The 144,179-nt window shown below is 40.7% G+C and overlaps 1 protein-coding gene across 6 annotated transcripts; it reads right to left on the bottom strand.

Moving 5' to 3' along the window:
• Positions 1–56,127: 56,127 nt before the first annotated feature.
• PPM1A (protein phosphatase, Mg2+/Mn2+ dependent 1A) lies at positions 56,128–99,460 on the bottom strand. 6 transcript variants are annotated; one of them, XM_070593132.1, is made up of 7 exons: positions 94,914–95,202; positions 70,503–70,629; positions 66,126–66,979; positions 63,580–63,697; positions 59,314–59,422; positions 58,006–58,063; positions 56,128–57,016 (listed from the first exon to the last, which is right to left on the bottom strand). In XM_070593132.1, exons 1-7 carry the CDS (start codon positions 94,929–94,931, stop codon positions 56,987–56,989), a joined length of 1,314 nt encoding a protein of 437 aa, XP_070449233.1. In that variant the 5' UTR covers positions 94,932–95,202; the 3' UTR covers positions 56,128–56,986. The 6 variants fall into 6 exon arrangements, 4 of the variants coding, with proteins under 4 accessions (XP_070449233.1, XP_008518073.1, XP_070449234.1 ...); XR_011532746.1 differs by lacking the exons at positions 70,503–70,629; positions 94,914–95,202 and adding an exon at positions 99,110–99,440 and having other exon boundaries at positions 57,835–58,063; XR_011532747.1 differs by lacking the exons at positions 70,503–70,629; positions 94,914–95,202 and adding an exon at positions 95,590–96,057 and having other exon boundaries at positions 57,835–58,063.
• Between the last annotated feature and the right edge of the window lie 44,719 nt (positions 99,461–144,179).

The raw sequence follows: 144,179 nt of genomic DNA, 5'->3' as shown, positions 1-144,179 counted from the left end.
GTGGCAGGTGTCACACATAAAGTAGAGGAAGATGGGCATGGATGTTAGCTCAGGGCCAGTCTTCCTCAGCAAAAAGAGGAGGATTGGTGGCAGATGTTAGCTCAGGGCTAATCTTCCTCCAAAAAACATTTAAATTAAATTAAAAAAAATAGAGAAACAACTTACTGTTCTATCTATACTGTACTTGAATCAGCAAGGAAAACCCTCAGAGAGGCAGCGTGGAGCACAGCCCAGAGGAGAATGTATCTGTCTCCTTGCATTCCTGCTGTAGACCCACCTGGGCAGCTAAGGCAACAACTGGGCTAACATTTTCTCACTTAAAAAGTGGGGTTATCTATGAAGACGTTTAAGACAAGAGAGATCACATATGAGTACTCAGATGAGCCACCGATTCAAATATTATTGTCCATTAGTTTATCATTGACGGTCAGTAGGAAAGATAGGGAAGAAATTTCCTGAAATGAAGTCAAGTTCAACGTGTCATGTAGGTTCAGGTGGTCTTCATAACAGACTGGGCTTTCAGCTCATTCTCAGCATACCAGAAATAAAAGTTTTCCAGCTGCCCTGTTGTGTTTGGTGGTGATGGGGAGCACTGGTCTGGGCCCACTTTCCCCAGTAGTGTCGTCTCCTCTCCATCATACACACACAGACTTTCAGGCAGCCACATTTCACAGACACATATGAAAGAGAAGCAAAGGCAAAGAATTAACACCTGCATAAAGGATGCAAACCAGCCCATCACATTAAAGAGTATAAATTGATCAAATGAAAATGTAGTAAATGACATCCTAATGGTCCTTATTCTGGTTTCCTAATTCTCTGTGCACAAGAGGCTTTTACGCAGCGCTGAAGTAGAGCCATCACAACCTCCAGCCAGCCCAGTTTGTCTAATTACAGCCTAATGCTCTCCAAATATGTCTGCATAAAAGCCCGCAGAACCTGCCTTTCCTTCCTTTAAATGAGTCAGACTGAGCACTTTAAAAACTCTGAACCATAGTATAAACTCATAGTAAACACAAAATATACATTTTTAAGGAAAATGTGCATTTAAGCTGTCATTGGTATGGTAACCTGTCTCTGTACATAGATCCAGGATTTGTGAAACTAGAACAGTTTGTGGATTGAGATCATGTGCTTAAACTTCTGTGAAAACCCTAGGTAGAAGATATTATTTAATCTCATGTCTTAATATTTTTATTCACCATAGGCATGCAGTTTTGTCTTATTAAGATATGGAAAAAATTAGTCAGATAATGATTTCATCATATTATCAATACAATAATGATAGCTAATAAGCACTAATTGCTTTACATAGGTTATCTCATTTAATCCTACGACAACCCTAATCAGAAAGTATTATTATTATCACTATTTTGGAGATGAGGAAAGCAAAGCACAGAGAGGTTAAGTTACCTCAGACTACACAGCAGGTAAAGGGGAGACCTGGGATTTGAACCCAGGCAGGCAGTCTGTCTCCAGACCAGATCTTTGAATCACTCTGCCAGACTGCCTATATGGGTATAGAAATGCAAGTCAAGGCCTGCTGTATCCATAAGGGTTGTTAGAGTGTATCTTAGTTCACAGAATGTCCAGGAGAGTCAGAGAGTCAGGTGTGGGGGTCATCGGGACAGGAATGGTGTTGAAAATCATGCCACAGACTTAGTCCCTTAAAGCCACCTTGGTTCTCCCTCTGGGCACAACATCGCACTCGAACCACCACCACCAGCCAAGCTGACTTCTGGATGCCGCTGCTAGAATCTGCCACAGCTCCCTCCAGACGCTGCAGCCACCAGCGCAGCAGAATCGATCCTGCCACGGCCGTCCTCCTCTGCACCCCTCGGCCTGCCATCCACGTCCAGCGTCTGTGGCTCATACTGACCACAGAGGACGTGTCCTGCAAAGACACTGAAGCAACACATTTGTTTCAGGCTAAACAATTACATAAGCCTTTGAGAAAGGAAGCAATCTTTAATTGTTGATGGGTGTCACCACAGAGAGGAGTTTAAAGTCACTAAGAACATTTCAATTAATTAGGCACGATCAAGCTGTGGAGATAATGGAACACAGGAGTGTTTCCCCCAAGGATGTATTTTCCATTCCGATTAGCAAAAGGTATCTCTGAAAACCCTGGGAGGAAGTGAGTCATCACAGGCAATAGCCACCGAGTCTACCTCTTTCTTTGCACCACAGACTGTTTCACCTCGTGTGAGGCTAATAGAGAAAAAAGAGTTTGTTGTTGGAGTGTAAAGACTAAATAATGATAAATTGGTTGCCTGAAGTGCAGCAAAAAAAGAAACAAATGGATGTGTGGCATTAACAGAGTTAATTATAGATGCAGATTAAAAGGCAAGATTAAGTAGTGGAAGAAAAGCAGAGAGTCACCTTCGGCCCAGACCCGCCAGGCAGCGGCGGCCAGTCACCTAGCAACAAGTTTCCTATCCCCGCTGTGCTCTTTAATTCAGCAAATCTGCTCAGGATGGCAGGCTGTTCTCCTGACAAAACGCATTATGTAGGAGACGGAGGGATACAAAAATCCACTGTACACAGCACTCTGCTCCCTATTGACCACTGATCCTTTCTCTCAACCCACAAAAGAGGCTCACATAATGCCCTCAAAGGAGAAGAGTCTCCACAGAGAAAACATTTGCTTGTAATTGAGATTGACTACATAATGAAAATGATGTTCTTTTTAAAATTCTGCTTGTTGAGGCCACACTTTTTGTCTCCTGGCACTCAAAACACATCCCTGCTGGGAAAAGGGGTAAACATTGTCAAAACTCAAAACTGTGATTTTTTTTCTTTGCATTGAAAACACCCATTCTATAACAAAATGGCCAGGTCTCTCTCCTTAGAACTTAAACAAGTGATAAGAAGGTAAACAGGAAAACTTCCATTCAGAGTTGCCGTGACAAAGGCTCACTCTGCCGCAGGCACACGGGCAATACGTGCCCATTCATTAGCACAACAGCTGGACAAATGGTAGAGAGAATTTTGATTTCTTGATTGTGCCCTCTGTGAAGAGACGGTACACTGCTGGTCAAAACTCAGTCACCATTTCAGATATGTGGGTTAAAACACCCATTAAGTTTTTAACCTGGCTCAGAGGAAGGGGCAGAGACAAGGATAGGGCAGAATGGCTCATCTTCTTAATCTAAGGGACACCATTAAAGTGACCTGTGTATGGCTTAAGTTGATTTCCTATAAAAAGATTATGTTGGGATCTTTGTGAAGACTGATCCAGTAGAGTCATAATTGTTTTAAAACCAGATCATTAAATTTATTAATTTCAAAATAATACTGAAACTATTTTTAAATAGATTAGCAAGCATTAATATACATGTCAGGGTTTTTATGCTTCAAAGATTTTATCATACAAAATCAATGACTTTCACAAAAAATAAATGATTTCCCACACGTCAATAAAATACTATAAATGGAACACGCATTCAGCAAACATTGACAAGGCACCCACCTGTACCGGGTGCTGTTCAAGACGCTGGGAATCTGGAGATGAAAAAGACAGTCCTGGCCCTCAAGGGAAACTGAGGAGTATCATTCAATGACAGCATGGTGGGAAGCGTGTGGAGATAAAATTTGGCACATGGTCATAAGGGAACATCTGATGTGATATATGGCCCAGAAAGTAAGGGAAGTAGCTGTCCACTCTTGTAAGAGTTTCTGGGGGAGACAACACAAGAGCTAACCCCTAAAGGATGTGTGGTTAGAGGTTACCCAAGTGAAAGAGAAGTCCTTGGCAAAAAGCACGTTGTACCAAGATTCTAAAAAGAGGAACATGGCGCTTTGAGTGACTGAGAGAAGTTCAATATGGCGGGAGGCTGGAGGCGGAGAGGGTCGGAGAACCAGTCGCATTTGCCTCCTGTGCCAGGCTAAGTACTTTGCTTGAAGTAAGTGAGGAAATATTGATAGATCTTACTCAGAGATGATTAGAGTTGCAGTGGCATTAACAGGCGATTTTTATTTCCTCTTCCTGGGGCAAGCTCCCAGGTAATAAAGGAATGCAAATTCCCCACTATAAGTTAACCATTTAAGTTAACTGAGAGAGTTCAGATTTTGCTGAAAATTCTGAGCGGAGAAGGGGATTGTTGGTTTTATTAAGTGGTTGAAAAAGAAAAATAATTCTTCAATTTTCAGGGAATAGTGAGGTGGTGAGTCCTTGAGTTTAGCGAGGCTGCACCAGATTGGCACAGAGTGAAATAAAGCAGGAAATAGTGAAGGCATTTGTGCATCATTATTATGCTGATTAATACACCTGTGGCAGTGAAGAAATTAGAACAACAGGGCAAAACAGATTATTTTCTGCCTTTCTTGCCTTGAAAGTGAAAATTACCATGTCTCTGTGATAAGAAAAAAAAAAAACCACTGGTGTTTTTGACTGTCTCAGTAAATGGACTAATGGGTTGTGTGCACTGTGCATCTGGGCTGAAAAATTAAAGATTATATAAAACACAAAACAGACCCCCAAAAGGCCAGTTTATTGTCTAGACAGAGAGATGATTCAAGACGTTGATACACAGGACTGCGATTGTCAACTAGCTGTCATAGGAAGGCAAATGTATGTACCGCCTGTCCCTCCTGCTTCCCTTTCTCCCTCCCACACTCTCAGGGTACAGTTTTCTAGACAAGGCACAAGAGGGAGAGGCCAGTATCCGTATCAGAACCAATGATGAACCAGTTCTAAACAGTTATTTCATATCTCTGCTAGGTGACACATCCCCATATTTGCCACTGCTGATGGCCCCCAGTGCGAGCCCAGCAAAAGCAGTCTGGACAGCACTTTTTGGTTTGCTTGGATGGTTAACTAATTTTTAAAAAGGCACGTCAGGGCTCAAGAAGTAACAGGATCCTGAAAGGTGACAAAATTGAGACACTTAGTGCTGTACAGACAGGGACTACATTAACAGCGGACTCAGGGCCCTTCCACAAGCAAAGCCGTAGCCTTTCCTTGAGAGGGTTTTTGACATGTTCTGTGGTATAACTGGCCCAGAATTTTTTAATAGGCCCTTCCACCATTATATTTCAGCAGAGAGGCTTCTGAGATTAAACCGTTTTCCCATTGGTACTGTATTCCATTGTTTCGGTAGAAATGAGGGGTTTTGAATATCTCCTCACTCATTAAAACCAAGCCTAGTTTATTGAACAGGAAGAGAGTTTCTACCCTTTGCTGCAGAGAGTAGTTGCTAAACTGATGCTGCTAGGCTTAGCAAACTTCAGCATGCCCTCCTCCTTTTCCCAAAGCATATCCTTGCAAAAGTTTCATGGTGCGTACTTCCGGGCTTCTCTACAGTTGCTTTCTTCTTCACTAGGTAGAATCCATTAGGAAAACAGAGTCACAGCAATGCTGATCGAGTTCCTGTAAAAGGTGAATTTAAACTCTGAAATGAAAATGGGCCGTATCAAGTCTGCACAATGAGCCAGAGAGGATTTATGAAAGAGAATTATATCAGGAGTCGTGAAAACGTCAGCATTAGGGAGCCTCCCTCCAACAGTTTCTTTCAGAGAGCATGCTCAATACCTTTGCAAATATTACCTTCTCACATTTATGTCTAATCAGTTAAACCACATTATCCGCCCTCTTAGCTTTCTCACAGAAGATTATCTGACATTTAGCATTCACCAGTTTTTCTGAAAAGGTTAATAGTTCACCAGCCGGAGTTACAACTGAACACAATTAACCATTCCTGAAACTCTTGGTTGAAATGTAAGGGCTTTGTGTTGACAGCCTAGGGGTTGTAATGAGTCTCTAGTACATTCTTAAGGCTTGTTTCTTTTGCCCTGTGAATGGAGAGAGTAAAATTATCGTCTCTAGGTGTTTTCCACGGTTCTTTCACATGTGGGCTTTCCGACACCAATTAAAGAGATTATGTCATCAAGTGAAAGGAAAGCTATAACTTGTATGTTAATGCTGTGATTACTTGAGACAGGGTCACAGGACCCAATAGCATAGCAGCTGACCTTCAAAAAATTAACTTTGAGCTCAATTCCTAATTAACCTTTTTCAATACAGGAAAGTATAATTTCAGGCCATTGGCCCCCAAATAGTCACTTTTTCTTGCACAATAAATATGTTACCCAAATCAATTAGTAATTGTCAAAAGATTTTTTTCCCTTAATGATGTCACCTTTAAGGATGAATTTTTAATGGTTAATTGTGTTCAGTTGTAACTCCGGCTGGTGAACTATTAACCTTTTCAGAAAAACTGGTGAATGCTAAATGTCAGATAATCTTCTGTGAGAAAGCTAAGAGGGCGGATAATGTGGTTTAACTGATTAGACATAAATGTGAGAAGGTAATATTTGCAAAGGTATTGAGCATGCTCTCTGAAAGAAACTGTTGGAGGGAGGCTCCCTAATGCTGACGTTTTCACGACTCCTGATATAATCTTCTGTTTTCTCAGTGAACAAAACTGCAGGAAACATGCTTACATCTACAAGAAATTTAGCGTTAAAATAAGTCTATGTTGATGCACAAAAATGTCAGATAAGTATTGCACTTTGTCCCTACATATGTTCAACGTGTGAGAATATCCGTCATGTGGATGTATGGAAATGAATGTAAAATTTAAGATTATGTCGGAGTCCAGAAATTTCATCGCTTTGAATTGATGTTCTCTGTAATGCTTAAAACTGCTCTGCTATACGATGTGTTTTCACTCCAGAAATTGCTCTCTGATAAAAGTGCTCCAATTATATTAGCTCTTATTCATTCAGGCCTGAAGTTAACAGCTGATGGACTTCACGTGTCTCACTGTCTCGGGTCCCTTCTGGCTAAACAAAAGAGAGGGTTACTTTTACAGCAGTGCTGTGTAATGGCCGAAGGCTCTGATTCTGACGGTCATGGTGTGCCTCTGGAAATTATAAGGATTATCTGAATAGATAATTTTTACATCATTTAGTAATTACTCTCTTATGACCTCCCTATTGAAGCAGGATCTATCAAATTTAAAGTCAAAATTAGCATTTTTATGCCATAGATTTAGAAAAGTCTTTAAATTCGACTTGAAGTGGGTTCTAGTTACCTCGCTCCTTTGACTGCTTTCAATCCAGATTGTAGATAGCACAGGCCAGAATGTTGTTTTATTAATAAATTATTCAGAAACGATACTAGCAACATCTGTATTTTCTATTTTACTTTTTCCCCAGTTTTGCAATAGCAGCACTTTTTATTCTGTTAGTGTTGGACAATGCTGCATAAAATCCTGCAATATTTTAATGAGTAGAATTCATAATTATTACCCTTTTAGGTAAAACACCCCAATACTCAGGTCTACTCAGGTATAGTGGTAGAAATAGAGCAATAGACTTTTTACAAGCACCCCACAAACCGCTCTGAAATACCCTGGCAAATATGGATTTCTCACATGCTCCACCTCGTGAGCAGTGTTCAGAGCAATGTACTGCTGTTTTGTGTGTTGGTTGTGTTTCTCTTGGAGCATTCTTACATACGAGGGTTGAAAAGGGGCAAGGACCGGTAACGAGACACAGTTAATGTTTTGCATAGGTTTCACTCAAATCATAAAAATGATACCAAGGACCTGGTAGCGAGCACAATAGAAAACAGTTGGAGCACAGCTGGAAAAGTTGCCTTGATATCTAAGTATGCAATTGGCATTGATCCTCAGGCTTTTGGGATGAAACAGGAAAAAAACTTCCAGCTCTCAACCCAATCTATTAAATAAAGAAACACAGTGTTGGAAAAGCAAACAAAAAGTGCACATTTTTAAAGCAAATTTTGTGTAGGTTTAGCATTGTTCCAAAATGAAAAATAACAACCCTAGAGAGCACTGGTCAGGGTCCTTGTAAAATCTGTGTGTGAGTGTGCGTGCACATGTGTATGTGTGTTTATGTATGTACTTACCAATGGGGATATTGGGCACAGAACAAGTTTAGCATGGTTATGAAATGGAATTTTAAATTTCAGGGAAAGGGAAAATGACTTCCAAAATCACCATCAACACACTTGTTTCTCTCCTGGTGTATTCTTTTGTATTGTTTGATTCCCTTGAGCTCATTTAAAAATGAACAGTGTATGACAGGATTTGAGATGTGCTGAATAAGTCCCATTCTTCACCTGGTGACTAGGGTGACAGAGAGAGAGACAAGCAGACAGCTAACATTCACTATTAGCACTCACTATTTATCTTTATTTGGTCAGCTGAAATACGCATCAACTCACAAAAGGTATTACATAATTCTAGAAGGGTCAGTTATCAATATGTTTTTATTCAATGTTAGCCACTAAATGTATTAAAATATCTACAATATAAATGCAATAGTTATTGGATTTTAGTCCTCAGGTGGAATTATCTCGTTGGGACATAAAGGAGATGAAATGCAAGGATTCCTGAGTTGTTTTCCCAGCTTTCACTGAACTCCAAAATGCTCTGGAATCAGGAGGAAGGCATTGCTCTCAGGTTCCCAAAGAGCAGGCTTTGTTTCAAATAGCTGGAAACTGCCATCATCAGTAACTACACATGCAGTCCCCCAGCTGAAGATCCCACTCCCCATAAACATATACATTTCCACCTTTTCCCATAAGATTCTACTTTCTTGATTCCTATAATAGCTGCTCACCTATTCACTAACGCATCTTTTAAATTCTTACCAAATTGTTCTCCATCTTATTTAACTTGCAGACATTTGATGAACACCCCTATTCCAGTTTCTCTTCAATCTCTAGTCTCTCGATGCCTTTGAGCAAAGTCCTTAGCCATTCTGGGCCTCAATCTTTTCATCCTTTAAACAAAATCTCTACAGTTCCTAGTGATTCCATATGAGCTCTTGTAACTCTGTAAGTCCTTTCGAAATCTTTTTCTGAAAAGAGACAAAGCACACACAAATCGATGATAACATACATATTCTCAATGCACATTTTCTTTAATCAGTTCACTTATGGATGCCTATTGAACATATGGGAAATCTCATATCAAAAAATTAAACTGCAGATAAAATACCTTCAAGTTCCTAAGTTATAAGTGATAGGAAGTACGTGGTATCATTTAGTTCCTATCATTTATAGCCTTTCATTTAGTTAAAACATATTTGAGGCATCAAAATTCCAAGACAATATGGGGAGCTGGACAATCCAGTGAAGTGCAGGGTAAGATCTGATACCTATACAAATGTAGGCAGATATCTAGACACCTGTGCGAAGGCAAATGCGTGTATGTGTGGAAATGAGAATGTGTGTGGGTCCAATGCTACATATGATTGTGTTTTAAGTAAAATTTGCTGAAAATGTTTGGAATTTTCCAAGCCCCTTTAAATGGAAACCCCTTTTAATCATTATTGGTGCTTGCCAAGAATGCGTGAAAACAGCTGAAGAAAGTATTTGACAAAGGAGTTGGGGACCTCCAGGTTCACAAACCCTTTAAATCACTGCACTATGCAGTAAGACGCTGTGAAGGAGAGGAAGGCTCTGGTGAGGAGGGAAGCTTCTTCAGTTCACCTCCCTGTGGAGCAGCTCAGGATGCAGCCGGGAGTGTCGTCAACTCCAGCAGTTCCCGCGTAGCCTTCCACAGCGCCGGCCAGGACGAGGTGGGCAACCAGTGCTGACGGGCAGCGCTTAATAAAGACATTCCTGCACCTAGACTGAGCTGTAGTGTTTGGTGGGTTCATGTCACTCCTAGCTGACAATTACAAAGATTTCCTTACAGAACAACTCAAACCAGTAATAAGCCAGCATTCCTCTCCGACTCAGTAGCACAGTGAGAGGAAAAGAAAGAACTGGAATTTTAAAAAACGACTTTGCAATTGTGTTAATGCTAAGGGGAAAAAAAGCCAGTGTACGTTAGAGTCAGCATTTAGCCGGACAGTGGACTTAAGTCTTTATATTAAATATTATTATTGCTGATAGCTTAATGAAGCCTTGAATGCTAAGTTTGAGCCGATATTGAATTTTTTTCACCCATTAGTTTTCAAATAAACATCACTGGAATAGATTTGAGAACAGGGTTTACTCCGCCACCTGCTGGTCATTTAAAAATAATGCTGAGGACCTCGCTGCATCAACAGGGAGCCTCAGCCCTGGTTTGTGAAAATCCCGCGCCCTATGGGAGAAAAATTGACCTGGTCCGGGTGGTGGTGGAAATAGCACTGGATCTGGCATCAGAAAGCCCGGGGCGCAGGGCATGGCGGCGGTGGTGATGCAGGAGTCCCAGCTTACCGCTTCTATGCCAGCAGCTAAGGCTGCCTCCAGACCAGCGCCCTCTCCCGCCCTCTCTGTAAACCTCTCTAGTCAACCCCTAATTTCCTCCTGGGAGGCCTGCCTTACATACTCAAATGGGAAAACGCTTTTAAAACCGTAAGGCTTTATATAAACAAATACGTTGGTCAGAATTGAATTAACAGCATGCAGTAGTCCCTTGGCTTCCCGCATCTGTTTCATGGTGGGCATTGTTACAAAGCTTTTAAAGTCCAAAATCTAACTGGAGTCACCTTAAAGCATCTTGAGAAAAACAGAAAAGTACATATGCATATGCATATTTGCATGTATGCCAAACCAGTTCCAACTTCAGCAGACGGCCAACCTGTCCCATCCTTCCATCTTCCAAAAACACGTATTCCAATCAAAATGTTGAAAGGTTCCAAAATTTGTGCTTTGAATAAAGTACCAGTAATCATAAAAACAAAATTACCCTCACCAGCTTTTCTACTTATGCCAAATAGTATTCAAAGGTAGGCTTAATGGAACTCAGGGAAGCAAAACCGAGACACGACGCATAAAGGCCAAAACTGAATTGATTCAAATTGCCATGAGGAGCTTTACTTTTTTCCTAACAATTTCTTGATTTCCCAGCTATGGACTGTTCCATTTCTTAAAGCCCCAATAAAATTTCCACAATTTATCCTTGGGAGGAACTCTGCTGTTGAGATTTAATAGAAATTTGCAGGTATTCACAAAAGGCAGGTCAGGCAAAATCACATCCTCCCCAATTGCTTTATTTCTTCACGTAAATATCCCTTAAAATAGGCTTTTTCATGCTCCTGAACAGCACTGCAATCACTCTCACAAAGCAAACATAGAATTCTGAACCTAAGCAAGCCACTAAGTCTGCTTCAGGAGACAATGTCTCCCTTGTCACTTTATTTTGTCGTCTTTTTTTTTTAGAAGAGAAATGTACCCCCCTCCCCCCGTTTGCAGACCACCCATGAACCTTTTTATTTTTCTCTTTTAATCTGAGAAAGGCGAGAAAAGGAGACTTGTTGCCCTTAGCAGTTCTTGGGCTTTCCTCCCAATAGGCTAAGTTAATTATTTTAACCCACTGATGAGGGGAGGCCAGGGCTCGGGTGAGAGGGAGGGGGAAACAGGTGTTTCAAACACCTGCATTTCTAGGCTTAATTGCTCTGAAATCTTCTCGGCTCTCAACCGCATTCTCCTTTCTTTACAGAGGCTCAGGAGGAGGAGTTCTTAACTAATTGTAGCATAAATATGCAACCACTTTTGGTGGAACAAACTATTTTCTTTAAAATGAACTCCAGGTAAATTTAATTAGGAAAAAGGTGATTGACAGGTATTACTCCGAAAACAAGGATTAAAAGTCTACTGTTGTTAAAAGAAAAGGGCAGAGGCAAGAGTCAGCCATACTAGTGGTTTTTTCCTTACGAGTTCAGGTAAAGAAAACCTAGATCAATGGTTCTGGAATTCTCCATGTTGTGTGACATATCCACCACAATTACACACCAAAAAGTAATTTCTTTTCACTAGAGCACATGGAAAAATCTGCTTTTAAAAGATGTTGAGATAACCTGTGTACCAAAATAAGTATTTAATGTGGTATTTTACACTCAGCATAAATGTTTTCATAAACATAGCTTATAATAATTGAGTGCTTACCAGGTGCCACTTTTTCATATGTGTTGTCTCATTTACTCCTCACACCAACCGGGGGGGATATTTCCTGTTATTTGCCTCATTTTACCGGTGCAGAAGCTGAGGCATAAGGAGATTAATTAACTCATCCAAGGCCAGATAGTAAGTGGTCCAGTAGGGATCCCGGTTCAGGCAGCGAGGTCCAGAGCCTGTGACTCCCGTTCACATCGCTCATTCCCCAGAAGTCAGTAGCTCTTAAGCCTCCCAATACTGAACTCTCCTCCAGGTGCTTTTCTGCTTGATTCCCGAGGGTAGTGGAGGCAAGATAGGATAGAACTGCAATGCTGAGCCCACAGCTTAAAGAGCACCAGCGCTCAGCCCTGAGTCCTGAGAACAGCCCTGGCTCACACAGTACAATTTAATAAACGGTATGGGAGGGTTCGAGAAGAACCACAGGGCCCCGGGATGTCCCAGGCCTGAAGTCAGGAAATCTTGATTGTAATTCTGACTTGGAAAGCCAATTATTTTGGAACTAATCTCCCTGCTCAATGAATAAGTAATCTGTAGTCCAGAGAAATTAAGGGAGAGCCCATCAAGCTTTTCCAGGGGGCCAGAGTCAGCTGCAAGTTAGAATCCAGAAATGCTGCCTCATAGCCAGTGCCTTTTTATTCCCTGTAATCAATTTTTCTTCCTTCGATGAGGATAATTAGAACAACAATTTAATGGCCTTGCCATGTGACCTACTTCTTGCACATTGGTGAAAGGGCAGCTGAAATGGAAATACAATCTGTTACTGACTTAATGGTTCTCATCGGGCAGCAGCCAACACATGCTCACTTGACACGGGAAATCAGGTGTCAACACTGGCTGACTCTGGGAGTAAATATCCTAGCCCAGACAAGGGAGCCTTAGTTCTTGCTTCCGCTCTCCTTTCTGCCTGCCCATTTTCACCTACCCGTTTTCAGGACCCGGAGGTATGGAAAGGGGAAGAAGGGATTCCCCTCTGGGAATTGCCTGAACTTCCCTCTGCTTCCTGATGGATGCCAGACACAGCTTCCACTAGGTCTGGCTCGACCACCATTTCCCTTTGCGCAGCCTGTTCTCAGCCTCTTTCAACAGGAAAGTCACCTTAGAATGAAGGTCAGTGACACATATGAGAAGTATGAAAAGGAAGGGGTGCACAGTTGCAACAAGAGCGTGTCCAAGATTTCATTGGGTCACACTGTGTCTTAAGGTAGGAGGCTACAATACAGATTAGATGGGAAATTTCAGAGAAAGCCCTATGTTGCAAGAAAAGGAAACTTCTGTGATTGGTGGTATCTCAGGTGAAGGGCAGGGTGTGGAAGTTTGGTGCATCAGATGAAATTTGAGCAGAGAAAGAGCTCATCCTAACTGCTCCTGTTAGTCTCGGAAGGTCCATCCAGGGGTTTGAGCTTCTTAGGCCAATAGCCCTTATCACAATACAGACTCGGCACCAAATACCTTCTTCCCACACCTGCATTACAGTCCTGAGTGTTGGATGGCTGTGCTTCCCAAACTTCAGATGCACGTACAAGCCGCCTGGGATCTTGTTAAAATAATGATTGGTCTGGAGGATGTTTCAGACGGACCTGAGAGTCTGCATTTCTAACAATTTCTTGGGTGATGTTGATGCCACTGGTCTGTAGCCTCTACTTTCAGTAGCAAGGTGACAGAGTAACCTCAGCTGGTTTAAGAAAGCAAACCGTTCCATTTTTTTGATATGAATAATTTACATTCTTAGAGAAGGTATTTTTAAAAATGATAATTACATCTCTGTGTACCAGTGAGTTCTACTATCATTGTGTGGCTTGGCCTGTGTTTTTCAGATATTTGGACTAGATAAGAGAGTTTGAACTGCAAAATTGGTAAGCCCAACTCACTAGAATTACATGTGTAGGAAGTTTTTGTTGATTTTGCTGTATAAATCTGCATTTTAGATGTTTGGGAGCCGGCCCTTTAGCATAGTGGTTCAGTTCAGCATGCTGTACTTCAGCGGCCCAGGGTTTGTGGGTCTGCATCTCAGGCACAGACCTACACCACTCGTCAGCCATGTCATGGTGGCATCCCACATACAAAATAGAGGAAGATTGGCACAGATATTAGCTCAGTGATAATCTTCCTCAAGCAAAAAAAATTTAAAAAGAGGAAGATTGGCAGTGGATGTTAGCTCAGGGCGTCTTCCTCACCAAAAAAAGAAAAAAAAATTCTAAATTTTAGATGTTTAAAATGTTCGAGAGAATCAGATATGCTGAACTTATAATTGTGGTTGAAATGTCTAAAGGAATTTGAATAACTAATTATGTAAATGATATAAAAATCTAGGAGAATTTGATCCTTTAAGTTTATTGAATATTAATCAAGGAATAAAACAAAGAAAGAACCATACTCAAATAATTCATACATCAAACAAGAAATTATAATGAAAAAGAGGAAATATTGAGAATAGAATGTCAACAAAATACCAAATATCAAAACTTGTGGAATAGGGGCTGGCCCCGTGGCCGGGTGGTTAAGTTCACGCGCTCCGCTTCGGCTGCCCAGGGTTTGGATCCTGGCTGCGGGCATGGCACCGCTCGTTAGGCCATGTTGAGGCAGCATCCCACATGCCACAACTAGAAGGACCCACAACTAAAATATACAACTATGTACCAGGGGGCTTTGGGGAGAAAAAGGAAAAATAAAATCTTTAAAAAAAAGAAAGAATTTGATTTAGTAGTTAAAAAAAATTCCACAGAGATTAAACACCACACTCCATCACTTAACAGTTTACCAAAGATGAAAGGAGTATAGAAAAAAAAAAGAAGACTCCCAAACACACATCTAAATGGAAGATTCTGGGTGGATTAGAGACTTAAATGTGACAGGCAAAACTATAAAGCTTTTAGAAGATGAATATCTCTATGGCATGATGAGGGGGACATATTTCTTAGAAAAGACACACACATAAAAGACTATAGAGAAGACCGATGATAACAGAGAACTTCTTATCTGCAAATACCATAAAGAGAAAATTGGAGATAACATTTCACACTCCCCAAATCGGCAAAAATTAAAAAGTATGACCAAGTCAAGTGTTGGCAAGAATGTAGAGGAACAGAAACTCTTACTCACAGTGGGTGGGAGTGTACATTGTTAACAGGTACTTGGGAAAACAAGTTGGCCTTATCTAAACAAATTGAAGACATGTGTGCCATATGACCCAGCCATCAGTTCTGCACCAGGGAAAACAGTACCCACGTACCAGGAAATGTACAAGAATATTCATAGCAGTAAAATTCATAATAGTAAAAAACCTGGAAATAACCTAAATGTTCATACATGTGAGAATAGATAAATAAATTGTAGTATTAGTCATACAATGGAATATTACACAGTGTTGAAAATGAATGAACTAAAACTAAACACAACAACGTAGTGAATACCAGGAATACAATGTCCCAGAAGAATACATAAAGCAGCCAGAAGCGTCAGGCCCACATTCCTCCGCCTGGCTTCATCTTGTTCCATAATCCACACAGCCCAATTAATTTATCCAATTTCACATCCTTCCTCAAATCCAGGAGGCACTTCTTCTTTCACAGGCCCTCCTTGGGGCAATGACCCTCCCTCCTGCCTTGACTTCACTTAGATTGTCACCACTCCTTGTGGAGACGCCTCTTCTGACTCACCGAGTCCATTCAGGCCTTCGAAGCCCCCTGGAGCTCCCTCCCACATGAAGCCGTTGTGACGGCTCGATCTCTCTCCTGGGAACTTCCACCGAACTTACTGTCAGGACCAGGACGTTTTGTCATCAGTTGTTCTCCAGGTAAACTATATTTCACAGGTAGATGGTGAGCTCCCATTATGTGAGAGCCTGTGGGAGGTGCTGAAAGGGGCAGGAAGATGGTCCCACTCTCCGTTCTGAAGAGTGAGCCAGCAAAACCTGGCGGGAAATGAGGCGGAGCTTCACCGCTGGCAGCTCTTGAGAAAAGTGTGAAGCAGCAGGTGGTGAAGCGGTTTGGGCGTGGAATTCACAGACCTGACTTCTAGGCCTGGCTCCACCCCACCCACTAGCGGTGTGACCTGGAGCAAGACATTTCAGTTTGCTATGGTTTAGAGTCCCCATCTGTCAAAAGGAGAGTGGTATCACTCACTTCCTGGGTTGTGGTGGGGTCACACCGGATGATGCACTATGGCGTGCTGGGGGCGCGCTGTCTGGCACATAGTAAGCAGAGAGGAAAGGGTGGCTATTGGCAAGGAAATGGCTAGGATTTCCACGGGTGGAGGTGATGTAGGCAGGTCGAGTTGCCTCCTGTGAACAGTCCAGTTCGCTGGAGCACAGAGTTGAGGCAGAAGGAGTCCCGGTAAGGGGAGTGGCTCTGGATCTGTTATGGAGCAAGAGGCTGCATCAGAGAATGGAGGACTTAATCCTCTGGGAAGGGTATTGGGCAAGGTGACCAACAGGATGTGCCTGCCTCTAAGAAGGCCCTGCCGAGAAAGAGAGTAGATGCTGGGAAACTGGTTAACACTGTTGCCAAATGTTACTGTTTTGGCTATAGTACAGCAATAATAATGCCATTAATAATTGAGAATTGCAATAATAATATGTTTATATTTTGCTCCTATGGAAACATAGGAATAATTAAAAGTTGACATAAACTTCTACTCCATAGTTTAAACTGCAACTCTATTAGTAGTCAAAATTTCCAGTAATATTGTTGATAATCATTTTCATTGCTAAAGCTCTACAATACAAATATAAGCAAGAATTTTATCACCACGGAAGCTGTGAGAATGACTCATTGCTGTCGGTGACAAACCTGGTCAGCGTTTCACTGACTCTCGGCTCTGTTCTGGGAGGTTAGGCAGGGGAGGGGATGTTTAAACAAGGACTGGAGACACTGCTTTGAATTGAAAATGCTGTCTTTGGTTTTATTTATTGTTTAATTATCATAGCAAATAGTTATTATGTAACAATTTATTACTATCATCTAACAAAAACATAGGCAAGTTGACTTAAATGATTAGCTAAATGGTTCATAGTCTTTGCAGTATCTTTGAAAACCCTGACTCCCCATCCACTCTGTTCCCGTGCTAGCCTTATCAGTCAAAGAAGTAGAGAGAAGACCTTTTTCCAACACATGAACTTTACTCTGCGCCTTTGAGTCTCTTTGTGACCCTGACAAAAATAAAGATAAAATAGTTAGAAAGAAGCATCACGACATTTGTTCCCTTTGCGATATTCTGGCAAGTGACTTGGAACGCTCTCCAGTTAGACATGACGGGTGGCAGATTCCGTGCCTGACAAACTCTTTATGCCATGAGTGCAGGCAATGAAGGGGGATTTGTCTCTCATAACTAAGAAGTAGAATGCCTCTGCCCCTCCCTTCTCCAAGTTCCTGCCTTTCCTCCCACTAGTTCTCAAGGTTATGGTTGTCTCGCTCACTGAATTTACAAGTCAATAAACTTAGAAAATGGATTGAATTATTCATTATGACATAACCCATTCATAAATTAATCATAAAAGAGTAAATCTTCCCATGAGAAAGTTAATGTTTTTCTTGCATTCTACTTCTGTAGACTACTACTAAAAAAAAAAATGGCTGTTTATTTTACCCAACTATAAATTTGTTTTGAAAATCTGAAAGACTGAATTTTGCTAAGTAGAGATCTTGCTTATTTCCATTTCCTGGGTGTTACCCAGAGAATGTACAAAGAAATATTTGTAGGCCATCAGTAAATGCTAGAAAACATACCAGGAAGTCTGCAATTACATAAGGTATATGGCTTCCCTGACCAAGAAAAAGAGCCCTTTTTAAAAATGAGTTTCAAAGAGTTCTTACTTTTGCAATGCACCGTGATGCTACAAAAAAATAAACAACACCATGGTTTTCTTTCTTCAAAAGAAGTAATGTAGTGGTATTTCAATTTCCACCCTCAAATGCCACAGCTTATGAGATAGTTCAAAATGCAATGCAATTGCCTGACTTCCACAAACACCCCCTTGAAGTGGAAATAATAGGAGTGGATCATATCCGCCACCAAGGCAGCGTTCCCACTGCCATGGACAGCAAGTGTACGTGTGTTTGGGAAGTGGGGTCCCACCGGCAGCAGACAGTATAGGGACAGAAACATGCTGCACTATGAGAAGGGCTCTATTACTAACAGCAGACGCCCTATTTGTAGCTCTAACTTACAAAAGCACACACACCTGGGATTTGCCGGTTCGTATCCCGGGTGCAGACATGGCATGCTGTGGCAGGTGTCCCACATATAAAGTAGAGGAAGATGGGCATGGATGTTAGCTGAGGGCCAGTCTTCCTCAGCAAAAAGAGGAGGATTGGCAGATGTTAGCTCAGGGCTAATCTTCCTCAAAAAAAAAAAAAAAAAGCACACACATTATGAGAATATCAAAGAGGTAAGAACCATGTACGGTCACTTAACAATAACAGGGAACATTTGTTGAGAGCATGACTGGCACTGTCCTGAGCACTTTATGTATAACAACTCCTCTCATTTAATCATAACAACCTGATGAAGTTGGTACTATTATCGTTTCCATTTTACAGATGAGGAAACTGAGGCTTGTGCAAGAGAACTGTCCAAGGTCACAAGGTGAGTAAGAGGCTCACTCACCCAGGTTTGCTTCTCTGAGACCCAAAGTCCTGACTAATGTGGAGCCCCACGTCCCAGAAAGCTCAGTGCAGTGACCTCTGCTATTGCCAAATGCTGACCCGGAGTGGGCCTTTGTCCAGAGTAGTAACCATGTTACCGAACCCAGGTTCGTTTTTGCCTGTCACCCTGAAAGCCCAGAACCAAGACAATGAGATTGCAGCAGAGAGAGGGTTTAATCACGAGGCACCCAAGTGAGGAAGCGAGAGCATGAATCTCAAATCCACTTCCCTGAAAGTAGCGGCTCAGGGATATTTATGGGGTAGAGGGCAGGGTGGTCTGAAATGTGGAGGAAGGTGATTGGAGGTGAGGAGAGGTGAGGCAATTCATGATCTGCACAAGCGTAGTCAGACTTCCTGCCTCTGCATAGGACACACATTCACAAAATGATGGCATTCACATGAGCTGAGGATGGAGTATTTAGCCTCTTGACATCAAAAGGTCACTTATCAGACATCTGTGTGGGGCCTAGTTGATGAGCTGGTGGTCTCAACCGGCCTGAAGTGGACAAGAAGTTCTAATTCCTGAAAAACAGCTCAAACACCCATTACCATGGTGACCCGGGCTCCAGGGAGATGTTACCTGCAGGAGCCCAGTGGGAGTCAGACAGCATAGTGCATAAACAGCACAGTTAACAATGGGTGGGGGAACAGCTAAAAGCTATGATCAGTAATTGCCAAAAGGAAAAAAAGCTTTAGTTCCTAGCTACTTAATCATCAATAGCTAACTGTTTGCCACCGGACGTCAGCACTGGCAGAGCAGGAAGCGCTCATTCCATCCTGCTCCCCTTTCTAGAGACGTAAGACTCAGAAAGTGAAGTGGTTGAGCTGGGCTCCATCTCCTACCCTCCTCGCTGCCGCTCCTTGCGCTACACCACACTTCTCTCTGCTTCTTGCAAACTCGCTGAGTCTACTGGCAGCCACTCTAACAGGTTTACAATTGGCAAAGCTATTGGGAGGGGAGCTTTACTGTTTAGTTGCAAACTAAGGGCTTCCTCAGATCCAGTCTCCCTAGTCAAGCAGTCACTGTCACAGGCAGGTCATCATACCACCACGGAGTAGCTGACAGACCTTCTGTTTTGGAGAAGGAGATTGCATCACCAACCAGCTTCTGTGTCTTCGGTATTCTTGACTACAGGATGAGCCAAACAGTTAAGTTCAGATTGGCTGTACCACAATGTGGTCATTTTGCTCATCTGAACATGGCTTACACCAAAAGAAACTATCCTGCGCACATAGCTGTTTCTCTCCTCCTTACTTTATGACACAGAAGGTTTCTGGAGAGTGGAGCTAAGCCACACCCACCCTCCAGTCCTGCATCCAGTCAACAAATGCCAAGGACGTCTCTGTGGAACATCAGGCAAGTGCTGGCCTTTCCTAGTTATAATCCCCACCCTCACACGATTAATCTGCCAGGGAAGAGAGAGAATCAAACAAGTACAATAAAGTGTAATAAGGGGAAGGGAAAGGTGAGGGGTTTATGTGGGAACAGAAGAGGGGTGCCCAATTCAGAACTGGGGGCCAGGGGCCAATGTGGTCTTCTCAGGGGAAAGCCCGAGACCTGAAGGAGGAAGAGGAACCACTCAGAGTGAACGGCCCCAAAGGAGGAGAGAGGAAGAGGTGAGGTGGGGGAGGGATGAGCAGGCAGAGCTCCTGGTGAGAGGGAGCGTGGCGCATCCACGGAAGCAACAGGGCTCCTGGAGCTGTTTGTAGTCACTTACACAGGGGCTGAGGAGGCTCCTGTAGAAAAGATTTTATCCCTGGCCAGCTGGGCTTTGGAAACGTCAGTCACGATCAAAACCCAACTACAGGAAATGCTTGCAGGAAATGTGGCTGGCGTCAGCTTTGTTCACCTCACATGTCACGATGTGGGTTCTCTGTGAGCACAGGAAAGGCTGTGACACGTCAGGGCTCAAGCAGCCCTGCGGTGGGACACTTTCCCTTCCACCCTCAGGCCGAGCACACTCAGGAGGCATGCTCTCCTCTCTTTTCCTGAGTGGTAACCTGGATCTCTGGTCTTTTGGTGCAGCCCCCACATTCAATGTCTCAGTTTCGGGGGGCCCACAGTCCTGTTCCACTTGCTTTGAGCCAAGGAGGGTCTCCTGCTCTGTTCACATCCAGGCAGTGGTGACAGTAGTGACAGGAATGAGAACAAGGTCACACTCAGGCTGCACCTCTGTGGATGGAACTCTAGAGGCTGGAGCTGGCTCAGGTGGCAAAAGAAAGAAGGTGTCACTCTGTCTGGAATATTTGGGAACTCAAGCAGTCTTGCTCTGGGACCCCAAATGGGCAAAAGTGAAAATGGACTCTCCCCTCTTCATGAGAACAATGGTGCCCACTGGTATCAGGGCATGGCACATTTTCAGCCCTATGCCACCTGGTGGAGGCTGTGTCGTCTAGGGCAGGTGCCAGCCTAAAGGGAAACTTCCATGGATTTGTTGCATCCTGAGGCTGAGTTCTGATTTTGTTACCAGCAGTGGCAAGGGACTACCCGGACTAATTTGTGGATACCTAAGGACCTCAGGGGGTTCCTTGAAATACTTTAGCAAGAGGGGAGCATGTAAAACAAGATGTTTTCTACGGCCGAGTAGGGAGAAAGGGACTCGGGGCTACTGAAGTTCGGGCATGAGTGGGTTTACATCCCCCCTCACCTGCTGCGGGAGGCTGAGAGATGCTCACGCATCCAGAAGGCATCACCAGCTTGGCTGAACACGACAAACTCCTGGAGCAAAGAGGTGGTGTGTGCTTGAATCCTCTGTAGCACTGATGGCATGTCTTCCACCAAATAAACTTCATAGGTATTTGACAATCTAATGACTGACTGCACGTGTTTCTATTTGATCTTTCTGGAAGGAAAACCTCTAACCATGAAGCATGAGAATTATGGGGACACAGAATATGGTGTGTATCCGCCTAGGCATGTGCTTGGAGAGAACCGTGGTGAAACTCCCCGGGACATCAATGTTTCTACAGATGTTTTGCACAAAACTAAACATTTGAACTGGTAAGTAATTTAAACATTTTTACATTAGAACACACATGGCTGTATTAAGGAATAGTATATAAGGGAGCACATTGAGGGGCTGGCCCCATGGCCGAGCGGTTAAGTTCGTGCGCTCCGCTCTGGCAGCCCAGGGTTTCACTGGTTCAGATCCTGGCTGTGGACATGGCACCGCTCATCGGGCCATGCTGAGGAGGCGTCCCACACAGCACAACCAGAGGGACCTACAATGAGAATATACAACTATGTACTGGGGGGCTTTGGGGAGAAGAAGAAGAAAAGAAAAAGAAAAAAAAAGAAGATGGGCAACAGATGTTAGCTCACGTGCCAATCTTTAAAAATAAAAGAGCACACTGAATCTATTCATACTGGACAGGTGATATGTGAAACTGAATTTAAAACAAGTGATTTCAAACAAATACCAGGCTTGCACTAGGACACTCAGCACCTCCCCCTGCCTCTGTCCTCCTGGGGTCTGTGTCCTCACTGCCTTTGGCCAGTAGACATACTTGAGTGGAAAAGTCTGAAAAGCACGGGGGGGGGGGGGGGGGCGGGGGGAGGGGCAGGGAGAGGAGGGGAGGAGGGCAGGGGGGCTGCCAGGAGATTCAAGTTTTAACTTTCTACTTAATAAAAATAATAATTTTCTAATTATTAATAATAACAATAGTAGCAACAGGCTAGATTTCATCAAATGCTTACTAAGGGCTAAGTACTTTTAACGCCTTACTTCATTTAAACTCCACCCCACATACATACATACATCTTTTGAGGTCTATACTATTAATGTGTCAATTTACTGATGAGAAACTGAGGCACAGAAAGCTGAAGTTACACAGGGGCTATGGGCTGGAGCTGGATTCCAAACCCTGGCAGTCCGGCTTCAAAATCAACATTGAGCAATTGGGCCGCAAGATGCCCAGGAGCTGTGCTGCCCCCTGCTGGGGAAATTAAGCTGCTGGTCCTAAGCCAAAGCAACCAGCATTGGGCTGCACCAGTGGCCTATGGGGTAGCGGGGTAAGAAAACTTGGCCCCAAAGGCAGGCTTTGTATCAGAGATGTCCAATGATCCCATTTGTATTTTCTTGAGGAAAGCGTGAATGTAAGACAATTAGGAAGAGGGTAGCAGGGCCAGAGGCAATAAGGAGACAGCGGCGGGGAAGTAAAGCAGGAAAAGAGAGGCAGAGGGTGATGGTGCCAGAAGAAAGCTGGGTCCCCGGGGCTCAGAGATGACACGCTGGCCAAGTCCTTCATCTGCCCTTGAGAGCTCACATCTGCTCAATCTGCAACAGGGGAAACAGTGCTCTGCTTGGCCATCAGGGCATCAGTGCCCTCCTACGGCATTTCCTGGGTTTCCTCACCTCTCCAGTAAGCTTCCAGTGAGCCAGCATCTGAGGTGGTCTGAGGCTCTCTTCCTTCTCTTCAGCCTGGAAACCTAACCCAATACCAATTCCATGCAGGCCCTTGGGCAAATCCTTCTCCTTCCTGGGTCTCAGGTTTCTTTCCCATAAGGCAATTGTGTTCTCAAGTGAGAGCAACGGCTGCCCGACTGAGGCAGCTGGAATGTGTGTATGCAGAGGGAGGGGGCAGTTGTGATTGTCATAGACTTGCAGGGGGTGCTTCTGGTGCTTAGCACCCAGGAGCCAGTGGTGCTAACATCCCTCCGAGGCCATTAGCACCCCTGCTGAGAAACACCGGATGAATCGGCGGCTATATGGTTGTTTCTTATTATAAAAATATAAGTAAATCCGCTTTAAATGTTCAAGTTCTATTAAATGGGCTTCTTAGAGTTGACTGTTAAAATATTAAAGGGAAGCAAAAAATAGCTCATGATTTATATGGAGCTTTCCAAACAGGCTTTTAAATACTGGGTGATCTTCTAAAGGAAACGGCTTTACTGTGACTGGAGGATTTCTGGCATATTTCTAAGGCTTGCGAGCTCTAAAGATCTAAAGCCATGACCACATTGAATACAGATGTCCTGTGCACTGGAAAGTGTCCTGTTGATAAAATCACACGGCAGAATTTTCTTGAGTTGCAGAAAAATAAATACATTTTTTCCTTTAACCATCCGCACCTGATTTTATTTGTCTGCTAGTGAAGATCAATGGAATGTTTGGCAGTCAGACTGCAGCACACTTGGTTAAGGGCCCTTTCTGTGGAGCCAACTGTAGTTGCCTGTTTTGGTCGTCTTGCATCATATATGAACTTCTGACTTAAATTGTAGGTATTCCTTACTGCCTGTGTTATTTTGATCAGATCTGAGTACCATGTGCATTATAATTAACTTAATGTTTATCACTGTTTAAAAACTTGTTTGCAATAAGTAAATTCTTAGGAAGGAAATTTCTTAGGAGTGAAATGATTTGATAAGCTATTTATATTTTTTCAAATATACTTTAAATATATGCATAACTATTAAGAAATTTTAAATATATTACCTTAGACCATGTCGAGTAAGTGTAACCATAACCATAACCTATAACAAAAATACAAAGGATTTTGTATAATCTAGGTTCTATATAGATAACACAGGGATTAAAAGAGAATAAATAGGGGCCGGCCCCATGGCTGAGTGGTTAAGTTCTCACACTCCGATTCAGCGGCCCAGGGTTTTGCTGATTCGGATCCTGGGTGCGGACATGGCACTATTTGTCTGGCCATGCTGGGGCGGCATCCCACATGCCACAATTAGAAGGACGCACAACTAAAATATATAACTATGTACTAAGGGGATTTGGGGAGAAAAAGCAGAAAAAAAAGAGAATAAATAAATCCACGTTTGTAAAAGGAGCACTTATAAGTTTATGTAAGAGTTAACTTAAGCATGTGTGAATGTGTGAGTTTGTGTGTGTGTGCAAACAATTACATCTACGGTTCATTGTGACTTATGTGGCATTCTGGTATTAACTCCCAAATACTCCTTAAGAAGTTCCTGATAACATCCTCAGCCAGTGTTACCACAATGAATTACTACTGCTGGAGCCAAAAGCAAAGAACTTTGCCGTGTGGGTTAGTCTGTTCCGGTTTATCTTGGGTGGATATATAATTTCTTTTAGGCTTTGGAAACCACTGAAACAGAGACAAGGGCATAATTATAATGCTTGGCCTTGGAAGCGAAGGTGGGGAAGGGAGGAAGTGAGGACATGAGGGGGCTGAAGGAGAGTTAAGAAGGGCGCATAGATTGTGGCCCCAGTGAAGTTGGTAGGAAAGGCCCTGCATTTCCCATCTGATGGGAGGGTTCCTAGGACTGGAGGCAGGAAGCCCATTTCCTTAATGCCTCCTAGTCAAACTCCTGCTCTATCCACAGACCCACGCTACTGGAGAGAGGTTCGAGAGTGGCCAAAGACCCCTCCACCAGATAGCTTATAAGAAGGAATTAGAACTTTCTTCTATTCTCTCAAATATATGGGTTCCTCTAACAGCTATGCCTTTTTTTTTTAAAATTACTGAGTAATCATAGTAACAACTTCACATTTGTGGAGGACCGCCTCTGTATCAGAATTCTGAGTCAAAAGGAAGGATTCTATTGACAAGAAACCAGTGTCAGCCCATCATCAGGTCAACACTGTCCATAGATTTTATTGACTTATCTTGCTTCTTGCAAGCTCCACACGGGCAAGCATTCTCACCTGCTTTGGCCGGAGTCGGAGTACCTGGGCTTAGCAAACGGGGCTCCTAATAAACATCTGTTGAATGTGAGCCTTGGCCTTTCCCAGCTTCAGTGAAAAGCACCGCAAGGTGACTGAGTAGAAAAGCCGCGGTCTCTGACGTTTGTGGATGGAGGGGTCAAGAAGTCCACCAGGCGTGGAGAAGACGAGCCTTTTCCATGGACTCCACCACACAGGCCCTAGTGGAACGCATGAAACGCATGGCGACCCCGGGTGGTCATCACTGCAGCCCGTTTCAGAGACAGAACCTTAGCCCGAAAGTGTGGACACAGTTCCTCTGCTCCCGCTCCCTGGCAGTTCCCATTGACTGGGAGAGAAGCTGTCTAATGGATACAGTTTGGCCTTCCATCTTCAACAGTCGTTGCGGCTTGCAAATTTTAGTCTGAATGACTATGGTTATTCAGTCCTTAGGCGCTCAGAGCCCCTCCCTTTTGCCCCACCCCCAGCCGCAGCTCGGAAACCTCCCTCCCTCGCCCCGTCTTCCAGGAAGCTTCTCCCACTGCCAGTGCTATCCAGTGTCACTTAATTTTATTACTTTTAATAAAAGTATTCTAAAAATATATTTCTAAAAGCGAATTAACTTTTCTAGCTTTGTAAGACTTTAGAATTTGAATAAGTCTCCCTATCAGAGATAAAAGGTAGGATGTGGTTGATGGATCTGAGGTTTGGAAAACAGGTTTATCACATGGAAGTCAGGGCTATCGGCCATTTCACACAAAATTAACCCTCCGACGTGGTTCCGTGACATCCTTAGTGTGTGCGGCCAGCTGCTTTACCAGCCATAGTCAGGCTATTGAAGGCCGCACGAGGGGAGAGTGGGTCCGCGCACCCCTCCCGGGCGCATCCCTCCGGGGCGCGGAGCGCGAACGGGTCTAGATACACACGTGCAGGTTCATTGACGTCTCCCCGCGAGCTGGGGGTCCAAGTGGAGGCGGCGGCGCCTCCCATGCACCGCCTCCCATGCACCGCCTCCCATGCACCGCCTCCCATGCACCGCCTCCCATGCACCGCCTCCCATGCACCGCCTCCCATGCACCGCCCGGGGCTGGGAGCGCGCAGGTCCGGGAGGGAGACGAGGTGGGCACCCGGCAGCCCTCCCGCCCCGGCGCAGCCCCATCCGGGAAGCGGGTCGGCGTCCTGCGGCGTCGGGGGCCTGCTCGGCGCGGGGCCGGGGGAGCGGCAGGGGCCAGTCGCGCCATCCCCCGGGGCCTCCTCCCTGGGCTCCGCCGGCGAGTCCCCCGAGAGGGCCGGGCAGCTGCGCACGCCCGCCGCCTCCCTCGCGCCTCGCGCCCGGGGGCCGGCCCGGGATTGTCAGCGCGCCCCATATAGCCGCAGACAGCTGCCATCTGTTATGTTTAGTAACAACCCCGCGCCGCCCCCCCTTCCCTGTGGATAAGCCGGCCTCGGTCATTAAGCCGGGAAGTTAGTTTTTAACGACTCGCACTCCCTCTCGCGGGCGGGCTCTGCGGGTCAGGCAGCCGCCGGGTCTTCGGCGCGGGGGGGCCGCAGGCAGGTGCTTCAGCGCGAGGGCGGAGAGCGCCGCCTCCACGGGTTCAGTGAAGAGAAAAATCTGGGATGTGTGCACCGTTTTAATGCATCGCGTTTCAGTTCTGCAAATGCGAAGTGTAAATTGGGCTAGAATATGATTGTGAATCAGACCAGACGTCACGATTAATTTATCACCGTGCTCCAGATACATCAGTTAAAATAATGTGAATTCAAAGTAACGGTTCCTCCTGCCTTTGTGTTTGCTGGTTAAAGAGGAGATCTCTAGAGCAATAGAAGAACTAAGATTCCACTCTCTTCTTGTATTGACAAAGTATGAATGTAATTAAACATGCTCACCCAGGTTTCTTCCACCGACTGAAAGAGAAAGATTTGCCCACTCACGCTTTCCATCAGCCTGTGCGCCGCTCTCACGGACACACCCTGAGCTGCTGGTCAACGCTGAAGTGGAGATGAGCTTTTCCTTATCTCAGGCAACATTTGAGATGCCCAAAGTTCTGGTTCCACAACTGGCTGAATATTAGAATTTTCTAGGTCTTTGCCACTGAAGGAGAGCAAAATATACCAGCCAAAATATGCCTATTTTAAGCTGCTTATTCTTAAAACACAGGAGACACAGGTGAAGCTCTGAAAACTGAGTAGAAGTTACCCTTTTGTAAGAAACATTTACATTCATAAGGCAAATCTCCATTTGTAAAGTGTCTCCCTCTCTGTACTAGGAAGAGAACCGTTACTCTAAATCTCTAGAAACTCTTACAACGGAGAAGCAACGACTTAAATCTTCATAACAACCTTATCCTTGTTTACTGTGCTTTTCTTGGTCACCTCCCCTAACAGACACCCCACCCCCAACATCTTCTTTTGTCTTTAGCTAAGATGGTATCTAAGGTGATGGCTTTGGCCATTTCAGAAAGTTACTCAGTTTTCCTAGGTATCGCCTATGGATACAGGACGTGTACATGTTATTAAACTTTAGTCTTTCTTCTGTTAATCTGTCTTACAGCAATTTAATTATTAGATCAGCCATAGGATCTAGAAGGGAAGAAGGGAAAATTTTTCCACCCCAACACCACTCAGAGTGTGGTCCGTGGAGCAGCCGCACAGCATCACTTTCAAGATCATTCAAAATGCAGAGTCTCCGGCCCCACCCCGACCTATGGAAGCGGAAGGTAAACTTCTAACCAGATCTCTGCATTAAAGTTTGAGAAGAACTGATCTAATTTTTTTAAACCACAAATATCTTTGCCCAAACATTTATGTATGTTTAGTAAGCAGCCCAGGTGACTCTCACACGTTGTCAGGTTTGGAGGTCACTGTTCTAAGGTTCAAATGACATTTATGCAGATGACATCAGCCAAATTCATTGAATCAGTTGAACTGTCCTCAAGTTTGGTACAGGTAAGTTTATCTGTTTGGTTGTCCATGAATTACAGGTGCAAGGGAGCTAATGAATTATTTGGTTAAATAACAACACATTTATTGCTCCGTTAGGAAAGCTCAGAACTGGGAAGGCAGATTTTCTCCTTGTATACTAGCTCATTCACTCCCAGACTGAGTGTAGGCCTGAGAAAATCTTTTGCTTGGCCATTAAAGCTGTCCCCCTCCCCCCCCATTCAAATGGTCTGACTTTATTTATAACAGTACCTTTCATTCAGAAGGACACAAAAGTCCTTTATGCTGATGCTCAGTGCTGTTTAGGGCTGTGCTAGAGGACTGTGTCTGGTTCTGGACTTCACAATAAAAGAGTGATGTGGAGACACTGGCAAAGGTTCAGAAGAAATTCCTAAAGGTTTTTTTAAAATTCAAAGTGAATCTTCAAATTGTGTGGCATTATCTAGAAAATAGTCCTCCATCCATTGGTGTAAACAATGCAAAATGAACTTTCACTGCAGCTGGAGACACTTCCACTTTTAGAGAAATAGATATTGTAGGAATAAGTAGCGAAAGAGAAAGAACGTCTCTTGAGCACAAGTTTTCCCCCTTGGTTGCAGACAGAAGTCACCTGGGGAGGTTTTAAAGACCCCAATGCCAATTAAGTTGGGATCTTTGTGGGCGGGACCCAGGCGTCAGTATTTTTTAAAGCTCCCCAGGTGATTCTGATGTGCAACCAAGGATGAGAGGAGAACCGTGCTTCCCCAACTATAGTGTGCGTTAGCACCACCTGGGATGTTGTTAAAGTGCAGCTTCGGATTCAGCAGGTCTGTGGTGGGGCCAGAGCTTCTGCAGTTCTAACAAGTGCTCAGGTGATGTCAAACCTCTGGTCCGTGCGCCAGACTTTGAGTGGCAAGGGTCTAGAGGCCTTTGAAACCAGACTAAACCCTCTCCCAGGAAGAGTCCATGATCTTATTTGTAGGCCATCTCAAAGTTCCTATGGCATTATCACGTCTGTCAACATGCCAGAGAGATAACTTCAGATAAGCATCATATAAGTCAATGAAAAGAAAACCAACATCAAGAACACTGCTTTGGATGAAAATATTTAACAATGATCAGTATCTCCTTGAATAGAAAAATATTTACAGAATTTAAAGGATAGAAATGTTCCTGGCTTTTCTGGACAAATTACTGTCCCTATTCTTGTGTTACTCTTTCCTCAAGATGGCTTTAGTAGTAGCAGAGTTGTCATAATGGTACCCGGTCAAGTACAAGAGCAGCTGGGATGCTGGTGCTGCTACATCTGACTAGTACCATCTTGTCCAAAGTGGAGCCATCTCAGAACCCAGTTTTCCTTGAGTCGTGGGCATAGGAGAACCAGCCACTTTGTCCAAAGGTCCCATTCAGCAATCAACATGATGGGCAAATAAATAAAGCAAAATTTTAGGATTTTAAAATGTAAGCATGCCCACAGTGATGTTAATAGCTAACCTAAATGACAGAGCTTTCCATGTACTATCTCATTTATTCCTCTCAACAACCTTATGGGGAAATTCCTATTGTTATCCCTATTTTACAAATCAGACAACAGCGCTTAGAGAAGGGGAGATACTTGCGGGAGGCCACACAACTAGAGAGGCAGAGCCGAGGTTGGAACCTGCTTCTATTTGACTCTCGAATCGCCACGCTGAGTTCATCCATGTGATAACAAATTTAGCTTGCTGTTTGGAATTTTCTATGGCTATTTCTGCTGCTACAAGCAGTGTGTTCCTGTTTTCCCTAGGCTGTGGTCTAAATATTTTTTAAAAAGCAGACTTTTAATTTTGTAATTAGCCTGGTTCCCTAAAGATAAAGCTCTTTAAAGGTCAGATGTTAACTTAATCCTCTTTGGGTTGTCGTTGAAAAAGATCAGCCGAATTGACCTTGACAAAACTGCCTCAGAGGCTTGGGGACAGACAGGCCCTGTGCTCTCAGCGAACACGGACGACCGCCGTGCAGGGAGGGGGCATTTTCCGTGCCTTTGATGGCAGGCAGATTTGTTTTTCTTGACAAGACCCTGAGTAAAAAGACTTAATATCCATCTTCAATGTGAATTGAATCGTGTCCTACTGACATTAGATCCTCAGCCCCGGGGAACACCAGGCTGGCGCTGAGGGGCTGCATTAGGCTGACTCAATGACCTCGAGAAGAAACAGAGCGTGACAGGAACTGAATTACATCGCAGGGAGGGAGAGCTCATCCCGCGTTCATTGGCTGCCTCCACTGCGGAGCCTGACCAACGACATGACAGCGAGGCCCACGCTTCATAGGACATATTCTTAAGGACAGTCTGAGTTTCCAAGATATCAACCCCAAATGCAGAGTTTGCCCAAGAAGAGCAAAAACCTGCTGGCTTAGAGTCAACATCGTAACAATCCACTTTATACATGACAAACATAATAGAGCATTGCTGTCCTGAGCCTGTGCTGGCATAAAGACAGGGTCAGGTTGACCCACCCCTAGGCCCCCATCCATGTGGCTAGAATGGAACAGCTATGACCTATCCCCTAGCCTGGACACCATTCGTTGGGTGGTTGTACGACCCCAGCTGGGCCAATCAGAGTCCTTCCTTAGAATTTTTTAAACTGGAAGTGAGAAAAGGAATCTCTGTCTCCCCAGTGGCAGTGGTGGAGGGACTGAGGCTCAGGACCCAGCAGCAGCCATTTTGGCTCCCACAAGGAGGAAGCTGGTCTGCCCAGCATGGAAAATAAGAAAGGAGGAAGAGGTAGGGAGAGCACGGAGATGCCTGGTCCCAGTTGTTCCTGAGGCCCACCTGCACTGCTGACCAGCCACAATTTCGTTGTTCAACCGTAGATACTCTGAACTTTTGCCTAACCTAGGTTGGTTACGTTTCTATGACTTGTCAACAAGAAACCCATGACTCCTGGGGAGGAAGTGTGTGAAACGTGATTTGAGCCTCCCCCCGTTTCCCGTGTCTTCTCCTCTGCAGTGGGCCAGCAGCACCTGCCTGCACTGAGCCCTATTTTCTCCCATTTCAAAACCAGCGGGCTCACGGCTCCTCCCCAAAGGCCCCAGCCCTCGGCTTTCTGCCATGTGGCTTAAGAAAAAGCTAAGAATTTCAAAATCTTTCCTTTGGGGAAAGTGTGCATTTTTTTTAAGAATGGGAAAAGGAATGCTTTTCAACTCAGAAGGTGATGAGTGCAGGTTCTTTAGGAAAGACAGGACAAGACAGTGTTGACCCTAGAGGTTTAGGAGTGGAAAAGATGGGTGTTACGGAACATGCCCGACAATGTGTGAAGCACATTTTACAAAACACACTTTTTCATTAATCCTCACAATCACAGACAAGAACTGCTAGTCTATTTTGTAAAGTAGCTGAGAAATATCATGATTTTAACTATTTTCTAATCCTTTACCCATATCCTTTCTCTTACCATTCAAACATCAAAGGGGACTTTCTATATGTCTTCCCCTGCCCACAAGGGTAGGACTAATATCCTGGAAGAATGGAGATTCCTGGTGTTTCAGTTCAAAGGTAAATTTTAAAAAATCGATAGCTGTTGATCTGACTTTCAAATGTAAGAGCTAGGCACTTGAATAATTTGTCTTTTCTTTTTTTTTAAATTCTAAAGCTTGTTTCCAAATACTAAGGACCAAAAACAAGACCTAGGGTCCAGACTTTATTCTGTAAAGCAAGCTACGGCCTGCAGAGGTAAAGTTTTTGTAGATAAAGTTTTATTGAAACACAGTTACACCCATTTGTTTATGTATTGTCTGTAGCTACTTTTGCACTAGAACAGCAGACTTGAGAGGCTGCACTAGAAATTGTAAGGACCAAAAAGCCTAAAATATTTACTATCTTGCCCTTTTTGGAAAGTTTGCTGACCTCTGCATAAACCATAGAAAAGAGGATGAACACAAGAGGAGGTGGTGTTTTCTCCCCCAAAAGAGATAAGGGTTTGACCTGCAGGAGGAAGGCAGAAATTTAAGGAGGGGTGACTTAGAGCTCTCTGGGCCCTGGAGAATGGGCACAGAGCCACCATCCTGAGCTAAGTCCAAAAGAGGGAGTGGAAAATAGAAACGACAGATGGACTGGAGGGAATCAGAGAGCAGAAGAACCTTTGGCTGCAGGGGACCAAACGTAGGGTCTGGGGGCAGCCTTAATGCAGAAGTTTCCTATGTCCTTTAAAAAGGGCTGGAGGTGACTGAGAGGGCTGGCAGTCTGGAAAGTCTCTCAGTTACTTGGGAATGCCATCAACAAATGGCCCGGAACATACATGTTGGAGACCCCAGGAGGACAAAAGCGTCAGCAGAGACAGAACCAACATCCGAATGCCATTAAGACAGAGGATGTTACAAGTCTTGGATGCCCTCCCCTCAATGCCAAGATAATTCTTAGAGTTCCTGTTTCACCCACAGAAGTCAGGTTATCCCTGGAGAGAAAGAGATGAGGATGGGATCATTGACTAAGTGGTTTCCAAAAAGTGCTGAGTGGGCTGACTGGAGGCTTTCTATCTGCCTCAGTGTTAACAGGATCTTTTAGCTCATCTTTCAGAAGTGTGGCCCCAGTGAAGGGTCATCAGCATTAGGACAATAATACTGCTGTCTGAGACGGCACCATCCGACAGAACTTTCTGCTGTAAAGGTTCTCTATCTGTACTGTCCAATATGGCAGCCACTAACCATATGTGGCTTTTGAACACTTAAACAATGGCTGTGCAGCTGAGGGATTGAATTTTTAATTTTATTTGATCTTTATTAGTTTGTTATAATTTAAGTAGCCACAGCACAGGTTGAAGAGATTGTATTATTTTCCAGGTACAAATGTACTAACACTGCTTTAAAATTAAAAGAACTAATGGAAGAAGTCCAGTTTGAGGGACAGTGGACATCACGACCTCTATTTTCTAGTCACTTCAGTCTTGTCTCTGAGCTAAATTCCTGGAGTGTTCCTGGCAGGTTCTCACACATAATACAGATCCGAGAATCCAAACGAAGCAGCAAAACACAGATTGCTCGGCATGAGGATGTCTCCAGAGCCTTTCTTTTGATCCTCACAGGCCATCTGGTGCTGGTGTAGGAAGATGGACAAAGAGATCTGAGATGAGGAAAAACATGGATCAAAAAAATAACCCAAGGAAAGGAGCAAAAGAGCGGGGATGGAGCGGGTGGGGACAAGGCTGGGGCGGGAGATTAAAGATGCCTGCTCTGGAACCTCCTAAGCTGCCTGATTTCCGTTCCCCAGCACCCTCAAACCCCCTCCTGCGCCCGTCTCCCACTCCCAGCTGTGTTTGGCCTGCCCTCATCCCTTCTTTCCTCCCTGGCCAAGCCTGTAATTATTGACACCAGGTGCACCACTTCCACTCATCTCCGGCGACTTTATCACTCGCAGAGCAGCGAGTGGTAATTTGCCAACCTCTATGGAAGTCGCTTTTTGAAAGCAGGATACGCTGAGTGTAATGTTACATCGCTAGGAATCCTTAGACAATAGAAAAGGAAATGGAATTTACCCAGGGAACAAAAGAGTCTGCAGCTCACTTCTCTCTAGCCTTAGATAACCCTGTGGAATCCACTGCAGGACTCTGGGGACCAGAGGCTGTGCACCGATGGGGAAGCGGCTTGTGCAGCAGAGGCTCATGGGGCCGGGGCCTGGTAGCCCCAAGTGGGGCATTTGCTCTAATGCCTCTGAGATTAAGGCAAGGAAGCCAAAGGCTGAGTTCATCCACTCAGCAGATTGCCAGTGGGGACTACAGAGTGCTTAGTGAGCCTGGACTTGAAGGCTGACTTCCTGGGTTCAAACCCCGGCTTAACCAGCTAGGGCTGGTGCACCCTTGGGCAGGTCAGGGCACCCTCTCTAAGCCTTAGTTTTTCATCTGAGCAGTAGGATGACCAGCACACTCACGTCATGGTGTTCTTTTGAGGATTTAAGTGAGATGCTGCCTGGGGAGCAGTGTCGTACGTGGCAAAGGGCACACACCATTAGTGTCACCCATGTGGTGGCTCTGGTTTGATTGGCTTTGCCTGGCTGCATGTGAGGTGGTTGTGCAGAGAATAGCCCTGTTCCTTTGGGCATATCCCTCTAAGCCTGTCATGTTCTGTGTCTGGAAGAGGGGAATGAAGCACCTGAAGCTCGTTTTGTGTGCCCCTTGCTTCTATGGGCCTCCATGCAAGTCTCTTTCCTTAGGAAGGCCGACTGAAAGACTGCTCCGTCCTTTCACTGCTTTACTTGGCTCAGGAGACCTGCTGTTCCAGATTGAGAGGTTGGGCAGTCCCCTCCAGTGAATTTAAAATGATAAGAAGGGACTACTTAGTAATGAACTTTTATCTTGGATGACAGAGGGAGGAACAAATTACACATCGTGACTCAATACAAGGAACTCCGTGTGTTCAGTGTGTCTCGCTTGTTTAGGGGTTTCTCAGGGGCGGGACAGTGAGAGACAAATCCCAAGAGCTCCCGACAGGGTCTCCGTTCTCTCTGAGACCAGTGCATTTCCTAAGGAGCCGAGTCTGCAGGGTTTAACAATCCTATCTTAGAGATCAGGATTCCCTGCCTGCCCGGCGCCCTTCTGGGGCCCATGTTGCCTTTTAGGAGTTTGTGGGCATGCCAGCTCCTCAACATGTTCCGTGTTCTGAGATTTAGGGAGGATTTAGCGAGTCAAAGATTTAGGAATAAAGTGGAGTGGTGATGTGGGTCACCTGGGAAGGAGTGGGGACACGAGGAGGATCAGACACTGCCCTCCGGTGAAAAGCATGACAAGCAGCCACACTCCGCTTCCCTAACCAGCCTGGGAGACTTCTCAATGCTGGCAAGAGTGGCAAACACTGCCCACCCTCCATTTTAAAAGCAAACCATCATGGTTCACAAATCAGAAATTAGGCCAAATTTAGTCCTAGAGATACAATTCATATTCACAGCCCATGAAAACACCCCTGGCCAGTAGGGACCCCTGTCCACTTGCCCCATCAGGGCGGGAGACCATGGTGCTTCTGTGCTTCCCAAGGCTGAGAGCCTGCCTAAATATATTTCAAGGTGATTTTTCGAAAGTCATGCTTACATAGTGATCTTGAGGGGTTTTTTTGTTTTTTGTTTTTTTGCTGAGGAAGATTAGCCCTGAGCTAACATATGTTGCCAATCTTCTTCTTTTGTTGCTTGAGGAAGATTAGCCCTGAGCTAACATCTGTGCCAGTCTTCCTCTATTTTATACGTGGGTCACCACCACAGCATGGCTGATGAGTGGTATAGGTCTGTGCCTGGGATCCAAACCTGTGAATCCAGGCCCCTGAAGCAGAGCGCACTGAACTTAACCACTAGGCCATGGGGCCCACCCCATGATCTTGAGTTTTTGCAGTGAAAGGATTAATTGGCCAATTTGAACTTAAGACCCAAATGGACTTCACAAGCAGTGTCTGCAGTGCTACATAAAATATTCCTTGTTATTCATTTGTCTCAACTCCCCCTGACCTGGGAAGCATACATCTGAGGCTAAGGGCTCACCCTGCCTGCAAAGTGGTGGGTCAGACCCCCACATGAGCCCTCCTCCTGCCCATGGGAACACCAGGCTGGCTCTCTAGCAGCTGGGGATACCCAGGGAAACACAGCCACTTGCTGTTCAGGAGGAACCTCCAGCTAACTGTGTGGTTTATGGCTTTGAAGAAGTTGAAGGGACTGTGGAATACCCAGCAAGAGAAGTTCACCTGAATCCACAAATTCTAAGACAGGCATGGAACTGTGCCCATGAAAGGATGGCGTCACCTGACCTGCTGACAAGCCAGTGGGGTGGAGGGACTGGAGAACTGAATGCACTCAAAGCTTCCTCAAGTCCTAGGCTGAGGGCAGCCCTGGGGGAATAGTTAGGAGCTGTTTGGGAGACAGTGGCAGCCCCTGTGGACTTGGCCCCTGCCCTGCTCTCTCCTATTTGTAAAAGCAGCTGCACCACCAGTCTGGCTGTGCCTGTTCCCCAACCTTTCTTGGTCCAGCAGAACTGGATAGGACACAAGAACATGCCTAGCAGGCTCCAGGATGGGGCTTTATCTGCTGTCTCCATAGTAACAGCTATCACTCACTGGAGCTCTCATTAGGGAGCAGGCCCCGAATTAAGCAATTGACCTGCATGCTGGACTCGGGGCGGAACTAACATTACACATCAGCTGGATGCTGCCATTCTTCCACTCCCCTGTGCATTCACCTGCTTGTCTCATAGCTCTGTACAGCATCTGTCACTGTTCCTCAGTGACAAGAATCAAGCCTTTTCCACATCCTCATCTCCTACAGAGGTTAGCACTGGGGCTTGCACGGACCGTTGGAAATGTTAAGTAAAATCCACTTACATACAGGATGTGATCTGCTGAGTGCCCGCCACACTCACAGATGATCTGGCCTTATCCCACGTGGCCTTGCCACCCTAGGTCAGGGGTGGGCACCTGAGTCTCAGCAGCTGTCTCACAGGCTAGCTGTGGCCCATGAGGTGGCCCAGAGAGGGAGCTCAGCCCGATAAGACTCTTGACAATGAATGTTGACTGACCAGCCAATCAGATCCTCTCTCTTGGGGAATCTGGATGAAAGGTCTGTGGAGGGAGTCCATCAGTCGGTGGCAGCAAAAGTAGTAGAAACAGGTTGAGTTACAAATGTGGTGGAATCTTGAAAGTGAACAGCAGTGGCTGCCCACGTGGAAGCGGCTGGAGCTGTTCTCTCCTTGAATGTTGTGACCCTGAAGCTTTGTCTAGCTGAAATTACATGCTATTTTTAGGAACACATTTACTCTTCTACAACCATCATCCAGATGCATAAATACTGTAAAAGAATTTAGGAACATAAACCAAAATGAAAAAGAGCCAAACAAATAGTTTCTTGGCTGAGCCCATTGTTTTGAAATTCAGGAAAAGGCCAAACACTGTCCATTACCCGCACCCTCCTCCTCTGTGCCCTTCCTCACCCAATTCTGTGTCTCACATGGCTGAATGGAATGGGACCTCTGGCCACACAGGCTGCTATACGTGGAAATAGGTCACTGCCTTGTTCTCCAGAGGGGCTGTGGGTTGAGAAAACAAGCTCTATTTGGATAAGTTGTATTTCCGGTTGGCCAGGGAGGAGCATTCTCAGGTTGTGTTCGATCCAGCATGGGGGTCTGCCATTCCCAGGTAGTGCCCAACGATAGAAGCCTTCCAGTGAGTAGGTGCTTTTTGTCAACTCCTAGGTAATTTTAATTTTTTTCCAAAGCTCATTGTCTTTTTCTATCCTCATTATAGTTTACTTGTCCCCATATGATGGGGAATTGAGTATACTCAGTAAGTCTACATATATCCATACATTTCCATATAAGGTGCAAACATGTTTACATGGCAGGCATTGCCAAGAAATGTGACATAACCAACAATAATGACTACATTCTAGAAAATAAAGGAAGTCTTGGGTTCAGCTAATAACACAACATGATTTTGTAATAATACAAAATCTCCTTTCCCAAATCACTGCAGATTTGAGGACATCCAACCTGGACGCGGTGAGAAGAAATAAAATGTCACTGAGTTTCTGTTAGGATATTTTTATACAAATCTTGCCTAGAAGACACAGCAGTTCTTAAAGGTTCTAATCACAGGTTGGTGCATCTGAGCTAGGACTTAAAATTGTAGGGTTGTCAAGAAGCAAGGGACTTCAGATTCCAATCAAGATGGAGTATCAGGGACCAGATTTATCCTTCCACATGAAGCAATTAAGGAAACAGGCAAAATATATGAAACAAAGCTTTTCGGGACAATGGACAATCAGGCAGCATGACAGAGGGATCCCTGAGAGAAGGGAAACATGAAACATGAGCTCATGAATGCTCCAGCTTCCTGCCTGGACAGAGGCTATGGCAAAGGGAGGGCGACCAGGTAACCCTGATCACCCCCGTGCATTGAGCAGAAGAGTTGGGAGTCCAGGGAAGCCAGGGCCACTAGCATTCTCAGGAGAGTCTCTGAGAACACTGAAGAGGGAAAGAGCCCTAGAGATCTGCAGAGGTTCCTGCAAGTCTTCAGCTGAGTTCCAGTGAGTTCCAATCAGCCACATGTGTGTGAGGAAACTATGTAAGGCCACGGACAGAACCACCCAGCCCTGGATAATTGTATAAATATTCCAGTAGAAAACTTCATGTGACTTTGATTTGGGGAATTAAAGAGTTATCACCCTCTATTTGATGAATAAAGATGACCAGTTAATGATAAAACTCCCTTTCGCACTAGCTACCAGGAAGTCCAAAACCAAGCAAAGCCCATATGACATGCATTCTATATACTAGCCTTACTCCAGGCTTAATCTTACTTTTGCTATTCTTGTTTCCTGTCTTCATCAGTTTGGGCCGCTAAAACAAGGTACCATAAACTAGGTGGCTTATAAACAACACAAATTTATTGCTGACAATTCTAGAGGCTGGAAGTCTGAAATCAAGGTGACACATGGTCAGGTTCTGGTAAGGGCCCTCTTCTGGGTTGCAAACTGCCAACTTCTTGTATCTTCACATGGTGGAAAGAGAGCTAGCCAGCTCTCTGGCCTGTTCTCCTAAGGGCACTAATTCCACTGGTGAGGGCTCCGCCCTTGTTAGCTTTCAGATGTCCCACCTCCAAATACTATCATATTGGAGATTAGGGTTTCAACATTTTTATATATGAACATATGAAACATAGGACCATTCAGCCCATTGTACTTTCCTTAATCCCTATTCTCTCTCTCAAAAAAATCCCAAAACATTGGATTGTATATTTTTGAAAACTATCTTTTAGAATAAGGTAAAGTCAAATCAAGACTCATGTTTTGAGAAGAAAAATTCTAGATTTGACTTTTGGAAAAGCCAATAAGACAAAGATTAGCAATGAAAGTATATCTAAAACTTTCAAGATTCATGGAAAAAAGTAGAAATCTATAAGATGTAACAGAGGGAGCAAAATACTTAAAAGGAGAGGAAGATTGATGTAATGTTCTCTTAGAGATAAATGCTTTTGATAGTACATTATCAGTGTCCTCTCTACTTTCCAGGGCATGTTGTCCAGACTCAAGTCCTAAAAGAAGGTAGGGTGAGGAAGACAGGAAAGTTTGGGGAGGCGTGAAGCTCAGAGTTGGAGTAGGAGTCAGGGTGGGATGGCAGTAAGTCAAAGGCAAGGCTCAGGACTGGAGTGGGGACAAACAGTGGGTTGAAACTTAGGATAGAGGAAGCCAGGGATGGGGTGGGAATATGTTGGGCACATGTGTTAAAAGCTAAAAGTTGGAAAGAAAAGGGAAAGCCTTTCCTTATAGTAGAATACAGAGAGTAGACTTAGAAAATCAATTGATGCTAAAACTAGAGGGTGAGAGTTTCCTGAGGAATAGACTATTTACACAGTCTCAAATAATCTCCCCACAAATTACACATTAATTATGAAGGGAAAAACAATGACTATACAGTGGAGAGAAACAGCAGGCACCACCTTAACCGAGTGATCAAAGATAGCATCACCAGTAATAAATAGGACAAACAGATAACGTGTGCCTCCTGATATGATGCACTAAGGAGGACATGACATAAGTTCTGTGGTGATCCTGCCAAAACTGCACAATCTGAAACTAATAAAAAAAATTGGACAAACCCAAATTGAGAGATATACTCAGAATAACTGGTCTCTACTCCTCAAAAGGGGCTAAGTCACTAAAGACAAAGGCAGGCCAAAGAACCGTTCCAGAATGAGGAAGCAAAAGAGATACGGCAACTAAATGCAATGCATGATCCTGGGTTTTTGGAATGGGAAAAATAGCTATGCTAGACATCTTGGAATAATTCATGATATCTAAAAATGGACTGTAGATTAGGTAACTATATTTCATCAATGTTATATTTCCTGATTGTGATAATTGCACTGTGATTATGTAAGAAAACATCCTTGTTTTCAGGAAATATACACTGAAGTATTCAAAGGAACAGAAGCACAATATTTCCAACTTACTCTCAGATAGTTCAGTGTATATATCTCATATATATGGAGAGAGACAGAAATAAACAAATGGAGCAAAATGTAAAGAATTGTTAAATCTAGGTAAACGGTATTGGGAATTCATTGTACTCTTCCTACACCTTAAAAAAAATATTTTTTTGATAAAATATTACCAAAGCTAAAAATAGAATGGTCTTTTTAGGCTCACAAAATAAGTGTGAATATAAGATGTTTTACAGCGTCAAGAGGGCCACAACAAAGTTCATGTGCTCTTTAAGAATCCCCAGAGCCTGTCTGTTGACAAGCTTACTTTCCAGCTTGCCTGGGGAAACCCTATGCCATCAAAAGTCTTCACTCAAAATACTGAGTTAATCATTCCTGTGTTCTGTTATGCTGGAGACAGCTCTGCCAGAGAAAAAAAAGCAAGGAGCTGTGGATGACCTTTAGTAGAGCACCAGAAGGCACGGCCTTGAAAGCCCCAACACCCAATAAAGAACTAAGATTAGAGATAAAGTCTTGTCTACTTCATTTAGCTATTTTATCCCCCCAAGCCATTTATTGAGAACCCCAAAAAACTTCTAGCTTTGAGTGTGACCCAGGATAAGAGAAAGCATCCTAATTGGCCCAAACTGCCATGGGTGAACTGTGCCACCTGCCCTCAGGACTCAGCAGGGTTTGGGGTATCTGAGACCCACAGGGTTTTGGAACAAGGCTGTGCCCTCTTTGACAAATACCTGCTCTCACTTTATAGGACAACAAGAAGATGGGCTAATGCCCTTGGGGTTCATCAGCTTTACCGCATATCCAGCACCCAGAAGCATCTAGTCTTATAGAACAGTAAATTGGCCTATTGAAGATCGGTCCCAGGTAGCCACTAGCACATGTGGCTCTTCAAATTAATTTGAATAAATTGAAATTAAAAATTCAGTTTCTCAGTCACACTAGCCACATTTCAAGTGCTCAGTGGCTACATGTGGCTAACGGTTACCGTTTTGGATAGCGCTACAGAAAGTTCTGTTGGACAGCATTGGTCTAGAACCAAAGTGGTAGAAGTAGGTCACTTGCAAAAATTTTGCTTTCAATTCCAATGACTACTAGTTTAGAAACTTGAGTATTCACAGGAGGAATGCTTACACCAAGGTACAAAACCGTAGTTCCACTAAGCTGGAAACTGACATTGGCCTATTTGGAGCTCCTCATTCCACTGAGCAAACAGATTTTTAAAAGGCTGGAGTAGCAGCGTGTGTGTTACATTATTGGCTGATGTGTTAGTCAGTAAAGACTAAATTATGCTTTCACAAGTGACTCCCATCTCTCAGTGGCTTACAACAACAAAGGCTTATTTTTCATTCATGTTATATGTCAATCATGAATCAATAGTTTTGGCTCTGCCCAGGTCCTCTGCACTCTGGGACCAAGGATGATGGAATAGCCCCTATTATGAGGCAGTGCCAAGCTCAAGAGAGAGCAAAAAGGGGATGGCAGAACTACATGATTAAAGTTTCTTCATGGAAGTCTCTTAAGCTCACATTCAACTGGCCAAAGCAAACCACATAGCCAGCCTGATGGCAGTGGGATGGGGACGTATAATCTTCTCAATAGAGAGTCTCACAGGAAGTGCCCTTTAGAGAAGGCCAAAGAGTAGACACAAAATAAATACAGAATACAACAGTTGAGATGATTGACCCAGACCATTAAGAGGAAATAGTGTTGCTGATATAACAAAGAGTGGTGTGTACATGTCTAAATGTTTCAGTAATTTACCTTATCTCTCTGCCTACTTACCCACACATTACTGTCAGTTATTGGTTAAGTTCACCATTTAGCATGTAAGTTACTGCATGGCAAGATGGGACTGTGACAGGACTAAAGAGTAGACATCACAGAGATATCCTGGACTTGGAACAGTAACTGACAACACTTTGCATTGTCTCCCTCTGGGGAGGGGCTAATGCATTTTTGAAAATTGCATTATGTGAGGCAGGAGTATTTGGGGGAGTATATGAATGAAAAGGATGTGGACGTGGATACTGGAAAACCAGTGAGATGAATTATCGCAGACTGTTGCCTAGCATTCACTCTCTCTTCCTAACTGTGCTCTGATTTTCTTTGGGAAATCACTTATACAGCTTTATGTATAGTCCTTGGTGTGTCACTAAATTTTGGTGTCTGCCCCACTATGAAGCTAAGAGAACAGATCCTTCCTCTAATTACCTTGGTTCCTACCCATTTCCAAGCCTGGTTTTTCAGTCTTCATATAAGTCTGTGAACTTCTAATGGCCTTTCTATAAATTTCACTTTTTGCTTAAGTTATCTAGAGTCAGGATCATTGCCTGGAAAGGAAGAGCCCTAACTGATCCAACCACTGTGTTGTAGGCTCTGTGCTGGGTGTTTTGTATACATTGTCTCAACGATGTTCACAGCCATCTGCCAGCCTTATAGGGAAGACAGGCATATAAAAGCTAATTGCTGGTAGCTTGTCTTGACTAACGGGAAATTTTGAATGGGGAGCATAAGTGCCCTGACTACTGTAGGAATCAGGGTTGATCCTCACCAGTCAGGTAATAGGGAGAAGAAGCAGTTTGCAAGCTTTCTGTTTCCAGCCTGTGTCCAGCGTCAGGTGAGGCAGGAAGAGCGAAGGAACAGCTCAATACCTCATGGTAAATAAAGCTGGTAATCTTGTCAACAAATGGTGCTTGGAAACTATATATCCACATGCAAAAGAATGGGGTTGCACCCTTACATTACAATATATACAAAAATTAACTCAAAAATGCATTGAGGATCTAAATTTAAGAACTACATAACCCTTGGAATAAAACATAGGTGAAAATCTTCATGACCTTGGTTCAGGCAATGATTTCTTTGGTATGACACCAAAAGCTCAGGCAATAAAAAATAAATTGGACATCACCAAAATTAAACCTTTTGTGCATCAAAAGACACTATCAACAGAGTAAAAAGAAAAGCCAAAGAATGGGATAAAATATTTGCTAACAACCTGATAAGAAATTAATACTCAGAATTTATAAAGCACTCCTACAACTCAACACACCAAAAACAACAACCTAATTTAAAAAACGGGCAAAGAACTTAAAAGACATTTCTCCAAAGAAGATAGACAAATAGCCAATAAGCACATGAAAAGATGCTCAACGTCATCAGTCATCAGCTAAATGCAAATCAAAACCACAGTGAGATACCACTGCACAGCCCTTGGGAGGGCTGTTATTTAAACAAACAGAAAATAAGTGTTGGTGAGGATGTGGAGAAACTGGAGCCCTCACGCATTGCTAGTGGGAACACAAAATGGTGCACCTGCTGTAGAAAACGGTCTGTTAGTTCTTCAAGAAGTTGAACACAGAATCACAATATGACCCAGCAATTCCATTCCTAGATATATACCTAAAAGAATGGAAAACAGGGACTCAAACTTATATACCCATGCTCATAGCAGCATTATTCACAATAGCCAGAAAGTGGAAAAAACCTAGTGTCCATCAATGGATAAAGGGATAAACAAACTGATATGTACGCCACTGGAATAATAGTCAGCCATAAAAAGAAATGCAATTCTGATACATGCTGCAATATGGAGAAACTTGAAAACATGCTCAGTGCAATAAGCCAGTCACAAAAGGACAAATAGTGCATGGTTTCACTTATATGAAACATCTGGACTACGCAAATTCCTAGAGACTGAAAGTAGGCTAGAAGTTGCCAAGAGCTGAGGGGAGGGGGGAAGGGTGAGTTATTGCTGAAGGGGGACGGAGTTTCTGTTTGGGAGGATGAAAATGCTCTGGAAACAGTGGTAACATTGTGAATGGACTTAATGCCCCTGAATTGTATGCTTAAAATGGTAAATTTTGTTATGTGTATTTCACAATTTAAAAAATTATGTCAAAAGATAAAGCTAGTGAGATTTCCCTGAGAAGTTAATTCAGGTGGCTGAAGTTGAAAAAATACTGTTCTTTTCCAGCTTAAGGATTTTTTCTCTTACAGGTTATTTTAAATCATGGTGAGAGAAAAATCTAGTATATTTTAATTACTGATATTCTCCAACTTATGCGATAATCCATATACATTAGAATTTCTATTTTTTTTTTGTCTTTTCTCAGCATCATGATTGTCACCAAATTTGGAGGCTTTTAAGGTAGCCTAACTTAAAATATAGTCTCCACGGCAAACTTAAAAGTTCACTTTGGTGCTCCCAGAAGCACCTCGAAGAGATGAGGAAGCATTATCTGAAGATGAGACCGAGGCCCAGGTCTCTGCTGGTGGGCGGTGCGGACAGGAGAGAGCAGCTTCCATGTGAGCTGCCCACTGAGTCTCAAAGGCAGATTGTAGGTGTGGATGGCAGTGGAAGGGCCTTTGACAGGGGGAGCTTTAGCGTCTTTCAGGTTTAGTGACAGCAGGGGTTTATTATTTAATAGTCGTTAATAATTCTCCCCAGCAACGCTGGGTAGGACAGCGGAAACTGCAGGAAGATGAAGTATCCAGTAAGTGAGCATGGCCCTTGCTGTTGGGTTTTGCTGTTGTTTTGTTCTCTGCTCATCACTCATATTCAGAGAATTTCTACTTCAAAGAATCACATTTACTAAGAAGAAAAATATATCATCGTTTTCCCTCATGTCCTAGCCACGACAGCTATAGGTTATCGTGTTGGAATGGAAGGAAGCATAGCCCCGTGGGTGAAGGGCAGCTTTCTGATCAAACAAAAGGTTTTGCAATGTTTACAACCAAATTATCATATCCACAGTGAACCGCCTTGGATAACAGCTTTAGAAGCAGCTTAAAAATATGCACGTAATTATACATCTTAAGATAGTAACATCAGAAACAAGTTGCTGATAAATTTATAGTGCTTCTTAAACTAGGAAATATGCTGTCCATTGGAAAATGATAAACTATCAAATACTTGGCCGTTTCTAGCTCTAACTCCACATTCTGAATGTTAGTGCTACCTTGTTTTGCCTGGGAGGGTGGTGGTGCAGAGGGCAGTGGCGGAGCTAGAACAAACAGGAAACCTCAAACAGCATCTCCTGTGGTCCCCGCCTCTCTGCTCCCACGCACTTGCCTCCAAGCGCACAGTTGACATTAGACCTCAGCTCGCTGCTCTGCTGGCCAGGTAAGAGCCAGGCCGGCGCAGCAGGGCTCAGCTAAGGTTATGGACTTCTTCTATGTGGATCCACTGGCCTGCCAGAACTACTCCCAAGGCTCTCTACAGTCCGTATCTCTTCCAGAGGCTCCAGAACATTCCACTCGGGTGGAAGACATAAATTTTTCTGACTGGGCAATCAGTCGAACTTATTTAAAGACTTTTAGGTTTGGGGCAGCACTGCACTGGGTGGTATATGAGGGGAGGACCACTCCTGCGTGTATTATTGAAATGCCCCTGGACTTGAGTAAAGCTGATTTGAGATAAGCAATGTCACATTCATAACATAAATTTAATGTTTTCCAAGAAGCAAACGGCACTAAAAAGCAGGCTTCCTTAGGGAAGGAGCTTTATCTAAACCTCTCTCACCCACCGAGGGAGTCTGAGGATGGGAAGTTCCTGCTCGGACCAGTCTTCTCCCCGGCCTCAGCTGCCTTCCCTACACAATACTTCTTTTCCTTCGCTCACCTGTTCTGCTTGGAAAACCCTTCCTACTTAGTTCTGACGATGCAAATCTAACCTCGCCCTCAATGCTAGTGTTCCACTTCATCCCCAAAGATGCAGGAACCCTGACCTCTTTCCAATAATTAGGAGCATTCACAATATGAGGCCATCCCACGTGGGTCCAGCCGCTCTGCTACCAGCACTTGCCTCGGAGTGCACAGTTCAAGACGGACCACGTCTCCGGGAACGTATATAACACGTATCTCATTTTCTGCAGGTGCACACACACGCACAGGCTTTTCATCCATATTTTGCACCCATGGTAGTCATTAGGGTTGTTTACAAATATTCTAGGTTGTTCCTTTCAGGCCCCCTTGAAGTTAGACGTGACTTGCTTCGAGCAATGAAACAATCCAGGCAGAGGGAACGGCTAAAGCAAGTGCCTGTAAGACCCTAGGGCTTAAATGAGACAGGCGTGTTCCAGGGACAGCCAGGAGCCCAGTGTGACTGGAGCAGAGTGAAGGAGGTGAGTCCAAATGGTCACAAGGATCAGATCAGAGATGGGGCTTTGTAGGCCACTGCAAGGACTTTAGCTTCTGCTGAGTGAAAGGGGCGCCACGGCAGGGGTTTGGACAGAGGACCTGAGGAGGGCCAGGCAGGCGGCAGGCCCTCACTGGGGCGGTGGAGGGCTAACTTTCAGTGTGAACCTTCCCAGGTCATTCTATCCTGCCGACAGGTCAAGAACCACTGCTTCGGAGAAGCCAGGGAACCGATAATAGAAGGGAAATCTGCAATCCTTATCTTAACGTCATTTTAATTGCTTTCCTAATCACACTTACAAGTGACAGCTGACAAGTGAAGTTGGCTCATGCCCTTCCCTCCCCTAATACAGGGTCTTCGGAGGGACAAAATGGAGGCAGACCAAAAAGACTTGACTCATCGACCAACCAGGGACACATTACTGACTGCTATAAAATATAAGGATGATTTATGGGGCCTAAATTAATTCCATTTAAATTTTAGAAAAATAGAATTTTCTCAACTTTAAAAAAAAATCTTATTTTTCACTTTAAAACAACCTCCCTTTCATGCTCTTAGTATTTATCTCCTTTTCTTCCCTTCCTCCAGTCCCTTTTCCTCTTCCTCCTTTGCCAAAAAGAAAAATGCCAAATTCATTAAATGACTTCAAGTTAGTCTAAGAAAATCACGGTTCTACGATTAAAAAGTACAATTATTTTCACATAAAGTATCCAAAATTTTAAACTCGAACAAATGATTTTTGAACAAAAGTGTTTGACTTTCAGTCCAAGAAACTAAAATACCCAGACAGTTCCAATAGATTAAGAGAATCTGGCTGGCCTGGTGGCATCGTGGTTAAGTTTGCCCACTCCACTTTGGCAGCCCGGAGTTCACAGGTTCGGATCCTGGGCGCAGACATACATACTCATCAAGCCGTGCCATGAGCATCCCACATACAAAACAGAGGAAGATTGGCACAGATGTTAGCCCAGGGCCAATCTTCCTCACCAAAAACAAAAAAGGAGAGAATGAACTATGTGACCTTCAAAAATTGCTACTGCATTCTTCCTTATCTTAAATTCTGAAGACTTGCCCTCCGGAAGTTTTCTTCTTGGAGTTCTCCTCCTCCTGAGTTGAAGCTTTTACTGACACTGTGGTCCAGTCAGATGCCAAATCCATGTGGTTGTGAAGCAGGCAAACCTCTCTGAAGGTGAAGTTGAACCAAAATGCTAGTATCAGGCACTGTGGAGTTGACCTTGAATAAGGATATTTGTACATGCATACATAATACACTTATAACTATATTGTCATTAAATAGTCCAGCCTACATAGGTTGTAAAAGTCAGGACAGAGCACATGGCAAACCCTTATGAAATCCAAGGATGCAGAATTCAATGCTCCCAGACTTTTCTAAAAAATTTACACAAGTCATAAAGCAGAATGTAGTCTAGGAACTTATAAATTTAAAACAAAACCAAGGGAAAAAACAAGGCAAGCATTGTGATTTCAGTAAATACATTAAATAAAAGTAAATATTAAGGAAGAAGGACACCAAGCAAGCTTCCCTTCTGTGATCTGGGCACAGAAGTGGTTTCATTGCTCAGACCTCTCTTTTTATTTATTAAGGATCATTGCAGCAGAGAGCCTGTCAAAATACATCAAGAAAGGTGGACAGTTATAAAAGTTGAATTACAACAGTTACATGAAGACTTTGCTTAGTGACAAGTTAAAAAAGTCACTTCCTATGTGCTTTCACTACATCCAATTACTAGAAAATTTTAGTTGTTTTGTAAGGAATGTTCTGGAGACTTAGTTAAAAAAAAACCCCTCAGTTTTGTTAGTAAGCAGTTAAGAAATCAATTGCTAAAATAATTGAGAATAACTCTGTTCTTATAATGATATATAGTGAATCTGTTTTCTTCATTAAATAGAATCAAATACACATTCCAGATTGTTAAACTGAGAATTTAGAAGACAGACAATCCCGAATGGTTTCAGTATGCTCATGTAAGGTACATATATAACCCCTTAACCTAGAACAGTCACAAACTCTTCCATGAACCCTTTGATTTTTAAATACTAGAAAATTTTAGTCAATTGTACCAAAACAGACAGAGATAGCAAAATATAATACCAAAAGATCTTTAAGAAAAGCAAGCACGGCTACAACCTAAGTCAGGGTTTGTCCCCTAGAAAGCTGGAGCCCTCGTCCACCTTTAACAAGACGGCACTTAAAGGAGTAATTACTTCCAGCGACTTGAGTGACGTCTCAGTCAGACTGAGTTGGATCCATTCATCTCAACAGCCTTAATAAAGTGTTTGAAAGGAAATCTTCACTCACCTTGCTAAATTATGTAATTCAAAACAAATCCTTAAAATCATTTCCCCCATCTTATCTTTATGCTTCATTATAATCCTGCCTTCAAATCTTGGAAATTTTGCTAGTCCAAATTAACATGTGGAAAAACTTTTGTGTAGCTCTAAGAAAAGACACAGAGAAAGTACTTTGGTCTGGAGACCCAAGTCCGCCCCTAAACTATAGCAGGGAATGGCACACATGTAGTGTGTTCAGTAGCTACTCCACCATTTAGGGAACAGTACAACTATGAACATGAAACACACTATCTTATAAAAAGTTTTTTAGATACTCTGAACCACCTTACATAAGGTCTCAGAACAAGTAACTATGAGTCTCATGTAAGACACCAGGCAGCAGCAAGCACAAATCTTTACCAGCCTCTGGTGAGTGGCTGCTTTTACCGCAAGTAAACAGAGTCCTAGAGAGGACACACAAGCCAAGTTTTTCTAGGGTAGTTCATCTAAGAACAGACTTTTCAACTAGAATCAGAATCTCTGTAATTTGATGGGAATTTCCGTCTGAGCTATTAGGTGATAACAAGGAAAAAAGGGAAAGAAGAGTACCTCAATATTAGTTTCTCAGTAAGTAACCAATTAAGCAGAAAAAGTAACTGAAATAAACATTTTTTGCTAAAAAACAAAACAAAACCTAGCCTCAACGTTCAAAAGAATAACTACAAAAAAACAAAAACAAAACTACAGGATACACTTTGACAAGTGAACAGGTACTAGTTACACATAAGCCAATTAAATCCTTATTTGACTCCACCTTACTTAGTTCTAAGACTTGCTACCTTTAGTTATGATGCCTCATTACTGTTTTCATTACACTTTTTACAACAAACTAAGCTCTTGCGGGTTCATAGAACTTCAGTTCTGTCACCAATGTGCTCTAAAATCCCTCTAATTTAATTATGCAGCCTATAAAATAAGTCACACTTTCAGACCTGAATACAGGTAGTACAACCAATTATCAGGCTTAGCAGAGGAAGTAAGCCTCCTAAACTCTCTCGCACATTCTACTACAAAGCAGGCACTACACCAAGATACCAGGTGGGGAAGCGCTTTTCCCAGACGACTTCCAATTCCCAATTTCAACTCCACAAGGGAGTGAGAAATATATTATCATCTATAAGAAGATACATGGGCATGTTCTTGCCAAAGACGAATGATTTCTGGCTTATTTCTGGAATGTTTTTATGAAAATAACCATCAACCCAAACTTAGTGGCTTTCAGTAATCTTCCTAAAATCAGGGAGACAAGTCTAGTTCAAATTGTGATCATCAGATCTGGCTTTTTAAGCAAATTAACCAAGTTCAGTTGAACAAATATTCTCTTAAGGTCTCCTAGTAACTAATTTCAAATTTTCCAACGTTCTAGTCAGAAGAAAAATGCTGCTTGCCATATCAAACAATCATAAATACACACACATTACACAATTGCCTGTTTATTTAGTGGCACCTGTTTTGCAAACTAGAAATTATTTCTACTCTTCATCTCACATACAATCTGCAACCATTCACAGGCTAAATGCAATTTCTTCAACAGACTTGAAAACAAAAAGTACATTCTTAAAGTTAGAACTGAATTCACATACTTTCTTTGGACTAGGAAATGGTACAGAATACAAAATATACATTTATGGAATTTCTTCAAAAGTTTGGATCACATAAACTGCAAACAGTGGGTGAGTTACTACGTAGAATTTTGTAATACACTGTGTTTAGGAAAAATATTTCTGCAGTTGTATTCGTTTTACATTTATAGGTTTTAAAAAGTCAATCTATATATAATACAACATGCTTTTAACATGTACATGGTCTCGCATAACATTTATACAAATTAAGTGAAATAAATCATTTCAAGAGTGAAACCAATCAGTATTGGGGCATATTACTACAAATTAGATACTTTCCTGCAGATATGCTGTGGATTTAGTCAAGGGCTAACCAGGTAAGACAACGGTTTCTGTTTCAAAATTCCCACAACAGGAATTAAATAAGCTGTAACTAAACATCCAATTTTGGCATCAAATGCAACAAGTTAATCAATTTTTTCATGGTAGTTATATTGTAGTAGAAATCTCATTAATCCTGTATATTGGTGGCTATATGGTAGATTCTATTTTAACATTCTGTATTAAGTAAACACCTAATTCCTTAGAATCTGAAGTGAATCGAACACTTAATGAACACCAACATCAGGAAGCTCAAACTCTTAAAACCTGAGCAAGATCTCACAGTTAAATGTGTTGTTTGTGAATATATTGTATCTATACTATGCAGGTCAGAAACTTTCCACAAAGATTCAACTTCCGTTTTACCTCCTTTCTGTTGAGTTTCAAAAGTGGCGAACTTCGAGAATGACATTATCCTCCAAAACAAGTCCAAATACTGTATTTTTTCACCTTTAATCACTCTCCTTTTCTCCAAAATACCACCTTTAAAAAGGATATTTTAGTATCATATTCTAGCCTAGGCCCCCATCCAACTCGCCTTTTAAAAAGTGAAATAATTCCTTAAAATAGACTCAAATTATTTTGATGCCCTCAAAATATTTTTTTATGGGCTTTGCAGGAACAAGGCTGATGACCTATTATGCTGTAGTATGAGATCTTAACCAGGGGCCCATAACCACTGCACTACTATAAACTCTGGGGAGTTATGTACATTATATGCATTTTCCTCAGTGAAAAAGTTCCTAGGATTCATCCGTCTCCAAGGGCCTGTGTCCCTACAGGTTAAGAAACATCGCTATAATGAATTTGTGCCATTCATTACACCTAATTATTACTAATTTTGTTCTGCAGTACTTCAGGTAGTACCATACAAATGCAAATGTTACGAAACATCCTTTACTGGATCAGGAGGACAATGTAAAAAGAAAGGAAAAACACTACACAATTTTTCTAAACATTTAGTTCAATCAGAAAGCTACTAGTAGAAAAATGGGTTTTGGAGCAATGAAAAGAACTGAAGGGTTGGGTTTTGCGGTGAAGAGACATTGCATTTATTTTTCTCAATTGTTTCTATGTTGAAGCAGCAGTAATTTTTATCATTTTCTCCTTTGCTGGAAAAATCAAATTATCTGAAGAAGCAAAGGTTGATTCTTGCTGGTTTATGTGATGCAACAGTTCTTAGTAATACACAGCTGCGTCCAACGAAGACCTTCCTATGGCTTTTAAATTAAGAGTAATCCTCCTTCTGTCCTTGCATCTCCTCACCCCTCCACCTCCCCAGTTTTCTTATTTTCTGCTTAGTTTTACATAGCATTATTGGCCTGGGTTAGGTAATGCACTAAGCTTTCTTGCTCAAGAAAATGGAATTGGCTTATTTCAGTTTGAAGAGAGGGAGAAGAGAAACCACCAAGAGGGTAGCAGAGGAAATAAAGCAACATTTCGTACAGGATAAGGGAGAAAAAAATATCTCGTTGTTATATCAATTTAAACAACCTTTTCCCCTAGCTAATAAAAGTATGAGTTGTCAACTACAATTTCAATACATCTGAGTTTTTCTAATTGGCACACTCCTACCTGCTGGTAATGTAATTAGGAAAACATGAGCAGAGGCCACTAGCTCTCAATATATAAAGCATGTAAAGGGAAAGAATCTGCACTGAGGTGAACAAAAGTGGAAATGGTCATTTGACAATAGAACGGAATCAAATGCCTCTTGTCATTTCTGTACAGCATTCTTACTATCAGTAATAACTAACATTTAACTGAGACATTATTTCTGACCAACAATACAGCATTATACTCATAACATTTAGAAAATGCAATCAAATATTTCAAGCATATTCTGAAGTAATGTATAATTTAAAACAAATACAATCCAAAACTCATGGCACATTTCTGAAGGAAATAAAGTAAAATTAGGCTTCTAAAATTTTAAACTATACAAAAGCCTTCCTAATGCCTAAAAGAAAAACTAATTAAAAGACTAGATCACTCAGTTAAAAGATGGTCATCTCACCAGCAGTATCTGCAAGTGAAAGTATATGAAACACAAAGTTCCTTCAAAGAAAAACCTCAAATGAGAAACATTTATATACTGAAATATTTACACAATATTTTTAATACCAAATCCTAACATAATACTGTACAAATAGGAATCAAAACATTAAAGGCTTAAACCTCTCAAACTTTATGAACTAAAAGCATACACCATGAAATTCAAAGTTAAAACAGAAAAGAAAACCCGTAACCGATTTCATCAGTTCTTTCAGAAACCACAAACTGAATTTCCATAGGAATTTGTCCAGTGAAGGTGGGCAGAGAAATTATTTAAAAAAATTAAAACACACTGTAATCATTTGACTAAGATTGGATATTAACACTGGCAGTGTGTTTTCAAGAAAAGAACACAGAGTTTTACTTAAGAAAAATTTAGCTAGAGATATATATTTTTCAAACTGCCTTAAACTCAAACTCCACCAGTATTTCCAGGGTTGGAGGACTCTAAGACATCCATTCCCCATTTCTCCAAACTTGCTGCTGTCAGGAGGAAGAGTAAAGGCCATTCATTAAAGGCAGTCAAGCATAGACTTGAGCCTCGTCAGTCCAATTTCATTTCTATGCTGAGCAAAGTTTTCTTTTAAATGAGATTTTAACTTCGGGGAAGAGAAAATATACAGAAGAAAAGAGTTTCCCAGTGAATAAAGGAAGTACAAATGAGTGCTTTAGGGCAGAGACCTGCCTTGTTCAGGAAAGTAGCTGGCAGACAGCAGGTGAGGAATAACTATCTTTTTGGAGCTAGCCCTGATGGCCTAGTGGTTAAAGTTCAGTGCTCTCCGCTTTGGCAGCCCAGATTCAGTTCCCAGGCACAGAACCACACCACTTGTCTGTCAGTTGCCATGCTGTGGCGGTGGCTCATGTAGAACTAGAAGAATTTACAACTTTACACAACTGTGTACTGGAACTTTGGGGTTGGGGAATACAAGGGAAGAAAAAAGGAGGAAGATTGGCAACAGATGATAGCCAAGGGCAAATCTTCCCCTGGGGGAAAAAAGTTCTCTAAGGAAAAAAACACCCCTCTTTTCTTGAATGAGCGCTCCAGTTCTAATATTTACATACATTAGATTATAAATTCTTTTTTCTTTTAAAGATTTTATTTTTCCTCTTTCTCCCCAAAGCCCCCGAGTACACAGCTGTGTATTTTCAGTTGTGGGTCCCTCCAGCCGTGGCATGTGGGATGCTGCCCCAGCATGGCCTGATGAGCGATGCCACGTCTGCACCCAGGACTCGAACTGGCGAAACCCTGGGCCGCCAAAGTGGAGCGCAGGAACTTAACCTCTTGGCCACGGGGCCGGCCCCTAGGCTATAAATTCTACTCAAATGTAAACTCCTTGAGGGCAAAGACCTATTCTTAGCCTAAAACAGTGTTTGCAGATAACACTCAATACAATTTGTGGAAAAGGTGAGTTATTAGCTGGATTAATATATGGTCAAATGAATGATCACTAAAAGTACTGCTATAACTCAGATTATTTGAATTACATAATTGCTTCATTCTTTAATACAAATTTCTTAATGTTATATAGTCAGTAAAAAAAAATTAAATGGCTGGAGCAGTACACTAATTGCATAGTACTCTAAAAGCAAGTTAATGCATTATAATTAAAAATGTGTGAAATAGTTCTAAAGCAGATTAAGAAAATTTAAAGATAATTATCATATTTAGAACTCCTTCTGTTATATGTAAAAATATTCCCTAAGAAAGTGGAAATTAAGAGAACTTACCTTGCTAGAACAGTAAGAGGTAAGTGAAATTTTTTAATGTTAGGGTAACAAGAGTCTGCTATACAAAATGAACTTCCTATTAAAAGCAGCAAACTGGGTTCAGCCTATTAAAACATTTAAATGAAAGTACATTTTGAATAGTATATTATTGTCACACAAGAACTTTTTTCTCCAAAGAAAATAACGTATAATACATCGAAAAGTTTTGAGGCATTGCCCTGAGATGCTAATTAGCACACCAAACGGGGTGGGAGGCCAAGAATTTAAGTGGTACAAAAAATGAAGTCAACAACAGAGGTGCAAACGTGCCGTTTAAAGTGTAGTTGGTTCCTCACCATCACCATTGCCCCCAGGAATCAAGAACACACAGTCTGCTGTTAGAATGTACACTTCCTTCCTGTCTTTTCATAATGAAAAATTCTATCTCGTATGGCAATGCTGACTCACGTGGAAAAGATGTAGTGTTGTTAGATCACACACCTCCAGGCCTGATCTCAGTACTAATAATTTTAACAGAGGAATATTTTAACCTCCTCTTTTTTATTTAAAGACTCTCAAATAAAAAAGGCTCTAACTATGCTGTTATGGTTTGAAATATAGCTTTCCATCACATATTTTACTTGTGATTTAAGATTTTGCATTTCAAAATCCAATTTAAGGTTTTGAAATTTCCAGAACTAAAAATTTCAGTCTACTTAAAAAATTAAGGACCTTGCTTCTTGTAATAGGGATTTAGTTTTCAGTACTAGTATGTCTGGTAATTAATCTACACTAGAAGCACAGTCATCATTAAATGCACATTTAGATGCTTGCAAAGGCATAACTTAGAACATTATCATACTTTGCACTCTACCACAGATTGAGACATTAAGCATTTATTTGTAAGTACGGAATTGGTTCTGTAATTCCCACTGTTATGAATTTCTAAATATAAATAGTACTTGTTTTTCTTTATTCATGCTGGATTAAGATATAAATTAAGTACAATTATGTTACATTTAATTACCTCACAAATAAGAGGGATAATGAAAAGATTTTGCTGGTATGTAATTACTTAAATCTGAGACGTTTCACATTACTTTTCCCCCTACTGTACTCCTTTAACTTTGCATTAGTTTTAAGGCTATATGTACAAACATGTATATTTCCAATTTAGGGGGAAAAAAAGAATGGAACAAAACTGATCATACTACTTTTTATACACAAAGTTTTGACTTTGTATTCAATACTGTATTTTAATCTTATATTTTAGTAGTTTTCTAGAGGGGAATCTGCCTACTGAATGACTAATTACATGGTGATAAATACAATATTCAACCTAAAGAGACAAAAATACAGAAGGGCACAGAACAGTAGTCTTTTCAATGTGACAGATTTTAAAACTTACTTTCACATGCTTAATCAGAGGGATTTAAGCCTAAGTTAAATTAGGTTATTTTTATATCTACAATTCTTTAAGCTTTGAAAGTTATTTTTAAAGGCCAACAGCTAAATATTATCAACATGCCATATTTCAAATCACAAATACATCTTAACTGCTTAGATTCTAAAGACAGGCCAATTAAAAATCACAGGCAAACACACACTCACAGACACACACACACACACCCACCAGAGTGTTAGATTGTCAAGCTCTGACAATTATTTAATTAAACAGTAGGCAAATTCAAGCTGATACACATCTTAAAGAAAAATAAGCAGCCAGAAAGAAACCCATTTAAAAAACAGATTAAGGAACAACAGAGACACATCTTTTAGCCTTTCTAATGGAAGGGAAATAGTTTCATCTATGCCTTGAGTAACAGTATTTTCCAATTAAAAGAGACTAACATCTTTCCCCATGAGAAACTTTTCATTTACAACAGCATGGTGTTTTAAAAGGGCGGGGTAAAGGAGGAATTACACATACGTGATTAAATTTCTTGTTTGTTAAATCAAGCTTTATTGATAAAATGGAATTCAGAATATCTTACTAGGAACAGCAGCAGACCCAGCCAATCATGATAGCAAAAATGTGGCAGTCTCCTACTGTATGTAGGAAGCTGCTGCTTACCAATTGGTAATTAAATGTAAGGACTTGTAAAAGAGGTGCAAAGAATCAAGGCATTTTAGCCCCAAGATTGATATTCTTATGAATATACTGTATTACCTGCAATACTCATGGCAACAAGAACAACCTAAAAGACAGTTAAATGAGGGACCAGCTTTATCAACAATGCCAATCCCACCGCCAAGAACATTAAGACAGTTTTCAACCAATTCCTTGGATGTCCAGCTTTGTCGGATTTTGGAATTATTCTCCATAATCACGTGCACGTTTGAGCATCTAGCTGACATGGCTGCTGCTCTCCCTGTCCCAACCCCAAGTCCAAACACGACAGGACTTGAAAGGGCTATATATCTGTTGCATCGCACAACAAGCCAAACATTTCTTGTAACTTTGATAGTGATTTAAAGCAGTTCATAATTAAATATGAGCAGTTTGTACAAGGACAATTACACTTTACAAAAAACAAAATCATACAACAAAAATTGCTGGAGTCTGATTTACAACATGAATTATGGTTTGAAATCACGTTTACGTAAGTCTCAAATTTACAAAAAAAAAATCAGTTCTGGGCTAGCTGTTGTCCTGCTGCAGTTCTCTGGTGGAGTCACTTTCACCCACGTCACACGCCCTTCTTTAAAGTCGAAGATGCATGTTTAAAAGGTCCAACGAAGAGGAGCTGTACTCTCCTTTGGAGCGGAAGATAAACCCCACGGCTGGAGGAGCGCTTTTACCACATATCATCAGTTGATGCAGAGTCCTTTATGAAAGGAAACAAAGCAAAACAAGAAACTGAAGCTCAGAGGCGCCAAAATACATTACTTTCTGGATAATGCAGAAAGATAAGGTTTTGTAAAGTTGACTTGTAGAATATAAGTGTTTTTCAAAGAATCTAAGTATGAGTCTGTGTGTATATGAAATATCAATATTTTATCTGTTCAAAGAATTGTTAACCCTTTGTTTTCTTTTGAAATAAAATATGTGAATTATGACTTTACCATGAGGTTGACCAAATGTATTTCTAAACCAATAGCACTACTAAAAAGAATTTTTTTCAATAAAAGCCAATTTATTTTTAGACCACTACTTTTATAAACTTTTCTTGCATAAGAAGAGATTAAGACCTCAAGTAATAGGAGGTTTGATGAAGGTTCATAACGCAATATATGAAATATCTCAGAGCTGTGCCCAAATGCTTTTAAGTTACCACTTCTCTGTAAATACCACACTACAGTGGAATTGTAATGGGAAACTTAACTGGAGAACATGGCATTCTAATGTCTATTTATAAACAGAATTCTCTACTTTAATATTTAAATGAAGTACATACTTCAGAGTTCTTGGCAAAGGTATTTCTAACCATAAAAACTATTTAGTGGAGATGGGCATTCTGAAGTTCTGTTGCAGCTGCTTATAAAACTCAGAATAATTCAAGATTCTGAGTAGAGATATTATTCCTAATTTCAAAAAAACATTTAGTGGAAGCAAACCTTCTCAAGTTGATTGCTTGTAGAGGCTTAAAAAACCCAGAATAATTCAAAGGGACTTTCTTCTTTTTTGAGAGAGGTGGCCACTCACCATGATTATGTCCTCAATCACTAGAACTGTGGTGCAGGCAGAGTTCAGAGCAATCAGTCAGGGTGTGTGTAAGAGAATGGGTGCAGTGAACAGCTCTGCAAAAACAGGCAGGAAGGATATGCATTTAGAGTGAGGGGTAGGGAAAGCAGAGTGAGCTAAAATGCTACTTACAGTGTCATCATTTTTGTAAGGATTCAGTCTATTGTAAACGGCTTCAATTACATTCCGCCTAAATTTAAAAGAAATGCAGAAAGTTAATTCTCCTTCAGAGCATAAAACTGTTTAATAATCATAGCCAGGTGTTCATTAAAATGTCAAAGACAATCTTACACTTAGAAATTATTTTAATTCTATGTCTTACTGTCCAATAAGTGAGCCTCACTTCAAGATATTTGGGTCTCACTGTTAAAATAGCGGTGAATTTACTCTAAAATATAACATTCCACTAACCCAATTAATAGAAGGCTCAAAGTCATAGTGTAAAAAAGAAATCAGCCTATACGGTCTACTTCTGTTTGAACAGGCTTAAGTGGTTAGAAGTCAGCAATGACGATGCAGTTCTTAAGATATAATACTAATATATTCTGGTTAAGAGCTGAATGTTAGTTTTGAAGTAGAAGTAACTTGTAGTTACTTCTTGTAGTAAATGATTTAGATACATTTTACATTTAAATTTCTGCTTTTCATAATGCCCCTTTAAAAAGGCTCTATTAAAAATGAAATGTCAAATATGACACTTTCCTGACAAGTCTAGGAATTAGTTTTTAGTGAAATCATTACAAAGAATATGGCTACACTTAGAGAACACAATGAAGAATCAAGGAAATTAGTCAATCTATCTTTGTAGGTCAAATATATGGATATCTGAGGTAACAATGTTTTAAGCCTTGTATTATAAAGTTACTTAAAGTCTCTACTGTAGTTTATAAAGATGTAAGCTTAATATTTAACATACATTAGTCCAGTTCTATGCACTAAAGTGCAAAGAGAAAAAGGCAAGAAATGCACCCTCCTATCTTTCATCACACTAAAACCCAACCAACCAGCAAACAACCAAAAACACTGGGAAAATCAGAGACGTAGAAAAATGGTCTAGATGGAGGAAGAGAAAGATGCTTATCCCTGGGGTGTTAAGTTATCCAGGTATTGACAAGATCAAATTATAATACAGGAATAATAATGACACTTAGAATTTTGTAGTGCTATGTAATTTAGTTAAAAATATTCTTTCATTATATTATCTCATTTATGCTATATGAGGAAATCAATGTAACCCAAGCCTCACTACAGACAGTCTTCAGTATAATTAGTTACAAACAACATTCTGATACGTATTCTAAACAAGCACCACACATCATTAATACTGAAAAACACTGAAACATAGCTTAAACATTTCTTTGAAGATACAGTTTGATCAACGGACACCTAACATTTTCAGGTACTGAGATAAATCATAAGGGTCTGCAGAACATAACTTACTTGCTTGCCAATTCACCCCCTGGTGGGAGGCTGGGGATGTTCTCACTCGCTAATGTGCGCATCACATGGACTAAGTCAGGGACGCCTTCCCCCTGCTTCTTTATGATTTCTGGGAATCAGAAGTACTTTTTTTGTAAGTGTTATCCAAATTTAGTTAAAAAAAAAACTGAAACAAAGATAACTTAGGTTTTTAAAGATGACATTTACCACATCTGAGATTTTCTAAACTGGTATAAAAAAAAATCAAGTTGACATATGAAAATTTATGACAAAGAAATGCACAAAAGATGAGATACTTTCCAGATTAACTTCAAAGAATGAATATAACAAGATAAAATTGTGAAAAAAAATTTCATGTTACAATCAATGTATTACACAATCAGGGATATCTGTGTACAAATGAGAATATTCTTAAGAGGCCAACGAGTTACTTCTGAGGAGAGCAACTCCTCTCTTTAGACTGGAATCATGTTTCCTGAACTTTGCCCTGAAAACACACTGCACATATTTCAAGATTTGGAAAAAACAAAAAAAATCTTTAAGTATAGGGGAATTTATTGATTATATACTAATCCAAATCGTTTTTACATGTTTACATTTGCAAAATGATACTTAAGCAGCAGGTGCAGATGAGACTATGTACTTGAATACCACTATCTCAGCTTAATTTTTATCTAAGGTATCTTTAAGCAATAAATAGATATATCATTTTCTCAGTTATTTGAACATCAAAGCCTATAGAATGGAAAAATGTATAAATTTTATGGCCAATTTTTTAAAAATAAAAAATACGACAAACTATACAACTGCATTTAAAATCATTAATTTGAAAACATCTAGTTATTAAATGGATATAATAACCTCTGCAGTGTTGCCATGCAAATGCACAGTTACTCACACCAAAGAATACCAATAATTATGTACAAACAACTTAGAAGAACTCTCAAACTTTTCACTCTAAGTATAGGAAGTCTTCACTTGGAGTTTACCTTATTTATTCTAAATGCAAGATCATGCCAAAGGTATTTGTAAGTTATACATTCAAGTTATGTTGAATTTTTTGTTTTTCAATGTTTATACTAAGAAATTTTCTTTCTCATCATTGGGGCAAGAAAAGTATCATTCTAGTTCTCAATTTGTAAATACCTTTGAGAATAACAATGCATATAAAGCTTTTTTATCCTTTGATCAACTCTCAAAATATTAATTCATCATTAAAGCCGCATATTCACAGACATTACTACCCATATTTCTTTAAATGACTCAAACTGTCCCTTTAGAATCAGGCCAAATTTTACCATCTATTATTTTTTGCCTTAAAAAAAAAAAAACAGTCTTAAATCTGAACAAAAACCAAGGATCTCAGATTTGGTTTGCCAAGTTCCTTTATTGTGTAATCTTTAACATCTAATATATTTATTCTACATGGTTCTAATGCTGGAAATCTGCTGTACAAAAATAAAGGGATTTGATGTTTACCTAAACTGCACAATTTCACAATCTAAAGCTATAATACACTTAACATACAGTCTCTGCTAAGCCAATACAATTACTGGATAAATAACTAGACACAATAGAAATAAACACTGATGATAATTCAATCAATGATAGTTTCAAGTCTAAAAAACATTACCTTGAATCATCTATATCTGATGTAGCTTACATCTCCTTTGTTAAAATATAAATTAGGATATTTTAATTGTGAAGAAAATTACAGGAAGACAAATTCTTTTAAAAAAATAACGTAAGGCTTTAAAAACAGTTAAAGTCTCCTATTCCACATGGGACAATACATTTAAACTATCTGACCATTAGTACTACACTGGCCTTGCTTCTTTTGCTTTTAAAAAAGAAAAAAGTAATGAATTTTAAGAAATATTCCTTTAATTGTTCTTGGACTATACATTTTAATTAGAATGGCAAAAAGATTGAATGCTTTTATTAAAGAATATATATGTATAGAAGATCTATGTTTCACATACTCATATACAAATAAACACATTCTGCTCTTCTCCCCTGCCCTCCACAAAGTCTGAAGGATTCTATCAGATATCTCCAAATTAGCAAATTTAAATCTTGGGCAGTCGGTAGCAAAGATTTTAAAAATATATACGCACAAGTATAACCTTAAAATGGCTTAGAAGGACCACAACTTTAAGCAGTATGGTTTAAATTATGAGCTGAATCCTTTCACAACCGTAGAGAGTCAAGTATTCAGACGGGCACAGATAATAGAAGGAGAGCTGAAGAGCCTTTGTTCTTTTCTGTCATGTGGACAGAGAAGCCAAAAGTATTCAAAAGAAATAAAATGAGGTTTAGTAGGTCACAGCAATTTAGTGAAGGCACGTATTTAAAGAAAGAAAGAAAGAAAGGTACTTGGTGCCTGTTTTGGAATCTGAACGCAGTATTTTTCACTTGAGACATATAACAACTTTCACAATACAAATAGTTACATTTTTTTCTGTTTTTAAATATAGCAGCTGTTTTAATTAATGTAATATTTAATCTCTAGTTGCAGTCTCATCAAATCCACCTCAGTAATGAATATTGTATTTAATTTATGACATCATAATCTCCAGTTGAATGGTACAAGTATAACAACATTTCAACATATCAGAAATGCTATTAATGTAAATTCTGTTCAGGTGGCAATTCTTGCTTGATAATAAACAATATAAAACAATATTGTAACATAAAATTATGTATCTAAAGCAATTATTTAAAATTGCATCAAAAATTTAAAGAGCATACACTAAAGAGAAAAGTCGTAACTCATTTCTAAAATTTGATCCCATTTCATAGTAAATAAAACTCAAGTACTTATTTGTATTTCTTTAAATCAATAAGAAAACATTACAACCAAGTTACTTTAAAGTGCTGGTAAATTAAATATCAGCTTATCCCAATACATAGTCTTCTTACGATTTCATATTTTTCCACTAACCAGCAGTTTGAACCAATGTGATATGACTTGGCAGCATTCTAAATATTTTCTTTTACTGTATTATGTATAAACAACTTATATTGAAATGATTCATTTAAAATATAAAAATTCCAAGACCCTTGGTAATAGTTAGGAATCAACTCATGAATAGTGTGTCCAATGAAAGAAATACTAAATAGCACATACACATAACTAGACATATCACTCTCAAGTGGGAGAGAGCAACAAAAACAAAGTAGCAGCTCTAGATAGTACTGAAAATCAAAACCATTATAATCCTAATAGGAGTCTGATTATAATTGATATAAAACTGTAAAAAGGGAGAAAACAAAATTAAAGTGCACATTAATTTTAATAATGCAGGCACAGCAGGAAATAATAGTATGTAGGTCAATGCTTACATGCTATTAAAGGTCTTTAACGTGCAAATTAATGACATTAGGGGCCCAAAATGCATTTTAACACTATTATAGGCATGTCAAATTTTTCTGCATAAAGAAACTGCATAATCTACATACTTACTGCATATATGCATTACACTGGAATTCTCTGGGGAAACTTAATATTTATACCAAGTAGTAGCTGCAAAGATCATTTAAATTTTTTCAAATATTTAAAGGCATTACATTTGAGAGTTACAAATATCCTTCTAACTATCTCAAAGTAATTTGCAGAATTATGACAAATATACTCCTGGAATTCCAAACTTATTTCTTGACTTTATTCAGCATTTACATTTCTGCCATGTAGAGACCTAGCATTTCTATATTTGGTTCTATGTTGTCGAGGTGAGGCAGTTTACGGTTTAGGCAAAAAGCTGTGAAACAGATTAAAATAAATTTTTAAAAGCTGTGGCACATAGAGGTTGTTAATAACCAGGCTGTGATCTTCAGCTTATTGAAAAAAATCCTAAAAATCTTAAATTCATACACACAGCTTTACAGAGAAAGATGGTATTCATATTATCACCATCATAAATAATCTGTTTATAATCAAATAAACCACAAATCAGACTTTCCTGGCATAAAATTATTCATGCCAGTGAACTCATCATGAATTTTAAAGCATATAAACACTTCAGCCTTTTTAAACAAAAGTATGCTGAACAGAATGTACAGGGCCACACTAGTTATTTCTAATATAACCGTGATAGGACAATTGCAAACATTGTAACAGCTACTACAGAAATGCCCTTTCTCATTTTTGTACACTAAACACTAGATGTCAAAAGCTTATAAAGCTCTAAAAGCTAAAATGTTAAAGTTTGATTGTGTTGAGGTTTTTCTTTAATAAAGCTACTTATTTTTTGTTAAATGATCCACCTTCTACTCTGCTTTCCAGGTACTTGTCCAGCTCTGCCTCCTTCTTCACTGCTTCTGGTGATACTTTGGGTGCATTTGGAAAACAGATCAATATCACACTCATGTTGTCTCGACTTCCCTGGGAAGATAAAAGTTTGAGAAAATAATATGGTTTTCTTTTTGCTCTTCAAAGCCTTGAGAACCTTTACAGCCACGCCAATTATATTTATTCTAGTTGAAAATATATATTGTTTTTAAGGAGAAAAAAATATATACACATATGTGGAGGAGGTACCCCCCCATACAAATATAGTATACAATATAGTATACAGTATAATCAACACTCAAAAAGACAGGAGAGAAACACTACAGGTTAAACTCACTGCAACAATCATTCTGAAAAATTCTATAAAACAAAAATATTTCTGAACATCTTTTGGTGGCCTACTTCACTTGAAGTGATACCTAACACACATAAACCTACACACACAGTCATTCATTCAACAAAATGGACAATTCTAGTGGTGTTCCCTACAAGAGGATTTGACCTGTAGTTACATGTACTTGACAAACTTACATTTAAAATAAATTATAATAAATTGTTGGGCTAATTAATTTGCTTCAAAATAAATAAAGATACGGAATTAGAAGTAAAACTACATATATAAAGTTTATAAGCCAGCTTTTAACTTTCATAATTAAAAAAATGACAACTTTTTATAAAGTACATTCATTTTTAAAGACAACTAGGTATTCAAAATGCTATAATTAAAATACCTGAGTTGATATTGGTCTCCCCACACTTTCCTTCCTATTACTAACTAGAGTTAACTTTTACATTTTAAAAAAATCCTCACATTTTAAGGATTTAATTCCACTATATGAGAAAACTGACCTTATACCATTAGTTTAAGCAAACAATACAAAGAATTTAATATTAAAAAAAATCTTGGATTTGTATAAAATGTGGCAAATGATAAGCTACTGAATAATTTTTAAAATAGCGTAGAATGCAGAAAAGAAAAAGTGGAATCTGAGTCATAATTTACTAATATCTGAATCTGGCAATTTTCTCAAGAAAACAGCTTTTAACTTAGCTAACAACTATTTAATTCTTAAGTGCTACAGAATAAACCCAACAAAATAGATGTTACTTGTATACATACTGAAAAGGACAAAGAACACATGCATCACTGTTCAGTTCTTCCCAAATTCGGAAATTAACAGTGTGCACTATTAAGTTGTTGCTCTATTGATTTTTTTAACATATGTTGGATATTACATAAACTTGATTTGTGTTGGATATCACATAAACCTGATTTCTAAGTATGATCAGATTTTAATTAAGATTTTAAGTAAAGCTGGCAGTGTGCATATAAAACTACAAAGAATATTATGTTGACTTTCTATCGGCGCATGTTAAAAGAAAATCAAATATATAGCCTCAGCAGAGTTTTATAAAGTCAGTATATTTAAAAAAAAGTCAAAATAAAAAAATTAGTTAAGGAGCATTACTGACAAATAGAACAATGTAGCAGAAAGAACACTGAACCTAAGCCAAGGGCTTAGATTTTGGTCTTGGTACCATTACTAAAGAAGTAAATTGTATATAACCCTGTAGAAGTCACTTCTAACTTCTCTAGGAAAGGGGGCAGCATGTATCAAGTACATATTATTTGCTAAACTAGGCAATTCATATATATATACATTAGCTCGTTAATTTAACTCCTCAACAGTCTTACTAGTTACATATTATTATCTCCACTTAATAGCTGAGGGACGTTGAACAATTTATTCAAAACTGTAGAGTACAAAAGTAATAGAGATAAGCCTTGTTTCCAGGTCTAACAAGTTAGCAGAGCCTTCTCTGACTTCAGCTTCCTCATCTGCAAAATAAAGGAGCTGAGCTGGCTCATCTATGTACACAATCCCATTTGATCAACCCAACAACCCCATGAAAAAGGGTAATAATCTCTCTTACCTTTTTTATAATTAGAGAAACTGATCTTCCAGACAGTTTAAATAGCTTACCTGAAGTCATATACAGTCTCATACCAAGTTCTTCTGACTCCCATGTTCACGGCTATTTCCATTACATCACACCAAATCACTCAATTCTCTTTCTTGGTGCTACAGATTCATTAGACCATAGTCTCAAAGTACTTCCATAAATGTACGGAGATATCACATGGTAAAAATAAATTGTTAAAATTCTAAAATGCTTTTCATTTATGGACACTGAGACTTAACCTTCTCCGTCCCCTTTCTTTTAAAACCTACACTTTGATATAATCCTTTTACCTTTGATAATCTTCCACAATCTTAAAAGGCTCAAGTAGTCATGGTTACTTAAGACTAAACGTTCAGATTATATGACTCTTGCATACTTTGTAATTGGGTTATTTATTTCTAAAAACTCTTCAGTATTTTTATCAGTGTGAAGAGTATCTTGCAATTGTGTCAAAAACTTATTTCTGAGAACTACAGGTTCTAAGATGATTAAATACCACAGCAGTAATTAAGATGGCACAAAATCATTTTATCTTTTAAAAGAAAAGTCTAGCTACCTTATACAAACAGGTGTCGACTACTTCATTGCAAACTTTCTCAAGGTCATCAGTGACTTCAAGTCTGGATCTTACAAAATCACAGAGCTCTTCATTTCCCATAACATCCCAAATACCATCACATGCAAGGATAATAAACTGGTCATCTTCTTCAGATCTTTCAATATCATGGACTTCAGGCTCTGGTGAGACAAGCTGCTCTGTAGGACCTTTTCCATGGACACACTTGTAATCAAAGTCCCCAAGGGCCCTCGATACAGCGAGAGAGCCATTCACACGCTGAATCATTACAGAACCACCTGCATTCTGAATTCGTTCTTTTTCCAGCGGATTACTTGGTTTGTGATCTTGTGTGAAGAAGTGAACTTTCCTGTTCCTACAAAGCAAACCTCTCGAGTCTCCACAGTTAATGAAATAAGTATGTTGAGGAGAAATTAACACACCCACAGCTGTTGACCCACTTCTATCTGCACCATGTTTCTTCTCTGACATAACTCTCATATGTTCATCAATCTCCAGAAAACCTGTTCTGATTCCATTCTTTACATTTTCCACAGAAGGTGCTCCTGCAGACCCTTTAAAATCCTGGTTATTGGTGATGTGATCTAACAAATGCTCACAGCAGTATTTGGCAACCTGAGAACCAGCATGCCCATCATACACAGCAAAGAAAGACCATGTTTCAAGTCCACTTGGCAAACCGATCACGGCCGTATGTGCATCCTCCATCTCAACTCGCCAGCCTTGCATGCTGCTTAGCCCATATCGCAACCCATTACCCTGCCCCTGGGCATTATGTTTTTCCATCTTTGGCTTGTCTAAAAATGCTCCCATTATGTCTTGATCCTCTAGGTCTGCAAAGGAAGAGAAACAGGAAAGTTAATAACTATCTTATAAACAAAATTCATATCAAACAACATTTTTAAGAGTGAAGGAGATACAAAGAAAGCTTTAAATAAGAATTCACAACTCTTGTGATAAGCATTTATCGTATCACTGACTTAGAATCTGGAGATTAACAAGGAAAAATTAGGGGAAAGGCTGATCAGGCACAGCTCAGAATGGACAGCAGGCAGTGAACTAAAGCATCAGGATGAAGGCAGCTGATCTGACACTCCCCAAGGCACAACCACTTGTAGAAAGGAGACTCGGCAGTGGCCATCAGTTTACATGAACCAGGCCAAGTGTTAGGATGCAGTGAACATGTGAATCTCTTATGGAATCTCACAACTAAGCTGTATGTGTACATTATTCAAGAAAAGCCAAATGAATTCACAGGACATACCAAAAGCCTACTAATTCAAACATCTTAGTTGAACACTGAGAATTTTCCAAAGTTTGATTCTGAATTATCTAGTTTTATCCTTACTACATGAACCCTCTGAAAAACTAAAAAATGATCTACTCACAATGGTCCAAATTTGCATGCTCCTTCCTTTAAGACTCTGCTTATGTCTGTCCCCTTAAATGAAATCCCCTGCCTCTCCTCCCTGCTTACAGAAAAAAGTATACCCATCCTTTAAAGTCTAGCTCCAATTCTACCTTTTCCATAGGTTTTTCAGTCTTGGACAAAGTCGGTAAGTTATTAAACTACTGTTAAGTGGTCCAGCCTCAATTTTCAAGTTGCAAAGCAATTATACATACATATAATAAAGCTTATTGTATATAAACATAACAGAATTAACCTACTCTAATCTACTAGTATTCTATTAATCTAGTGGTAATAACATGTATCCTTATTATTGCACTCTATGACCATTAGGTATAAATAGTAAAGGAGATCAAAGGGTTGAGGCACAGCCCTGTGGACAAGCCTGAAAGCTTAGCTAATATAATTCTTTCCCAATAGTCAAAAGCTAAAACCCCTGGTCTGGAGTGGGCCCACAGAAGGCAAGGAGACAGTTGGTCAGGATTTAGGTTGGCCTTTACTTGAGTAATGGCCTAAGAAAGTGGAGACATGGGTCCAAGTCACCAAATGAGTCACAAGTGAACTAAAAGCAATTTGAAAGGACAGGATGAGAGTGAATGGAGGTGAAGGGGAGAAGTAGAAGGTAAGGGTGTGAAAAAGTACCTAGGTAAATCAGGATGCAGTTATGAGATTAAGGATTGATGATGCTAGTGACATAAAGCTCTAAGAAGAAGTTGGGAGAGAAAGGGGAAGAAGAAAAATCCCTTAGGAAGGAGGCAGATTCCCAGCAACCTTCTCCTCTTCTTTTTCCTACTAGTACACAGGCAGAGAAGTCTGGTTGATTAGTATAACAAAACAATCTCCTGCCTACTCCTTTGCCCCCTCTTACAATTCCACTAATGGGAGGTAAATAATGAAAACTAGCCATCATTCATTCCTTATGGTGGTATCAGCTTTCTGACACCAAGGTGATACAGATTATGGCAAGGGTGAGTGTTTTGACTCCACAAAGATAACATGATGACACCTTAATAGCAGACAATTTTTAAGAAGAATTCTAAATTACCCTGATAAGTGTTTTACAAACATTACCTCATTCGTTCTCCTCAACAACCCTCTAAAGTGGTTAACAGTATTATCTCCAATTTATAGATGAAGAGCCTTAGCAAGACTAAAGAATGTGGCCAAGGTCACTCAGCTGATAAATTTAGAGGAATCAGTACTCTAACTTAAGCCTGCCTGACTGGAAAGCACCATTTATCAGTAAGGGAATGGTTTCAATCACTGAGGTACAATACAATTATCTGTGGACCTTTTGGAAAATTAAGATTAACAAATGAGAATTTCCAGGTAGGGTTGGAACCTAGGCATCTGTGTATCTGTGGAAAAGATTAGATGGAATGCCTAGATAGGTAGGCAGAGGATGATTGAGCCATGGTGAGGTAAAGCCATCTGCTGAAGGTCAACAGCAAGTTGTCTCATCTCTGTACCTCAATTCCTTTAGCTGGGGTAAAGGGGAGGAGGGAGGTATTATATAGTTAAGATGCTTGTTACCTACTAATCTAGCATTCCTCATCTGTACAATGGGCACATTACGACTTACCTCTGAACGTTGCTGCAAGGTTTAAATGAGGTAATGGCTGCAAAGTAGCCACAGAGTCTGGCAAAAATGAGGCACTCAGCAAATGGAAACTATTATTACAACATTCTTATATACACAGCTACATCTAGCTTCTGATACTATCTAACAGGGACCTTACTCTCTCTTTTATAGAAACGTCTGGTAGTTATTTTCCAGACATACCTACGAAACTACCAAATAAATAACTATTTGAAGATAAACAGAGTACACTTTCTAAAAACAAAACCAAAACTTTTCAAAATTTATACTAGAAATGTAACAAACCAAGTCAACTATCTGATAAAATTTTAGGTTCAGCTCCACAGCAAATTTAAAAATATAGTCAAGGGCAAATTAATAATTTTGTGGTTGGACTTTCACATAGTGAAAATAGGCAATTCAGAAATCTTACCTCCTGGGATTCTGAATAATTTGTAGAATCCAGGTGAAGCAGTCAACTACAGCTACATAAATACAGCAGATACTTATGTAGATATAATACTTACCAGAAATTGTTAACTTACAAATACTGGTTTCATAGTCATCTTCTATAAGTGGACTACCAAACAGTATTTTACTTAGTCAAATTATTAAATTGGCATATATCTACAAATAGTAGACCCCAAAGGGATTCAATTTGCCCATTAAAGTTTAAGTTAGTTTCTGAAAGAATCTAGTTCTCACCTGTCTTAAATCTACTCTGAACACATGCTGGGTCTCATTACAATGATAACATTATCAGTGACTGAACCTTTCAAAACAAAATACTCTGACAATCATAAGACTGAATTCATCTTTGATATAATGAGAAAATCTGGTGAACATTTTTTGTCTTTTAAAACCAAACTAACTCCTAAACTGAAAAATTCTAAGGCTGGGTGAGGAAGTCATTCATTAAAGTTCAGCCACTGCCTTTTATTAAGCAAAACTGATCTCATAACCATAGCAAACAGTCTTGAACCTGGTCATTTGGTTTAATCTACTCACAATTACCCCAAATTTTAAAAAAGCTCTATACATGCCACTGTTAAGATCCCTAAGGAATCTATTAGCCCCAAAACAACAAGAGTTATTCAACCTACAATTTGGGCAGAGTCCTTCAGTAAAAAATTTAAGAATAAAACCCTATAAGGTTTTTTCCTGTTACCTATGGATACACAGTCTAATACAGAACCCCTCCAGGCTCCATAAACAGAGAACGAAATGGACATATGTAAACAACGTGGAGAAAATTATATTCTCTTAGCAACCGACAGAATTCTTTTTAGGACAAGCCCTACTTTTTCTGAGAAACACTACTTTGATCAGACATGTAAAGTAGGGGGTAAGGATCAAAAGATATACTCACATAACAAGTGATCAGTGCGAAACAGGCATCTGAAGGAGGGGAGATGCTGATAACTGGAAGACCTTTGTTTGATGAACACTGAAATAGTTTTGGCTATACAAATTAGGGAGGAAAATCTAGAGTGGATCTGCATTAAAAAATAAGAAATCTAAAGGTTGGGGAGAATCCAGAGGAAAAAAACTATGTAGCAAGAGAAGCTTCTTGGGAGAAGAGGGAATACATGGAACACTAGCTGGCAGCATAGGCAGCAGTGTGTAGCATGGCAACAGTCAAGTTACTGCAGTGGGGTGTGGGAAGTAAATTCTCTACTATTACCAAATCTTTAGTATATTCTACGTTGCCCACTAATGCTTATATATGAATAGACTTTATCCAAGATGAGGACGAGTGTTTAACCGACTCTGGAACATTTAATGAACAAAAGAATATTAAGTAACATATTGCATAGCTGGGGTTCAGTGAAGAAATATTTCAGTATAGCCAAATCTCTGGCAAAGGATAATTCAGGGTACAAAAACTACTTTTTACTTCACAAGCTATCAGGCATAGTAATCATAAATTATATTCTGTAATCCAAGGCAGCCGTCTCCAAATTAACTATGGTAAGGACAAATAAGCACATGAACAAAACTTTTCAGCAGTTTGAGATGTGAGATGACACTGAATGAATAAAACAATTGCAGGCTGTCCATTTTTTTAAAAAAAAGGGCAATCTTAAAGTAGGTTCATGGAAACACAAATAACTACTAAACCAAAAATTTCAATAGAGACAATGAATAACCAATTGGATACTGAAAAAACAAAAGAAAACACCCAAGCCAACAAATGAGATTACCTCAAGGAATTCTTTTATAATTCAGAGGGCTTTCTTCATCTTGTTGATTCCAAACATACAAACCCACCCACAACCGTACCCATCCTATTCTTAAACTTTGTAATAACAGAGGACTCTCTGTCTTCTCACTTAAGATAAATCCCTCTACCACAGCTTTGGAGCCCATGCTTCAAAGGAACTTACATGACTTACATGTCTTCTCAGGAACCTTACATTATTAGGCTCCTTTTTCTCCTTTGTATTTAACCTCAACTTTTAAAGACACTCAAATGTCGCCCATTAAAAGTAAGTCTTTATGTGAGTCATTCCCCTCTAGCTACTGACCTGCCCCTCTCTTCCCTTTACAGTTCAACTTCTGAAAAAGAAGTGTCAATGCTCCAAAATGTTGTCTGGCCATCCACCAAAACAAGTTCCTCCAAGTTGCTTAATCCAATGGATGTTTTTCAGCCCTCATCTCATTGACTGCTCACAGCAGCATTCGACAACACTCCCTCTTGAAACACTCTTCCCATTGGCTTTTCAATATGCTACACACTCACAGCTTTCTTCCTATCCCTAGCTTTTCTATCCTTGTCTCCTTTGCAGGCCCATCCTCATCTCTCAAGCCATTAAATGCTGACATTCAAGGCTTAGACTGAGGCCCTCTTCTCACTCTATGCTGTCTCCCTCGGCACTCTTTCACATATCTGCAGTTTTTGGCCAGTGAATGGTACCATCATCCATCAAAGTGAATAAAAAATAAGGACATATATTTGACACCTCCTTCTACTTCATCTCTCATCAGTCCATCATCAAGTCCCATGGATTATACTTCCTAAATATTCTCAAATCTGTCCACTTCTTTTCACTAACACCTTAGTCTTCAAGCTACCATCATCTCTCACTGCAACACCAGCCTCCTATTTTGTCTCTTCACACGCATGCTGGCCTCCTAATTCATTCTACAAACCTCAGCCTAAGTAAACCTTTCAAAATAAAAATTTCATCATGTCACTTCTGTACTAAAAGTTATCTAATGGCTTTCCACCATTTTGGAGTACAAAGAACTGCTTAATATGGCTTACATGAAAGCCCTAATTGGTCAGGCACCTACGACCCTTCACCAGACTTATCTCACCTCCTACCGTCCCTCCTCCAACATTCTCTACTCCAACCATAAGAGCTTTCTTACAGTACCTAGTACTTGTCATGCTGTCTTCTTCCAAATAACATAAACAAATGCTACTTCCTCTACCTAAAAAGCTATTCCCTCATCTCTTAGTCTGGTTAACGCATACTCATTCTTTAGCTCTTAACCCTCATGTCAGTTCTTCAGGAGAGCCTCTTCCAATACCCTAGGTCAATTTCCCTAGCGCAGAGCAGACAGGAGACCTTCAATAAACATTTACTGAATGAACTCAAAAGAAAAAGCAGATGCAAATAAGAAAAATCTGGTAACAGACAGGGAGAGTGCACACAGAGAGTAAATATACACATAAAAAATAAGACTTTCTGACTGAGAAAACAGTCAGAGAAGCTATAATCAAAGAAATGAGAGGAAATTCTCCCTCAGTTGAAATCTTCAAACTGATAAAGCTCACTGAATATCTAGCAGGATTAATTGCTAAAAGCCACATCTAGTTACCCACAACTAAAGAAATTCAAGGAAAAGAAAAATACTGAGCTTCTAGGAGAACCTTGGGTAACTGTCAAAGGAAAGAGTATCAGATTGGTAATACCCACTGCAACTATAAAACTGAATCTTAAAAGACAATAGAGAATAGAGTTCTAAGAGTAAAGATTAATGAACTTAGAATTACATAATTATCCAAATTATTTTTCATGTGTATAGGTGGAAAGGGAGGCAGAAAACATTTAAGATACACAAGAACTCAAAGTATACACTCATACCTTAATGAAAAATTCAAGAAAAAATTCCAGCCAAGCAAACATCTACTGCTGTTTTAAAACTAAGTTCATCTTTATGACTTGCCATTAAACTCTAATAACATTACAGAAAAAGTCAGAAATAATCTGATTCTTAAAAATAACAATTGAGAAAAACAAAATCCCAAATATATAAAGTAAAAAGAACTTGGGAAATTGCCCAATTATCCAATTTAATACTAGAGAAACACTCCTTTTATGTTTTTAGAATCCTCACATCAACAGCAAAACACATACGAAACATCAAAAAAATGGAAATATCTTTCATAAGATTAAACTTAAAAGTTACACATCTATCCACTATGTGACTTTGGACAAGTCCTTTATCTTAATGTCTTAACTTTCCTCATTGATAAATAAGCAAACTTGATTAAGTGTTTTCAGAACAATTACCTTGTTCTGAGGAATGTGTAAGAAGTTAAGTGAGAAGACTAAAGTTCTAGGAATACCTAGGCAAATGGTATTAGCAAAGTAATACTTTAGTCTAAAATCATGCTGCTGAATTCTCATGTAAAAACTCTTATACTCAATACCAAGATGAAGATTATAAGAGATAAACAAAATGATTTTACTATGGAAAAATCAACCTGTAAAGAATGAAAAAGGAGAAAAGTAGCTACCAACTAGGAGTGCTAGCTGGTAGCCTGAATTTGATGGTTACATATATTGTTATCCCCTCCCCGCAAACAACAAGCATTCTCTAGAGTCCCCACTACTCCTCACTGACCACATCTAGAACATTTTATCCACGTTCTCAACATGGCATTTGAGTTTGCATCACTTGGCAAAGAGGACAATACCTGTGATTGTAACAGCATACAATCCATGAGGATTTACTCTAATCTGGTTTTTCACTAATGCGGCTGCATCATCCCAACGTAGCAAAACAAAATGATACCTGTAGAAGGCTGAATAATGGCTCCCAAGAATATCAAGTCCTACTCCTGTAAATGTTACCTTATTTGCAAAAAGAGCCTTTGCAGATGGGATTAAGTTTAGAAATTTGTGACAAGCAGATTATCCTGGATTATGCTGGCTGGGGGCGCGGTGTAGGGGGGCGCTCTAAAGGCAATCACAAGTGTCCTTATAAGAGAGAGGCAGAGGAAGATTTGACACACACACACAGAGAAGGCAGAGCAGAGAGATTTAAGGTTGTTGGCCTTAAGATTACAGTGAATGTGGCTACAATCCAAGGAACGCTGACAGCCAAGAGAAGTGGGAAAGGGCAAGAAATGCGTTCTTCCCTAAAGCCTCCAGAGTGAGCAGATTCCTGCCAACTCCTTGATTTTGGCCCAGTGAAACTGATTTTGGACTTGTGACCTCCAGAACTGTAAGAGAATAAATGTGTATGAAAAATAAGAAACTGGAATATGAAAAGCATTAACAGAGCTAAGAAAGAAATGTAAGAGATAAAAAGTTATTGTAACATTTTAAACAGCATGAAAAGCAATGATGAGAAGCAAAGAATCTATAGAAAACAATCTGCATGGGGTAAAAACCAAAATAAGAAGAAAATCATCCAGTATGCAGATAATAAGAATAAAGGGATAAAAGTGAGGAGACTGAAGAAAAGACACAAACAATGCAGATCCAACAGTTTAATCAGTGCATTGTAAAAAGAAAATCAAATAATGGAAAAGAAATTAAACTTCAAAGAAAAAAGAAATTAATCCTAAACTGAACTTGATGACTGAAAGCATTCATCAAGTACCAGATAATTTTAGTAGAAAGTGACCAACACCAAAGCATAATCTGGTGAAGACAATGCACTTCAAGAATACAAGAATTTAGACAAACGAAACATGCCAAAAAAATAAAAACAAAAACAAATCAGGCTAGTCTCAAACTTCTTTGCAATGTCAAATGATAGGCAATAATGAAGTCAAGTCTATAAATATTGAGCGTAAAGGTGGATGTTCCAAGAATTTTATACCCAGCAAAATCAGCACCTATATGTGAAGGTAACAGAAAGATATCATCAAATATCCTGTAACTAAAAAAGTATATCATCCACGTACTATTCCTGAAAAACCTATTTCTTAAGACAGATTATGCAATCAAGAGATTAATCAAAATAAGAAACTCAATAATGGAGATGTCATAGTATAGGGCTTGGGGTGGGCAAAATATACTAAGCAAAAAGAAATCAAGGGCTATGATTTTAATTTCAGACAAAGGAAAGCACAAGGAATAAAGCAATAAATAGGATGAGTGTCTCTTTTAAATTGATGAGGGCGTAGTCTAAAATTATAATTTAACTTACGAATTTTATATGCTAAATACTTTTATGCCAGATAATTCACAGCAAACTTACCAAAAATACTATATGCTGAAATCCAGACTATATATTCTGTTCAAACATGCTTAAAACATTAATTCAAAATCAAGCATTTATTGGATTATATATTAGAAAACAAAAGCTTTAGAGTTTCCTAACACACTCCCACCCACCCTACCCTGGGGACCAGGGGGGGAAAAAAAGAAATAAAGAAAACAAGTGACACAGACCATATTATCTGACTTAATACAATAACAGTAGATAGTATAACAATAAAGAAAGGAAAAAACCTTCAAATATCTGGAAATTGCTTTAAAAGGCATGCTTCCGCACAAGCAGAAGGACCTACAACTAGAGTATACAACTATGTACTGGGGGTGCTTTGGGGAGAAGACGGAGGAGAGAAGAAGAAGATGGGCAACAGATGTTAGCTCAGGTGCCAATCTTAAAAAAAAAAAAAAGGCATGCTTCTAATCAACTTTGCATTGAGTTTGTGTATTTTCGCAATTACAAAATATTTAGGAAAAATGAGAAAGACCTCGTATCAAATTCTATGAGATATAACCAAACGTTATTCAGGGAAACTCTCACTTTCTTAGTAAAAAAGTGAAAATCAGTATATTAACTATTCAATGCAAGAAGAACCACCACACACACAAAACCTAAGGAAAGCTGAAGGAATTATAATGAAAGATTAAGGTAAATATGATAAGTTATATGAGAGAAAAATGAGTAAAACAGGTAAACCACTAATTAGCCTCGTTGAGAAAAATTATTAATCGAAATTAGAAACCAAACAGGCCATACTCACTTCACACATAGAGGTGTTTTTGTTTGTTTGTTTTTTATAAAACACACTATACAATTCTTTGCTAATAAATTTGAAAACATGGAGGAAACTGACAAGGTTCTTGGAAAACAAATTACCAAATTTTTTTTTCAAGAAGTGATGGAATAGGGCTGGCCCCGTGGCCGAGTGGTTAAGTTCGCGCACTCCGCTGCAGGTGGCCCAGTGTTTTGTTGGTTCGAATCCTGGGCGCGGACATGGCACTGCTCATCAAACCACGCTGAGGCAGCATCCCACATGGCACAACTAGGTGGACCCACAATGAAGAATATACAACTATGTACTGGGGGGCTTTGGGGAGAAAAAGGAAAAAATAAAAAATCTTTAAAAAAAACCAAAAAAACAAAAAAAAAAACCAAGAAGTGATGGAATAAAGACCAGTAACTGCAACAACTGCAACAAAATGAGTAAGTTATCAAAGAACTATCGCTCAAAAAAGCTCCTGGGCTCATGAAAAACAAAAAACAAAAAGGCTGAAGAACATTCTAGGTAAAGAAGACCAAAGAGATAATGACAACAAAGTGTAATGTGTGATCCCCCACCAGCTTATACATATTTATCTGTGCAAAGAGAATGCACACACACACACCCCAAAGGAAAAATGGAAGGTTATAAAACAAATGTGGCAAAATGTTAACAACTGGTCATTTTAGATAAATGAGTTCATTGTATTCTTTTTTCAAATTTTCTGTAAATTTGAATTGTGTTCAAAATAAAGTTATCAAAATTAAAAGTGGAGGCCAGCCCCAAGGTGTAGTGGTTAAATCCAGCACGCTCTGCTTTGGCAGCCCAGGCTTGCAGGTTCAGATCCTGGGCAAGGACGTACACCACTCGTCAGCCATGTTGTGATGACAACCCACATGTGAAATGGAGGAAGACTGGCACAGTTGTCAGCTCAGGGCTAATCTTCCTCAGCAAAAAATAATAATGATAAAATTAAAAAATACAAGTACATCAGACAATTTTACAACTAAGATCTTTCAAGCCTTAAAAGAACATGTAACTCCTAAATTAACAAAAGAAGGGAAAAAAACTTTCCACTTCTTTTTACAAACCTATCATAATCCTGATATAAAATCTGACAAAGATAGCACTAAAAAATAACACTATAGTTCAAACACACTCATTGATACAGATGCAAAAAAACCCTAAGTAAAACATGAGCACATAAAATATGAGCATACATAAGCACAAATTACCAAGTAGGTTTCATTTTTAGGAAGTTAACTATGAGCCAACATTCAGCAACCTATTAATATAAGTGATCTTTTAAGAAGTTCAAAGGAGGGCCAGCCCGGTGGCGCAGCAGTTAAGTTCGCATGTTCTGCTTCTCGGCAGCCCAGGGTTCGCTGGTTGGCATCCCAGGTACGGACATGGCACCGCCTGGCATGCCATGCTGTGGCAGGCATCCCACGTATAAAGTAGAGAAAGATGGGCATGGCTGTTAGCTCAGGGCCAGTCTTCCTCAGTAAAAAGAGGAGGATTGGCAGTAGTTAGCTCAGGGTTAATCTTCCTCAAAAAAAAAAAAAAAGAGTTCAAAGGAGAAACAATACCATCATCTCTTCACATGCTAAAAGGGATCTGATAAAAGTCATTCCATAATCATTAACACATACTTCAAGCCAAATAGGAAGCACAGTGATTAGAACAATTGCCACAAAAGAAACAAGAACAAAGATACCTGCTCTTATCCCTATTATTTAGCACTGTCTAGAAATAGTGATCAATGCAGTAAGTCAAGATAAAAAAAAAAGAGGCATAAAAATATGAGATGAGATCACATTATTATTTGCAGATAATAACTGTGATGGCAAACTCAAAACCTAAAACATTATTAGGAAAAAACAGTTCAGTAAGGTTATCTGACTATAGAAAATCATAAAAAAAACTTAAACAATAACAACCACTTAGAAAATAAAGAAAAAATGGCAATAAAAGTATATCCAAATAAATAATTAACAAGAAATACTCAGAACCTTTAAGAAAGCCTCAGAAGAAAAGATATTCCTTTTTCTCAGACAGGAAGATTCAATATTGTGAAGACATTTATCCCTCCTTTTTTAGTCAATAAATTCAATATAATCAAAACTGGGTCTTTTTGTTCCCAGACTTTGATGAAATGATTCCAAAATTCATATGAACGAATGTTTGAGAATAGTAAAAACATTCTAAAAAACATCAGAATTTGCCATACCTAATATTAAAACAATTTCAAATTATGGTATTTAAGAGGGAATACTATTGCAGGAATAAACTGATCAGTAGACTAGAACTGAGACTCCAAAGAGATCTGTGGGAAGGCAAATTCAATAAAGCGTTAGAACAGCTGGCCTATTCCAGTCCTGCCCTCCCAGGGAGGGTAGCTGAATCACTGTCGCACATGTTAAAGTAAATACCAGGTGATTAAGACTCAAGTTTGAAATACTAATAAAACCACGCAAGGACAGCCAGGCAAATATTTCTATAATCTTATGATAGAAAAGGACTTTCTAAGTATGACATCAACGGCAAGAAGGAAAAGAGACTCCAAAGGAATAAAAAGTGACTCCAGAGGAATAAACCTTCTACACTATAATGCAAAGCTCATAAGCTTGAAAGGCAAATCTCTTTAAAATAAGTATTTGCAATATATAGGATAAAGTTAATATTCCTAAAAGAGACAAAAGGCTCTTATAAGACAATAAAAGGAACACTTTAAAAGAAATGGACAAAGAACATGAATAGGCAATTCAATTCATAAAAGAATATAAATGGCCAATAAATATATGAAACACTGACCAATCTCACTAGCCATTGAACACAAATTAATTTTTTATACATTACTTTATCAAAAATTAAAGATTTATAATGTCCAGTATTAGCAAAGGAATTTTAAAAAATATACGCCTCACAGGTAGGAGAGGAATCTCATAGTAACTTTCTGAAGGATATGTACGATACACATTAATTTTAAATGTTGACTTCCATTTAAATGGTTTTGTATATTCACACTTTGAAGCACCCCTTTATTCCAAAAGTACTTTAAAAACAGATTAACTATAAAACAGAAAATTAAGAAGACCAAACCACCTGCTGAAGACAAACTCTTGAAATACAAAGCACTTTGTGAAGCTGAAACTGTGAGCCTCCTGGGCACAAGTAACAGAGACAGACAGAAGTCCACATCCTGTAGGGATGGTTTCAGAGACTAAAAATGCCCCCGCGCAAGCTGGGATAGAACCCAGGCTCACTGAAACTAATGCCTGGGGTGGAAGGGCTCTATTGCCTGTACAAGTTCCTGGAAAAAGCTACTTACAACCTAGGGCTACAGTTTAGATGAAGTTATGTGCCCAGAGAGCAGCAGTATAGATCTTCCTTTAGTCTGTGTCTTATTCTTGGAGAGATAAGCCTGATCCTAACTTTATCACGAATCATGAGAACCAAGTCTCAAATATAAGACATGGTTTCAGACTGGGCACCCTAGGGCCAAGATGTAGCTGCATGCAAAAACACTGGATAAAAAGGGTGAAAAGAAAGAAAACAAAACAAAATTTCCATTTAATATGAGACTACAAAACCAAACTCCAAAACTCAAGGAAAACTAAACTAAGACGGATAGCAAACAAAATCAGTAATTGTAAGAATTCAATCTAGAAGAAAATGTAACCATCTGAAAATAACTTCAAATGTACATGTTTAGGATCCTTCCAAAGTTAAAAGAACAATAGACATAAAGGGGGAAAAAAGAATAAAAAAATCAGAAATCAAACCAGAATAGGTGGCCGTTAGAGAGAGAACCTGAACATGAGAAAAATATTCACTGAGAAATAAAACAACTGAAGCCACATAAATTCTAAGCTGAACAAAGTCAAGGTTTGAACTAGTAAATTGAAAAACAATACTTAGGAATTGCCCAGAACATAACACAAAGATTAAGAAGGAATACTGGAAAAACAATATTCAGAGATATAAAACCTCAGGAATTTTCTGGAACTGAAGAAAGATAGGAGTCTACAGACCAACAATGTATTTCAAAGAGCACCTAGAGACAACACAACATACAGATCCAGGCACATCATGGGAATGTGCTCAGAACATCAAGCATAGTAAAATAGACAACAAATACTAACATTTACATCACACTTGAAATATACAGGGTTCTATCCTAAGTGCTTTACATATATTAATGTAATCATCACTGCAACCCCTATAATACGGACACTGTTTCATCATCTCTGTTCAGAATTAGCCCAAGGTCACACAGTAAACAGTGGCAACAGGACACAGAAAAGGAATCTTCTTAAAAACTACAAGAGAGAAAAATTATACACAAAGGCATAACAATTAGCTAGAGACCAGACTTTTCAGAGATTCATGTTTGCCAAGTTTCATAATATAATAAACAGTATCTTGAGGGTGCTGACAGGAAGAGGGAGGGGAGAAGTTTATTAACCAAGACTTCTTTATTTGCTAAAAAAAAAGAGAAAATAATGTGTAAAATATACTTTCAAACAAAAACCAAGGACATTTACAAGCCACATTCTGTTACTAAAAACACTACTGAAGGATATACTTTAGCAAGAAGAAAGGTGAAGCCTGGAGTGAGATACAAGCAACAGTAAATACAGAAACTGGTAAAATACACTGGCTGATTAAATTAGGTATTGAATATAAAAAAGAAAATGAAATTTTTTATGCTACAAAAAGGGGGACATAAAATTGTAGGCAATTATATAGATAATGGAGGAACGTTTAGTGTTTAATCAAATATGAGCTCACAAAAAAATCACCAAATATACAAGGAAAAAGCTGCCACGAGTAGGAGTTAACATATAACAAATACAACTAGATTAAGACTTCAGATATTGGAATTAGTGAATATAAGATATAAAATAACTATGTATGAAATGTTTAAGAAGATTTAAAAAGAAAAAACAAAAAAATTACCAGGCAAATTGGGAAAGAATTAAATACCACTTTTGGAAACGAAAAAATAATTGTTGGTATTAAAAGTTCAAAGGACAACTTAAACAACAGATTAGAAACAAATGCAGTAAATTAGTTCAGTAAGTTCAAGAAAACTATGTTCACTTCAAAACACCTATAACTAAAGGATCGGGGGGAAGGGGAAGGAGAAAAAGAAAATCAAGTTCTCCAACAATAGTAACAGCATAAACAGTCCACAGATGTAGGTTCTAAAAACTTAAGACCTGGACACTGTAGTGCCCCTGGAAGCCCAGGACTATTAATTCATCTCTCCGATCAGGTCAACTTCCTGGATCACGGCTATGGTAGTAGTAGACTTCTCTAGGCTTTAATATCAACATTTATTCCACTGAGAGAATCAGAAAACACCAGCAAAATAATGGTTACTGGGGCCAGCCCCGTGGCCAAGTGGTTAAGTTCGTGCGCTCCGCCTTTGGCGGCCTGGGGTTTCGGCTGGTTCGGATCCTGGGCGTGGACACGGCACTGCTCATCAGGCCACGTTGAGGTGGCATCCCACATGCCACAACTAGAAGGACCCACAAGTAAAAAATAAAAAAAATAATGGTTACTTTACTCTATACAGAAGAGCCTAATCTCATTTAACAAATGCTCCTCTGGTAACTCCTATTTTCTAAATATTTTTAAATCATAGCAATCTTTAAATTCTCACATCCTACTTTAGTTAGAGGTAAAAGTTTCTTACAGGGTCCATTAGTTTGCAGTTCACCAGCCAAGGTCTCTAGAATGCTGCTCCAATCTCCCTCAGGACTAACAATATTTTCACAGATTACTCTGGTTAAATATTCTTTTAATAAAGCTCAATCCTATAGATCAGTCAATTAAACCAACAAATACTCTTAATTTCTCCTTCTATGACATAAATAATCTATAAAAGTTATGAACATTGGGGCCAGCCCCGTGGTGCAGTGGTTTAAGTGCACACGTTCCGCTTCGGCGGCCCTGGGTTCGCTGGTTCGGATCCTGGGTGCTGACATGGCACCACTTGGCACGCCATGCTGTGGTAGGCGTCCCACATATAAAGTAGAGGAAGGTGGGCATGGAGGTTAGCTCAGGGCCAGTCTTCCTCAGCAAAAAGAGGAGGATTGGCAGCAGATGTTAGCTCAGGGCTAATCTTCCTCAAAGGAAAAAAAAAGTTATGAGCATTTATAGAGTTCTTTTGCAGAGAAAGGAATACTTGTTCTTAAAACAAATTATATACACAGATATTTTGTAAACTTGATTTCCAATACTAAAAACACTCATTTAAATCAGATACACATTTTATCTGTTAAATGAATCTCAATTGTTCTAAAGAAAATTTAACCTACCTTCATCACCTTTCTCCTTAAAAAAGTTATATACAAAATATTGTAGACAATATTTTCGATAAGGAAGTGAATACATCCAAGTGGTCAAATACAGGTACTAACAGTTCTCATTAGTTTGCACTCCCCTCCTCTCAAATTTCCAATTTGCTTAATTACAGGACTTTACTAACTTTAAAGCTATTATGTGGGATGCTGGCTGGCTCTTTTGGGGCACTTTACTGACAGTCCCTAAAATCTCACAAACAATTCTAATCCAACCAGAAGACTGCTGATCTATGAATCAAATAAGATTTCCTTTGGCAGTGGCAACTTCTCATTTGTGCCATTCTCTGGCCAATTCTAGACCTCTGAAGCAGTCCACTGACTACAGGGGCACCCAGAATAGGATTCTGCCCCTCCAATCAGAAACTCCAGGGGAACGGTGCCATTTAACTCTCTGTGGGATTTCTCTGAAGAATAATCCCAAGGTGGTATATGGGTTTCCCACTCTGCACTGGTTTAAACCTGAAGATCTTCGAACAACCCAAAAGACAACACATAACTATTGTTCAGCATCAAAATTCCTACACAAAGTTCTGGAAAGAAAGTATGTCAAGGATACTAGACCTCATCAGAAAATGAAATTATCTTTTGTGCTTCACTGACATGTGACTAAAATTAAAATTTTACAACTGAATATTTAAAAAATGTCACCTGTCTTCCACATTATAAGATCTTTGCTTTCTGTTCTTGCCTCTACTTCTCACTCTCTCCTAAGCAGCCTCTAAGTTTTATTCTTCTGCCCACAAATTCAGTCTCCTTGCAAATTTTATACCATTTCTACTCCTGCTCTTACCACTTTGTCCCTCCCAAGCCTGAGCAATCTTTTCTTCTATTTTCCCTTTCTTTAATTCCTCATCCTTGGTGTGAGGAAAGTTCAAGAAGGTAGAGTTCAGGTAAGCCAGCTGCAAACAGGAACATTTCAGTGAGCGCATGCAAGACTGAGTTTGAGAGGGAGAAGAGAAATGGCTACCAGGGTAATGTCTTGGGGCAGGCGTGGGGGGGGGGGGGAGGGGCGCTACTGAACAATCCACACAGTGAAAAGCATATTGGAGGTGAGGACCAATGGTACATTTTCTTCAAAGTTATAGTACTAGTGAAAAGCCTCATTCTTGGTTTAAATTTAGATATAGTCTTCCAATTACTGAATGATTTTTCCTGGTCAGAGAAGGAGGAAACAGCTATTATTTAAGCTATAAAAGAAGGCTAAGTTTTCAAAGCTGACTATCTCATGAGAGATACAAGATGTTCACAAAGGGGAGAAATCACTGATCAAAGTCTGGATTCTGTTTATATGAAATATCCAAAAAGCAAATCTACAGAGACAGAAAGTAGATGAGTGGTTGACAAGGGGGACAGGAGAATGGAGAGTGACTGCTAATGAGTACAAGGTTTCTTTTGGGGGTGATGAAAAGGTTCTAAAATTAAATTGTGGCAATGGTTGCACAATTCTGTGAATAAACTAAAAACTACTGAGCTGTAAACTTTAAATGGGTAAATTTTATGCTATGTTAGTTATAACTTAATAAAGCCATTTAAAAAGATTTCTAGGGTTTTATTGGTTTTCTGTATCTGTATTTTACTTTACATAAAAAGATTTAAAAAGATAACTGTAGATTATGTAGTAATATGGAAAGCACTACATTAACATTTTTTCAAACACTAAAAAAAAGAGTTACCTGCAAATTTCTTGCTGCTCAACAGTTGTTCATCTTGTAGCTTCAACTAAATATTTACTTCACTCTTTCAATTAAATATTTGCTTAACCTCCTCCAACAAACCAAATTTCACCAAATGAATTACAATGCAAAACAGTTACTGAGTTAAAAAATACCTTAATTTAAATGCTTTAAATTAAAACCTTAAAAATGAAACTTCAAAAAGCAAACCAAAACTGACCAATCAAGGGGTGGGGCTGGCCCCGTGGCCGAGTGGTTAAGTTCGCGCACTCCGCTGCAGGCGGCCCAGTGTTTCATTGGTTCGAATCCTGGGCGCAGACATGGCACTGCTCATTAAAACCACGCTGAGGCAGCGTCCCACATGCCACAACTAGAAGGACACACAACAAAGAATATACAACTATGTACTGGGGGGCTTTGGGGAGAAAAAGGAAAAAATAAAAAATCTTTAAAAAACAAAACAACAAAAAAACTGACCAATCAAACCAACCCAAGTAAGTCAGAAAAAGCTCTTCTATGCTAAGCAGTATTTCGATAACGCCCATGACACAGGTCATTTTTTCTCTACCAAAAACTATTCAAAAATTTGTCATTGCTGAATTAGGTAAAAATTTACAATTACCCAAACCAGTCCGTTTATACAGCTATTAGCAGCACTTTCAATTTCACAAAGTACGTTTGACACAAAGCTTGCCACTGTTGATGTTTCCTTCATGTTCCATGATTTTTTAACGTATCAACATGTTTTAGACATGTGCTGTGATCTGAATTACATACTCCATAAAGCAGTCTTCTTAAATTCCTACAGAGGTATGAACTGTAGAATTTTTTTTTTTTTTTTGGTGAGGAAGATTGTCACTGAGCTAACATTTGTGCCAATCTTCCTCTATTTTGTATGTGGGATGCCACCACAGCATGGCTTAATGAGTTGGTGTGTAGGTCTGCCCTGGGAGCTGAACCCGCCAACTGCAGGCTGCTGAGGCAGAGCATGCAAACTTAACCACTATGCCACGGGGCCAGCCCCAAACTGCACAATTTTTAAAAGTAAACTTTAGCAGTACAAACTGCCTGAAAAATATCTAAGCTAAATTTAGTTGGAGGGTTCTACTGGCTATAAAAATTAGATAGTGACCTATTTTCACTAACAATTACAGTATGAGCAAAACATTTAAAGACTTAGCATAGAGCAATTTAGTTTTTAAAGTTCTCTAAGAATGTTCTGGTATTCACAATCTCAATTTGCCTCATCTATTAACTATTTCAAATGTCTCAGTTTTGGATAACATGTCTACAGATTGGAAAGCGGATTCAATTCCCAGTTTGTTATTTTTTAATCCTTGCATATTTGAGGATTCAGACTCAGACTGACCTAGAAAACAATAAATGACTTCCTCAGCCAACCTATCCTTTTTTTCTTTTGCTTAAAACAAACAAAAGCCCTCACACAGAGCATTTATTAAGTGTTTGCTGATAACCTTGTATATTTAAGTTGAAAGAAGGGAAAAATAAAACATTAAATATCTAAGATGGTAAAAGGTTCATTCACACACAAAACGGGGGAATTCTAAGTATTTCACACATATGAAATGTCTCTGCCAGAAAAAAAGACAACAAAGTATTTGACTCTAAGAGATAGACTTCTGCATACAATCTAATATTCTTCAAAATAGAATCATTCACTGAGTCCATAAATTGTGATATAGATGTTTTGTGTGTGGAAAAGGGTGTTGGGGAAGTATGAGAAAAAAGTTTTTTTTAAAGTGAAAATCCTGTATTTCTAATAGCTTAAAAATACATATATATCCAGCTACTTCCTATACTTGATTAGCCACACCTCAAATGACATGGCTTAAAATGAATTTCTCAACTCCCTGCCACTTCTCCTACCCAGTTCCCTGTCTCAGGAAATAGGTCTACCATTAGTCACGAGCTCACAGAATCCTGTATTTCCCTTATCACAGCACAAGAGACTCCGTGAATGCTTTCTCATTTTAGATTTTCAGGTCCATGAGGGAAGAGATCATGTCTTTTTTTGTTTCACAGTACTTAGCACATAGTGACACCTGATTAATATGTAGGACAAATGAATGATAGCCATCATTGTGACTTCTCCTTTAACAGAGGAGTTAGGAATTCTTTTCCATCCAGTAAAATGTATTCCCATAGAAGCTGACCTACAAACAAACTATATCCTACCATTTCCATTTTGTTATTCTATAGAATACATAGTTGTAATTTTAAAAATCTCTATAGAAACATAATTGATTTCTAATAAGAAAATATTGGATTCTCAAGCAAATTTGCAGCTTATCAATCAAAAACTTGATTTTCAGATTACTGTTCATTAATGACTTTTAAAAGTTTCTCAACATCATCAGATGCACACTCTCATTACTGAAAAATGCCACATAAAATACACTGGAGAAGACAAAAGAGACAAGATGCAGTTTCGACTAGAGGTTACAGTGCCCATACGTTCTCCTTCCCAGAGCTATTTATTTATGCATCTACTCAGTCATTCAATATTCATGAATAGGTAAATTTTTAAAAAAGTCTTTGATGTAAGAAGCAAGTATAAGGTAAGTTAGACACAAAGGAATAATTTCTGGGAGCTAGGAAATCCACTTTCAATGTATTTTAGACAAAAATATCTTTAACTGAGTCTGGGAGTTTCACTGTATAAAATGAATCATCCCATTTGTACTTAAGGAGCTCCTTATTCTACTGACTGTAGCAAACAGTACAAGATCACACCAGATGGCTGACTAGTTGCTGAAGTACTTGCTTATAGTATCAGGAAGCATTTATACAGATGGAGAAAATGAAGATGACAGATATGGAGTAACACAGGGTTAAGCTGTGGTTTGACCACAGAACAAAAGCTGCCACTTCTAAGATCAGCCCTGTGACATCCAAAACAGCCTTACAGACTCTCAGCAATAATATTTTACTGCTTTATAAAAAGTGAAAATTTTAGTTACTACCTATTTATATTCTGAAGCATGATGGCATACTGCAAAGATGTTTTTCTAAAGTCTGGTAAGTTTTGTGATTCTGTTTGCAAAACAAAACTAAAAAAGTAATACACAGCCACTCGTCGCTTATCCTTATCATTAATATTTTCATTTCTGAATTTTGGTAACAAAATTAAGTAAGCAAGCTGCATCTCCTATAGACGTAATACCAAATTTGACGCAATTTTCTACCATTCACGCTAAAGAAAAGGAGCATTTCTAAGAAGCCAAGACATTCATTCAAAGTTGGTAGTGAATTATGTTCTTATTCTCTGAGACAGTACAACAGTTCTTGAATGACATATTCTTTAAATAATTAAGCCACATAAAGCATGACTCAAACAAAACAAAACAAAGCCGTTTATCTACATCCCTGCCTGAGACAGTCATATCACAGATGCATACAAAGCACCAGCCTAAATTTAAACTGGATTATACATGACCTATGCTCTCTCATGGTCTAATATATTTCTGGCTCACATTCAATTTTCTTTGTCATGTGTTCATCAGAAAATGAACAGGAAGACTACAAAGATTAAATAATCGTATAATGAGCACCTATTTAAAACAAACGAAACTTGGTCCCTGCTTTCAAGGAATTTTTATTTTTAATAAATCTTAATATTGAAATGTTCCACTTACAGTATAATCTCTATTGTAAACCCAATTAGGTAGCTTGTGTTTAACACTATCTTCTTAAACTCAGTAAGAATTTCACTTGAATAAAGGACTGATGAAATTATTTGTCAGCAGGGTGCAAAGTAATGAACATGAATAAAATAAGCCATAAGACAAAACTGTGTCTGGCTGTGGTACTAGTTGTATTATAGCTATATCTTATATGCTTTTTTATATTAAAAAATTTAACAGTTCTTCTTGTGAAAGTTCTAAAAGGAGCTGACCTGTCAAGTGTCACTGTGCACTTTAAATTTAGTGCACTCTTCCACCTCAGATCCCAACTTAACCACAAGAGTCATTCTCTGTGTACAATGCAACTGTAGTCATATCCTTCATATACAAAGATTTTCTAACCCATCACAACTGCCAACACATTTTCTTTTAGCAGTAGCAATAAAACTGCAGTGACCCACAACATAATTACTTTGAAAAGTCCAAGGAAATGTGTTTGGTTTTTGTTACTAGCTGTGAAACTTTGGACAAATCACTTAACCTGTTTCAATTTCCTCATCTGCTAAGATACAAGTAATAACAGTATCTGTCTCATATAGATAGATATGAAGATTTAATGAGACAGTACTTGAAAATTTCTATGATAATGCCTGGCATATAAATGCTTAATAATGTTAGTTATCATTGTTACCAGCTAATGTCAAGGCTTGAAAAACTTAAGAGGTACACAAAGAATCATATTCGTGATTCTGGTCTCATTAGTATCATACCAAGCAGTCACAGACTGCCTACATAAAACTATCCATTTAAAAATTGAAATTTTTAAAAAGAAAATTTACCATGTATTTGCTAAATACTGGATATAGTTTAACAGTTTGATGAGGTTTAAAGTTTAGCTTAGAGGTTTATGTGAACACAGACTATTCATATTTAGACATTTGCTTGGTTCAAATTAAATCAGTTAATAGTTCTCTCTCTTCTGTACTACACTAATTACCATGACTCCACAATTTCTGTTTAAAAGGATACCTAGTTCACAATAATATTTGCAGATGTAACTCTGGAAAGAGATGCATCATTATGAATGTCCTGTTAACCCTCAAAGCCAAAACGTAGGACGTTAAAATGAAACCTTTAGGTCCAGAATCAGTCAAGCTAATTTTCTATGCCAACAACAGAAAAACTCTGCCACATTTCAGATTTGTATAATCTTCACACTTAAATATCCAGGTTCAGCCAAAATAATAAATAGGAAGAGAGTCAGAAATGTCTGCTACCAGAAAGTTCTACCTTCTTCCACCACCTTCTACAGCAATCACTCCCACTCTCAGGCGGATTTCGCCTAACACAAAACATCTGAATGTCTACTATCCACAAGACACTGTGCCAGGCTTTGGGTATAATAAAAAGTTATTGTATTTTCCCCTTCAGAATTTTATAATTAAATTGAACACACAATTATAATTAAAACACAAATACCTTGCAGTAAAGCATATGACTAAAGCTATACAAATAATACAACAGATACTGCTACAGAAGTACAGAGAAATGAGAGATGAAACACTCTGGTGATCAGAGAAGGCTTTCTGGACGAGGAAATATTAGAAGTGAGCTTTGATAAAGGAGAAAACAAAAGCTAGAGAAGGGCGGGCAAGAATTCCAAGCTAGCAATTAGCATGTGTAAAGATCCACTGAGAGAAAAGTATAGGGTATGTTCCAGAGATGGCAAATGTACCAGTTTGGTTGAAATAGATCAGTCCTAAGGTCCAATCATGGAAAGTGGCAAAAGCCAAGCCAAGAATTCTGAACTTTATTCTAGAGGCGAAAGGGAGTCAGTAAGTATATTGAGCAGAGAAATAATATGATGAAAATAGTATCTTAGGAAGAATTTCGGGATGGTTTACAGAGGGAGGTAGGAGGGAGACGTAGTACAAGATACTAGTGGGAAAGACCAGTTGGAGTGCTAAAACATGGTTTGGGTATAAGGTAATAAGACTTGAACTGTTCCAATACAATTTCTCAACCTTAAATAACCCAGGATCCACATAAAAAGCCTTAATGCCTTTTATGAAGACTTCCTTCCGCCTACCTTTTTTCTTTATATAGGAAGAAGTGAGTTAACTAGAATAATTTAGTTCCCTTAATCTCTCTTGCATCTTTTCTGGTAGCAATATCTTCTTGTCCATTTCTAATCATGAACTGTAACTCCTCTCCAAAATACCAACCCTTGTCCCTCCTCACTTACTGATCATTCTACTCTGAACATTCACCTTTGCTTTATTACTTTTACTCTTTATCCTCTATTTAACCATCTACTCTCATCTAATCATTAACTCCAAACCCACAACTTCTCTCCAGCTTCATACAGTCAAATAAATCTACTTATACTCAATTTTCTCTTCCATTACCTCTTAACTTTTAGTCTATTCATATACAAGTTCTATATACCAACAACCTTTAGAACCTATTCTAAAGTCTACTCAATCTCATAGTTTGGTTTCCAGGCTCATTGCTAAAATTATACTCAAAAGACAACCCTCTCACACCCACTAATTCTCTATTCCCCTATGTACCTCAAGATTTCATATCCTACTCAACAACAGCAGTTACTATTTATTTGGTACTTTTCTCATGGTAGAAAACATGTCAAGTGCCCTACATAATTATCTCATTTAATCTTCAAGATTACCTTATTAGAATGACCTTTTCATTTCACAGATAAAGAAAACTGAGGCTTAGAGAAATCAAGTTGCTTGCCCAAGATCACCCCACTAGTAAGTTTTACCACCTTCTCCTTTCCAAAGACTTCTATGTGGCTCTATTGACTAGATGTACTCAGAAACATTTCTCTTAATCCTTCATTAAGGATACAAACCATGAGAATTAACATCGATTCCATTCCTCAATCTGAATGAACAATGACAGCTGAAGACATAAAATTGTTTAACTCTGTTGACTTCTGAAACTCTGGGAATGAGAAAATGAACTTTTTTTTGTAGATCTTTTCTTTTTTTTGAGCCCATGTTTTTTGTTTTTTTTTTTTTTTTTTTTGGTGAAGAAGATTGTCACCAATCTTCCTCTTTTTTTCTCCCCAAAGCCCCAATACATAGTTGTATATCCTAGTTGCAAGTCATTCTAGTTCTTCTATGTGGGATGCTGTCACAGCATGGCCTGATAAGCAGTTGCTAGGTCTGTGCCCAAGCTCTGAACCGGCCTACCCCAGGTGGCCTAAGTGGAGGACGTGAACACAACCACTTGGCTATGGGGCCAGCCCCTGAACTGAACTTCTTAAATCTTTTCTGAATGTTTTAGAAGGGACCCCTGCATTGGAAGACTTAACTACATAAATTTCTACGGTCTCTTTTAATTCTGGGAATCTGAACCAGAAGTGTTACCATTCAGCTTTTCATTTTGATTGCTAGGAACAAGAAGGCTCATCTAATTGGGAAAAAAATCCACACATGAATATTTTGAAAATAATTTTATTTCTATCGGGATCTGATCCTGGCATGTTAGATTCTCTGACCCTTACTTCTTCATTTGTAAAACAAAGATAACATCATATGATTTAGAGGGTTGCAGCAAAAATTAAAGCTGACACAAATAAATGGTCAATAAATTATGGCTTTTATCATCCACTTTCTTCTGTATCTAGAAGTAGTTCACTCTCATAGGATTTTAGTTCAAATCATATCAGCCACAAAAACTCTAGTGACTTTCAATCTAGCTCCTAAATATGAGAACTACATAAATGTGGTCAATGGATTCCAAACATATTAAGAATTATAGGAGCCGGCCCGGTGGAGGAGTGGTTGAGTTTGCTTGCTTCACTTAGGTGGCCCAGGGTTTCCCTGGTTCGGATCCTGGGCGTGGACCTGGCACTGCTCATCAAGCCATGCTGAGGCAGCGTCCCACATGCCACAACTAGAAGCACCTACAACTAGAATATACAACTATGTACTGGAGGGCTTTGGGGAGAAGAAAAAGAAGTGAGCAAAAAAGACTGACAACAGATGTTAGCTCAAGTGCCAATCTTTAAAAAAAAAAATTTATAAAAACTCAGACTCCCTCCTTTATCACATATTTACTCAAGTAATGTTTAAACAGCTCTAATTTTATAAACACAGAATCAACAGCCTACTTTATTAATATACATTAGTATCCAGTATCTCTCCCTCAGTTTCGTAGAAAAATTCTAAAGTCGATTATACTTTAGATACAGGTAGACAGAACCTCACCTCTCTTAATCGCTTACTGTCTCTAGCTCCTCCTACCTGCCTCAGCAAAAGAAAAGCTAGGTAAAGAGATTATCTAGGGAGCACATATACAGCTAGGACAAGCAAAGGTCAAAATCATCAAGGAATGTATTCTAGTGACTCATAACAAAATATAAAATTGTTACTTGGGTCATATGGAGCATATCAGACAACAGAAAGAGCAAAAGAATATAGATAATTAACCTTTTGATTTTGATATAATTTAACCCAAGCTTCTTTCACTTAAGGTTAGTTAATAATCCCAGGTGGAAATTCAGAGAATTTATACATCCTGGCTAATCCTGAAATAATAAATGAAGCAACTGAATTTTTAAAATTTTTTCACCAACATTATTTGAGATGGAAGACAGAACATCTTCTGGCATAACGTTACTATCCAAGGTACAGGAAGACAGAAACGTCTACCTAGTTGCCTCATAACAACTCTCCCCTCCCTCGAGGTCCTATCCTTCACAGGGCCACACCTTATTTTATCTTCTTGCTTAACTCTTGGAGGACTCCACTTGAGCCTGTTTTCTTACATGACTGCCTCCTTCCTCCAATTTGATTAAGGATGGAAAGCAGTCAAGAGTATCACTCAGACTCAGGCACCCAGGCAAGTGTTAGACAATCATTTGGGGGGGAATCACCAAAATATCACCTTATAATTAATTATTCCTACATGACCACACACTTACATCTTAAGAAATTAATCCAGCTCTCAGGGGTGAGCATCGCAGGGGTAATAAGCTCCCTGTGGACCTACGTCAGTCTTTAGTATTAAATTATTAAATAAGCATTCATAGTTAAACCAGAATCAGCTACACATTCTACTAGCCATTATAATAAATAGTCTAAGTATAATATGAACAAATTCAAAGGCTGTAGCTTTCTGGTAACTGCTTAGCAATATTTACCATCAGACAGCATGACAGACAGTGCTATAGATTTCTTTGAAAAAAAAAATTAGGTACCAAGGAACAAATTTTCAAAGGAAAGTTTATTATCAAGTCAAGATAAGCAAGACCCAGCCTGAACTGACAGAAAAACCTTTATAATGTGTTCTTATAATGCCCTTTGCATCAAACCATCAAGGGTCGTGTGCTTGTTCAAATGTGTAGACTCAACCACCCTGTGTCTCCCGTGGAATCTCCATCCTTCCTCCAAGGGTTTTTCTCGACTTCCCAATCCCAGGAGAACAATCAATAAATGCCACCTACAGGAATCTCTTTCCTGAAGAATTATCACCCACTTAAAATTCTTTTAAGTAAGACACAACCCAGAAAGAAAATCAGCTTTAGAGTGCAGAAACATCTAACTGCTTAGCACACACCAGGCATTTGGTCAAGGCATACTGAATAGACAATGTTAAGGGAATCAAAAAATTTAACAACTGGACAGTACATTTGATCATATATTCACCCCTCTGGCTTTACTGATTTGTAAGTGGAGACTCAAAAGGTTAAAGGACTTGTCCACGGACAGAGATATTTTGGAGCACAGCCATGACTAAACAATTCTTGCCTCCTAGTGCAATGTTCCCTTCAACAGGTTATATATATACACACATAAATGCCAAGTAAAAAGAAATGTTAATAACCCCAGCATGGAACCATGTTATTTCTCAAATATATACTGAGGTAGCTAGCCAAACTCTACTAGTCTTAATATACCTCTCCCATTATATAGTTACTTCACTGATATGAAAAATGTTTAATGATATCAAATCAAAAATGTCTTAAGCAACTTTCATGGGCAGTTCATTATAGTTTCTATAGCGTGATATTGCTGTAACTTGCAGGTTAAAAGTAATCACCCTACATGAGTGAATGTTTAATCAGATATATGTGAGTTACACATAAGAACACAACTGTAACATCAGGCAAGGAATGTTACTTTGTGCTTCAAATTATTTATCGGCAAAGGAAATATTAAATTAATAAAGGTAACATCTGTAAACAAAAAATAGGCGGGAGGCGGGGCGACTATCTTCCTAGTCAGTTTTCTAATCTGTCAAGAGTTACAGAAATACAATCTTCGGAAAAGGCCCAATATGTAAAAAGGCAAAAGTGAAGGTGTTCCAGTCAAAGAGTTGGGGAGCCAGCTCCGCTGGGCTTCGGAGAGCTCTGGAACCCCTATGGCTCAGCAGAGTGCTGATGAAATAAATCAACCCCCTGACTCCTAAGAGCTCTTCACGTCTAAACAGTGTTGTTTAAAATCCCAACCTGCAAGTTTGAAAAGATTAAGCCTTTTTCCTCAGAGCAACTTTTCAGATTTCTATTTTTTTCCAGAAACGTCAAAATCATTAACTCTGGGAAAATAAGAGCTATTTCCCATAGATTTTTACACTTCCCATTCTCTTCCAATCACTTCTTAAAATGTATTCGGCTCGTTTACTGCAATTAGCAGAAAACTCAGTGCTGGGGGTGGGACGGCGCGTAGATTTCCTGGCTTGGACAACGAAGTACCACCTCTGTGGATCTTAGAAGAGGGAAGGAAAAATACCCCAGGGGATGAAATTTTCAAAACCTATCTAAAACTGCGGTCGTAGAAGGCTCTCCACAGCCAGCTCGCAAGAACGTATTTGCAATGTACAAGCAGAACAGAACCATACCTCACCAAACTCTAACATCAAGAACTTTCACCCACACAATTTACACGGTTAAAAAGACAGGAGAAGAAATCAGCGTGGTTTACTTCAATGGATTTGTCTGATGCCTTAAAAATGAATGGACCGGCGGCATCACTGACTCGAGTTCTGAAGGAGCCTCACTCTCAGCTCTGCCCCCTATAAAACCTGGAGCAAATTCTCCAGAATCTGCTATTCCGAGGGTCAGTCCGGTCCGAAGGGGGCCTCCCTCCGGGGGTTGCAGCCCAGGCGGCCGGGCGCGCGGCCGGGCGGCGGGTGGGGGCGCCGCGACGCCCCCTCTGCTCTCGGGAAAAGTTCCGCCGGCCGCTCTCGGGCCAGGCCGGCCCTCGCCCTCGCCCGCGCCGCCGCCGACACGCGCCCGGCCTCGGCGGCCCGAGGGTCGCGCCCCCCGCCCCCCGCGCGCCGCCGAACACCCCGCCCCCGCCTCCCCGCCGCCGCCCCGGCGGAGCGTTAACCCCTCGCCGCCCGCCGCCCGGCCGCGGGGAGGAGGCTGGGCCAGGGGGTGGAGTTGTCGCGTCTCCTCCCGGGAGCGCCCGGGCAGACGCCCGGCTTGTTTACAGGCCCCAGGCCCAGGCCTGGCCGCCGCCGCGCAGGCCCGCGCCGCCCGCCAGCCCGCCCTCGGCCCGAGCGGAGCGCTTACCCGGAGCAGCAGCGGGCGGGCAGGTCCCTGGTCGGCCGAGGCGGCGACGGCGACGGCGGCCGGGGAGGGGGCGGGAAGGGGGTCACCGCGGCCGCGGCCGGCCAGGTCAGGCCGGGGAGGGGGTGGAGGAGGGGAGGAGCCGGGCTGCGTCCGGGCCCCCGGCTCTCGGCGTCCTCGCGGTTCAGATCATCCGGGCGTTGGAGCGGGAGGCGGAGAGCGGGTCCCAGAGGAGGAGGAGGAAGAGCCGAAGATTCATCGCTTTCGCGCCCCACCTGCCTGGCGCCCCCCCACCCCCCCTCCCCAACCACCCGTTCCCGAACTGCAGCCGCCCGAGCACCCGAAGCCGCGGTCCGGGCCGGCGTCGAGACCACTGCTCCCTCGCTCCCGCGCGCGCTCCCGCCCCTAGCGCCGCCACCGCCTCGAGCGCGTCCCCGCGCAGGCGCGCTCACGACGGCGCCGTGTTGCCCCTCCCCCCTCCTCCGCCCGCCCAGCCCCGCCGGCTCAGCCGCCGCTACAGCTGCGGCGCGGCGGAGCAGCTGGAGAGACCCGGATGTCGTTGGGCAGGAACTGCGGCGAGGGCTGGCGCGCGGGGGAGGGGCGGCGGCAGATGACGTCACTGCCCTGCCCGGCTTCGCTCGCCGCAGCCGCCCGGCTGACGGGGCTCCAGGCTGAAGCCGAAAAGAGTATCCAAACCCGAGTTCCAACCGAGACCGGGGCCTTCACGCCCCGGCGCCGGAGCCTGGGCAGTGGCCGAGATGTTAGGAACCCCGGGGATCGCGAACGTGTCCGAGCCCGGCGTCTGCCGAGTCGAGAGGGCGCAGCTCCCGCTAGGGCGTCCCGCCTCCCGCCCCGGCGCTTCCACCTGTCTGCGAATACACGCCCACTCCCCGCGAAGACGCCGGCCACAGTCCCCGAGGCCTGGCCCCGCGCGGCCGCGCTCTCGGGTGCAGCCGCGGAGTGGCGGCGGCCTGGCTGCTGCGGCTCGACCGCGCGCTGGGTCCCAGGCCGCCGCCAGACCCCCTCCCCAGGGTCCCACGCTTCCGGAGCCATCCTCCACCAGTGACCCCAGGAGGCCCACGCAGGTGCCCCAGCCACACACCTCGAGTCCCGAAGGGCAGCACACGCCCCCTACCACCACCCACCCACAAGCCAGAGCAGCTGACACGCACGCGGTGCATGAGTTTCTGGCAGGTTTTCGGTCTGTAGCTCAGGGGATTCCACATTGTATTTATTTGCACATGTTAGACAGTCACGTGATTCTGTCACAGGGGACCTCCAACGACCTCCAGTGAGGTTAAAGGAACGAAGGACTTTTCAAAATCTGGAGGATAATCAGAAAAGTAACAGCTGCTTCTATTAAGAGTTAGAGATCGGCTAAACCTAATTGAAACTGCACGTGCAGGCGGCCAAAATCCAGTTTAGCTAGCTAGACTACGGAAAACCCAACCCACGCTGTTTGCAGACGCCTGGGATAGAATGACAAACCCTAGGCGGCCAATGAGTCAGAACTGGGGAGCAGTACATCACCAGCACGAGTTCCCATTGGTTGGGGTGCCTTTCCCTCTCTTGTCAAAGGTTAACCTGTTCTTGCGTTTGACCTACACCACATTTGCAGGAACAGAAGTTTAAAAGAAAAATCCGTGTTTTAAAAAGATGCTCTGTTATATACAAAAAAACCCCAAATACTTCATTATAGGAGGCAGGTACTTTAAAAAGAACACCTGAAAATATTAGCCAAATTGTTTTCTGGCTGATAAAATGGTAAATTTGTGAGGAGGCCTCTCTGTTTTATCTCAGGAGCTTACTGTAGCAATTTGTCCCCTGCTACCTTGTGTCTCTTAAAACCACTTTGTTGCCCCAACTCTTAAATCAAAGGCACCTATTTCTTGTGTCTTTCTGTCATTCAACAAATACTTAGTGCTTTTAAAGCTATAAAAGCCATCTCCAATTTGTTCAACATGACTTTTTGGGGAAGGTTCTGTTTCTTTCACTCTTAGGCCTGGGACCTAACAGCAGGATCAAACAGTATCACCAAATGATCCCTGGCAGGCCAATTCTTCAAGGAACCTAAAAATTACTCTACCCAATATCTTTGGGGTTAGAATTTCTTAGAGTAAGATGAAGATGGCTCATTTCCAGGTATACAAAATAAAAATAAAATTCGCTTATGCATTTGATCTCCAGTATCATCTGAGGACACGTTTCCTAATTACTTCTCCACACCCTTGCCAAAAAAAAAAAAACCAATAAAAATAAAGAAATTAGATCAAAGATCTTTGAAACTCTGCCTTATTGGAATCCTTAATACTTCAGACAAGTAACAGCATGATTAGCATGCTAGTGGACTCATTACCATTCTGAAATAGAAAAGCCCATGTGGCAACCCCTGTTTGAGATGCCCTTAGAAAACAAATTTTCTTATTGATAAGGTAGATCCTGAGCCACCAGTGGCAGTAGTGGGTCATAGAGAACTCTAAGGTCTTGCCTATCTTACTGCTTCCTTCCTTTAGGCTTCCATATCTTCTCTTTGCTCTACACTTATAGGAGAATCTGGGTCAATTATAGCAGAAGAGGTAGAAAAATAGAAAATATGAGCGTAAAGAGATTTTTCAGGAGTCTGCACAGTGTACCACAGACTGCTGACAAAGCTGCACCTTCCTACTGTTTCATATTTCTGGATACAGCTTACAGGGACATTTTCGTATGAACTGGGAAACTCATGGGTTATAAGATTGACATTTTAAAATCTGGAACAAAGATATGTTAATATTGTCTGAATAAAGATGCTTGGTATTGTACTATCCCCTTCCTCATTATTATACCCAATATTATATTCCCGAAATATTATCCAAAATACTATACTAAGGGCAAAAATCTTTATTTAGAAGGGGAGAAAAGGATATTGAAAAAGGAGAGAAGTTTTCTTCTCTTTTGAACTGCAAGGCCTTGCTTGGGCCTCCTGTACGTATGTGGGATGTTCACAGTAAGTTTTTGTGAAGTGTCAGTGAGCATATATTGCCATCATTGTATTTTAGTAATTTTTATGGGTTTTGTATAAAACTATCCTATTCTGCTTTGAAAATCTGTTTCTATTTCAATTACCAAAGAGGGAAACAGATTGTCTGAAAGGCTGGCTTTCAAGTTCTGAAGTTAGCTGTCTGCTAGTGGCCCGCTAATTGAGAGGCTGGGGATGAGGACAGGGGCTGCAGTGAGTAAAGCTTAGTCTGGTCAGCAATACTCTCTTCTCTTTTCCTTCCCAATCATGATTTAAAGAAAAGGTTTACATTTCTCGTTCCTAAATTACTATTGTGAATCCATCCAGGAGAGTCACCATTGAGACAGCCTTGCTTGGGCGTCTCAGAATAAATCTCAGCAGTTGAAGTAACCCCACAAGGGAGTGAGGACCTGAGAATGCCCCTCCTCTCAGCCATCCGTCCTCTCACACTGAAGCCACTCGCTACCCAAGAGTCAACAGCCCAGCAGAACATAGGTTCAACTCTTCCTCCTCCTCCTTCACTACCTGTTTCACGTCTTTTTCTCACAAACATCCTCTTCATTTGTCCTCCTCTTCTCTCTTTTCTCCTGCTTATCACTCTTCTCTCTTTCTTCTGTTCTCTTTTTATCTCCTTTGCTCTTCTTTTCTCCATTCTTATTTTCTCACTTTTCCTTAGGTTCGTCCAAATTCCAGCTTCTGCTGCCCGCTTTCTCCTGAAGCAGAATGTATGAGCAGATAGTGCTCCTAAACTAACTTTGTTGGGGGGCGTATACCCTCCACCCCAGTCCTCTTTCCTCCATCCCCCCTGCTATATGGGGTCATGAAAGACTTAGCTGTTTAAAGGACTGTTACAGAATGAAGTGGATTAGAGAATCCTGTCCTGTGTGACATCACTGAGGCGGCCTCCCTAGGGTGGGGCAGACAGGAGCCAGCAGTCTTGTGCTGCCACTCTGGCTCCTCCTGGGCCCTGGGAGAAATGTGGGCCACCATGAGCACCACAGACCAAGCCCTGGATAGTCTTTAAGGTAGGCTCTCACCTCAAGAGAACTGTATATGACCACAACCCCACGACATTGGTGTGGATCTTATCAGACAAGCTCGTCTCTTTAACAGATAGTCTTTGTGTGCCAGGCACTGTGCTGGATGCTGGCATAGATAATGACATCCATGGGCAAAGTCCCAGCCCCCAAACAGCTGATACTATAATGAGGGATATAGGCAAAGAACTAAACAAATAAACACCGAAATTGCAGATTGTGATCAGTGTTGTGAAGGAAATAAATAAGGAAATAGATCAGGGAGAGGACCTGAAACAGGTGTTCAGAGATGACCTTTCTAAGAACATAGCATTTGAGCTAAAGGAGGAGAAGGAGTCGCTTTGTGAAGAGTTGGGAGAAAGCTTTCCAGGCAGAGGGATCAGCATGGGCGAAGGGCCTGATGTGGGAAAGAGCTTGGCAGAAAAGTTACCTGCAGACCAAAGAGAGGTTCAGCAAACTCAAGGCAAAAAATATTTCATCAAGTGGCTCAAGTTTAGAATTTCAATTTAGGATATTTGGGGTACTTAATCCAATTTACGATTGGGAAACCACCTCGACAGAGGGGTACAATCCATACAAAATAACTTAGTGAGTTGGTCTGGCTCAAAAAGCAAAGCAGCTTGAAAAATCAAAGTTAAAAATCAATGGACCTTTATTCAACTACTGAAATTAAGAAGCATTCCACAACCCCAGGGAGAGGTCCCTTCAGACAATCCAACAGCAGCTAGAAATGAGTAAGCTGTAAGTTTTGATAAAAATCATTTTTCTCCCGGGGCTGGCCCCATGGCCGAGTGGTTAAGTTTGCGTGCTCTGCTGCAGGCGGCCCAGTGTTTCCTTAGTTCAAATCCTGGGCGCGGACATGGCACTGCTCATCAGACCACGCTGAGGCAGCGTCCCACATGCCACAACTAGAAGGATCCACAACGAAGAATATACAACTATGTACTGGGGGGCTTTGGGGAGAAAAAGGAAAAAATAAAATCTTTTAAAAAAAAAATCGTTTTTCTCCCAATACAGATAGCTATTCTTAATGGGTAAAAACTAGCAAAAATTGGACTTTTTGAGAACAATTTTTCTGTGTGTTTACCATCTATTGTACACATTACAGAAAATCTGAAGCTAAACCATACCTTTGAAAGCTGCAGCACATTTTGCATCCTTAACATGTGGCCTGGTTGAAAACCAGTGATGAAATGACCATCATAATAAAGGCTTTTTTCTGTATCTGGCTCTTCAGTTTACAAAGCAGTGTCACTTAGACCAACTAGTTTAATCCTCACAAAAGTCCTTGTGGGTAGGCAGGGCGAGGACTGTTCTCATTCTTTACAGAAGAGAAAACGGAGTGGCAGAGAGTTGGCAACTACCCAGGGTCACTAGAAGTAAAGGCTGGTACCCAGGTTTTTCCCTGTATCCCACAAATCATCCCTAGCTTTTATATGCCAGTAACAAAGGCAGCAAAGAGCATCAGGAATGGAAAGCGTGTGAACTTAGAGTCAACAGTAGTGTGCGGAGCTGGTTTATACTAGCTCATGAGAGCAGACTCTTAAATTTTCAGGAATTTGGCCAGCTGTCTGTTAAACACAGCCATTATTAAAAATTAAATTATATAAGCTTGCAGTTAAATAAGTTTTTAACAAAGATAATGTATATTAAAAACTCATCTCTTCCAAGTTATTTTAATATATCTTACAATAGTATAATACCTATGCTCTTGAGGTTACTTACACCTATTCTATCTGTATGGTAGAAATTCTCTATAATTTGTTCCTCTGCATCTCTTCGCAAAGCTGCATTCAGTGACTTCACTTCAGTAGCTCCATATGGGCCGGGGAGGGAATGTTTACACCATGAAAATCAGCAAATCCTACAAATCAGGGCTTCACTTATTGCTTTGTTGTCTAGACCTAAGAAAGTGACAGAGAAACTATTAATAATGCAGATTAAAGCATGTTGTGTCTATAACTGTTGGCACAAAATCATCCAGTTCCACAAAGAAGTCACTCACATCACTGATAAGTAAGTTCTCTTACACATCTTTGTTGTTTCACTTTTAAATGAAGCTTTAACCAAAAGGGATGTCAGAGCTACATTTGGAGAGCTGGTTGTTAATCATTTACCAGCACACCACTGGATCTGGATCTGCTGCACCAATTGGGCCACTTACTGGCTCTGTGACCTTAAGGAAGTCACTTAAATTATTAGCCTCAGTTGCATTCTCCACAAAGTACTTCCTCTCAGGATGTGTTGTGAGAATTACAATAGATGAGGCACCCTTCACCACCATGTTCTTCTTCCTCCTCACTGGTAGACCCTTCTCTCACTAAAGTTTGTATATGGATACATACTCTCTCAGGCTCCCCTGTAACTGAGAGCAGAGTGTCCCAATCTATGTGCCAGTGCATGCTGCTATGTCTCAAGTGGGTTATAGATGCGACAAAGTATTGACCCCTTAAGCCCTTGGCACATTCAAGTGAGGCTCAGCTGCTGAGGCCCTGGAATAGTTCCATGTGACCATAAGCAACCTCAACCAGGTACCTCCCTTGACATAAAAACTTTATCTTTCTATTTGTGTGATGATTAAAAAGTTGGGAAACACTGGGTTATGGCACAGGGTGTTTGATACAATTCTGACCAATGGAACCAGAGGAAGTCTTGAGGGGATGGATCTGTAAAAGATTTTCCACCTTTATAAAAAGAGTCACATGAGAGAAAATGCCTCTTCAACCAGGTGTTATGGTGTGTATATGTGAGCCTGGAACTTCTGGGCCATCTTGCAAAGAACTAATGTAATGCAGAGAAGAGGAATGATGGCAAGAGGTGGGGTCCTACACATCATTGAGCCATTGAGCCCTCCCTGCAATTGCCTACCTTGGGAAATGATTTTTAAGGGAGATAATAAATGTTCCGCATTGTTTAAGCCACTTTTATTTTTGTATTCAGTTCTTTGTAGCTAAAACACCCAAATACAGTAGAAGAACTGGTACATCCCTGACACTGAGTGAGTGCTCAGTAAGGTTAGCTAATTACCAAATTAGATCCTTTGCCTTTAGCAAAGCTGCCATGGTCAAATATGTACTGATCTTATCCTTTAAATATTTGAGGAATTTGCTCAGTACTTAGATTCACTTTTAATCTTTATCTTGATTCTTTCTTAAAAGTGTAGCAAAAGCAATAATTGAAAAATTGTTAGTTTAAGCTTGAGAGCAATTAAATACAGAGATATTAATATGCATTTTTTTTCTTGCAGGATCTAGACAAACTAGAGCTCCATCATATGAAAAGGTGGCAGAATTCCTTCGTGTTCTGCAGAATAGAACTAGAACCAATTCATGGGAATTATGGAGAAGACAATTTTAGTTCAATAGAAGAGTAGGGAATGAACTTGGTCTAGAATGTGCCCAGCTCCATACCAGACCCCTATGAGTGTTAATTCTCACATTAACTTTGCAAAGAAGATGTTATTTTTCTATTTTACAAAGAGAACAGTAAGGCTGAGAAAAGAGCTCTTTTGAAGACCTAGGACCATCTGATCCCAAAGTCCCTGCTTCTTCTGTTGCAGAAGGGGCCTGGGCCTTCTTGAGATGCCTTTCTCTCTCCTTGAGGCCATTTCCACTGCATTTTCCCTTCCAAGAAAAAAATAACAATTCCAACAATGGTGTCCTTTCTGAAGATGTATTGGTGAGAGGAGAGAGGAGTTATACTGCATATTACACAGCAAAATTTTCTCAAGTTCCATGTAGCATCATCACTTTTCTTAGAGTTTTGCTTCCAGTTGTCACCTCCTTCATTCTCCTGCTCTCTCCACTCAAGGAAAACTTCTCTCTTTCCTTCTCCTGACACACACTCTTTTCTTTCTGGCACACTCTTTACAAATCCCACTTAGAAAGACAAAAGCTAACAAAACATCCATTGATCGCCACCCCACATGTCCTTGGAGAGACTTCTCATCCTGCCATTGGTACAAACATGGCAGAAGCCTCTTTGTAGAGAAGCAGCAGGTAGTGGGAAGAATTCAGGTTAGCATCAGAGACTGACAGCTCAAGACTATGGTAGGGGCCAGGCAGATCTACTGTAAGGGTGAGGCCAGGCTGGGAATAACAAAATGGGCAGTGGTGAGAACTGTGGAGAAGGAGAGCCTATTTGTTCCATTTGAAGACATTCAAAGCAATAACTTTTAAATATTTTAAACATATTGGAGACAAGGAGGATAATCCAAAGCCTATCTCTGCTCTGTGCTGTCTGTGGACAAATTATTTAACCTTTCTCAGCCTTGGTTTCCTCATCTGGAACATGGGAATAATCATCTTGCAGAAACAGAGGAGATCCTGCACATAAAGAACCTACCACATCACCTGATACCATGGTGTATAGACACACAAGAAAATGTAACTGTTTCTTTTAAGCACATCGGGTGATACTTTTAATAATAACAACACATTGTAAATGATTTGACACCATCCATGCAATATTTTCTCTCCTACAGGCCAAGGTATAAGTTTACACTAGAGTTGTCAGTTACAGGGCTAAAATCATTCTTTTCAAGACTTATTTTAACTTCCACTCCTTTGGCTTAGTGAGGGCATGAGGGAATGCATGCATGACCTACAACAAGGATCTTCTGCTGGAGTGTTCTGCCTCCCGCACCAGTGCTCACCTTTTTTGTGTGGATTTCTCCTTGCTGCCATCTGCACCAAAGGTGACCATTTGGTTTTGAACCTAAACTCTAGTTTATTCTTCTTATAGTGCTTCAAAAGAAGGATTTTGAAGCCCTATATTTTATATGTTATGGTATTCATAATTATTATAGTATAGACTTGAGTCTCCATGCATTTTATTCAATCAGTAGGTACAGAGCACCTGGAATATGCCAGACACTGCTCTAGATGCTGGGGGCATTGTGGTGAAGACGAGAGGTAGTGTTCATGGAGCTTGCTTGGGGTCAGTAGAAAACTAACAAGGTCATTGCAGAGGGATGAATACTATAAAGGACGTCGAGCAAAGCATGACATGAACAAGCAGTATGGGAGGGGGTGAAGGAGAGGTTGCGGTAGACCAGTTGGTCAGAGAAAGGCTCTTAGAGGAAGTGGAAGCCAGGCAGTCCTGAATGACAGGAGGAAGCCACCATATGAAGGTCCAGGGGAAGAGTGTCCCAGGCAAGAGCAAAGACCCTGGGGTAGGGGAGAGCTTGGTGTGTCAAGGAACAGACGGCACTCTGGGATGTCGGGGCGTAGTCTAGGAGGGAAGGAGTCGTCTGTAGGCAGAGTACCTATAGGCCACAGTAAGGATTTTGATTTTATTTCAGGTGACGGAAAACCATTGGAGGTTTTATGCAGCCTAGTGACTTGATCTGATTATGTTTTGCTCTTGCTGCAGTAGAGGAAGACATTTTAGGAAAACAAAAGTGGAAGTAGAAAAAGCCTTTCATGTCAGCTTCATAAATCCTTAAAGAGGAAGCAAAATGAGCTTTCAGCTTTAAATGGCACAGAGTGATTACATTTTGGTGGCAGGAATGTGGTCTTTTAGAAAGCTCTTGTTACTGGGGCTCATGTTTTCGTTTTCTGGGAACTATACTTAGATATTTTTGGCAATGACTCATCAAGTAACCTTTCTTGGTAAGTTTAGTAAAATGTAGCAAGGAGTACTTCGTAGGAAAGGCCAATAAGCGTAGGTAAAATAGTCGCCCACTTAAGCAGTTTAATTTCTGGTGAATACTTATTGCCCTCAAAAATATCCTCCAATGACACGCTTCACAGAAATAGAAGAAAGAATCTTAAAATTTATATGGAACAACAAAAGACCCTGAATAGCCAAAGAAATCCTGAGGAAAAAGGGGAAAAAAAAGGGAAAAGCTGGAGGCATCACAATCCCTGATTTCAAAATATACTACAAAGCTGTAGTGATCAATACAGCATGGTTCTGACACAAAAACGGACATACAGATCAATGGAACAGAACTGAAAGCCCAGAAATAAAACCACACGTCTGTGGACAGCTGATCTTCGACAAAGGAGCCAAGAACATACAATGGAGAAAGGAAAATCTCTTCAATAAATGGTGTTGGGAAAACTGGATGGCCACATGCAAAAGAATGAAGGTAGAACGTTATCTTACACCATACACAAAAAATTAACTCAAAATGGATCAAAGACTTGAATGTAAGACCTGAAGCCATAAACCTCCTAGAAGAAAATATAGGCAGTACACTCTTTGACATGGGTCTTAGCAGCATCTTTTTGAATACCATGTCTACTCAGGCAAAGGAAACAAAAGAAAACATAAACAAACGGGAATACATCAGACTAAAAAGCTTCTGCATGGCAAAGCAAACCATCAACAAAATGAAAAGACAACCCACCAACTGGGAGAAAATATTTGCAAATCATATATCTGACAAGGGGTTAAATTCTAAAACACATAAAGAACACATACAACTCAACAATAAAAAAACAAACAACCCAATCAAAAATGGGCAGAGGATATGAACAATTCTTTTTGTTTTTTTGTTTTGTTTTGTTTTTACTGCTTAGTGCTTTTTTTTTTTTTACTTTTTATTAAGATTATGATAGTTTACAACCTTGTGAAATTTCAGTTGTACATTATTGTCAGTCAAGTTGTAGGTGCACCACTTCACCCTTTGTGCCCACCCCCCTAGCCCCCCTTTCCCCTGGTAACCACCAATCATGAACAGACATTTTTCCAAAGAAGATATACAGATGGCCAACAGGCACATGAAAAGATGTTCAAGATCACTAATTATTAGGGAAGTGCAAATCAAAACTACAATGTGATATCACCTTACACCTGTCAGAATGGCTATAATTAACAAGACAAAAAATAGCAAATGTTGGAGAGGTTTGGAGAAAAGAGAACCCTCATACACTGCTAGTGGGAATGTGAACTGGTGCAGCCACATGGAAAACAGCATAGAGATTTCTCAAAAAATTAAAAATAGAAATACCATATAATACAGCTATCCCACTACTGGGTATTTATCCAAAGAGCATGAAATGAACAATACAAAGAGACTTATGCACCCGTATGTTCATTGCAGCATTATTCACAATAGCCAAGATGAAAGTAACCCAAGTGCCCATCAACTGAGGATTGGATAAAGAAGATGTGGCATGTATATACATTAAATACTACTCAGCCATAAAAAAAAAGACAAAATCATCCTATTTGCAACAACATGGGTGGACCTTGAGGGTATTACATTAAGCAAAATAAGCCAGACAGAGAAAGACAAATACGATTTCACTCACTTGTGGAAGATAAACAAGTACACGGATAAGGAGAACAAATTAGTGGTTACCAGAGGGGAAGGGGGAGGGGTGGGTGAAAGGGGTAAAGGGGCACATATGTATGGTGATGAATAAAAACTGGGACTATTGGTGGTGAGCACGATGTAGTCTACACAGAAACTGATTAATAATGTACCCCTGAAATTACACAATCTTATAAACTATTATGACCTCAATAAAATAGTTTAAAAATATATATATTCTCCAAGAACCTCATTACTCTCTCTCAACTTGCTACTCTCCCAACACATATCTGAAGGCTGAAGACTAAAATTCTAACTAATTTGCAACTTGTGCTATCCAGTGAGGATGATAGTTAATGTGTCCCTACCTAAGGCAGATACTTACATCACAATCTTTAGCAGCGTGAAGTTTCAATACTCAGGAAACAAGTTGCCTGGACATGCATTGATGAGATAGGGTAGAAAACACTTAAGAAGGGATTTAGTGAAGACCTCAACAACTCTAAAGACTAATTCTACTTCTTCAACAACTGTGCCTAGGTTCACTCTTGCTCACGGACCTATAAAAGAAATACATACACTTCACATGTTTAGTCTTCTTATTTTCTACTAAGTTTTCTTCATTTAATTTAATGGTCACATATTGGTAGTCTTCAAAGTAAACCTAGAATAAGCCTTTGGAAAAGGACCATGACTAATTGTATGTTTAATCTTATAACTAGTAGATTATAGACACCCAAGAAATATTTCATAAAAGAATTATTATGGCTATTATATTACAACTGTAGAATCTGTAGTCTCTACATTGAGGAGCGAAACAACAATTTCTGCTCCTAGTGCCAAATTCAGCCTATGCACTAGATGGTATAAATCACAAGCACTTACTACTGGGAAGAATAATCCATCATTCAAAACCAAGTACTGATTAAGAACCTACTGTGTGTCAAATACCATTAACCATGGAGAGGGATGAAAGTAATAGCTGCTGTACTATATTACAAACCTCCCATTTACCAGACTCTTATATATGTAATATCAATTCTATTAAAAATATCTATTAGAAATAATTTGTTGTTCGAATTGCATTTTATGGCAATTATAAGTTCTTGAAAGAAATATCTTATAAAATACATGTATCTGTACTTTTAAAAAATCATGTGTACAGGGGCTGGCCCCGTGGCCGAGTGGTTAAGTTCGCGCGCTCCGCTGCAGGCGGCCCAGTGTTTCGTTAGTTCGAATCCTGGGCGCGAACATGGCACTGCTCATCAGACCACGCTGAGGCTGCGTCCCACATGCCACAACTAGAAGAACCCACAACGAAGAACAACGAAGAATACACAACTATGTACCGGGGGGCTTTGGGGAGAAAAAGGAAAAAATAAAATCTTTAAAAAAAAAAAAAAAAAGTCATGTGTACATCTCTCGGGGGTCAGTAAAAGTACTGACCTTTGTCCACGTAGTGAAGACACACAAAACTCTTTTGTGTTGTAAATCACAACAAAAGCATGGAAAGGTTAAACGGAACAATGTGAGTACTTGAAACATGCTATGCCAAAAGAAAAATCTTGGCTTGATATAAAATGCCAGTGATTTATGTGGCCTGGTGAGTCATGTGTACCATATCTGGGTTATGTACCCATAAACATTGGCTTAAAGACAGTCGGACTATTTAGACTGTCATCACGAAACTCATCATCACATGTCAGTCCTGCCTGACTTCAAAAGCAAAAACTAAAATACAGAAACACATGGAATTGACAACATATGAAATTTCTACTATCCTACACTTAGATTCTCAAAGGCAATGTTACAAAAGGGTGTTAAAAACCCATGAAGTGTTCCTTGTAATTCTAATTTGGATTAGGTAGATCCTTCTTGGTTATTCAATATTTGTTTGAAGGCTGTTAAGGAGAAAAGTTTTCACTGACTTCTCAGTCAAACGCTCTAGATGACGTAAATCATAACCCTCCACCTATGAAAAGAATTAAGTTAGTCAAATGCCAAGTATGGAATAAAAACATAGTATGTGTCAAACCCTAAGAAACATGGCAAGAGATACAAATAATAGCTACCTTTTATTGAGCACTTCCCGTTTGCCAGAATCTTTATTTCTGCAATATCTAATTTAATCCTGACAATATCCCTTCAAGGTAGCTATTATTACTATATTTTACAGATGAGAAATGGAGTCTCGGAGAGGTTAAGTCACTGCCCAAATTTGCAGAGCAAGTGAATGAATAGAATTTGAACCCCATGTGACTCTAATTTTTGCTGTTTATAATACGAAACTGAAGTTTAAAACACAATCTCAATGTCTATTAAGATGTCAAGCTATACAAAGAAACTCTGGCCTGGGGAATCAGAACATAGGGTTTTATTCTTGGCTTTGATGCTGTACCACTGTATACAACTTAGGAAAGTCATTCTATCTTTTTGAATTTCAGGTTTCCACATATGTAAAATGAAGATGACTCAAATAATCTTTACAGTCTCTGCCAACTTCAATCTTTCACCACTCTAGCAAGGAAAAACCCTGACTCTGGAATTGGACATCTATTTCCCCTGTATTCTAGTAACAGTAATCCTCATTTCTTTAGGGGAAACTACCCCTTTCTCTCTCTCAGCATAATTCCTTCCTCTGATCTCAGGATCTAGCGCAAGGTTAGGCACATGATCTAAGTAGACCACTTAGAGTAAATCCCAGGAAACATTTGCTAGTCATTAGAGGACAGATACACCCCTACCCCCTGCCCCCCATTCCTCTACGATTGCTAGCAGTAAGGAAGATGAGAGTTTGGAGCTTCCAGGGGCATGCTGAAAGCCACCTCCTCCTCTGGAGTGTTCAGTCTCTTGAGACAATAAATTCTCTGTTCTGTTAAGCTGGTTTAAATTGGGGTTTCTATCTATTGGTTCATAGATGTCACAATAGGGTAATCCTTGAAAGACGGGCTGGATTTGCATTAGGAGGAGACTTTGCAGTAGTGGGGTAGCTATGCCCGGAATCCTTGAGACGGGAATGACTTTCTTAACTGGATTGGAAACAAATGTGAAGAGGCAGTTAGATGTCAGGAATGAAAAGTAGTATGAGGCGGAGTTGTCAAAGATTTTGAAAGCCTCCAGGAGGACTTTGGACTTGATGGATCAGACTTTGTTTTACAAAAAGGCCTTTATGATATTTCCAGTTCCACCTCTCTTCTTCCAAATCTTGCCACTCTCTCATCAAGAGGAGGGAGAATATCGTCTCCTGTTGATCTTGGGTGAGCCTTTGGAACTGCCTCAACAAATACAAAGTGATTGAAGTAACACTGTGCTACTTCCAAGGCTAGGTCATAAAAGGCAGTACAGTTTCTACCTGGTTCTTTCTCTTTCAGGACATTTGCCCTTAGAACCATACTGCCATGTTATGAGGGAGCCCAAGGGACATGGAGAGGCCATGCGTAGGTGTTCTAGTTGATAGTCTGTGTAATAAAAAAAAAAATTGGCCTTTGCCCCCAGTTCCTGGGAAATAGCCTCTAAACCCTTGTAATTTCCTAAGTGATAGGAGTGTCTTTGTTGTTTGTCATGTTTCCTAATTGTTTATGCTGATGATGTGACTAATGGTGGGCCCTTAGATAGTTTAAACAAATGAGATGACTCAGGATAGAAGCGGATCATGCCAGAAAGAATTGTAAAAAGCCTAAAATATGAGGCAATGGCTTTCAGACCAAGTGGCAGGCAGAAGGTGAAAGGAACTTGAGGAGAGTTAGCGAAAGTCTAAAGGATCTTGAAGTTAGCAGACATCTTGTGGCCCTCAAGAGGCCTATCGACAAAAGATTAAAAGAAAGTGAGGAAAATGTTATTGGAAGCTGGAGGAAACTAGACCCTTTTCACGTAACGAGGGAAAGTTTAGCAACACTACTGCCTGAAGTAAAGTTAAAAAAGGAAATGTACCTAATTAACTGGATGATTTAGCTAAGAAAACTCCCAGGAAGAGTGTTAAATATATCCCATGACTTCTTCTAGCTGCCTTGGTAAAATGCGAGAGGAGAGAGATAATATCTTTCTAAAGAAAGATCTGTCAAATATAAAAAAAGACTTACGATCTGCTGGGTTCATAACCAAAACTGTTTCTCATTCCCAGTCTCCCTAGACAGCTCATGATGTCAAAGGAAGAATGGTTTCCTGGAAGAGGTCAAATCAAGGGTTCTGTCAGGAAAGCATAGTCTAAATAAGTCAAAAGTGTTATTTTAAACCTTTTGTTAAGACTTCAGAAAGATTTAAGGTAGTGCCTCATGGACTTTTTCAGTCAAAAATCCCTCTGAGGATCTTAATGGCATGTCTCACAGATACTGTTTGTTGAAAAATACAGCCTCCAAGAATCTTAAGGCTGTTTCCCACAGCAGCCTTACCAAGAACCCAAGGTAGGGAAGGGCTTGTCTCAATGAAATAGAGTGGAGTATAAATTGATACAAAAGAAATCCACAAGGTTTTAATGGAATTTTATCTGCTTACACAAAAAGGAATAGAGACAGAAAAAAATGAAAAGAAGCCTCTACATCCCTGAACTTTTATGGACAGGACGCAAGCTGAGAAAATATTTTATTTGCAAACACAAACTATTTGTGAAAAAGGAAGAATAATTCAGAGTGTAGAACCAAGAGCTTAGGGAATAGAACCAAGGGCTGTGGAGAATCATTTCTAGGTAAAAGGACTAAGCCATAATCAAAGAACTGATAACATGTGCCCAGTTGGATTTTAGTACTGCTATGGGCCAGTGACACTTTGTGCCTCCCATTTCTCCTTTTTTGAATGGAGTATCTACAACAGTTAACCTAACATTATATTTTGGGTGTGTAGAGGGCAGATAACTTAACTCTTTCATTTGAAGGTCTTTAGATCAAAGGATCAAAAGCGTTCAGAGAGCTATGCCCAAGGAGCCATACACAAGAAACCTCATTCATTCTTAGAGGTGATTTAGATGATGAAATTCTGAACTTCAAGCCTGATGCTGATGATTTAATAGTATAAGATTTTAGGCATTCTTGGGGAAGAGGTTAGAAGATTTAGCATGTGGGAGAGTTGTGAATCATTATGATTAGAAGATGGACTGTGCAAACTTTATTTTCCTAAAACAGCCACAACAATATTTCTTGTCCTGTATGTTCTTCCAGAACTTCACCATTTCCACATAAAGAGTTGGAATCTATGTCACTTTCCCTTGAAATTAGGTACACATTTGTAACTGCCTTAATAATAGAATATGGCAGAAGTGATACTACAGAATGTCTGAGGTTAGCTTTTAGAAGGTGCTACAAGATGACAGTGAAATGGTGCAGTAAGGACCTCTGACAATCCTTTCCTCCATAAAAGCAATGAAAACCCTGGAAAAATTGTCAGAATGAATTTTTTTCAGGACTCTGGAAATTAACCAAATGCTTACAGCAATCTTGGGAACATTTATTCAAGAAAAATGATTGAATCTTGATAAGAACAATAGCTTTGTGGTGTTTTAATTTGCCCTATCCCCGTACTCTCCTCTCCAGCTCCATGGTAGCCTTGAAGCCAACAGCTGGCAATTATGGTGAAAAGCAGCAGCCTGACACCCACTGGAGGGGACAGAATAGAGCTGGAATTCCTTCAAAGCCCCATTCCCAGAGAATAGTCATTTGACCTGCATGTTGGTTTTCTGGAAGACCCAACTCAAATCTTGCTCAGCACAAACTGCCTTTTTCCAGGAACGTTTGCACCAAAAATAATCAGCAACAATTGTTTAAAATCATGGTAACCTGAAACAGTAGATGACAGTTGGGGCAAACAGTTGGGCCAACCAAAAAGCTTAAAAGGAAAAGTTGGGGAATGAGATGTCTACAGGGGGCTTTGAAAAGTGTCAACATATGCCTGAGAATCTAGAAAGCCATGTGCATATGTAAGGCTGTGCATATGCCCGGGGCTATGTGCATGCTCAGGAAAGACCTGAGAGAGTCCTAAGTTGTCACCTCTGGCTAACTTTGAGGCTCTACACAATCAGACAGTAAAATCAAAGACAGAGTTGAATAGTGCCTGACTGAGACACCCACTAGGCATACAGAGCTTCTTAGCAAATTGGAAGATTTATTGGTTCCAAGCATTTAAGGAAATTTCTGTCTAATGATTAGCTGATTATTAAGGTAACTGAGCAGAGACTTCAGTGGCCACACATGACCAAGAATATAGACTTTACAGAATTAGTTCAGAAAAGTTTCTAAACAAACAGACAACAGCAAACAGCGACAGCAATAAACCCCCAGGAAGAGGGGAGAATTTGCTTTCTAGCGTTGCCACGTTATATTACTTAAAATGCCCAGTTTTCAACAAAAGAATTACAAGACATGATGTATCGGTCATGGTTCTCCAGAGAAACAGAAGTAATAGGAGAATATATACATATAAATAAACATAAATAATAAATGCATCTATAGATTTATATATATATATTGGCTTATGTGTTTATGGAGGCTGAGAAGCCTCACAATCTGCTATCTGAAAGCTGGAGACACAGGAAAATTGGTGGTGTAGTTCCTGTCTCAATCTGAAGGTTTGAGAACTAGGAGTGCTGATGGTGTAAGTCCAAGTTTGAGGGAAAGAGAAGACTGATGTCCCAGTGCAAACAATCAGGCAGAGAGAAAAAGAGAGAGAAAACTCCCTTCCCTCACCTTTTTGCTCTATTCGATGAATTGGATCATCCTCACCCATATTGGGGAAGGCAATCTGCTTTACTCAGTCTATCGATTCAAATGCTATTCTCTTCTGGAAACACACACACAGACACACCCAGAAATAATGTTTAACCAAAAATCTGGGCACTTCACGATCCAGTCAAGTTGACATATAAAATTCCCCCTCACGCACATAAAAAGAACCTGGGAAGTATGACTCATACACAGGAAAAAAAAGAAGTCAATAGAAACTATTCCAGAGAAAGCCCAGGCATTGGACTTACTAAACAAACACTTTAAATCAGCTAACTTAAATATGTTCAAACAACTAAAGGAAATCATGTCTAAAGAAGTAAAGGAAAGTGTGAGAACAATGACTTACTAAATAGATAATATTAGTAAAGAGATGGTAAATATAAAAACAAACCAAAGGGAAATCTTGGAGTCAAAAGGTACAATAATTGAAACGAAATACTGACTAGAAGTCTTCAACAGCATATTTGAGCAGGTAAAAGAAAGAATCAGTTAACTTGAATTTAAGTCCATTGAAATTATCCAGCATAAGGAACAGAAAGGAAAAAAATGAAGAAAGACAAACAGAGCCTTAGAGACCTGTAGGACACCATCAAGAGTACCAACATATTCATGGGGTGAGTCCCAGAAAGCAAATGGAGAGAAGAGGGGGCGGAAAAAAATTTGAAAAAATAATGGCCTAAAACTTTCCAAATTTGGTGAAAATTATTGATGTATACAGTTAATAAAATTAACAAACTCCAAGTAGAAAAAACTCAAAGAAATTCACATCTAGATATAGCACAATCAAACTGTCAAAAGCCAAATACAAAGAGGGAATCTTGAAAGCAACAGGAGAAAAGACTCATCACATACAGGAATCCTCAATAAGATTAACGGCTGATTTCCATCAGAAAACTTGGAAGCTAGAAGGCAGTGGGATGGCATATTCAAATTCTGAAAGGAAAGACTGTCAAGCGAGAGTTCTATATGCAGCAAAACTGTATTTCAAAGACGATGAAAAAATTAAGACATTCTCAGATTAAAAAATAAAAACAACAGGGGCTAGCCTGGTGGCACAGCAGTTAAGTTCACACATTCCACTTCAGCGGCCCAGAGTTCACCAGTTTGGATCCCAGGTATGGACCTACGCACCATTTGCCAAGCCATGCTGAGGCAGGCGTCCCACATATAAAGTAGAGAAAGATGGGCATGGATGTTAGCTCAGGGCCAGTCTTCCTCAGCAAAAAGAAGAAGATTGGCGGCAGATGTTAGCTCAGGGCTAATCTTCCTCAAAAAAAAAAAAAAAAAGAATGAATAAATAAATAAAAACAACAACAACTGAGAGAATTTGTTGCTAGAACACCTGCCCTACAAGAAATACTAATGGGTGTTCTTCAGGCTGAAATGAAAGGACACTAGGAGTAATTTTAATCCATATGAGGAAATAAAGAGCATTGGTAAAGATAACTACATAGGTAAAAGACATATAAAAGACAGTATAAATGTATCTTTTTGTTCATAACAGTTTTTTTCCTCCTATCTGATTTAAAAGACAGCTGCATAAGGCAATAATTATAAATCTGTGTTGATGGGCATGTAACATATAAGGATATAATTTGTATGACAATAACAGTACTAAGGAGGGAGGAGGGAATGGAACTATATAGGAGCAAAGTTTCTGTATAAAATTGAAAGTGAAGTGGTATTAACCCAAACTAAATTGTTATAAATTAATACGTTAGTTGCAATCACTGGGGCAAGCACTAAGAAAACAAATAAAATAAATATATATATATAGTAAAAGAAATGACAAGGGAATTAAAATGATATGCTAGAAAGTATATATTTAACACTAAAGAAGGTGGCATGGAGGAATAAAAAATAGAAAAGACATGGCATATAGAAAACAAATAGCAAAATGGCAGACATAAAGAAAACTCTCAAATCAATTACCTTTCCATGCTGAGGAACTAAACAAGAGGAGTAAACTAAGTCCAAAGCAAGAGGGAAGAAGGAAATAATAAAGGCTAGAATGGAAATAAATAAAATAAAGAATAGAAGAGCAGTTGAGAAAAGCAACAAAACCCAAAGTTGGTCCACTATAAAGATCAACAAAATTGACAACCTTTGGCCAGACTGACCAAGAAAAAAAGAGGAGACTCAAATTGCTAAAATCAGGAATGAAAACAAAGGTGATTATAAGGGAAGACTATGTACAACTATATGCCAACAAATTAGGTATTTAGATGAAATGGGAAAATTCCTAGAAAGACACAAACTACTGAAACTGATTCAAGAGGAAATAAAATATCTGAATAGATCTAAGTCAAGTAAAGAGATTGAACTAGTAATGAAAAAACATCCTACAAAGAAAAGTCCAGGAACAGATGGCTTCACTGGCGAATTCTCCCAAGTATTGAAAGAAGAATGAACACCAATCCTTCACAAACTCTTCCCTAAGATAGAATAGTTGGGACATTTCTCAACTCATTCTATGAGGCCAGTATTACCAAGATACCAAAACTAGACAAACACATCGCAAGGAAATAAATTACAAACCAACATCCTTTGTGAATATGGTTGAAAAAATCCTCAACGAAATACTAACTAACCAAATCCAGCACCATATAAAAAAGGTTATAGTTATAATCATTATAGTAACAATCATTTGGAATTTATCACGGAAATGAAACTTTGTTTTAACATCTTAAGATCAATGTATTGCACCATGTTAATATATTAAAGGACCAAACCCACGTTACCATTTCAACAAACACAAAAAAAGCATTTGTCAAAATCCAACCCTCTTTTATGATACAAACACTTAACAAACTAGGAATAGAAGATAACTTCCTAAACCTGATAGAAGGCATCTAAAAAAACCCACAGCAGACATCATATTTAATGATGAAAGACTGACATATTTAATAGTAAAAGACTGAGTGCTTTCTTTCTAAGATTGGGAACAAGACAAGCATATCCACTCTTTCCACTTCTATTCAACATTGTACTGGAGGTTCTAATCAGAGGAATTAGGCAAGAAAAAGAAATAAAAGAATCCAGATTGGAAAAGAAGTAAAACATTTCCTGTTCACAGATGACAGGATCCTATGTATAGAAAAATCTCAAAGTATCCACAGGAAGCGATTAGAACTAATAAGTGAATTCAGGAAAGTTGCAGAGTACAAGATCAACATGCAAAAATTAGTCGTGCTTCTATACACCTGCAATGAATAATACAAAAAGGAAGTTAAGAAAACAATTCGATTTATGATAGCACCTCCTGCCCAATAACTCTTGACTTCCCTCTTGGGAGCCTTTTTGTCGTCTACGTGGGAACAAGTGCTTACCTCTTGTTACAGAGGGGAAAGGGCCGGGTCCTCCATGGCAGCACAGTTGACATAGATTGGGTCAGTTTGATTCATAATTCCAGAACTCTGAATCTTGAACCATTAATAAATACTAATATGAATCCGAATTATTTTCTCAAATTTATGCATCCATTTTTCCTTCCGTAAAGTATAGACAAATATTTCTTTAAATAGGGCCTGACATGCTTCATAGGCCTGGTTTACTAATTGAGAACCCATGTTGGTAAGACATTTTGAGGTTTCTGAGTGAAAAAGTACTATTTTAAAAAACCAAATATCACTGCTCCTGAAGTAGAGTCCCTAAGAGCCTACCTCTTTTCACTGATTTTTAGCTCCAGGCACTTTAAAATGACTAGCTGGGATTAGGGGAAGGCAACATTTGTAATCCAATACAGGTAACCATCTACGTCAATCTAGGAGCATCTTTAGACCCTGATTACATTCACTGTCTTTGCTTACAAATGGGGCCCAATACGTTACGCAGGCAAGGATGGCCTCATGAGTGTGTGAGCTGTGCAGTCACACAGCCCTGGGGATCAGTGCTTAGAAATATCCTGTGTTTGATTTAATACTATGGTGGCACTGTCTTAGAATTTTTAGTAATTTTTTCACAAGGGCCCCACATGTTCATTTTGTCCTGGGCCCAGCAAATTATGTAGCTGTGTAGAAACATATAAATAATTTTTTAAATCATATGGAAATGCAAAATTCCAAGGTTAATTCTTCTGTATATGGTTTTTATTCATTTGTTTGTTCAGAGAGTTGGTCACAAATATTTACTGAACTCTCTCTATATGCTACAGCCAGGAAATAATCAAGAATGAGACAGACGTGGTCCCAGACCAAGGGAACTTATACTTTAGTGTAGTATTTTTCAAACTTCTTTTTGACCGTGACCTAGCACAAACAAATGTGTGTGTCTACACATGTAGTGGTGAGTGAGAAAGAGAGAGAGACTTGCTTCACTTTACATACAAATATATAACATTTTTAACATATCAATTTGTATGTTATATATGCATTTATATATATAAATGAAATGAGGAAAGATGAAACACGTAGACATCCTTACTATACGAGATGACTCTGATGTTTTGTATTATTTTATTCTTTCAAAAGCGTCTGGTTACAATTTACTAATTTGATTTTACAACCCACTAAGGAGTTGAAAAACCTTGCTGTAGAGGAGTAACTGGTGAATTAATGAGCAATGAAAATACAATGTGATAAGATGGGGAAAAACTGAGTACTATAGACGCATTATAAAATAAATATGCAGACTCTTCTGAGATCAAAATAAGTCAGTCACATAAGCATACAATTATTTTATAAAGTCAATGAGAGAAATCTGCTTATATGACTATGAACTGAATCCAGTTAAGAGGGAGGAGGAGGTTGGCGGTGGTGTGAAGGGACACGGAGAGAGGACCGATATCAAGCAGAAATAGTATTCTGTACAAAGTTTCGGGTAAGAAATTATGAAGTTCTACAGCAACTTCAAATAATTCAATAGTGCCTGGTTATTTTGTGTGAGAGGGAGCTTAAAGCAGTCAAAAATTATGGGACAGAAGTGGACCTCAGCTTGGTAACAGAGGTTCTTGCCTGCTAAGTCAAAGTTTTACTGAAGGACAGCAGTGAGCCATGCAAGAGTAAGTCGGGAAATGAAAGGACTAGACAGACATTTTGGAAAGATTATACTGATGGAAATGTAGAATTTGGGCTGGAAGGCAGCAATCACAGAGGTATAACATTACACACGCAATTGGGAGTCATTGCGGAGCTTATCAGCATCTAAAAACGTATTGGAAATGACAGAGTCAAAAAGCTGGTTGCATCTGTTTCTATAGTGATGATGACACACCCAGTGTGATGACTGAGGGCAGAATTAAGGAAAAAGGAGAAAAAGTCATAAAGTAATAGAACAGGAGGAACCCAAGAAGCCATCTGACATAGATCCCAGTTTTTACGCTTAACGTCTTTAGCAGGCAGCCTTCTAAGATGGCCACGATGATCCCTACCTTCTGGTATTCACATCCTTGCGTAATCCCCTCCCTTTGAGTGTGGGCTGGACCCAGTGACTCCTTTCTAGCAATAGAATGTGGCAAAAGTGATGAGACTGTTACTTCCAAGATTAGGTTACAAAAGACTGTGGCTTCCATCTTACTGGAACTCTCTCTTTCCCTCTTGCGTGTTCTTGCTGATGAAGCAAGCTGGCCTGGTGTGAGCTGTCTTCTCCATAGACAGGTCCATTTGGCAAGGAACTAAGGGCAGCCTCTAGCCACCAGCAAGCAAGGAACCGAGGCCCTTGGTCCAACAGCTTGGGAGAAACTGAATCCTGCTAACAACCACATGAATGAGCTTGAAAGGGGATCCATCCTCAGTGTAGCCTTGAGACAACTGCGTCTCCAGCCAACATCTTGATTGCAGCCCATGAGAGACCTTGAGCCAGAGGACTCAGCTAACTGACCAAGAACTGTGAGATAAGACATGTTTGTTGCTTTAAGCCACAAAGTTTTGAGGGTAATTTTAAAGCAGCAATAGATAACTAATATAGCATCTAAGCTCACAATTTCTACCCCACCTCCTAGTAATGTTATAATCTATTGATACTTGAAATTTTTAGCAACACAGTTCTTTCTACCTATCAAAATACATACAGCATATTTTTTAAGTTAAGGAAAATAAAAGTAAATTTCATCTTGATACGTTTTTGAAAATGTAACAAGACTTTGAAGTAGTTCGAAAAAAGTAGTGTCCCATACCCAGGGTGTGTAATTTTAAGAACTAAAATGAACTGAAAGAGATTATGTCCTCTCCTTTTCCAAAGACATTCAAATACTAGCAAGTTTATTCTAAAATTGCTACTTGTAAAATGCTAGTTCTTTCTTTTTTTAAAATTGAGGTCATAATAGTTTATAACATTGTGACATTTCAGTTGTACATTATTATTTGTCAGTCACCATATAAATGTGCCCTTTCACCCCTTGTGCCCACCCCCAACTCTCTTCCCCTCTGGTAACCACTAAACTGTCCTCTTTGTCCATGTATTAGTTTAACTTCCATATATCAGTGAAATTATGTGGTGTTTGTCTTTCTCTGTCTGGCTTATTTTGTTTAACATAATACCCTCAAAGTCCATCCATGTTGTTGCAAATGGGACGATTTCGTCTTTTCTCACGGCTGAGTAGTATTCCATTGTATGTATATACCACATCTTCTTTATCCAATCATCGGTTGTTGGGCACTTGGGTTGCTTCCATGTCTTGGCTACTGTGAATAGTGCTGCAATGAACGTAGGGGTGCAGAAGTCTCTTTGTATTGTTGATTTCAAGTTCTTTGAATAAATACCCAGTAGTGAGATGGCTGGATCATATGATATTTCTATTTTTAATTTTTTGAGAAATTGCCATACTATTTTCCACAGTGGCTGCAGCAGTTTGCATTCCCATCAGCAGTGTATGAAGGTTCCCTTTTCCCCACATCCTCTCTCACATTTGTTAAAATGCAAGTTCTTAGTTGGAAATTGGGATGTAGGAAGGACAGCCCTGCAAATTACCATAGGCCTAAAGAGTCCAGAATTTTAAATAGGGTGTGGATCAACAGCACCTTAGAATAATAAATTTTTTAATTCAAAAAGATCATTTTTTTTAAAAAAAGCAAACATTCTTACACTTTGGTAAACAGAGTAATGGCCCCACCAAAAAGTTCACATCTGATCCCTGGAACCTGCAAATCTGTTGCTTTACGTAGTAAAAGGAACTTTGCAGATCTCATTATGTTAAGGATACTGAGAAGGAAAGATTATCCTGGATTGTTCCAAGAGGCCCAATGTAATCACAAGTGTCCTTGCAAGAAAGGAGGGCCAGAGTCAGAGAGGGAGCTGTGATGATGGAAGCAGAAGTCAGAATGAGAAGAAGAACAAGCCAAGGAGCCAGGCAGCCTCTGAAAGGTGGAAAAGGCAAGGAGACGGAGTCCTCCCCAGAGCTTCCAGGAGGAACGTGGCGCTACAGACAGATCTTACTCTTTCCGACATCCAGAGCTGCAAGATAATAAATTTGTGCTGTTTTAAGCCATTAAATTTATGATAATTTTTTCCACGGCAACAGGAAACTAATGCATATGTGTATTTCTTTAGGATCTTGATTTTACTGCTATCAGGCGATATTTTCAAATCTAATTAAATAATGTCATTTTATTAAAGAAAATCAGCTGATCATCAAAATCACTTGGAAAGCTTTTTTTTTTTTTTAAGATTGGCACTGGAGCTAACATCTGTCGCCAGTCTTTTTTTTTTTTTTCCTTCTTCTCCCCAAAGCCCCCCAGTACATGGCTGTGTATTTCGGTTGTAGGTCCTTCTGGTTGTCCTATGTGGGATGCCACTTCAGCATGGCTTGATTGGTGGTGCCAGGTCTGTGCCCAGGATCTGAACCAGCGAAACCTTGGGCCACCAAAGCAAAGAGCACGAACTTAACCACTTGGCCACGGGGCTGGCCCCACTTAGAAAGCTTTTTAATCATACGTTTTCCTGAGCTTCATCCCCAGAGATTCTAGTTTGGAAATTGTTGCTCCAGGATAAGCATTTATTGAAGGAAGAGTCCACTCGAATAGGGTAAATGGTTAAAGGATAGGTATCTTTAAGCCCATTTATGGTTAAGGTATATTTCAATGAGACTTTTGTAATCACACTGATGGTTTTTAATCCTAGAATCTGAACTTCTCTGGCATTCACAGACTTTCCTTTTAATGATCTTTCTCTGCTGAATGAACTTGGATGCAAGAAAGCATGACGGAAGGTAGCTGATTGCAATCCAGTGATGGTAAAAAATCCCTCGAGGGGCCTGTGAGTAGGTACTGGGTACTCACACAGCTGTGCAGGGCCACACTGGGCAGGAATTGTGTTACTTTCCTAAGGCTACAGTAACAAAGCACCACAAACTGGCTGGCTTAAACAACCCAAACTGATTGTTTTACAGTTTGGGGACGAGAAGCCCCAAATCAAGGTGTCAGCAGGGCCACGCTCCCTCTGAAGGCTGTAGGGACGGATGTGTTCCAGGCCTCTCTCTTAGCTTCTGGCAGTTCCTTGGTTTGTGGCAGCATAACTCCAACCTTCTCAAGGTGTTCTCCCTGTGTATGTCTGTCTCCAAATATCCCCTCTTTATGAGGCCACCCGTCATATTCTATTAGGGTCCATCCTATTTTAGTAGGACCTCAACTTAGCTCGTTACATCTGCAAAGACCCTATTTCCAAATAAGGTCACATTCTGAGGTCCTGGGGCTTAGCACTTCAACTGATAAATTTGGGGAGGGCACAATTCAACTCATAACAGGGATGTAGGTCCTGGGAGACTAAAAACAAGGCTTGGCAAGGAGATGGGGCAGGAAGGGCGGGTAATAACAGCAGCTACTTGTTAATCTCACAGGGACTCTCCAAGGTAGGTGTTTTTATCTATCTCTGCCTTAGAGATGAGGAAGCTGAGGCTGAGAGGGGCTAGGCAATTTCTCCAAGGGGCAGAGCTGGGTGCATGCCCAGGTTAGTCTGGCTCCAAAGCCCAAGCTTTCAATCGCTTTGCTCTGCCACTTCCAGGAACAGTCAAAAGAGCAGGAGACCTGGGATGTAGGCTCAGTTCTGCCACAGAATAACACGAGACATTCAATAAATCATCTAACTTCTCCGGGGCTTAATTTTCTCTCCAGGAAAATGAGCCTAATAATAATATATGGGGAAGTACAAGCACTTCATAAACTGTAAGGCATCTTGCCACTGTAATGAGTGTTATTAAGAACAGCGTTAGCACAAGGCAAAGACAATTAACTTGTTCTCCATGGAGAACGATGATGTATCTGTACTCCCTAGGTTGTCAGATTTTGTGTTGCTTTTATGACCCTCCACCCCCGACTATGTGGGCCCCTCCATCAGTCCGTATGCCTATCTTCTGGTCTTTCTCCCAATTCAGACTTCCTATCTTGAGTGGAGAAATGAATTCCAGGCTACTTTTTATTTTTAGGAAGATTAGCCCTGAGCCCACGGCCGCCAATCCTCCTCTTTTTGCTGAGGAAGCCTGGCCCTGAGCTAACATCCAGGCCCATCTTCCTCTACTTTATACGTGGGACGCCTACCACAGCATGGCTTGCCAAGTGGTGCCATGTCTGCACCCGGGATCCGAACTAGCCAACCCCCGGCCGCCGAAGCTGAACGTGCGCACTTAACCGCTGTGCCACCAGGCTGGCCCCTACTTTTTTTTATAAACCAAATTTCCTAAATTAAAACTGCTGTTTTATTGAGACAGTTCTTTGGGTAGTTGTGAAAAAAATACAGTGTCTTAATTCGGGCTGCTATAACAAAGAACCATAGACCAGGTGGCTTATAAACAACAGAAATTATTTTCTCACGGTTCAGAAGGCTGGGAAATCCAAGGTCAAGGTCGTGGCAGATTAGGTGTCTGGTGACGATCTGCTTCCTGGTGTCTTCTTGCTGTGTCCTGATGTGGTGGAAGGGGCGAGGGAGCTCTCTGCCATCTCCTTTATAAGGGCGCTAATCATATTCATAAGGGCTCCACTCTTATGACCTGATCACCTCCCAATACCATCTCTCTGGGGCTTAGGATTTCAACATATGAATTTTGGGGGGGACACAAACATTCAGCCCACAGCGTACAGAAAATGGGGTGTTAGATCTCTTCAGAAACTTGTTAAATCTCCCCTGTCCTTTGCCGACTGACAATCTGTTACCAAAATGCAAAAGGTAAACACACAAGCAAACAAAAGACCAAGAACTCGTTTGACAATTTCAGATAAATCTATTTTCTTCTAATTTAGTTTTTGTTCACTTTCCTTGATATTGGCAACAAATGCATGTTCATTATAGAGGATTAGATGATACTCAATAAGAACAAAGAAAAGAAAACTCACCAGGAATCCCACATCCAAGAGAAAGTCACTGTTAACATTTTGGTTATTGATGAAAAATTGGACTTTTATTGACTTTATGGACTTTTCAAACTTAGTATTATGAGTGTTTTCACATGTCTTTTAATATTCTTTAAGAATATGATTTTTAATTACCATATAATATTCCATATAATAGATGCATTATAATCCATTTAACCAATTCCTTGTGGGAGAACAGTCAGATCATTTCCAGGTTTTTGCTACTCTAAACAGGGCTTAGAAGAATATCCTTTTACTTAAATGCACACATTTCTAGTTATTTACTTAGGATATGTCCCAAGAAATGAAATTACTAGATTAGGGAGCTCTCCCTGCACATTACTATATCAGTCAAACAGAAACCACCACAGGAAAGTATTGCAAGGTGTTGGGCAGCCAAAGATTTGTCAGGAAGGCTGGAGCCTCAGGCTTAGATAATGGGCAGGAATGGAGGAAGGCTGGGCAGCCAGAGCCCTAGCCAAGCCTTGCTGCAGACCCAGTGCAGCGAGGACGCCTCTGCCGTTTCCACTAAGGTGGAATGGGAGCCGACACTTGCTTGCTGCCACTGCCGGCCCTGGGCCTGGACGTTGGACACTGGACATCAGACACTATGCTGGCACCACTGCCCCAGCCACTCCTGGAAACTGGATGCTGCTGCTGTGGCCAGAAAGAGTTCTGCTCTGCCCCAACTTCCCGGCATGATGAGCAGCAGGCACACAATCTTGTGTCGTCACATCTGAGTGCCCAGCCTAGGGGCTGGGAACGAGAGCACCTGGTGTTTGTACCTCTTACAGGAAGACAGGAGCCCTGCCTCCTACCAAGACTAGCAAGGCGGGGGAGTCCACTCACTGCCAGTTTGATAGGCAAAATAATAGTACCTTAGTCTTACTTTAATTTGCATTTATTTGTTTGCTAGCGATGATGCAACTTTTGGATAGAACTATTGATAGTTTGTGATTTTTCTTTTGTCGATTGCCTAATCATTTGGTGAATTTTCTATTGGAATAGTTAGCTTTCTGTTGTAGCATATATCTGCCTTTTTTAAAGTTGGTATGTGTTTTTTTTTCAAAGATTGGGACCTGAGCTAACATCTGTTGCCAATCTTCTTTTTTTTTCTTTTCCTTCTTTTTCCCAAAGCCCCCCAGTACATAGTTGTATATTCCAGTTGTAGGTCCTTCTGGTTCTGCTATGTGGGACTCCACCTCAGCATGGCCTGATGAGCGGTGCTATGCCCACACCCAGGATCCAAACAGGTGGAAACCCTGGGCTGCCAAAGTGGAGTGCAAACTTAACCATTCAGTCATGGGCTGGCCCCTAAAGTTGGTATGTATTTTTCACATCTTTTTTTTTGTGTGTGAGGAAGATTGGTCCTGAGCTAATACCTGTTGCCAATCTTCTTTTTGTTTGAGGAAGATTGTTGCTGAGCTAACATCATACCAATCTTCCTCTATTTCATGTGGGATGCTGCCACAGCATGGCATGATGAGCAGTGCTATGTCTGTGCCTGGGGTTCCGAACCCACGAATCCAGGGCCGTGGAGGTGGAGGGCGTGAACTCAACCACTACAACACCAGGCCGGCCCCTATATCTGTCTTTTTTGTAAGCGCTCCTTTAACAGTAAGACTGTGAGCTCTGTGACAGCCATGTATGTTTCATCTTTTTCCCAACTTGACCTTTGACTTCATTTAGGAATTTTTAATTTTATCCTTAAGGTTAAATCTGTCACCTTTTCCCATTATGTTTTCTCACTTTGCTTTTAAACTTAGGCCTCCCCTATTTAAGAGTTAGATAAATATTCACCCATATTATCTGGCTAATCCAAATAAATCTAATTTCTAAATCTTCAGTGAGTGGTCAAACTGTCATAAGTTGCATGGGAACTTCCCATGGGAAGTGGGCAGGTATGGAAAGATGCAGCACATAGCACTCTGGAAGGGCAGCAGAAGGAGTTAAAAGTCTGCGGGGAACAGGTGCAACTTAGGAGTGTTGAGAAAGGGCCATGAGAACTACCAACCACAGGATTCATTTCAGGAATGGTGTGGGCATAGCTGTTTTAATCGCCTCCTCTTCACCCTGTCAGTGAGGGAGAGATTCCCACCCTAGCATTATCGGGATGGCTGAACACCCGACACCCAGTGCTGGACAGATGAGATCAACAGTAATGTATTAGTCATATATACTTATAGCCTGGGGGAGGAGAACACTCCATGCCATGCAGGGCCACACAGAGGTTATACTTGGGGGGACATTGGACACCGGATATCAGACACCAAGCTGGCACCAAGCAGGGGCTATGAGAGGCAGGCTTTGTAGTATCAAGAAGGTATTGTCCCCCTTGGTTCCCACTGGAGGGTGTGATTGGCTTGTTTGAATAATTCTGTGAGCTGGCAGGAGACTGAAACCTGCTACTCAGGGTTAAGCAGGCACTGTGCCTGGTCCCTTTGATAAGGAGGGTTCTCTGGCTAGGAGACCTTATCCACGAAAACAGAGTAGGGAAGAGAACTTGCAGTTAGGGCATTTGAGGACCTTTGCTCTCTATAAGATGTCAAAGCAGCACATAATATTAAGCCTTAATTTCAAGCCTTCCACCACAATAGCACTTCAGGACACTGGTTGATGGTGGGCTCTCGTGGTGAAAAGGAGAGAAGCTCAGGTCCTGGGCATAAGTTACTTTATACCTTCAGAAATCAGGGATCTCAAAACAAAATGGCAGAAGTGAGACAAATTATCAAGACAGGCTGGGAGGCAGCTAAGATGGTTCTCACCCACGGTAGCAGTTGGGAGACTGCTCGTGGCCCCAAACCCATGTCCAGTGAAGTGAGTCATGGAGCCAGTGTCTACGGGTGACTTAACCCCCTCTACGAAAAGTAGGCCCCCTTCAGCCAACAGCATACATGCTTCACTGTGAGAAAGGGGAAAGAGAGAGTCCCATGGGCCTGGGCTCTAGAGATCCACATATCCTGTCATTCAGGTGATGCCAGCAATAGAAAGCAGCCAGAGAAACTTCTGGGGGCTTCGCAGGGAGTTTTGTCAAGTCTGACATAAGGTGCTGGGTGGTACTTTCCAAACAAGCCAGCCCTATCTTGGACTAAGGTTTAGCAGCATAAAGTATAAGGTCCCACATTATTCATTATTTCACCAAGTATTTGAGGGGCACCTGCCAGACACCCAGAATTCTGTATCAAGTTGCATAGGACAGAGTCCCCTCACTCCAGGAACTCCTAATCTCCTCAGAGAAATAACATAATTTTATAAGAAAATGTATAACTATGTTCCAAGATGAAGAGCGTGGAAAAAGATTGCTGTGATAGAAGTCAGTATATTTTCCTATAATTGTATTGCTTTTGTTCTATGCTTTAAATAACTTATTATACAGAACACGTTATATGATGAGACACTTTCTTGACCTTTGAGCTGAATCTCTTATGTACCCACAAGCTAGATAATGGTTAAGGTGTCATATTGCTTTAGAGTGTGTCCTGTTGGTCTAAGACTCATAGGCACCAGTTAGGGGAGTACAGTAGACAAGTCTCCTCGCTCACTTCTCCCACTTCTCCCTTTGTTCTGAGGACACTGACAGCCCCTGAGCGTGAAGGTGTTCCATCTCTCCAGCACCTCAGCCAACCTTGCTGTGGCCATTCTCTTTGCTCCTCCTCCCCACCCGCAAGATGCTTAGGTGATACCAGGGGGTGACAATTAGAGGGATAAATTGAGGTTTGGTCGTTTGGAGGATAAGTCAGATAAACCCAGAAAGTCTAAGCCAGTTGGAGACTTTCCTAATACATCTTTTCCTGCCCCAACTCCTATCCAAGAATAGAGTTTGAATCAGGCTGAGTGGCCTTCTGTCCTTGCCATCCATAGAATGTGATCACATCAATGTTAGCCCCAGGTCCCTAGGTCAGTGGTGGGCAGCCTTGGCTGTCCCCCAGTCGTCTGTGAGGGTTTTAACTATACAAGCCCAGTTCGTGTCCTCAGATATTCTGATTTAGAGAGTCTAGGGCTTGTCCTATGAAATCCATATATGTCAGGGTTGAGACGAAGAACAGGCATACACTTAATGTAAGGGGAAAACTTTAAGCAATTATAACTGATCAATAATGTCATCCTTTCTGTGAACTCCTTATTAATGGAAGTTTTCCAGCAGAGCCCAAATTTATGAACAATTACTCCTCTTTCTCCATCATAAAACATAACTATACCCTAAAGCACCTTTTCTATATTATCTCATTAATCTGCACAAATGTCCTGTGGGATAAGGGTCGTTATTATCCTCATTTTGCAAATGAAAAAAGTGACATGCAGGGAGTGTAAATGATTTGCCTAAGATCAAATAGGCAAGAAAACATGAAGGCAGGACCACTGTGAGGATAATTCCTCACCTACTGTCCCACGTGGCCTCAATTCTGAAGACATGGCCCGGCCCCAGGAGAGGGCTGAGAGCCCAGCCGCCTGTCAGCTCTCTCGGGGACTCTTACATCTAACTGGAGATCAGACTGGGAAGGGGTGGGGTAGCCAGAGCAGGGATGACACTGCTGTAGATTTTCTGTGCTAGGCCCACCTCAGGCCCTTGACTTCTGCTAGGCAATCAAGAGGAAATAATTGCTACCATTTATTAAGGGCTCAACGTGTGCGCAGGATTTTGTGAACTGACTCATTTAGTCATTACAATAATCCCAGCAGGAAGCTATTAGATCCATTTTACAGATGTGGAAACTGAGGCTGAATGTCTTGCCCAGGGTCACATAGCAAGGCCATGAATCAAACGCAGATGCACGTGCAATCAAAGCCTGTGCCCTACAAAGGGGCTGCTTTTGGGGCAGTGATGTTCTGAAAGGCAGGCAGGACCTACAGGAATTAGTTGCCTCCTTGGAGTCTCCCACTATCTCCCTGTGTAGGCCAGTGGGTATTTGCGTGGTTATCCTGAGGAAGCACCCTGAGGGCTATTTCAGCCCCAGAGATGACATTTCATTGTGGCACCTCAAACCGGAACCATTGTCAGATACAAGAGGCTACAGGATTCCTGGAATTCAGCTGGCTGTTAGGGCCACAGCAGGTGCAAGATGCAATGTGCTGAGATGGAAAGAATAGTGTGTGTGTGTGCACACATGCACACGCACACATGCATACGATTGTATAGTGTAGAGCATGGCAGGAGCACGGGGCTCTGGCCCCGTCTGCCACTCTGTGTTTGAGAGAGTCCAGAGAGGAAGTAGGGCAGATCTAGGGCTTTTTGAGGACACACGTTTACAAACGAGGCAGGCCGCCAGACTCTTCGATCTTGTAAAAAGCCTTGAAACCAACTCTCCCTCTCCTGACCATCTAGCCTCAAGCAGCTTTTGGCAGCTGAAAGTCTGCTCAGGCCACCTCCATATCAGCAACGCCTCTCTCTGAGGGCCTGGGAGCTTCCCAGAGGAGGGCTGGGGTCTGCGGTGCTGGCATGGAGGCCCATGGGAGGGTCTCAGGTATCTAAAGGCCACTGCCACCGTTCAGGGCTCACAGCCACAGGGAAATCAAGACTTCCAAAGGGCACGCTGGTCTTCCCTTCCGCACTTGGGAGTACAGCCTACTTCAAAGCATGAAATGGAAAATCGCGTCCACTTTTCGTAGCAGAATCGTACTTCAAGTCCTGAAGGGTGCCTTTTGGTGTTCCACTCCCGTGTTTTCTAACACTGAACGTGACGTCTGTGGTTTGTCATCTTCCAGCTGCGCCCTCCTCAGGGCAGAAGCCTTCGGGAACAGATGCCCTGCGGAGGGAATGCATGGCGGCACCGCCTCTTGAGCAGGCGGCTGACTTTAGGAGGATGTTAGTCTGGCAGATGGTGGTGGACTCAGACTTGAGTCTAAATCCTCACTCTGCCCCTGAGTAGCTGTAAGGCTCTTGGGAAGGTCACGTGCTTCTCTGACCTTTGCTTCCTCCTCTGGAAGACGAGGCCACTGACGCCTGCTGTGCAGTGGCCCGATGCAGTCTCCCCCCAGGACCTGATGAGTGCCCCCTGCGCAGCGGTGCTGTGATTTCAGCAGCACTGAGAAGGACCCTTGGGCCAAAACAAATCCTTCCCGAGCCGCTTCCTCACATGATCTGGCCTCTGCCCCCCTCCTCAGCCTCCGACAGGAAGAAGGTGCTCGCTCTGCTTCCTTGAGTAGCACCACGCTTTCTCCTACGGCAGAGTTTTGTCCCTGTGTCTCTCTTGCTAGAACGTTGTTCCCTTCACAGCTCCGTCCCGTTCATCTGCCTCCAGAAGTCCTCGGTCATCCGGAAGAGAGCCCATCCGGGCTGCCCTGGCTCAGCCGTGTCCTTGCTTCTGTGATTATTTTATTAATGTTTATTAATTAATTATACAACAAAGTGTGGGGGAGACAAATATTGATTAAAGAATGTAAACTTTGTGCGGGTGTCTGTTTTACTCACCCATACCTGGCACAAGCTGGGCTCATAACTGTTTGTTGAAAGAATGAAAGAATGAGAGATGCATTCATTTAGCTTAAAGGAACACGTTTATCACATTGCTAGTACCCCTTAAAATGTTAAGTTATTCTGAGGGCACAAGGAGGTGCGTGGTCAAATAAGTTTGGACACTTTAGGTAAAACAAAGTTAGACAATTTCCTTCTCTGTGGAACATGAATATGCTGATGTGCATTGAGAATTTCTAGTAGATGGAGGGTCAAAACTGAACCAGTAGCCACATGGTCATTTACTCCTTGTTGTGAATGAGTTTAATCAAAACCTTGCCAGGGCGTGAGTGATGGGGAAGTAGAAGTTGTGGGCTCTGAAGGCGAGTAACTCTGCCTCTCTCCAGCCTGCCCCCAAACGCAGAGCCCCTGGGCGCCTAGGAGCAAAATCGAGTCAAGTGTTGTATATCTGAGGCAGGTAGGCTGTTCTCAACTCACCTCCCACAACTGAATCTCGGCCCAGCAATCTCAGCCTGGACCTGAGTACTCCTCATTGCTATTCTTACCCAAAGACTCCTCACTTACATCAACTATGGAAAGATTTTATCTGTTTGTCATCTTCAATAAAAAGTGACTCTGGCAACGTGGCATGAGGTTGATGTGTCCCAAGAAACAGACCTGTTCTCTGTCTGGTTTTGTTTTCTTTTATTGCTTTTGAAATCCAGCATTCCTCTTTTCGTTGCTGACTTTGGCTACAGGGCAGTACTGGTTTCGCTCAAGTGGAATATCTGTTTGGAGTTGATTGAAAAAACAAAGCTGGCTAAAAGAAGGATCAGGCCAGTCCTAAAGATAATTACAATAGAAATAAAAGGGTGACACATAAACCAGATGGATATCCAAACCTGGTTGGTTTCTCTATTCCAAATATTGACTTTTGAGAAGCTGTGTTTGAGTGTGAGCATGGGCACTGCCTGAAACCTCACAAGGGAGGCAGCGTGTGAACGAGGTTGAATAGAAGAGAGCTGAAGTGTTGGCTGTGCTTCCTGGTGCTTCCAAAATGTCCCCAGAGGATCAGGGAAAGCATAGGCAGGGCAAAGCTGCTAAGTAGGGAGAGTCTGTCTCCAGCCCCACTTTTCCTCCTCGAGCTGGGAACTCAGACCGCCCCCTCACTAGAGATGCAGTTGCTGCTTCCCACCTCAGCCTGCCTGCGGGTCTTATTTCCACCTCATTCGTTCGAGGTCCTGATCTCCATTTTAAAGTAATGGTTTAAACATGTGACTTCCTCCTACGTAATGTATTTGGATTTTAACAAGGGTCTTCTGGCTGAAACCAAACAGGTCATTCTAACGGTGGGAAGTCAGGAAGAAGGACAGACAGATACTTCAGGGTGGGTTGTCTTTCAGTTCCCTTCGACTCCTACACAGAGGCAGCTGTCTGCTCTGGCTTGGTAGGACTGGCGCAGTTACAGATCTTTGCTGAGCAGTAAAGGTAGGTTAAAGGGCAGCAGTGCACCAAATGGAACCGAGAATAGAAAACAGCACATGGAGATGGTATTTTGTCCATGGATTGGGGATTACTATCCCAAGCAGCCAGGATTTTTCCAGTAGAGTTTTATACAATAAAATAAATGTGTTCTGCACTTTTAGCGTTTAAATAAACATAGAGGATTTATTTCTAGCCATAATGTAAATTGGTGATGTGGAAAGTTATGAAAAGAGAATGCATGCTAGAACTTCAGACCTCCTGGTTTCTGTCACTGCCCTGTGTGCTTAAACAACACTGATTCCTACATAACTTATCTCTTATACAATATTTGTAAGATATTTTACTCTAAGAATTTCCACATTTTAAAAAAAGATACCACTAATGTGAACAAGTTTATGGAAACTAACATGAGCAAACCAAGGGCAAAGCGCAAAAAAATATATACTTTTTCCCACTGGGGCTTTCGATTTCTTATATTTGTGTTTAAAACTACAACTGAACACTATGACCCAAGATATCCATCCCTAACCTGTGCCCTGGAGCAGTGGCTTTCAGACTGTTTTTGACTTTGACCTGCAGTAATAAATCTATTTTACCTTGTGAGCCAACACACACACACACACACACACACCGCTGAAATAAAAGTTTCATAAAACAAAGCTTACACTTGTTACATGCAATGTAGTCTAGTATTTTCCATTCTATTCTCTTCTATTTATTTTTCTTTCTTCTTTTTTTAAAAAAATTGATATTGTTACCCACCAGCAAGTTAGGATCCACAATTTGAAAAACACTGCCTTAGAGAAAATCTCGTGCACATATATAAAAATGTTCCCACTGTTTGAAATAGCAAAACAGTGGGAAAATGCATATGGCCAATGATAAACATTGTGTATTAAGTAATGACGGTGATATAACTTGGGTTAGGGTATTGGGAAAAGGACTTTCTGAGGAAATGACATTTAAATTTAGACTAGACGGCTAAGCCTGGCAAAGAGTATTGTACACTAAGCAGGCCTTGAATAAGCAAAGAATTTGGCACCCAAAGAAGGTTAATGTGGTTGGGTCACAGTGAGCCAAGGGGAGAGCCACGTGATGTGACTGGCATGGGAGGTGGGACATAATTATGCAATGCTTTGAAGGCAGTATTAAAGCTAGTGGATTTTTATCCCAGTGCTATGGATAGCCATTGAAAGGTTTTAAGGTGGAAATTGACATGACCAAATTTATCTTTTCAACCATTGCTCTGGCTCCTATGTGAAGAATGGATTAGAAAAAGATGGAGGAAAACCAGTTAAGAAGCTATTGTAAAGTCTTTGGTGGCTTGGATTGTGGTGAGAGTGGAAACAAAGAGAAGTAGATTGATACAGGGAATATTTTGGAGAGAGAATTTTTGGACTTGGTGACAGCTTATTTGGGATTGAAGCTGGGTTTGAAGGAGGGAGGCGAGATTGAAGGTAGGGCATGTCGAGTATGATGCACCCAGGTATTCTAGCAAGGACATCTGGGTAGATGACGATGTCATTTACTAATGCAGAAGACTAAAGGGGGAGCCCATGTAAGGGAGTAGAGAATAAGAGTTTGGTTTTATAAATTTTAAATCTGAGATGCCTGTGAGTCATCCAAATAGAGAAGTCAAGTTAGCAATTATCTGTGCAAAGCCGGAGCTCAACAAGGAGATTAGACTGGAGATACACATTTGAGAGGCAGGAGCCGATACAGATGAGCTCATTCTGGGATGACGGAACAGAGCAGGAGAGTAGAAGAGAGCCCAGGATAGAGCCATGAGGAGGCCCAACACTCAGAAGCAACTTGAGAAGAAGGAATCGGGACAGGAGGCTGAGAAGCTGCGGCCACATGGGTGGTGGTAAGCCAGGAGTGTGTGGTCTCCTAGGAGACAATGAAGAGAATGGTTTAAGAATTGGTTGGTAGTCAAAAGTATCAAATATTGCTAAGAAATTAAATATAATGAGGCTGAGAAGTATCTGTTGGATTTAGTAACAAGAACGTCACAGTGACCTGAGCAAGAGCTGTTTTTACAGATTGGTAGGGGTAGAAAAATGACAGGAAGGAAAAGAAGTAGAGATATTGAGTGCAGATAACTCTTGTGAACCCTGGCTGGGAAGCAGAGAAGAGCGATAGGAATAGAGGCAGAGGAGAATGCATCATCAAGGGAGGTATTTTGGTTGTTATTTTTTTGAGGGTAGAAGATAAAAGAGGATGTTTGAATGCTGTCTGGAAGGTTTGGGTGGAGAATAAGAGGCTAAAGATGCATAATGGAGAGGATAACCACCAAAGCAAGGTCCTCAGAGGGAAGGTAGCCATGTGTGTCAGAATGGCTTTCAATCAGGGGAGGGATGCCGCCTCTGCTGCGGCAAAAGGAGAGAAAGAGTGCGTGGGTCCAGGAAATCCCGTGGGCTTGCTGGTGGTGAGTTCTTGTCTGGTGAACGCAACAGTCTCCGTGAGAGGTGCGTGAAGAGGGTGAGTCACTCTTAGATGCTTTGTCTGCAAGTAGCAGAATAGCCAATCAAAAGCAGCTGAAACAAATAAAGGTTTATTTTTCTCCCTTAATACAAAGTCCAGGGCTGAGCGGTTAAAATTGTTAGAATTGAATACCTTCATCTGAGAGGCTGAAGCCAGCTTTGCATCCTAGGTTGCATTTAATGAACTTATTGTGCTCCACTTGTACATAAATAGAAATTCTACTTTTCGTGGTGCATTTGAATCTACTTTGTGAAAAGTTGCAGAAAATAAGAGAGAAAGAAGGGTGGAAGGGAGTGGGCCTTTGTAAATTCAGACTTACAAAAGGATTATAAATGATTGTTGTTAACAAGGCTTCCTGGGAATGGTGCCCCCCAGGTTGTGCAGTGTTACAGCGCTAGTTGTTAAGTGCACAGTAGACCCACCACATACTCCTGTTGGGATAGTCCAAAACATGTAGGAGGATGGTAGGTATAAATAAACTAGCAGGGAAGTGTTTGATGCTGACAGCCAGGAGATGTTCATTTTAGGAAAAACTAATGTAGATTTATAATATCTGATAATCTTTTGGTAAATGTTAGTGAAAATGTCTTCCTACTAGTCTGAACAAATGGATAAAACATTAACTCTGATCCATGTTCCTCTTAGTCTTAGTCTATTGTTTACCTGTTGGAAGTCAGCATAGAACTTTTCACCTCCCGCTCATTGAAATCCAACAAAATATACAACTGAGGCACAGTTGTAGACACAGATAAAGGAAAGTATTTGTGCTGTGAATACTCACTACTGTGAATGGTGAAGATTCAGAGAGACTAGCTTCCACGCAGATTCGTATTTGCCAGCAAACTTTTCACAATCTTGAATACGTGAATTGCAAGATAAAGAGAGAAATCCTGGAGCCTTGCCATGGGTCAAATAGGGTACACTATCCTTAACATTTCTTATAAGTTAAATGAAAATCCTCATCACTCCCACTGCCACACTCTATAATGTATCTTAATTCAAAACATCCTAATATAAACATGCCCCATTTCTAAAACTATGCTTTACTCTCAATGGAAATATTATAAAGACACGAATCCCTACCAAGAGTTTATGGAATTAAAGAAAGCTTCTCTGATATCAATATTCAGAAATATCCCTTGATTCGGTACATCAGAGCTTACATCACTGTACAATTCCCCACAGTAAGATTTAAGAAGGGTAAAGTGTATGATTTTCTTCTGTAAAGTTGAAGAAGGGTAACTGTGAGAGCAGTGGTGAGAACAGAGGGCAAGTAGAGCATTTTCAGGTGAATCCGTTCAGAAAAATTTACAAAAGGTAGTTGAGGATCTGTGCTCATACTCCCTTGGAGTCTTTGTGTCCCCTGAAGGTTCAGATAACACAGGTTAAAAACTGTTGGCTTAGGGGCTGGCCCCGTGGCCGAGTGGTTAAGTCTGTGCGCTCCGCTGCAGGCGGCCCAGTGTTTCGTTGGTTCGAATCCTGGGCACGGACATGGCACTGCTCATCAAACCACGCTGAGGCAGCGTCCCACATGCCACAACTAGAAGGACCCACAACGGAGAATATACAACTATGTACTGGGGGGCTTTGGGGAGAAAAAGGAAAAAATAAAATCTTTAAAAAAAAAAACAAAAAAAAAACTGTTGGATTAGCCCAAATGTGATTCCATGTCACTGAAATAAAATTAGGACTCTGTAAACAAGGACAAGCCTACATTGTCTGCAATAGGAGGTCTTCTGAGAGTGAGGGGGAGAGGAGTCAGAGAAATAGTAGTTGCAGAGAATAGGAACTCAAGCTTTCTAGAGAACAAAAGTAAGATTGCTGGGCCGTGCAGACCACCCACTGAAATGTGTAATTGAGATTTTATTGCAATAGCAAGCTTTGTGATTTTTATGACAACACCCAGTTGCTCAGGCACTGACACAGGGGTGGTGGATGGGAGAGTTCATCCAGGACTGGGGTCCTGTAGGAAGATGCTGTAGAAGAAGAGGCCAAGTGAGCCCAGCATATTCGCAATAGGACAGATGTAATGATGGGCCCAGGAATCTAAGCTGGTATGGGGGAAGGGAGGCTTGATGAAAAAAAAAGAGGTGAAAGGATCCACGGATCAAAAAGCTCAATGAGGTCAAGCAGGAAAGCTGGAAGGAGGAGGTTATGGATGAGAAATGGGATGTTTAAAGTTGTGATTTGTGAGGTGATGAATTTCTGGGAACCAGTAGCAGAGTGTGACCATGGCCATGGGGGGCTATGGAGGAATGGAGAAGATGATGAGGAATTAGGAGGTTAAGGAACTGAGATGCAAGTATTTTAGATGAGTCATGCCCTTGCATAATGATATCTTCAAGGGTAATAGCAAGAACCACGTGGAGAGGCGGGCTGTAACGCAGGCCGTTCAGTCCGCGTGAGCCGGAAGCAAAGGGGTGATCAGCAGATTGTTATTCCCAGGTCGGTGGGGCATGGTGTAGTGTGTACAGTGTGAACCTAAGAGGGGAGAGGATTTTATAAGGGTGTAGGATGAGGAGGAATAGTGGGAAAGCAGCTCTAGAGAGCAAGAAAGAGAACACTTCCACTTCCCAACTCTGACCTGAGGTGTGTGGTGCTTATCCGATTTCACGCGCTCTTTGTATGCTAAACAGAGTCCCACTGCCTCCTTACAGACAAGCACACCGTGATTGCTTGTAGCTCTCAGGGGGCTAACCCTGGAACTTTGTCTACCCAACACTGAGAAAGAAAATCAAAGTGGAAAAGATATTTAAAAATTTGTATTTTCCAAATGTAGAGAAAATATGGAAATGTACAAATGCTTATTTCATAGAGAAAACACGAAGTTCCCTACCTTTTTCAATTTTCAGCTCCCTCCTTGGCACCCTTTTTTCCTGGATTTAGGCCTTCTCCCTCTGTGGAAAGATACTGAAATACAATTCATTTTCTTCAAATCCTACCAACAAAATAATTCTGGATTCAGTGGCCTGTACCTACTTCTTCCTGCGCTTGTGTGAGCACTTGGTGAATGCCAGGCACTATGCTAGGCACAGAGTCAACAGTTAACAAAGCATAGTCCTTCCCCCTAAGAAGCTTAATCTAATAAGAAAGATAGAATAGGATTACCGTTGGATGCCTCATTAATTTATTTATTCATCTACATATTGATTTATCCGTCATTCGTGCATCCATCCATCCATTCATCAGCACACATTTATTAAGCACCCAATTTGGGCATAGCACTGCCTTAGCAACTTTGACCATTGTGCATCTGTAGAGATCTGTAATCTGTAATGTGGGTCTAATCAGTAAAGATAATTTCCGGTGTTCCTTAAGGTAAAAAGCACATTTTATTAATACTTGACATTGGATAAAGGGCATGTGGCTGATGACAAAAATGTTCTAAGAGGCAGTATAAGGTAACTAAGAGCCTGGACTTTGAAGTCAGATAGACTTGGATTCAAACGGACTTCAGGAAAGTTTAGTCTCTGTGCTCTTCAATTTCCTCACCTGCAGATTGGGAATTACACTTATCTCACGGAGTTGTTGAAACTGAGCAAGATAATATTCATATAGTGCTTAGCAAATAAGTGCTTATTAAATGACACAATGCCATTGAAAAATTATTATCAAGGAAAATAGAAACAGACAAGACCACATGGCAGCACTCCATCACTTTTTCCTCTTCTTCCTTCTTGTCAAATTCAATGATGACTTTGAAAAGGGAGGGTATGCAAACACACATGCACACACACAAATTTGTGAATCCACAGGCAGAGTGGAGAGGCCTGACAGCCCAGGGTGTTCCTGTACCTCTGTCACAAAAGGCTTTTTCCATTTTACCAAGGAATGAGCTGTTCAGAGCACCAATAGTGAAATCTGGTTGACTGATAGAATGATGACTACATTAGCAAGATGCCTTACCTGGGCCTGAGAAATCCACTGGCTCAGATAGGCCAGTGTCGGAAATTTGCCGTGTTTCAGTTGGTAGGTGCTTCAGCATAAGCTATCATGGCTTCCACATGAAAATGATAACAATGAGTGGAGGCTGTTAATTTCTGTATGTTGACTAATACATTAACTCTCCCCTGAGCAGAGGCTTTTCAAGTGCCTACACATTGGAATGGCTGTGGAACTGTTAAAAAGTTCTGATGCCAGGTCCCAGCCCCAGAAATTCTGATTTAATTGGTCTGGGGTGCAGCTTGGGCATGAGGATTTTGTGTGTTTGTGTGTTTGTGTGTAAGGAAGATTCGCCCTGAGCTAACATCCGTTGCCAATCCTCCTCCTTTTTTTAGCTTGAGGAAGATCAGCCTTGAGCTGACATCTGTGCCAATCTTCCTCTACTGTGTACATCGGATGCCTCCACAGCGTGGCCGAGGAGTGGAGTAGGTCTACACCCGGGATCCGAACCTGCGAACCTGGGCCGCCAAAGCAGAGCGTGGAGAACTTTAACCACTCAGCCTGGGCCTGCCCCACGAAGACTTGTTTCAACTGCTGAAGTGACTCTAATGAGCCACTAGGGTAGAGAACCCCTGCCCTTGAGCCTATGCTCCAACGAAGTCACGGGGGAGTCCCTGTCTACGTTGTGTGAAGCAGATGCTGTCTGTACACACACATGGACACACACGCACACACACTCCAGACACCTGCTACCCTTGTAACCTCACTGAGAAACCACACAAAGTTCCTGTTGGTCAGCGGGCAGGGCAGGTGGAGTGCAAGGCTCAGCTTTTCCATCTCATTGCTTAGCACCCAGGAGCAGAGCTGGAGGCGTTATCACTCTTAGGCGTTGCTCTTGGCCTATGATTATGAAAATGCCACGAGCAACAGCAGCTTCTCTCTGCATGTGAAAAGCCATCAGTGTCTCTCCACAGGCTATGGTGAAGACAGGGAATATGGACTGTGGGGTCCAGATTAGTGGTAAGGGCTGGAGAGAGGAGGTGTGTGTTTGCTTTGGCCATGAATGGGAGCCGTCTTGCCTTGCTTAGAGCCAGTCACAATTCTCTCTATAGTTTGCAGTGGGAAGCTGCGGATCCTCATTGGGGTAAACAATTGATGGAGTAGAGAGTTCAGATGATTGTTATATGCAGAAATCTCTTGCGAGACTTGGTAGAATGCAAATTTCTGGGCCTCACCCCCTCTTCCCATTCTGATTCATTAGCTCTGGTCAAGGAATCTGCATAATAACGGGTGCCATAGGTGGTTTTCATGCAGGTGGTCCAGGATCCACTGATATTGGAGGACCTTAAGTAAATCGATTGTCAATTATGTTTAACAAATTGAAAATATGAAGTTGCTTCTGAGGAGTATACAGTCCAGTTGCTGTTACAGGTTGTGTGTGTAGCAGTGTAAGAAATAAGGACTTCACGAGGCCAGCCCAGTGGTGGTTAAGTTCGCATGCTCTGCTTCGGCAGCCCAGGGTTCACAAGTTCGGATCCCAGGCGTGGACCTAGCACCACTCGTCAAGCCACGCTCTGGCAGCATCCCACATAAAACAGAGGAAGATTGGCATAGATGTTAGCTCAGGGCCAACCTTCCTCACCAAAAAAACACAAAAACAAAACAAAACGAAAACAACAACAAAACCAGGGACATTATAACAGGAGATAGGATTTGATGACAGCCATACACCCTACTGCTAAGAATAATCTCTAACTGATCGTGTGTTCTTCCTTCATTCTCTCCAAACTCAAGGTTCTTCTGTAGTTTTGGCCAAGGACATTGGCCAAACCTAGATCATGGACACACACTCTTATAAGGAGAAGGAGTCTGATCCTCTTCAATTTGCACAAAAGATCCATGAAGTCTGCATCCACCAAACCTCATGAATGGGAGAGTTCTCACGTATGGAGGCGTTTCTGTGCTGATATCTCCAATGGCCATCACATTGCTTGGGACATTTGAGACCATGGTTTCAGAAAAGGCTTTAGTGGCATAGGCTGGATAAAGAGTGAATGGATACCAAGGAAGTTTTAGCTGGTATGAACTATTCGCCCAAAAGGGAGCACATCGTTGAAGGAAGAAATCCTTTAGAATGGGGAAAGCCTGAAACAATTTGTAGGCAAGGGGGAAGGCATTCATAGAAAAAAGTGATATAGGTCTCATTTGCCACTGGATTTTCAGCACCTAGGCTAGGAAGAATGAAGGAAGGGGAGGGAGCAAGGAGAGAGAGAAAGAAAGGGACGCAAGAGAACAAAGATGCATAGATTTACAAAGTCTGCTGGGGAGGAGAGAAGATCCAGTTGATGTTAGGCACATATTGCTTGGGTTCCCATCCATTAAATTTGTGACTTTTCTTCAGCACCATACCCCAACACTGTCATGGATTGTCATGGCCCAAATCTAGGAGATTTTGAAGACCTTCCTCCCCTGAATCAGCACATTTTCTATTTCTTCTTTTTCCCTTCTCGCATTGACTTTATAGTAGGCACCATGGGCTGCCAGTCCAGCTCAGACTGGACTGAGGGTAGCGTATGAACTAAGAGTAATGCATTCTAGTTTGCTCTGAAGCTGTACTGCCACTCTTTGAGTGGGGCGAATAGACCTGCCCTGGTGCCATGCACTTGGTCTTGTTTGGGCTTCTTGTAATCTCCAGCTCTCATTTATTAAGCCTGGCAAGATTATTTTTTTTAAACATGTTTTATTTTTTTTTTAAGGTATGCTATTTTTGGTGAGGAAGATTGCTCCTGAGCTAACATCTGTTGCCAATCTTCCTTTTGTTTTTTTTTCCTCCCCAATGTCCCAGTACATAGTTGTACAATCTAGTTATAAGTCATCCTAGTTCTTCTACGTGGGATGCCACCACAGCATGGCTTGATGAGCGGTGTGGAGGTCCACGCCCAGGATGTGAACCTGCAAACCCTGGCCTGCCAAAGCAAAGCAGGGGAGCTTAACCGCTCAGCCATGGGGCCACCGCTGTAGCCTGGCAAGATGTAAAGGTACAATATGCAGTGAGGAAGAAAATACAGGTAAGTGGCCAAGGAAGAAATTATACCCCAGACTTTGATCTCTTTATACACGTGTGCAGCACAAAGGTTAGTCACTGGTCTCAGCAGCTCCTTCTCAGATTGGATGTGGTCCAAGCTAATCAAGCCTAAAAATTTCACTTGTCTCCTTAACTCGTTTTCACCAAAACAATGATAAGGACAATTTAATGATATGACAATGAACACGAAGAACATAGAAGCTTACTCCTTTGTTGTGGTAGGCTTTTCATGTGAACTTTTCATTTGCCAGCAGCTTGATATCTGATGCCCCTGGAAAGATTTCTTTAAGATATAAAGAAGAAAAGATACCCCAATTCTGAGAATGTGGACATTCTCTATTAACTTAACAAATGTTCTACCAATTGTGAAATGGAATAAGGAACAATAGGACAAGTTCAAAATGATCCCCGAAAAAAGCTGAACACCACCAAGAGAATTGGCAAAGGATACAAACAAGCAGTGGAAAAATGAAAATATATGGTAAAATTTAATGTATGTGTCTTTTGGCTCAGCAATTCCTTTCTTAGGAGATAAACACTCTGGGAGCAATTAGTAAAAGGATAACGTAATGACCTAAATGTCCATCACTTGGGTTTTTTGAATAAACTATGGTTCAGCAAATATAGTGGAATACTATGGAGCCATAAATAAAGACGATGGAGTGCCAGGTTTATTGACACAAAGAGGTGTCCATGTATTATGTTAAGTAAAAATGTGGATGGCAGAACAGTGTGATACTGTTTGGAAAAATCTGAAAGAGACACATTAAAATCTGGTAGGGTGAGAGGAGAATCACGCTTCTTTTTCTATGTCATTGATTTTTTACGATGTGTTCATTGCTTTTATAATCAGCCGAACCACTAAAACTGTTCCAGTCACAACCCTCAAAAAACAAAAAGAAACAAAAAGTATTTGTGTGAGCTAGTAAAAATTTACATAAAAGGCAATGCTGCTGAGCACCCCACACACACCTTTTTCCCTGGTATTGGAATTCAAGGTCAGCAACACTGTGGCAGTGACAAATCGAGGAAGGTTTGGTAGAGACATGATGTTCCAAGAACTTTTTTGAAGAAATCCACAGGCCTGAGGATTTGAGGAAAGTCTAAGAAGCTGTCTCCTTTTATGGTGTTGTGTGTGTAAGTCTGCGTGCCCTTAGACATAGCTTCTCATGCATCTTTTCCAATGAACCTCAGAGCCTCTGGGTGAATGTCAAGGGTGCGGGCTCTTTTCACATTCCCTCCCTCCCTGATCCCCAGAGGAAGTCCTCCTTTTAGAATGCTCAGCTGCACCCGGCACCAGTCCTGGGAAAACTTCAAGTCGAGAAGGCTCTCCCCACATCCTCTCCCAGAACCCTCTTCCTCTCCCCAAACTCCCCTCTCACCACCCTCTGTCACCTGAAGCTACTCTCCAGCCACCTGTTTTTGTCAGTTGTGGTCCCCCACCATGCTTCCTCTCACAGCCCCCCTTCTCTCCAGGTTCCAGAGTAACATTGCCTTCTAGTCCCTGTCCCTGTTGGACACAGTGACTCCTGTCGTGTCAGGGCTAGTTTCTTAGCCGGGAGGAAGTGAAATCACACTGGAATATAGATGATAAATACCCTGACAAATATTATGTCACAATGGCTAGTAACATCTCAGAGCGTTAACCCGGAGTAGTGAATCTCTAATAGCGGGATTTTAGGCAGAGTTACACACTAATAAGGAAGATATTTTGGGTGGAGGGAAGCTGGTTAGCGTCACAACAACGACTAGAAGCCTTGCTTCCCTGTCTCCACTCCAGGGCCTTTCCTGCAGTAATTTGCTACCTCTGCTTTTCTCCTTTCTTGAGATTTAGACTCTTAGCACTATTTTACAATTTAGAGAAAATTCCATCTTTCATCACTTCAAAGGGAAAAAATATTCTGCTATAGAATACGCATATGAAGCTGAGTTGAACAGTGTTTTCAGACATGGTGGTGTCTGAAAGACTTATTACATTATAGTATTTCCAGTTTAAACCAAAAAATCAGGATAATGTTAACCCCTGCTGTACTGTTTGACAGATAGTGAGCTCTGGAATCAGACAGCCTGGATTTAGTGAGTGTATTCCATGCAACAGCTAGCTCAGCCGCATGCTAGCCATGTGACCTTGGGCAAGTTTACGTAATTTCTCTGTGCTTCTATTTCCTCTTTTGTAAAACACAGACAGTAAAGTACCCATTTTATAGGGCCACTACTAGCATTAAATGAGTTGATGCATATAAAAACAGTTAGAACCGTGCCTGGCACAAAGCACTCAATAGATGTTCCCTATTATAATCAGCATAGGTTATATTTATATATACATTTAGTCGGAGGCTCAAGTCAGCAAAAAATCTGTCAAACATATTGTTGAGAATAGTTGAGAAAACTTTTAAAAGAACAATAATAAAGGGGCCAGCCCTGCTGGCCCCATGGTTAAGTTCAGTACGCTCCACTTTGACGGCACAGGTTCGGTTCCTAGTCATGGCCCTACACTGCTCTGTTAGCAGCCACGCTGTGCTGGTGACCCACATACTAAAAAATAGAGGGTAATTGGCATGGATGTTAGCTCAGGGTGACTCTTTCTCACACACACACACACACACACACACACACACAAAGACAATAATAAAATGAAGGCTTGCATTTCCAGGCATTACAACAGATAAACACAATCAATCAATCCAGTCAATAACACAAAGTGAGACTGTTACAACAGTAAACAGAACAATGCACCAGAATAGACGTCTTTGAAGCAATCCTAAACACATACGAATTTAGCATTTGACAAAATTTGACATTAAAAATTTGGAAAGAAAAGTTGAGCCACCCAATAAATAATGGTCAGGCAAATGGTGGACCGTTAAGAAAAGCTGTCAGATCTATTTTTTATAATTTACACCAAAATCTAGGTGGATTAAAGAGTTAAACGTAAGAACAAAATGAAAACATAAAAAGATTAAAAATAATATATGTGATA

Source organism: Equus przewalskii, chromosome 25 (assembly GCF_037783145.1).
Source record: "Equus przewalskii isolate Varuska chromosome 25, EquPr2, whole genome shotgun sequence".
Taxonomy (NCBI): domain Eukaryota; kingdom Metazoa; phylum Chordata; class Mammalia; order Perissodactyla; family Equidae; genus Equus; species Equus przewalskii.
This window is presented reverse-complemented; position numbering and strand designations above follow the sequence as displayed.

Coding starts and splice junctions, on each gene's coding strand:
- PPM1A (XM_070593132.1), bottom strand. Junction 66,980..70,502: donor TCGCACTGATCACTTGTTAT/GTGAGTATATCT, acceptor CTTCCTTTGCAG/ACCTAGAGGATCAAGACATA. Junction 59,423..63,579: donor CCTGGAAAGCAGAGTAGAAG/GTGGATCATTTA, acceptor TCTGATTCCCAG/AAATCATAAAGAAGCAGGGG.